The 143,734-nt window shown below is 44.0% G+C and overlaps 2 protein-coding genes and 1 long non-coding RNA gene across 20 annotated transcripts; 1 reads left to right on the forward strand and 2 right to left on the reverse strand.

Annotated features, from left to right (window-relative positions):
• Nucleotides 1–4,110: 4,110 nt before the first annotated feature.
• SYCE1L (synaptonemal complex central element protein 1 like) lies at nucleotides 4,111–20,067 on the reverse strand. 10 transcript variants are annotated; one of them, XM_047793906.1, is made up of 12 exons: nucleotides 19,975–20,067; nucleotides 10,700–10,762; nucleotides 8,841–8,900; nucleotides 8,573–8,647; nucleotides 7,972–8,019; nucleotides 7,648–7,702; nucleotides 6,099–6,182; nucleotides 5,816–5,876; nucleotides 4,882–4,951; nucleotides 4,711–4,798; nucleotides 4,436–4,519; nucleotides 4,111–4,251 (listed from the first exon to the last, which is right to left on the reverse strand). In XM_047793906.1, the coding sequence occupies exons 1-12, from the start codon at nucleotides 20,048–20,050 to the stop codon at nucleotides 4,194–4,196; spliced, it is 822 nt and encodes a 273-aa protein (XP_047649862.1). In that variant the 5' UTR covers nucleotides 20,051–20,067; the 3' UTR covers nucleotides 4,111–4,193. The 10 variants fall into 10 exon arrangements, with proteins under 10 accessions (XP_047649862.1, XP_047649857.1, XP_047649855.1 ...); XM_047793901.1 differs by lacking the exons at nucleotides 10,700–10,762; nucleotides 19,975–20,067 and having other exon boundaries at nucleotides 4,111–4,147; nucleotides 8,841–9,533; XM_047793899.1 differs by lacking the exons at nucleotides 10,700–10,762; nucleotides 19,975–20,067 and having other exon boundaries at nucleotides 8,841–9,533.
• On the reverse strand, nucleotides 19,804–28,911 carry MON1B (MON1 homolog B, secretory trafficking associated). Of its 2 annotated transcripts, none has more exons than XM_047793894.1 (6): nucleotides 28,756–28,911; nucleotides 28,177–28,334; nucleotides 25,869–26,189; nucleotides 24,519–25,338; nucleotides 24,045–24,192; nucleotides 19,804–21,233 (listed from the first exon to the last, which is right to left on the reverse strand). In XM_047793894.1, the coding sequence occupies exons 2-6, from the start codon at nucleotides 28,322–28,324 to the stop codon at nucleotides 21,024–21,026; spliced, it is 1,647 nt and encodes a 548-aa protein (XP_047649850.1). In that variant the 5' UTR covers nucleotides 28,325–28,334; nucleotides 28,756–28,911; the 3' UTR covers nucleotides 19,804–21,023. The 2 variants fall into 2 exon arrangements, with proteins under 2 accessions (XP_047649850.1, XP_047649851.1); XM_047793895.1 differs by lacking the exon at nucleotides 28,756–28,911 and adding an exon at nucleotides 28,551–28,731.
• A 184-nt stretch (nucleotides 28,912–29,095) lies between these two features.
• LOC125134513 (uncharacterized) lies at nucleotides 29,096–103,508 on the forward strand. Of its 8 annotated transcripts, none has more exons than XR_007136666.1 (9): nucleotides 29,160–29,458; nucleotides 49,810–49,942; nucleotides 57,208–57,292; nucleotides 81,784–81,837; nucleotides 84,776–84,896; nucleotides 96,924–97,009; nucleotides 99,398–99,483; nucleotides 100,236–100,356; nucleotides 103,360–103,508. It is a non-coding gene; the product is annotated as an uncharacterized LOC125134513 (long non-coding RNA). The 8 variants fall into 8 exon arrangements; XR_007136661.1 differs by lacking the exon at nucleotides 103,360–103,508 and adding an exon at nucleotides 39,938–40,012 and having other exon boundaries at nucleotides 100,236–100,607; XR_007136660.1 differs by lacking the exon at nucleotides 103,360–103,508 and adding an exon at nucleotides 97,440–97,567 and having other exon boundaries at nucleotides 100,236–100,607.
• The last annotated feature ends 40,226 nt before the right edge of the window (nucleotides 103,509–143,734 follow it).

The following is a 143,734-nucleotide window of genomic DNA, read 5'->3' on the forward strand; positions in this document are numbered from 1 at the left end:
GGATCCTTAACCCACTGAGGGGGTGGCCAGGGATCGAACCCACGCCCTCATGGATATTAGTCGGGTTTGTTCCCTCTGAGCTACGACAGGAACTCCTGGGCGCCTTTGAACCAAAAGCAGTGTTTTCAGTATTGATGGTTAACACGAACTTACTTCGGGTGCAGAAAAAAAGCAAACACAGACCAGCTGTACTTCTCACAAGGTCTGAGCACACAAGGACATGAAAACAAAGCTTGCATCTGCCATTTCAGTGCCCAGAATGTCACCTCCACCCTCTCTTTCCAACAAAGATAAAGATAGTGCCTCAGCCCTTGGTAAAAACAAGACACAGACCCCAAAATACAGGAGCTTATCCTAAGCCCCACGTCACCAAACCAAGACAAACAGCAGCAGTTCTCCCAGAAGTGGAACCTTAAAATAAGTCTATCAGAAGCCCCTGATGACCCTGCCGCCCCTCCAGGAAAGTAACTCTGCAAAAACCATGCCTTTTGATTAAGAAAACTCCCTTGCTCCCGCTCCCTCCTGCTCACAAAAGTCCTTCATTTTGTGCAGCTTCTCAGAGTTTCTCTCCCCCTGATAGGCTGGATGCTCCCTGATTCCAATCAACTTTTGCTCTTAGAATTTTTAATACACGCCGGTTTAATCTTTGAACAGCTCTGGTGTCAGAGGGGGACTGGAAAGAGACTCCACAGCCCCAAAGAGCCTGAGCAACCAGGAAAGGTACCTGCTGAGTCCCTTGTCCTCGCGCTTCTCCTGCTGCCTCTGGAGGCGCCGGGCTGGTCCTCTCGGTCTTGGGTCCTGGGTCCAAAGTTTTTGCCTTATGAGCTTTCCGACCCTGTGAGCATTGCTTTTGCTGGCCTGCCTCTGAAAAACTGCCCGCGTCTGACATTGTCAGGATCTAGTCTGGGGTCAAGAGTGGATCTGACTTAAGCTGGAGCAGAGCCCCTGCGAGGCCTCAGGTGAATACAATTTCACTTTAAGGATGAAATAGCAGGTTAAACTTATCAATATAACCTTGAATTAGAGTGGCCATGGTGCTTTTAACTTTGGTAAGCTATCCATTTACTAGATGCTGTAGAGAAACATGGGGCGGCGGGAGGGGGCCAAGGACTCAGGTGGTAGCCTTTTGATCTCGTAATTATAAAGGCACATCCTTCTTTAGCATTGCTTTCTGTGTCTCCTCATCTATTCAGTCCTTCTCCAGCAAAAAAAAAAAAAAAGAGCTTGGAGTTCTGGTCATGGCGCAACAGCAATGAATCCGAGTAGGAACCATGAGGTTGTGGGTTTGATCCCTGGCCTTGCTCAGTGGGTTAAGGAACTGGCATTGCCACGAGCTGTGGTGTAGGTCACAGATGCAGCTCGGATCTGACGTGGCTGTAGTGATGGCCAGCAGCTGTAGCTCCAATCTGACCCCTAGCCTGGGAACCTCCACATGCCTTGTGTGGGGCCCGAAAAACCAAAAAAAAAAAAAAAAAGAGCTTATTCCTTTTCCTCTTTCCTTTCTATATGAGTATCCTTAAGGACTCATCTTTTATTTATTTATTTTTTATTTTATTTTATTTTATTTTTGTCTTTTTGCTATTTCTTTGGGCCGCTTCCGCGGCATATGGAGGTTCCCAGGCTAGATGTCAAATCGAAGCTGTAGCCACCGGCCTACGCCAGAGCCACAGCAACGTGGGATCTGAGCCGCGTCTGCAACCTACACCACAGCTCACAGCAACGCCGGATCCTTAACCCACTGAGCAAGGGCAGGGACCGAACCCGCAACCTCATGGTTCCTAGTCGGATTCGTTAACCACTGCGCCACAACGGGAACTCCAAGGACTCATTTTTTAAATTCAATATATTATTTGGCTGTTCTGCAGTCTCCCTCCATTTAGAAAAGTCCCTTGCCTTCCCCATTACTATATCACTATCTATTAATGCACGAGGCATCTTCAAACGGACCGTTTTTAATATATCCACTGTAGCACAGGGTAGGATTCTCCCAGACTCTGTCAGGAACTAGCTGGCTTGTGAACCTCCATATGCTGCAGGTGTGGCTTTAAAAAAAGAACAATCATAGAGTCACAGAGTTCCCTAATGACCCAGCATGTTAAGGACCTGGTGTTGTCACTGCCGTGGCTTAGGCTGCTGCTGTGGTGAAGGTTCAATCCCTGGCCCAGGAGCTTTCACATGCTGCATGCCTGGCCAAAAAAAAGTTTTAAAAAGAATAAGAATGATCAGCACAGGGAAACAATGAATTAATCAGCAGTAGCCTTCAGACTGAAGGCATTTCTGGGTGATTTCACACACGTGCAAAATTACATAAGTGGAAACAAAGTGTTTGCTTTCAGGCCTTTCTCTAGAACCCGGGGATACAAAGTAGGTTGGGTCAGTCTGGGAGAGCAGTCCTGTGCATCAACCATCTCTTTGTGTACAGCACTGTGTTCACATGAGGGACAATTCGGCTTAGGAAAGGGTCAGAGGTTTCAGAAAGGAGTGAAGAGCTGGCCAGATTTATAAGAGGTTCTGTGCAGTTGGCATCATTTTGCAAATCATGTAATTGAGTTTTGGAGACATTAAGCAACTTGCCCAAGGTCACACAATATGCAGGGAAGCCAGGATTTAAATCTTGGGAGAAAAGTGAGGTCAGTGGAATATCCAGGCTGTCCCCATTTGTGTGATACAGAGAGGAAGATATTTAAGTTTCATAAAGATCCCTGGGGGCTGGTCTAAGGCACACAGGCAGTGTCAGTGCGGTGGGGACCCAGGCCTGGGGTCAACTGAATCTGGTAGGAGCCATGGCACAGGGAATAAAGCTTCCTGGGCCTTGCCTGTGGACTTGGGATAATAAGAGCAACAGTGATGAGACCCAACATTTATTGTAGGCTTCCTGTATACTTTCACTGCCTCAATTTTCCTCATCTCTAAATTGGGAATAACAAGAAGAGTCATGAGGATAATAAATGATAGCTAGCATTTATTGCACAAAACTCTCTGTTCTAAGAGAAATATACACCCTGGTATTCCTCATCTGAGGCCTGGGAATAATAATAGTAATAATAATAAATGATATAAACCATTTATGAAATACTTGACGGATTATAAGCCCCCATTCAAAGTGATTCACACACCTGAGTTTCCTTCACAGATGGACTGGGAATAATCATCATCAGAATAACCAAGAGCTGACACTTACTGAGTGTTCGGTGTGTGCCAGATCCTGTTCTTAGGAGAACAGACTAGATAGACAAGGACCACCTTGATTGTGTCCCCAAGGCATTCTCTGATATTATCTCCCATCCCTCTTCACCTCACTCTGCTCCACTCCTCTGGCCTCCTGCAGATGCTCTTCAAACGTAGCAAACTCAGCCCCCCTCAGAGCCTTTGCATGCACCGTTCCCTCTGCCCAGGGCACCTTCCCCACATACCTACATGGTTACTACCTAGTAAGTCCCTCACCTGTCCCCTCACTTCCCTGCTCAGGCACCTTGGCCTCTGCTTTATCTTCCCCGACTGTGCTATTTAAAATGCAAGGCCTCCAACAGTGCCTGGTACTGAAGCAGACATTCAGCAGATGCTTGTAAAGCCTTGGTAAGCAGCAAGGCACTCTTTGGAATGGGGTGCCCCAGGCCAGCGTCTTGAGCAGCTGACTGATTTAACAACAGACCTGCAGTCCAAGGAGCCTAGGGTAAGGGCACCCTTGAGGAGGACAGAGCACCTGAGATGACAAGGTGTTTGGACAAGGGTGGAAAATCAGCCGCGAGGCTAGAAGCTAACGAAGCAAACGTGTGAGGGAGTGCGGGGTGGGCCAGGTAGGCTGCCCTCTGAGGGAGTCTGCAGAGACTTCAAGGGCTCTGGGAGCCTGAGATTTTACTTCCGACCACAGGAAACTGACAGCACCTGCAGCGGGTTTTTAACATACCCCTCCGGCCCTTACTGGAGGGGAAAATATATGGCCCAGGAACCCGAGATGAGGCCTTGGAGATGCGGTGGCTTTGACACCCAGTCACTGAGCGGCCAGAAACTTTGAGATCGCCGAGGCCCCACCCCTTCCCTGGGAGAGAGGAAAGGAACCACCCGGTCCCCGATGGTTCCCGGAGCACAGACTCAGCCGGAGAGGTGCAGGGCAGTCCGCAAACGTCGCCTTTATTTCCGGGCGGGCCTTGAAGAAAGGGAGGGCCGGTGGATCCTACTGACCTAGGGGGGCGTCAGGGCCAGCTCCGCCGGTAGTGCCAGGTCGCTCCCACTGGGGAATTGCCGGCCGGCCTGTAGGGGCCGGAAATCAGGCTGCGGGACCCTGGTGCCCGTCCACGCTGGCCCGTGCCGCCTCTTCCCTGTCCCCACCCCCCGGGGACGCCCTGCACCTGCTCACCACCCCCATCCCCTGAGGGATTCCGGGGACATCCCGCCCGCTCTTCGCGGCCTGTCCTGCCAGCATCCTGGGGTCTACCTTTCATTTGCTGGCTCCGACTTCTGGGGTGCTCTGGGCCTGGGCGGGGACCTGCCCCCGAGTTTCTCCAGCTCCGCCTTCAGCCTGCGGAGAAGGAGTAGAGGAAGGGAGAGCGGGAGTGTGGTGCGGGGCAAAGAGGAAGCCACTCCAGGGAGGCCCAGGAGGCAAGGGAGCCCCGCCCACAGGGACTCCTCCCACCCGCTTGACCCCGCCTCTCTGGGAGGTGCTGGGTCCGGGGCACTTCGGGTTCTTCCCCTCCTCGTTTCCAGTCTCACCCGTCCTTCTCTGCCGAGGTGCCCGGGACCTCGGGCGGCGAGCGCAGCCGCTGCTCCACCTCCTCCAGCTTCGCCCGCGCCTGCCTCTCTGTGGGTGGGCGGGGCGTCAGGGGCGGGGCCGGGAGGTCCCGCGGGCACCCCCCTCCGCCGCAACGCGCGCGGGAGTCCCACCTTCGGTGAGCAGCTGCTCCTTGCTGCTCTGCAGGGCACGGATCTCCCAGGCCAATCGCTGCTTCAGCATCTGCGAGGAAAGAGAGGAGCTGTGTTCGTCCAGCTGCCTCCTGGCCCCCTCCTCCTTTGCGCCTCTCCGTAAGTTCTTATCTGAATTAGGGTGTTCATTAATTCAGCTATCCATCAATTCAGTGTGCAGCTTCTGCTCTGGCTTGGCTCCGGCAGAGCTGCTTGCCCCTCAATCACGCCTCACATCCCCGTGTACCTCTAAAACCTCATCTTTTCCCACCCTCTCACACCCCCCGCCTGCCCCAGCTCCACCATTTGCTCCTTCTCAAATACTCCAGGCACAGGTCAGCCCCCCCAGAGACATTTGCTCTCAGATACACCTGCACGGCTCCCTCACTTACGTCCTTCGTGTCTGTGTTCAGATGTCACCTGCTGAGAGAGGACTTTCCCACTGGCGTTACATGTTCTACCTACTTACGTTCCTGTTTAATCAGGGTATGCCTCCCCCTGCCCATAACCAGCTTGGGGACAGAAGAGACTTGGCCAGTGTGGAATGCTGCTGGACACATTCAGAGACATTCAGGAGGAATGACCTGACCATGTTTGGTTGAGAGAACCCATTTGCCACTGGAAGATGAGCACTCTCTAGGTGAGCAGGAGGGAAGCAAGACCTGCGATGGCAGCTGTAACAGTCTGGGCAACAGATGCTGGGGGTGGCAGTCGGGGGGGTGGGGGGTGGGTAGAGGTGGCCAGGTTTAAGGTAGAAGCTGAAGGACTGAGTTGAAGGGGTGAGAGGAAGAGAGTCAAGGACTACCCCTTGGCCCTGGGCCTGAGCAGTAGGTGGACCCTGGCCGGTCGGCAGAGACCCTGGCTCTGGTTGGGGAGGGGAGGTGTGGCTTTGGTTGAGGCAATGATAATGGCTCACGTGGAATTCCCAGAGGTCCTTGTGCTGGCCTCTCGAAGCCTCCAGCAGTTCCACATGCCACCTAGGGGCCAATATCCAGGAGTGAGAAAACACGTGCTAGGATGGACACCAGCCAGGCCCAGGCTGGAGGTTGCTCACACCCAGGCCTTCAGATCTCTGCCAGAAGTCCCTTTAGGGGCTTTATCCTCTAAGCCGTGCTCCCTTTCCAACAAACACTCCCTCATGCCAGCCTCACTCCCGTTCTCCACAGCATGCTACTCCATGCCCTTGACCCCAGGGTTACCCCAGCTTCCTCTGTCCTTGACTCTCTGCGATCTGAGAGTTATGGATAGAAATTTGATCTGCGTGCTCCGCCAACATGTACTTCCTGGGAAAGGAAAGAAAGCCTCAGTTAAATGCTCTGAAGGAGCCACCACTCCTTCCAACAGGAGTGGGGCTGGGAGTCTGTTCATAACCTCATCATCCTCCTTTCTTTTGACCAAGCGTGAACCTTTATAGGCCTCTCTGATACTACCACCCTGTCCACTCTGTCCCCCATCAAACCATGCCTTCCCAAGGAACCTGTGTGAAGGTACAATAGTTTAGCATCATACATTCTAATTCCCGGGCTGAAGCGTGGAGCTGCTATTCCTCTGTGATCATGGACACGTTTATTTAACCTCCCTGGGTCTCAGTTTCCTCATATGTAAAATGGTGGCATTGCCATTGTGAGCACTAGGTGATCACTGAACAGAAACTGCTCATCAGACAGTGGTGGGAGTGTTATGGTTAAGCATATATACATGTTAACTATCATCAGGTTTCCCCACATTTTCTTTTTTTTTCTTTTCTTTTTTTTTTGTCTTTTTAGGGCTGCACTTGAGGCATATGGAGGTTCCCAGGCTAGGGGTTATATCAGAGCTATGGCCGTTGGCCTACACCACAGCCATAGCAACACCAGTTCCAAGCCGCATCTGTGACCTACACCACAGCTCAGGGCAATGCTGGATCCTTAACCCCTGAGCGAGGCCAAGGATCGAACCTGCGTCCTCACGGATGCTAATCAGATTTGTTTCCGCTGAGCCACATCAGGAACTCCCTCCCACATTATTAAAGTCATGATGCACCAGGGTGTGAGGCCACTGGTCACAAAAAAGTGTTAAGTAAAGGTTCAAAGGATGAAGACATAGATGGCTGGATGGATAGTGAATTGGATGGGTGAGTGGTGGACTGGAGAGATGATGTCTGATTAGAGAAATGAAAGTGGAGAAATGATGGACGGATGGAGAAATAAAGGCAATATTGTCAGAAGGGTAGACAGCTGTCTAGAAGGATGGTTGGATAAAGAAATGAATGGTTAAATGGGTGACGGGAAAGGCCGAAGATGGAACAAATGATTGGATGGGTGGAAGGTGATTCGATGGAAGGCTGGACAGATAATGGCTGTCTGGCTGGCTGAAGAGTTAAGACAGTTGGACAGATGTATGGCTGGATGAATGGGAGAGTGGGTGGATGAGTGGGTAGATGGATGGGTGGGTAAATGGGTGGCTGGGGGCATAAATAAACAGGCAGATAAACAAATGAATGGATGGTTGAAGAGCTGGAAGACTTAGACTAAAACCAATGGATGAAATTTATTTGGTAAAGAAACCGGTGGTGAATGATTAAATGAGTTCATCTTAACACCACCACTTGATATCAAAGATGCACAAGAGTGTCTGCGTCTAGCTACTTGATGTTCATAGAAAGGGGGAATGAGGAGCGTGTGTCCAAGATTTATTTTCCTTAACTCTTGCCTCCTCTTCCTTCAGCCTGGGGAAGAAGGCGAGGAAGAGCTGGGCAGGACCTCTTACCTCTGAGCCTCACCTTCCTTCCTTTGGCAGTGCAGCTGCAGGATCCGCAGTGCCTCTGCAGGGAGAGGAACCAAGGGGCTTTGTGAGCGCTCTTGAGGAGTCAGGGCTGGGTGGAAGCCAGGGCCCATATCACACGGGGCGCTGGCGGGCACCGAGGGCACACGAGTGTTTACTCCAAGTCAGATGGCAGCCAAGGCAGAGAGCTGAGCAGAGAGGGGAGCGCCCTGACTCAGGTTTCAGGGAGATTCCTCTGGCTGGCTGGGAACTTCAGGCTTTCGTGGGGTGATGGGGTAGAATAAAGAAGATGAAGCAGCTGGTAAATACCTTGCTTTTTGCTCAAAATCTCCTCTAGATGCACTTTCTCTCCATTCACTGGAAAACATAGTGACATTTTGAGTCTCCGGGGGCCTTATCCTGTGCCCTGACTGCAACTTCATGCAAAGGCCCATGGTCCCAAAGATGGTATGGGACAGCCTCAGGGGAGGGGAAGCATCTTCTCATCAACCTTGCACCCATCTCCCGCTCGGGCCCCTCCTGATCCAGCTTCTCCCCCCTCGGGGCCCACATGCCCGCCAAGTGCTGAAGGAGTGAAAGACTGCAGGGCTCCCTTGTTAGAACTCGCAGGGTTTATACTGAGGGTGGAGACGAGGAGACATACCACGTCAAGTAGAAATTAAAGCTGTGAAAAAAATGAATCGAGCCACGGAGAGAAGCGGGTGTACTATTTTTAAAGGGGTCCATCAAGGCAGACCTGTTTGGGCCAAGTTTAGGCTGAGAGCTTAAAGGTCACTCGAGAGAGCAAGAGGCGAAGGGGATTATGTGGGACGAGGGCCTCGCAGGTGGAGGGAACAAAGATCCTGGGCTGCGCACAGGACCGTCAACACTGGGCATGAGATCTCTGGGTCCCTCTTCTGGTCCCACTTACGGGAGTCCAGTTCCCTATGCAGGGCCTTCCAGAGAGCGTGGGCTTCTCCTAGTTCCTCGCTGGATTTCTTCTTTGCTGGGCCAAAGAAGGGAAGAAGACACACTGTGAGGGCAGCCTCTAGGATTGCTATTCCTGCACAGACAGTGTGACACTGCACACTCATCGTCGGACACCCTGCAGGGGCCTGGGTCTTACAGATGAGGAAGTGGAGGCTTTCAAAGCCCAGGTCCTTCTTGGCCAGCTGGCCTTCTTAGGTCCCAAACTTTACCTTGCTGAAGCTCATTAATCCGGTTAATCAGGTCTTCAATTTGTGGCTCCAGGCTTCCCTCTGCAGAAAGAAAGAAAGATTGAGGCAAAGAAGGCACCTGCCTGGCTGTCCAAGGCAGAAGGAGGCAGGTGGGTGTGGGCACTGTGACTCTGTTGCTATCAGTCAGCATGTATTGAGTGTGGGCTGTGTGCCAGGTTCGGTAAGAAACCCTGGCAGGGCGTGCATTCTGCCTGGGAGACAAGGACATTGAACAGAGATTCCCGATGTCAATGCTGGTAGCAGTACATGCTATGGAGGGAAATAATGTGAAGCAAGGGGCTGAAGAATGAAAGGGTAGAAGGTGCTTCTTGAGATGTGGAGAGGCCCCAAACCAAGGGAGGGACGGGAGACCTATTGATCTGTGGGGTGGGATGGGGGGACATGCCAGCCAGAAGGACAATGAGTATAAAGCCCCTGCAGTGGGAGTGAGTGAGGCACATGCCCAAAATATGCGGTTGAGGGGTCTGGTAGGGCTGGCGTGTGTCTAGTGATCTAGTGAGGAGGAGCAGGAGGCAATGTGGGGAAGCAGGGGTGGCAGATCGCTCAGGCCCTCCTGGGACATGGTAGAGGCTTCTACACATAATTCTGAAGGCGGTGGGAGATCTTCTGCCTGCCCCATCCTATGAAAAGCCTGGCAGGCTGGGTTGTCCCATCTGTCTACCTGGACTCTGTGTTGGCCTCATGTGAGATATGGGGAAGTGCCACTTTCATTTTGACAGCTATCACCGTTTCCAATGATCACTGTCTCTTTAGGGTGTCGTCACTAACTTCTCGCAGTCCAAATTTCAGTGCTCTGTATGGGGAAGCCTTCCCCTCGTCTCTCTTCAAGGCTAGAAGCACAGAGTGAGACCCTACCAACCCTGCCCTCACCACCAACCACGAAGGCATTCCAGAGTTAAGCTCAAATTCTGGATTTTCAGAGGCTGCCAACTCCAGTTCTTGTGACTTCCAGGAGACTAGGTACTCTCCAAGGTGCTGATTATGACACAAATCCCTGGGGTCTGTTTTCTGGAGATGGTCAGGGTCGCTCTGCATTTTTAATCTTGCAATTTCTCTACCCAGTTTTAGCCTATGCAGCTGGTCCAATACACTTTTGTATGTGACCACAGGGTTGGGGGAAGGGGAGGTTCCTATTTATTTGCAAATAATAAATAATAAATGATGGACCGGGGTGGGGAGTGGGGATCCAACCTCAAATCTAGCTGGTATTCTGCCCCAGCCCTGCTGTTGTGGCTCAGTGGTAATGAACCCAACCAGTATCCATGAGGATGTGTCTTTGATCCCTGGCCTCGCTCAGTGGGTTAAGGGTCTGGCGTTGCCATGAACTCTGGTGTGGGTCACAGACACGGCTTGGATTCCCCCGTTGCTGTGACTGTGGTGCAGGCCGGCAGCTGTAGCTCCGATTCGACCCCTAGCTTGGGAACTTCCATATGCCATGGGTGCAACCCTAAAAAAAAGGGGTGGGGGACAAAGAATAGATACCCAAGAATGTATTTTTTTTTTAATCTCTAGAAAAATGCCTAAGAATTTAAAAATAGTCACTGCTGGCCTGTAGATCAGGGAATGAATGATTGGTGTGTGTGTGTGTGTGCACGCGCGTGTGCACATGTATGCATATGATACTGGAGAATTGGGTTTTCCATCCTCTTATACTTCTTGAATTTTGAAGCTGTGTTTTGTGTTTAAAGAATTAAATTGTATAAGAGGGAAAAGGCACAAGGGGATAATTTCCCAAGGTTGTGAGTTGAGGGGGCTAAGTTTGAACATCTTCCTGTATCCCAAACCTCAGGCTAAGCCTCAGACATAAGGAGACACGTGACCTTTCTGTAGCTTTTTCACCATTTCCAGTAAGTCTTCGGTCTTCTTTAAAGACTTGGTCTGACCTGTGGAGATGAAAACCAGAATTACAGCATGCCATGAGAGTGAGAGGGGACTGAGGAAAGGTCCAAGCTTATCTGGGAACAGAGGGAAAAAGCCTCAGTGGGTTCTGAGGACACCCCTGGGCTGAACCAAGGATAGGCTGGGGGGCAGCTTTCCAGCCAGAGCAGGGTCCATGCAGGACCCCTGATGGTGTGTGCCCGATGAATCAAGAATCCTACAGGTCACTTCTCCCTGAAAGGTCATGGAACACCACAGTCATCCCCTTAACGAAATCCCAAGGTGAGAGAAGGGGATGTACTTTTGCTGCTGCTGTTCAAAATCAGTATGAAGTTTTAACCAATGCACTAGGGCAGAACAACATCATATGAATTTCTTTAAAATCATGATAGGCCACAATGTGCAAATTCTTAAAGAACTGAAGGGTCTAGGAAATGGTTCACTAATGGCTGCTAACATCCACACAAGACAACTGGATATTCGGAGTCTCCTGATGGAAGAACACAACACAACCTGTGAAGGATTTTACTCCCTCACCCCAACACCCCAAAAAGGGTGGGGAATCTTATCAAGTAATCAGGTTTCCATATCTAAATACCAATTCAGAGGAACCATACGAGACAGGAAAACATGTTAAATGACACCGTGAGAATGAAATCAGCATCCTCCAGACTCCAGGTAACGGCGTGGGACAACTTGGTTTCTTTGACAAATAAATTGCAAAGAAGGAAAAGAGAGAGAGAGGAAACTCTACAGATTAAAAGAGATTTGAGGCACTTCAGACTATACCACAAAGCTAGTCATCAAAATGGCATGGTACTGGCACAAAAACAGACATATGGATCAGTGGAAGAGCATACACAGCCCAGACAAACACACACACTTATGGTCAATTAATCTACAGCAAGGGAGCCAAGAATATACAATGGAGAAAAGACAGTCTCTTCAATAAGTGCTGCTGGGAAAACTGGACAGCTACATGCAAGAGGATGAAATTAGAACACTCTCTAACACCAAACACAAAAATAAACTCCAAATGGATTAAAGACCTGAACATAAGACAGATACTATAAAACTCTTAGAGGAAAACATAGGCAGAACACTCCATGACTAAATCAAAGCAATATCTTTTTGACCCACCTCCTAGAATAATAAAAATAAAAACAGAAATAGGGAATTCCCATCATGGCACAGTGGAAATGAATCCGACTAGGAACCATGGGGTTGTGGGTTCGATCCCTAGCCTCGCTCGGTGGGTTAAGGATCTGACGTTGCTGTGGCTGTGATGTAGGCCAGCAGCTATGGCTCCAATTGGACACCTAGCCTGGGAACCTCCATATGCTGTGGGTCCGGCCCTAAAAAGACAAAAATAAAATAAAATAAAAACATAAAACCAAAAATAAAAAAAACAGGACCTAATTAAGCTTAAAATCTTTTGCACAGCAAGGGAACCATAAACAAATGAAAAGACAACTCACAGAAGGGGAGAAAATCTTTGTAAATGAAGTGACCAACGAGGGACTAATCTCTGAATTATGCAAACATCTCATGCAGCTCAATATAAAAAAAAATTTAAAAATGGTCAGAAGATCTAAATAGACACTTCTCTGAAGACAGACAGACAGATGACTAGAAAGGGCATAAAAAGATGCTCAACATCACTAATTATTAGAGAAATGCAAATAAAAACTATCACCTCACACCAGTCAGAATGGGCATCATCAAAAAGTCTACAAACAATAAATGCTGGAGAGGACATGGAGAAAAGGGAACGCTCTTACACTGTTGGTGGGAATGTAAATTGGTACAACCACTAAGGAGAACAGTGTGGAGGTTCCTTAAAAAATTAAATATAGAACATATGATGCACCATATGGTTTCCTGGGCATCTATCTGGAGGAAACCATAATTTGAAAATATACAAGCACCCCAATGTTCACGGCAGCACAATTTACAATAGCCAAGACATGGAAGCAACCCAGACGTCCACCAACAGAGGAGTGGATAAAGAAGATGTGGTACATATACACAATGGAATATTACTTTAACCATAAAAAAGAATGAAATAACGGCATTTGCAGCAACATGGATAGACCCAGAAATTGTCATACTAAATGGAGTAAGTCAGAAAGAGAAAGACAAATATCACATGAAATCCCTAATATGTGGAATTTAACAAAAAATGATACAAAAGAATGTATAAAATAGAAACAGACTCAAAGATTTTGAAAACAAATTTATGGTTACCAAAGGAGAAACGTGGGGTGATACATGAGGTGGCTGGGATTGACATATACATACTACCATATGTGTAATAACCTACCTGGGAAAAGAATCTGAAAAGGAATGGATATATGTATAACTGATTTACTTTGATGTACCCCTGAAACTAACACAACTTTGTTAAGTCAACTACAATAAAATTTATTTTAAAAAGAGAGAGACTTGAGACATATAACAATTAATTGTAGCAAGAGACCTTATTTGGATCTTTATTCAAACACAATTTTGTCACATATACCACTTTGTCCTTTTTTTTTTCTCCTTTTTTGGCTGCCCTGAGGCATATGGAATTCAGATCCAAGCCGCAGTTGAGACCTACACTGCAGCTGTGGCAATGCTGGATCCTTAACCCTCTGGGCTGGGCTTAGGATCAAACTTGCATCCCAGGGCTCCAGAGATGCGGCTGATCCCACTGTGCCACAGTGGGAACTCCACGTCTATGTACTCTCTAGCTTGATCCTGTGTTAACTTTTGAAATTATAACAACAACAAAAACACAGGGAAAATGCCAACATCTTAAACTCTTGAAATCAACGATAAAGGGGCAACGCCCAGTGACCCATTGCTCTCCAAGAAAAACTAAGCGAAAATAAAAGGCAGTTCACAAAACACATAGGAGAGACAAAAAGTAAGTTGAGAAATGCTTACCCACTGTTCATACAGAGAAAAGCCCCTCCCGGAGACTATGTTCCTTAATCCCCCTCTGCAAGGTTACAAGCTATTTGTGTCCACGTGCGGATCATCCAGTTCACACACGAGTGGTGTCGTGTCCTAAATGGCATTTCACAGCTTGTACTTTTCACTTTACGATACAGACTAATAATCCTTTTTTTTTTTTAGGGCCGCCCTCATGGCACATGGAAGTTGCCAGACAAGGGATTGAATCAGAGCTACAGCTGCCTGTCTACACCACAGCCAGAGCAACAAGGGATGTGAGCCATGTCTGCGACCTACACCACAGCTCAAAGCAATGCCAGATCCTTAACCTACTGAGTGAGGCCCGGGATCAAACCCATAGTCTCATGGACAGTAGCTGGATTTGTTTCTGCTGCATCGCCATGGGAACTCCGGGACTAATAACCCTTTTAAGCAGTCCCCTACTGATGGATTTTTAGGTTGCTTCCTTTCTTTCCTTCTTTTACTGTTACAAACAATGCCACAGCGACCATCTCTATTGGTTTTCTTGAGAAGCCATAACAAAGTATCACCAACTGGGTCCTTCTGTTGCGTGTCGGTGCTTCACCTGCAATTTTATCCTTGCATGTCCAAATTCCCCTCTTATATGGACCCCAGTCATTCGCTTAGGGTATACCCTTATTCAGGACAACCTAATCTTAACCGGTTTTGTTTAAAAGACTCTATTTTTTTTTTTTTGTCTTTTTGCTATTTCTTTGGGCCGCTCCCGCAGCATATGGAGGTTCCCAGGCTAGGGGTCGAATCGGAGCTGTAGCCACCGGCCCACGCCAGAGCCACAGCAACACGGGATCCAAGCCACGTCTGCGACCTACACCACAGCTCACGGCAACGCCGGATCGTTAACCCACTGAGCAAGGGCAGGGACCGAACCCACAACCTCATGGTTCCTAGTCGGATTCGTTAACCATTGCTCCACGACGGGAACTCCAAAAGACTCTATTTTTAAATAAGGTCACATTTTGAGGTTCTGGTACACATGAATTTTGGGGGAACACAGTTCGACCCAGGGAACATCCTCATACAGTCTTCTTCGTGCATGCACAGGAATATATTAGAATGAATTCCTAAAAGGCCCACAAGAGACTCCTTCCTCAGACGCCTACCAGCCAAATACGTTTTGTCACTTTTGCCAATCTGATAGGCAAAAACACTATCTCATTTCAAACCTTCTGATAGTAAGTATCAAAAATGTACTCAACCTCTCTAGATCAGAAATTCCACCTCTGGGCATCGATTTTAAGGAAACAAGGATGGTAGGCAAGATTGTTTCATTGTTCATAATCGTAAAAAATGGAAGCAATTTAAAGATGCCTTCGTTGATTACAGCACATTCATAGGTAAAATCTTTGCAGCCATTAAAACTCATGTTGTAAGTTGGGGGTTCTTAATCTGGGCTTATTAAATTGTGTTGAAATGTTTGGTGGCATATTCACTTTATTTACACCTTTTTGTTTTGCCTGAGACCTTTTTACAAATTAGTATGTATTAATTTAGTTCTGCCTTTGCATTTCTAAATTACTTAGTAAACAAATGTAGAAGAACATGGAATAAAAAAGTAAAAGTCTCTTCTCACCAACAGCCCCTCATCCAAGCTTGGTGAAGGCACGTAGAACTTGGTAAAATGATCTCATGGATTACTTTAATTTTCGCTTACTCAAGTAACATTCTACAAACATTCAAACACTGCAGAAATATGTGAGGCTAAAATGAAACTTCTGGTGTTCCCTCACGGGTCAGCAGGTTAAGGATTCGTTGGTCTTTGGGGCAGAAAGGATTCGATCCCTGGCCTGGGACCTTCCATACGCCATGCGTGTGGCCAAAATAGAAAAAAAAAAAGAAGAAGAAGAAAAAGAAATTTCCCCTTCTCTCCTTGACTCTAAATCACACTACCTTTCTCTAGTATCATCAGTAATAGATTTGTACGTCTCCTCTGGAGGCTTAAAGTCTTTAAAATACAAATATCTAGTACTCTGGATATTTGGAACGGAACAAAAAAAATTAAATCTAATAACAAAGGGAGGTGTCTGTGATCACTTGTTTTGTTTTTAATGTTATGAAAATTTCCAAATGCACATGACAGTAGAGAGGACACCTGATGAACTCTTGTTTGCTCATTGTCCAGATTTGACAATCATTAATATCCATTTGTATTTGCTTCCTCTGTTTTCATTGTGCTCAAATATTTTCCAGCAAGCCCCAGACTTCATGACATTTCATCCCTAGATACTTCATTCAGAGTCGCAACTACTAGAGGACATTTCCTTAGATGACTCAAATCCGCAGTCACGCCAACAAAATTAGCAATCATCACTAATCACTGCATCATTCATATCATCAAATACAGCGTAAGTGTGGTTTCCCGATTGTCCCAAAATGTCTTACAGCTGGCTTGTGTAACCATTCTGCGAAAATTCCACCTGCGTTTTCCTCCTTACTGCATTCCTAGTCCCAGGCACAAGGTTAAGATCATGAGTGATCAGTCAATCTTCTACTTTTGAGCAATTTCGATAAAGCTAAACCTACACGAGTATAAATCAATTCTAAATGGCAGGCTTTCTCTGCGAGAACGTCATAAACAATATTTAGAAAATGCTGCAGTTCCCATCGTGGCTCAGCGGTTAACGAATCTGACTAGCATCCAAAAGATCGAACCTGTGATCCCTGGCCTTGCTCAGTGGGTTACGGATCCAGCGTTGCTGTGAACTGTGGTAGAGGTCACAGACGTGGCTCAGACCTGGGCACTGCTGTGGCTGTGGTGTAGACTGGCAGCTGTAGCTCTGATTCAATCCCTAGCCTGGGAACCTCCATTTGCCGAGGGTATGGCCCTAAAAAGAAAAAAAAAAAAAAGCAAAAAAAAAGAGAAAATGCTTATAAATTGTGTAACTTTCTTATATGCTCAAATATAGGAGTATAGTACAAACTTTAAATTATGAAGACACTTTAATTTTGGAATTAATGACACAAAATACTGTGTTTTGGAACAGATAGGTCTCATTTTGAATCGAGGCTCTGTCTTTAGCTCTGTAGTAAATCTTTTGAATAGTCCAACTAACATCTTGACAAAATGTTTAAAAAAAATCAGCATGACAAAACAAAACAGACTATAGAGCATGAGCCCCTTTGAAACATTTTATTGTGAAGTAATTTCAGGTGTACATAAAAGTTGTAGAAATAGGCCACAGTACTATTTGCCCTTGTACCAGAATTCCCATTAATGAACATTTCTGTACATAAATCACAGGCATCATGATCCATTATTTACTAATATTCCAATGTATAGTTCCTATTTATGAGGGGACTCTACCAGGTAACTGCTGGATAACCATCAAAATCGAGATGTTAATTTTTTTCTTCTTTTGGCTGCATACAAAAATTCCCAGGCCAGGGATGGAACCCGAGCCACAGTGGTAACCAGAGCCACAGCAGTGAAAACACCAGGTCCTGAACCTGCTGAGCCACCCGGGAACTCCCAAGATGTTAATACTGACCAATATTCATGTATGATTCTCGGATGCCATTCAATATTTTTCCTCTTATTTTTTAGTTATTTCGTACTACTTACATTTTCCTTTTAAAAAACGCTTCCACCTCTGCTCAGTCCCCCAAATCCGAGTCCCTTGTTTATTTATTTATTTTTTTGTCTTTTTGCTATTTCTTGGGCCGCCCCTGCGGCATATGGAGGTTCCCAGGCTAGGGGTCGAATCTGAGCCATAGCCACCGGCCTACGCCAGAGCCACAGCAACGCGGGATCCGAGCCGCATCTGCAACCTATACCACAGCTCACGGCAACGCCGGATCCTTAACCCACTGAGCAAGGGCAGGGACCGAACCCGCAACCTCATGGTTCCTAGTCGGATTCGTTAACCACTGCGCCACGATGGGAACTCCCCAAGTCCCTTGTTTAGAGTCACCAGATGGGCCTCTAAGACTTCAGACGTTTTTCTGTGCAACACATTCAGGATCACAGTCGAACTGCCTCTTTTTTTAACCCCAACTTGCTGTTCTCTCCTAAGAATATTATCTCTTGAAGCGTACTGTGTCAATGAATACCGATCTTAGCCTTTTAAAATTAATTTTAGCTAATTAAAGTAAAATAATTATTTATTCCTGCCTCTTAAGAAAAGCAAATGTCCACTACACAGGTATTTCAAAGTGCGTGGATACACCTAAATTTCGCCACTTTGGGGACTGCTCCTGTGTTTTGCTTCGGTCAACATTCCAATGCCAATGCCTGGGTCACAAATCTGTGTATTCTGATTACCAAGTATGGTGACTACAGATATGAAATAGCATTTGAGATGTTTAAAGTATTCTGCCATGGGAGTGCCCATCATGGCTCAGCAGCAATGAACGGGACTAGTATCCATGAGGCTGCGGTTGCTGTGGCTGTCTGTGGTGCAGGCCGGCAGCCGCAGCTCCCGTTCAAACCCTAGCTTGGGAAAAAAAGAAAAAAAATCTGCAAAACTTCCTTTAGTAAAGCCTTTCCTAGCCACTTCTGCTATTGAGGCAAAATAAGTTTGTTCTGTGAGTAATCACTAGCAGATACCCCTTCCTTTCTAAGGCCAATTTCGAAGGTTTATTTTATTTTAATTATGATTATTTTAAAGCCATGCCCACCACATATAGAGGTTCCCAGGCTAGGGGCCCAATTGGAGCTGTAGCCACCAGCCTATGCCACAGCCCCAGCCATGTGGGATCTGAGCTGCATCTGCGACCTACACCACAGCTCACTGCTGGATCCTTAACCCACTGAGCAAGGCCAGGGATCGAACCTGCATCCTCATGGATGCTAGTCAGGTTTGTTAACCGCTGAGCCACGAAGCGAACTCCTCAAAGGTTTAGAAACGGTAACCTGATATGCTTTTCAATTGTCTCCATTGCTGGTGAAGTAAATCATAACTTCTTTTAAAAAAAAAAAAAACTGATAATAAGGTTTTTCTTTTCTTTTTTTCTTTTAGCAAAATGGTAGCTATAGTATCGTTTATTAAAGGAGATCTATTGGCATCTTTCTTATTTCTTGTTGAAAGCTGGCACTTAATGTGAAGCCATAATCTAGGAGAGCTCTCAGTGTTAGTTATCTCATTATTCATACAATAAAAAAAGAAAACTACTGAGCATCTACTATATGCCAACCGGGCATTGTTTTAGGTGCTGGGAAAACGGCAATCGATGATCTGCCTGCCTGAAGCTCACATCCTAGGACAGACAATACACAAATATATAACTATAATTATCTGGAATGATGCAATTCAGTGCATTTATGAATAAGTGTGAAGTAGGGGGGGTCAGAGGGAGAGAAAAGGAGGGCAGAGTCAACAGCTGTTGAAGCAGAGTGATGGGTACATGGGCATTCATCATGCTCTTTTCTGTGCTTTGGTGTATTCTGAAATTTTCTAAAATTAACAATGTTAGGGAGTACCCATTGTGACTCAGTGGAAACAAACTTGACTAGTATCCATGAGAACGCAGATTCAATCCCTGGCCTCCCTCAGTGGGTTAAGGATCCAGTGTTGCCATGAGCTGTGGTGAAGGTCACAGACGTGGCTGAGATCTGGCGTTGCTGTGGCTCTGGCGTAGGCCAGCAGGTGAAGTTCCAATTAAACCCCTAGCCTGGGAACTTCCATATGCAGAAGGTGCAGCCCTAAAAAGCAAAACAGAAACAAAACAAAAGACCCCCACAACGCTAGTGGCATAGCAGTGGGTCACTGGCTTGGGAGATTTTCTTCTTTCGGCTAGACTGTAATTTCCAACTTTTATTTTTCCTCTCACTGGGGTGTGGTGTATCAATATCAACAAAAATACCTTGGAGCAAAGAAGGTTCCTGCGGGAGTGGCCATTCACGACTGAGATCTAAGAGTCCATGCAAAGTGTGATACATACGAGTTGCGTGTGAAATGTGGTTAGGGAATTAGGTTAATTTTCTTAGATGTGGCAGCAGCTGAGTGGATTTTGTGAGAACATCCACCCCTTTTCTGTTTGAAGGGATGCAGACTTAAGTGTTTAGTCTACTGTTTACTTTAAAATATGTAAACAGTAGAGCCAAAAAACTTCCAACAGTTAATCTAGATGGTGAGAAAACACGTTATGTATCTTACTTTTTCAAACAGCATTTTTTTTTTCTATAAAAGGCTTACAATTGTACTTTTTTTCAGTACTGCGATCAATATTTCATTATTTTAAGGAGACAAAGCTCCTTCCCTTCCGCCCTGGCCGCCAGACGCCCAAGCGCCCCCAGTACCTTCAGCCTCCTCAACCTCCTCCACGACTTCTGGCGGCCCCAGGTCCACATGCTCCAACTCCCCGGCCATGGCCATTTCTCGGGCAAGGCTGGTGCGCCTGCGCTTTGGGTGAGGATTGGTTTAAAAAAACAAAAACACACAGAAGGGCGGTGGGAAAGTTGTACAGTGCGCATGCGTCCAGTGCGCTTCTGCTCATTGGTTGACCAGGTTGCGGCGCCAAGGAGGTTTCAGCTCCCGGAAGTGGTCCGCACTGAGCCTGAGTGGCAGTTAGTGCGCATGCGTAGAGTGCACGTTACAGCGCACGCAGCCCCACGAGGCCCCCGACTTCAGGTGCGCGAAGAGAAGGGCTGAGCTAGCATCTTCATGGTTGCGGAGCAAGGGCTGTGCGCCCCCAGAGAAACCCGGGGGAGGTCTCCCTCTCTAGGTTGCTTGTGTTGTGCCGGTTGTGAAAGTCTGGCACAAACGGGCATGTGCTGTGTGGTGTTCTACAAGGGTTCAAGTCCCTGCTCTCACACATCCTCCTGTAACAGCCTGTGAGAGGTTATCTCCATGATACGCATGAGTCGAATGAGCTGTGGAAGCTAAGTGTCCCTGTGTAAAAATTCTGGATCTCGGCCACCTTCTCATCACAGCAGCTGCAGCCAACACTGATGGGGTCGTTTTTGACTGGGTAAAAACGAAGTACATGAAAGGCAAAGGGATGTCCTTGTGGGCGTGGGTTTGGGGCCCGTTAGGTGCAGTTTTTCTTCCCTGACAGAGGCTGCAACATCAAGTGGATGCGGTGAGGCGAGGCAGAGGGAGGGAAGAGGGAGGCTTAGGAGTCTCCCAGAGGTGGAGGGGCGTGAGGGGGCTGCGGAAGCAGCCTCTCACCTGTGTGCAGTCAGGCTGCCACCCATCATTTGCCGGCAGCCCTTCGGATCTTGCTCCATTGCCCAGGAAGACGGGGACACACACCACCACCAATAACCCCCACACCCTGCTCCTTGGAGATAAGGTAAAAGCCGAAGGTGGTGGTTCCCCACACGGCCCAGTCTGGGAGCTCTGCCTCTCAAGGTCCAGTGAACAAGCCGTTATGGGAAGCTTGGTCCGTAGAGGCAGCTGGGGCTGCTGGGGGTGTGGAGTACTTGGGTGGGTAACGAATGAAGAGCCGATCCTCCTCTTTCTTCACCCAACGCAGGAGTTTGGTCACTACGAGGATGGCACCTGCCTTGGTCACCAGGGGGCTGAGGCAGGTATACAACTCAAATTTGGAGGTCACCTGGGGGATTAAGAGGAGACAGAGTCAGTGGGGCTGGAGCTGGCCACGCCCAAGGCTGTCCACCCAACGCTAGCCCCACACCTGTCTCCAGTTTGGAAGATTCACCTGGCAGCAGCTCCTACCCGGTGCTGCCTGGTCACTGGGCTCAAAAGCAGGTAAGCTGTACGACCGTTATCATGAGTGGCCCAAGGGATCAGTTAGCTCTAATGGCTTCAACTGGGTGATGCTGGTGGTGTGTGTGAACACACACTCTGAACCTCAGTTTGCTCATCTGTGGGCGGGGGATAACAACAACAATGCTTCACATTTTGGGGGGAGGAGCGGGCGTGTCCGAGGCATGTGGGAGTTCCCAGGCCAGGAACTGAACCCGAGCCACAGCAACGACAGCATCAGATCCTTTACCCATTAAGCCACCAGGAAATTCCTACAATGCTCAACATTTAATGAGCAATTGTTGTGTACAAAGTCCTGTTCTAGGCTCCACACACCTTTGCTTTTTATCATCTGTAGCCTAGACATACTATGAGGATTAATTCAATGTAATCTTTATACCAACCTGAGAGGCTTAACCTGACGAGGTCACCAGCATCTTGCCACACTACCTCTTTCTGCTCGCCTTGCTCCCTCTGTTCCAGCCATTCTAGCCTATCCCTACTGTGCTCCAATAAAAGCAGGCTCAGCCTCACTTCATGGCATCTGCACAGTCCTTTCCCTCTGCCAGGCATATACTCTTCCTCCAGATACCCACATGGCCTGCAACCTCCCCTTTCATCTCCTGATCACCCGATTTAAGATCCTGGGCCTACCATATCTTGGTTGTGCAAGACCACCCTCCACTACACGGTCCAAGGGCTCATCAGACAGATGGTCAATTTCAGGACTGGCACAGAGAAAGAAGAAACTGAGCTTGGAAGATCTGGTGCCAGAAAGTAAGAAGCGCTCAGGTAGGGATGTGGATGCGTCAAAAAGACACAGGGGCCAGTACGGCTAAATCACAGCTCCCACTGGCGAAATCAGAGACAATCTGAGCACAAAAATAAATGACAGGAAAAGAATTTAGCCCACTGAATTCAAGAAAAGTTCAGGCGAGGCTATAAAATTTGAAATTCAACAAATAGCAGAAAAAGTTCTTCCACACAGTGGAATCTCAACTAATCAATGGAGACGTGACAATGATGTTAGATCAACATCTGGTAAATACCAGAGAAGCTACTGTTGTAGGTAAGAATCATTAATGGATATTAAAATTAGCGCATGAAAATGCGGTGAAAAAGAGAACCTGACATAATGACCACAAGCTATTTACTGATTACAAAGGGCGAAAAGACTAAAGTGAAGTAACCTGGCAGATATCACGTTAATGATTAAAGTTCACAACAGCGGGACACAGGAGTTTCCTGAAGGCTCAGTGGGTTAAGGATCCGCTGTTGTCACCGCTGTAGCTCTGGTTACAGCTGTGGCTAGGGTTTGATCCCTGGCCAGGAACTTTGGCATGCTATGGGAGCAGCAAAAAAAAAAAAGGGGTCCTTCTTATACGAAGAAGAAAAGGATACATCCATGATACATCTACCCAAAATGCATGACCTCAATTTAGTCCTGATAAAATATTCAAAAAACCCAACTTGAGAGACACTCTACAAGCTAACTGGCTGGTGCTTTCTAGAATTGCCAGCATCATGAAAGACAAAAAAAAGACTCATGAGTCATGAGGAAATGTTCCAGAATAAAGGAGACAAGGGAGGGAGACACAGTAAATAAATCTAACGTGTGATTCTGGACTGGATTCTGGGCCAGAAAAAGGACATCGGTGGGACAACTGTTGAAGTTAGAATGAACTCTGTGGATAAGACATAATTACACTTATGTTAATTCCCTGATTTTGATGAGTTCCTGTGGTTATGTTAACATCTGGAGAAACTAGGTGAAACACCTATTTAAAACAATTTTTTGCAACTTCTTTCTAAGTCTAAAATTGTTTGTGAATGAAAGTTAAAAAAAATTTTTTTTTTTTTTGGCTGCCCCATGGCAAATGGAGTTCCCTGGCCAAGGATCAGATCTGAGCCACAGTTGCGACCTATGCTGCAGCTGTGGCAACACAGTCCTCAGCCCAGTGTCAGCTGGGGATGGAACCAGCATCCCAGCGCTGCAGAGACACCACCAATCTCCTTGCACCACAGCAGGAACTCCTAGAAAACTTTTTAAATTAAATACAATTCTCAGCCGAGAACAATGTCTGATGCATAACAGATATGTAATAAATGATTTAATAAAAGTGCTCTAAATGACAGAATCTAGGGGAAGATGCCACTTGCAGTGGAGTTACTATGAACAAACTCCCTGAACTGCTGGCCTTTCAATAGAGCCATGGGAAATGTGGACAGGAGCCCTGAAGAGACCCCAAGGAAGGACACACCAGGTGGAAGGCACAGTACGGGACCAAGCCTGTAGTGCGCAAGAGTGCTGGGGACTCACAGAATCAAAGGTCAACTGGTACCTGCCCACACGCGGGCAGGGCTCATGGGAAATCTGCAGGCATCGTGATGGCTGTTAATGGGACCTCTTGCAGGTCAAAGACACTCTACTGGTGGCTCCTGAGAGAACAGTCAACAGAATGATGGGACTTAAAGGTTTTACCACTTAATGGGTTTCAAAGACAAGTGGAGTGGCAGGGCCATTGTTGGAGGCAAAGCCACAGCCAGGCAAAAGGCACGGTGTGCTTAAAGGAGGTTGTTGTGGCTAGAGGGCATACAGGGAGGGAAAGAAGGCTAGAAGTAGAGAATTAACTCCCCTCAGAGCCCTACCCAAACTCACCCAGGCCAGCAGCGTCTCCTTCTCCGCCACGTGGTAAATGAGGCGCAGAGGCCGGGAGGTGTTATGGAGGCGGGCGTGCAGGCGGTGGTACAGGTCCGACAGGCGCTGGCGCTCTTCCTCTCTGCTGTATGGGGCTTCTAGCTCAGGACTGCAGTGATGGATGCAGGTGGGGACAAGGTCAGTCTAGGGCTTTCTTGGCTGGCCTATCTACCCTTGGTCTAGGGAGTTCAGTGAAGTTAGGGAGTTGAGCCTCCTCCATTAGCCTGGAGGACTGCCAGGGTCTAACCTCCCCATTAGAACAGAGGATGTCTTGAGGTTGATGGCTGAGCTTTATCCATCTGGCAGAGACCCATTCTACCGCATCTTTCTAGAGCTTGGCTGGCTCTCTCCCCAGAATCATGTCTAGGAGTCGCTAAACTCTCCCGTTAGATAAACCTTCCCACCCGGCCAGTTGCCCACAGGGTCGGGGCTCACCTGGTAAACTGGGGCAGCTGGCGGTGATGGTCGGGGATGTCCAGCGGCTTATAGAGGAAGTGCCGGAGGCCAGGTGCCCCCACAGCCTGCACACTGTAGGCAGAGGCATTGGCTGATGGGGCATCGGAGAAGCTGGCAGCCTCCCGCAGGGCACGCATGGCCCCAAGGGAGTGCATGCCATCTTCAACCAGGCGCCGGCAGGTGGCCATGTCATGGAAGGCCTCAGGGTCGGTGCCAAGCAGCAGCAGGCAGACAGGCATGGCGTCGAGACGGGCCACGTAGGCGTAGAAGAAACCATCGGGATTGAAGCGGGGCAGGCACACCGGTGCCCATGCCTCGCCCGCAGCAAAGGCCGGGGCCCCCACCCAGTCCAGCAGCAACTGCAGGTCAGCTGGGTCCAGCCGGCACTCGGCCAGCACAGTCCGCTCCTGGGCTGCGGTCACCAGGCGACCGCCAACCGCCAGCACCGAGAGCGCCAGGCCAGGAGCTGTGCAACGTCGGAGCAGCGCGCCCAGCGCATCCCGCAGCGGCCGAGCGAGAGGCACACAGCGCACGGCGCCCAGGAGCAGCGCACCGGGGTCTCGCTCCACGCTGTCCAGAAGCCGGTCCAGGGTGCGCTCGGAGCCGGCCAGCAGGCGGCGCAGGTCGTAGTTCTGCTTGCGCGCGAAGATGCGGGCCACGCTGGCGCGTGTCAGAGTGCTCACGATCTGTGCGTGCACCGCCAGCAGCTCCCCCCGCAGCTGGGCGGCTGACTGAGGAGTCCTTGACACTGCCACCAGCAGCAGTGGGCCCTGCTGTAGGAACACCAGCTTGTGGTCCTCTGGGGGAGGGAAAGGATGGGGCGGGGGTAGAGACGGGTCAATGGTGGCAGGAGGGGGTCAGGTAGTGCTCTTCCCCGCTTCCCCTGAAAGGCACACACTCCTGGTCCAAGACCATACAGTCACTCTAGGGACACCAGGACTAGAATGAGGACAGGCTGGGCGAGTTTGGACATTCGCAGAGACATGATGGGACCGTCAAGGAATCAGGCATCCAGCATGGAGTAAGGAAGATAGAGCATAGACCAACAGAGCTAGAAAGACAGCTAACTGAGCCACACAACCCCCAAAGGCTCGCTTTGAGGCAACAAGCAAGCAGTTACTTAGATTCCAGTCAGTTAATCCTCAGAAGGCAGCAGGGGAAACAATGTACCTCTTGGACAGACTGACATCTGGCCAGCATCTACACACACTGACTCATTCATTCCTAGCTAGGTGGATAGCCCCCGGGCAGCCCAGAGAGACCCTCTGCCAGACAGACAGCCACACTCCCAGGCACCATCACCTGTTCTGCTTCTTCCCCTTTGCTCACCAGCATAGATGGCACGAATGGCATCTCCTGCACTTTGCACAAAAGACACGAGGGCTGTCATCACGCCCATGGTTGTTGACAGTGCCTCCACGCTACCGTACCGAGAGTAGATGGGCTTCCCGGCTTCACTCAGCACAAACACGTGCTTCCTCTTGCTGCGCCAGTCCTCGTCACTGGGGTCCCCGCCCTGGGCCCCTGAGCCACTCTCAGGGCCACCCATGGGACAACTCTCAGAGGCTGCAGGACCCCAGAACCCATAGGGGCATGATGGAGCCTCTGATGGGAGCGGCAGGCCGGGTGGCTGGTCCTTGGTCTCGGATCCTGAAAGGGAGCCCCTGGTAAGTCATCTGCCTGTGGATTCCCATTAACCTCCTGCATCCGCACACCTACCAAATCCCTCTGGCCCTGCCAAGACCCGTGGCACTGACCCAGACTTCCTGGGTCTCCTCTACTCCTCAATGATGCCCAGTAACACTTAGGTTTCAATGAGCGCCCTGACACCCCAATAATCCCATCTCCCTGTCATTATCTAACCCTCTCTATCCCTACAGACCAATTATTTCCCTTTCAATAACTGCCATTCCCAAGCCTTCAAAGCACCCCAATACCTCTGCATGATTATCAGCATCTTTATCTTGATTATCCACTAACACTCACATCTTAATCCCCTATTCACTCTCACTGGTGTTCCCTAACATTCCAGTGACCTCACGTTAAATGCCCTGTTCTTACATGACCTTCATTTTTTTTTTTTTTCTTTTTTCAGCCACATCTACAGCATACGGAAGTTCCCTAGCCAGGGATCAAATCTGAGCCATTCACCAATGAAATCCACAATTTTGCTGCCCTCTACTGACTACCCTCCCATTTTAGTTGATGTCCACATATTCCCAATGATAACCATCATTATCCATTGGCAACTATGTATCAACAGTTTTCCCACAAAATTCCAAAGACCTCATAGTCTCTCATTGACAGTTCCCGATTACCTTCTCCAATATTTGCCGATACCTCCCAAGTTCTCAAAGATGCCCCCCCGATGATTAATTTTCAGTGATGTCCACTGATCTTTCCCAATGACCCCATGAACATCCACTAATTCTAAGATGGTCAGGGAGCACTCACGCCCCAATGACCCCAGATGATCCTCTAGTCTGTATCTTTGCACATACAACAGGGTCTTCCAGGATCTTCCTCTTGGTCCTCTCACTCTTCAAATAATTTCACTGATGTCCACTGATCACTGTTAACATCAACTAAGGTCTGGTTCTTTAAAGACTCCCTTCAGGAGTTCCCGTCGTGGCGCAGTGGTTAACGAATCCGACTAGGAACCATGAGGTTGCGGGTTCGGTCCCTGCCCTTGCTCAGTGGGTTAACGATCCGGCGTTGCCGTGAGCTGTGGTGTAGGTTGCAGACGCGGCTCGGATCCCACGTTGCTGTGGCTCTGGCGTAGGCCGGTGGCTACAGCTCCGATTCGACCCCTAGCCTGGGAATCTCCATATGCCGCAGGAGCGGCCCAAGAAATAGCAACAACAACAACAACAAAAAAGACAAAAGACAAAAAAAAAAGTCTCCCTTCAACAACTACTACCAACTCCTCAATGACATAAATACTCTGAGTACTCATTGGCTCCCCCACTGATCCTCCTTCCCACCTCAGTGGCTTTATTTATTTCTTTGGTTTTTTAGGGCCGCACCCATTACATATCGAAGTTCCCAGGACAGGGGTTGAATTGGAGCTGCAGCTGCCAGCCTACGCCACAGAAACACCGGATCTGAGCCTCAACTGCGACCTACACCACAGCTCACAGAAACACCCGATCCCTAACCCACTGAGCGGGCCTGGGATTGAACCTGTGTCCTCATGGATACTAGTCAGGTTCTTTAACGCTGAGCCACGACGGGAACTCCCCACCTCAACGACTTTAAAAACACCCTAACCTCCCAAAACATTGATTTCTAAATAGTTCCCCTTTGAGTCTATTAACTTTATTTTCGTCACTCACTGACTTAAACATCCTATATCCCCAGTGGCCCGCTCTGGCCCCAAATGATTCCTTTCTGATTCTTCAATGATCTAAATTTACACCGGCTCCCCAGTGAACATCCATCGATACCCAATGATTTCCTCTTTACTCAATGATTTAAACCACAACGTGAGTCCGCAATGACTTCCCGCTGACCTAAGGTATGGTTTAAACTACTCCCCTGGGTCCCAAAAGACTCCTCTCTGGTCCCCTGTGGGTCTCCCCCAACGAAAACACCCCCTAGGGATTCCTTCCAAGACCCTAGTGAAGGGAATGCATACCTGTTTCCTCCACGCTTCCATCTCCAGGATCGGGCGGGTCCTCGTGAACCCCTCCACCATCTCTAGCTTCCTCACTGGGGAACCGCGTGTCCTCCAAGTCCTCCGCGTCCCCGGGGGCTGGGGCAGCAATGTCTCCTCCGGCCTCCATCTGAACATCCCTGTTGGGGAGGGGAATGGAGGGTAACCCGCATCAAAAGAAACTTCTAAAAAGCTTTTACTGAGCCCGGCCCCTTTGCACACACTCCTGGGGTTCGTTTTCCCCTGGCTTTTAACAGGATGAGAATTTCAAACACATGACCACATTCTTGCAACCTCCAACACTTTCCGAAAAGGGAGGCTCTACCGAGCCTTAGGAAATAAAGATACAGAAACACCTGTTTTAACTCCGTATCTCAATTGGCCAGGTATCATTACTTCCCGTAGCTGCGGGAGAATCACACTTCCGGGTGTGGCTGCTGTCTTGCCACACTTCCGGGTCCGCCTGCGCTCGGAAGGCACTTCCGGTCGCGAAGGTTTATTTGCTCCCTGGGGCTCCCGACCCCTCTCTGTCTCTCTCGTCGCCCACTCGTGTTCCCTCACCGTTGAGATGGCGCGCGCCACTCCTGGATCTACGTTGTCTCTGGCCGGGACCCCAGAGCCCGGTGTGCACTCGTTCTCACCCCACTGGTACGGGCAGCCAACTGAGGCGAGCCGGGCCCTCTTCTCGTACTGAAGGCTTCAGGCGAGAAGGGGGCGCGGTTCACGCTCAGCCAATCCGGAGTACCCAGGGTGGCACTGCCTCCTTTATGGCCCAATCAAGAAAAGCCGGACTCCTCCCCCTGTTCCGCTCTCAGGTTGTCCGTCTCGTATCTCCACCAATACTGTGCCTCAGATTGCTATTGCACCCGCCTATCCTTTGACTGACATTCCTCAGGACCCAATCGAAGGCTCGAACCTATTCCTCTCCTCACTGGAGGAGGTTTTCAGCCTAAGTCACGGTAGGTACCCGCACCGGATCTATAGATGTGCCAGTATCTAGTCAACTTCACCCTCCCTTATCCACCAGGAAAGGCAGGGTGATGAAGGTGGAGTGGATTCTGAACAGAGAGAAAATGCTCGGCGGGTAGTCGCCTTTTCCAATCGGAGTGCCATGCGCAGGCCGGCTGGCCTATGGGACTCGGCTGCTAGGGCGAGAGGCGGGCCTCTCAGAAGTAGGAAGTATTCGTGGGTGTCTGGGTGTTCGACTTGGCGGCCTCCGGGAAAAGGGAAGCGCGAGCTGTGGACATGCTCATGGCGCGAAGCGGTGAGTTTGCGAAGGCATTGTGTAGGCTGACCAGGGCAAAAGGCCTAGCTGACCTCATTTCTAGGGCTCTGTGGGCGGAGCTATGTGATCCAGAGCACCCGCCTCTGTGGGGTGCTTTGGGACGCTTCTGATTACTCGTTGGTTGAGGAAAATGCCCCTCCCTCCCCAGCTCACCATCATTGGCTGCGCATGGGTAGAGCGCGAAGCCCGCCGGTTCCCGCCCCCCCTGGAGATACTGGTTTGGAAAGAGAAATGCAGCGGCAGGATGGATCTTCTTTTTTTTCTTTTTACGGCTTATAGAGCTTCCCAGGCTAGGGGTTGAATCGGAGCTACAGCTGCCGGCCCTACACCACAGCCACAGCAACGTGGAATCCCAGAGCGTCTGCGACCTACACCACAGCTCACTGCATCCCGGATCCTTAACCCACTGAGCGAGGCCAGGGGTGGAACCGCAACCTCGGGGTTCCTAGTGGGATTCGTTTCCGCTGGCCCAAATGGGAACTGGGATGGATCTTCTTAACCTGAATGCCATGAAGCGGTCCTCGCTGACAATTTTAGTGTGGGGGGGAGCGCAGGTGTGGACGCACATGCTCTGGATTCTCCTCCTTTGCTCGGAATGCCTCTACCTGCGACTCCCTGTCTCTGGGTCTCTTTCTCCCTCTGTGTTTGGATGTCTCTTTGCTGTCTCCACCTTTGTCTCTCTGTCTCTGAATCTGTGTGCTCTCCGTCCTCATCTCGTCAGCTCTTTTTGTCTGTGTCTTTTTCTCTAGGCATTTGTCTCTGTCAGTCGTTCTTTAGCTTTCTCTCCTTAGGTATCTCCCTTTTTCTCCCTCTCCCATCTGTGTTGCTCCCACTTTGCTCTCTCTTGGTCTGTAGCTTCTCACCCTTTCCCTCTGTCAGCCAGAGGGGCCCAGCAGGGCAAACCCCCCGAGGATCGGTGTAGTTGGACCTCCCCCCAGCTACATCCACTGCAGGATTCCCATTTAAATTTAGGAATTTTTGTTTGTTTATTTGTTCTCTTTTTTAGGGCCACATTCCGGGCATATGGAGGTTCCCAGGCTGGCGTTAGAATTGGAGCTGTAGCTGCTCGCCTAAGCCACAGCCATAGCAACGTGAGATCCAAGCTGCTTCTGCTACCTACACCACAGCTCATGGCAAGGGGCAGGATCCTTAACCCACTGAGCAAGGCCAGGGATAGAACCTGCGTTCTCATGGATGCCAGTCAGATTCGTTTCTGCTGAGCCATGGCGGGAACACTTGAATCTGTTTTTTGTTTGTTTTGGCCATACCCACCTTGGGGACCAAGGATCAAACCCATGCCAGAGTAGTGACAACACTGGGTCCTTAACCTGCTGAGTCACTGGGGAACACCTGTAGACTTTTTGATGATTTGCCCATTCTGACTGGTGTGAGGTGTTACCTCCCTGCAATGTTGATCTGCATTTCTCTAATTATTAGTGATGTTGTGCATCTTTTCATGTCCCTTTTGACCATCTATTGTGTTGTTATGCTTTGTGCTCTGAGCCCCTGAGACAGTCTAGTGAGGGTGCTGGGATGGTGAGGTTTTAGACAAAAATCATTTTATGAGACAATAAACATGTATATTTCTCCTCTCCCTGCACTAGGTAATTATCCACTATGGGTGAAAACAAGGCAGTTGACTCTTGAACAACTCAGGATTAGTGGCCCCACGCCTTCCCCTGCCATTGAAAATCACATAACTTTTGTCTCCACAAAAGCTTAATGCCTGGAGTTCCCGTCATGGCGCAGCGGAAATGAATCCAACTAGGAACCATGAGGTTGAAGGTTCCATCCCTGGGCTCGCTTGGTGGGTTAAGGATCTGGCGTTGCCGTGAGCTAAGGTAGAGGTCCCAGATGCAGCTTGGATCCCACGTTGCTGTGGCTGTGGTGTAGGCCAGCGGCTACAGCTCCGATTCAACCCCTAGCCTGGGAACCTCCATATGCCATGGATGCAGCCCTAAAAAAAGCAAAAAAAAAAACCCTTAATTTCTAATAGACTACTGTTGTCTAGAATCCTTATTTTTAACATAAACATGTGACTAATAAGTATCTTGCATGTTATATGTATTATATATTGTATTTTTATAAGCTAGAGAAAAGAAAATGTTACTAGGAAACTCAAAAAAGGAAAAGGAAATACACTTACGTACTGGTACTGCATTTACTGATACGGCTAGTTTATATCATCTGTTTACAGGGTGAATCATCTGTCAGTGCCTGTATCAAATTGGCTTCTTTAAAATTTTTATGTTTTATTGAAAGTGTAGTTGATTTATATATACATTTATGATTTGATGTTTATACTTAGGATTTATAATTTATAGTTGAAATTTCCCGAACCTGCCCCTCCTCAGGAAATCAGTGCCTCCAGGGCCCAAGGTGTCTCAAGGAGGGGACTCTGGGGAGGGAACCCAGGCCCCATAGCCTGCCCCCCCCCCCCCTTAATGCTCCCCCTCCCTTCCTTTCTGTCTTCACCCTCTGGTCCACCGTGCTGCCCCTCCCTCCACTTGACTCCCACAGGTAAGCTCCCCCCCGCAAAAATGTTACTTGAGCATTTAATTTACAAAGGAAGTCCCATCCCCAAAGAGGGATTGAACACTCTGGCATATGTGAGAAACTGTGTTTCAAGGTGAGGTCCTCTAGTTGGCATTCTAGAGTTTAAGACCGAAGAATTTTACACTTCTCCAGAGTCCCGTAACTAGGCTGGACGGGGATGTTTTCTGTGCCACCTTGGTGTTTACCACAGAACATGTTGCACGCGTATCTAGTAGAAAGTCAACCAACTTGCTCCCTACTATCACAGTTGCCCCAGGGCTCCTGTGGGGAAACTGGAACTGGACGCCTCAAGTCCAAGGGAGCCCACAGGCCTCTTCATTTCCCATCGGAGTGTTCTTGTTCCTCTCTTTCTTTTATACCGAGAATCTCCCAGCTTCTGTTTATTGTTTTCCTCCCTGTGTTTTAGCCTAGGGCAGTCTTTTTTCCAGTCCCCTGCCTTCTTACATAAGCACATTGCTCCCTCCCCAGTGGTGGCTCACGTCTCTTCTGGTTACTTGCCTTCCGGGAGTCGGGAGTCCAGTGCTGCTGCCGGAAAAGGAGCATTCCGTTTCGCATCTTCGTTCTCCTGTCATGGTTCCCTGTTGTTGAACACTTTCAAAGCAACATCTACTGCAGTTCTCTGGTTGCTCAGTGGGTTGAGGATCAGGTGTTGTCCCTGCTGTGGCATGGGTTTGATTCCTGGCCTGAGAACTTCCACATGCTGTGGATGCCATCGAAATAAAATAAAATAAAAGCAACAGCTACAAATAGAGAAGGGCCCATTCCCAGTGCACCATCTAACTTTTACAATTTTCTTCTTATATCAGGGACACTTTGCCAAAGGAAGGTCATATTTACCATCTTATATTCCCAGGGGCCTGAGGCTCTGCATCCCTGAAGGGCCTATGAGCTTGATACATTCTTTCTAGAGCCTCTTTTGGATCTTCCCTGGGTTTTTTGGTTCTATCTCTTGAATTTTGTTTAAATTCTTTTGCCTAGGTACCCTCTTTTGAAGACAGACTCAGGCACTCTTTCTGTGAGGCTCAAGATGTGGCATGCCTCTGTTATTAGGATCCCCGTTAGACGCTGCAATAGAAACTGCCAGATTCGCTTCTGGAGATCCGCTGGATTCACTAGATGGAGCCAGTGTGCTTCCTCTCTGGTCTTGTCGGTGACCATCCACCTTTCATCCCCAGTAAGCAGTGCATTCATAGGAATGGGAGTATCTGCTCAAATGGAATGGTTGTTGGCAAAGACAGAAGTAAAAAGTTTAGTCATTCAGAGGGGGGTCTTCTCAGGAAGCGGGGTTATGGTATTTCCAGTTAAGCAAGTCGGAAGTTGAGACTGGATGGTGCATCCACAGAAACTCAGCTGGTTAGCCGTCTGCATTAAGGCCTCCTATGGGATATCAGCCCAAGGAAAATGTGCAACTCCGAAATTGCTCTTGGTCCAAATTGAGTGCCCCGTCAGGTCATAGATGGTGATGCCAAGCCAGGTCTCTGTGCCCTGGGTGTTAACATAGAAACTTCTGCTTAAGGCCCATATGTAGGGGAAACAGCAGGTGGCAGCATGAGGGTGGTCAGAACAGCTGGTACAGCCTGCTCTGCTGGTGGGAGAGGCTGATATGCTGGGGGGAGATGTTTAAATCTTGAAATAACATATTTCCACTATTCTTTTCTCCCTCTCCCTCCTGTAGAACAGGTTTTTCCCGGGTTTCCTTTTAGACTGCCGCCCCATAAGGCAGCTCCCCTCTGACTCCTGTTACTCCTGGAATTTCATATTTTTCCCTGCTCTTTCACAGAACAATTCTTTTTTTTTTTTTTTTCTTTTTAGAGTTGCACCTCTGTATGTAAGCCCCAGGCTAGGGGTCGAACTGGAACTTCAGCTGCTGACCTACGCCACAGTCACAGCACCATGGGATCTGAGCCGCATCTGCGACTTACACCATAGCACACGGCAACGCTGGATCCTTAACCCATTGAGTGAGGCCAGGGATCGAACCCAACATCTTCATGGATACTAGTCGGGTTCATAACCCACTGAGCCACAAAGGAACTCCTCACAAAACAATTCTAATTGCAAGGTTGTGGAATAGTTGAGTGCACAATTCAGAAAGGATCATCTGTCTTCTGATCCTAACATATATTATGGCCACACACTATTACAATAGAATATCATCTGTTTCTTAGTCACAGGCTTGGTACCCAGTTCAAACGTGTTCTACTTGCTGACAGGCTGATAAATTGGGAGTTGAGGTGTTGGGGTAAGGAATAATGGTTTTATTCAGAAAGTGGGAGTTGAAGAAGATGGTGGACCAGTGTCCTAGAGAACCATCTTACTGGGGTTTGGACAGTAGTTTCTTTCTCTTTCTTTCTTCCTTCCTTTCTTTGCTTCCCTCCCCCCTCTTCCTTCCTTCCTTCTTCCTTTCTTTGCCACATCTGCAGCATATGAAAGTTCCCAGGCTAGGGGTAGAATCCCAGCTACATCTGCCTGCCTACACCACAGCCACAGCAATGCCAGATCCTTACCTCTGAGCCACGAAGGGAACTCCATTAGTTTCTTTTAGAGAACAAAGAAAAAGGGAGTTGAGGAAGTAAAATAAAAAATACCATGAGTTTTGCGAAGTTGTCTTCATTTCGGCCAGACTCCCAAACCCAGGTGGGCTGGCTCAGAATGTTTCCTGTGAGCTGAAAAAAGGTATTTTAGTTTGACATTCAGGCATGGGGTGGGCAGGTTCCTGCAGATGGGCCAGCATATATATTTTAGGCTACAGGCAACATCCCTTTAGTGATTAACTTGTCATAAAAAGTTAAAGCGAAAGATGAAATGTAATAAAGATGAAGTCAGATTAGGTTTCTCCCTATTTAAGGACCTGATGTTAAAACCAGACTGCATGATGAAAGGCCTGCAAACCTGAGGTAAGGCCAAGCAGGTGACTGATGTAAAAAAGGCCTGAGGCGGCACGACATTATGAATCAACTATACTTCAATGAAGCTTTAAAAAAAAGGAAAAAAAAAAGAAAAGAAAAACGTGGGGGCACTAACTTAAAGCAAGGTCGGACCTAAAGCAGGATGAGGTAAAGAAGGATCACGTGACAAAAAGTCTGGGGACCGTAACACAAAACCGAATCACGTGTCAGAGCCTGGGGAGCCGACAGAAAGCAGGGCCAGGTGAGGTTCAATTTGTGAACCGGGTGTAAACGAAGCCCGGAAAAGTGCCGTAAAGCAGGGTCAGGTGACGTAAAGACTGGGAAACTGCTGTGAGCCAGACTGGGAAAGGGCCATAAAGCAGGGTTCCTGCGAGATAAAGTGGGGAGCTGGGCTGCGGGTGAGGGTCCTGCTTTTGGCTGGGCACGTGAAGTAAAGTTGGGATGAGGCTGGGCCTGTGGCGCAAAGCTGAGGACCAGAGGTAAAGCCGGGCACGTGAGGTAAAGCTGGGCACTTGACCTAGAGGGGGGTGGGGTGGGCGGAGAGGAAGGTCCTGCCTGGAGGCGTCCGAGGTGGGAAGAGCAGGTCCTGGATTTGATCTTAGTTTGAGTTTGGCTGCATTCTCTTTGATGCCTTGTGGAAACTTGTTGCAAGCGTCTAGGATCTGTGTGTCTTTCCCATTATCTGGACACGGGGTGGGTGGGGGTGTCAGCAGGGTCCCTGACTCGCGCTTTCATGCGTTCATCATCAGGAAGGTATAGTCTTCAATGCTTCCTCCTACTTGTAAACCCTCCCCCCTTTCCATATGCACACCTTATTCCCTTCTCCTGTGGTTGAGGGAGCCAGGTGGGACTCAGGCCTCCAAGACTCGCCCCCCCCCCCGCCGCCGCATCACACAGAAACTTTTTTGTCCCATTTCATGCCTTCTCTGTCACAGACGATCAGAAGCTTCGTGAGGACATTTGCTGTCTTCTCATTAGCTACATCACTGATCCTGTGTGAGACCAGCCTGAGGCAGGAATCCCCAGCAAAGGTTTCCTCATGTGGGCTACGTGACACATGCCAGGCTCCTTGTCCTGCCTGAATCCCTCTAACTGGTTCCCCTATGTGGGTCTGGTCACACATTGTCTCTCACATAAGGTCTTCTGCTGTGCTCTTCAGTGGGAGGTCCTTGAGGATTCTTTACCTGCCTCAGTGGGTCCTGAGCTTCTGGAACGGAGCCCTGTGACCCACACTGTGTTCTTTTACAGGCTGTCTGGACTCATTGTTCTGGTTCTAATGTTGTACCGTGTGTTCCCTCAAAGTTATCTGTATTTCGAGTTACCTGAATCTCAGTACTTGCCATATGGATTTCTGGCAGGTGGTGCTTTTATAGCTTCATGGTTGATTACAGGTGGCATGAACTTGCACCAGGAGCAGCCCCCAAAGCTGACCCTGCAGCTCCAGGACTATGGCTTATTTCCTCTCCATGTTGCCTACGGCTCCTCCGTGTGCCTTGCTCTCTGCTTCTCTTCTCCCTCCCTGCCTTCCCTCACAGACTCTGCACGCCCCTCCCAAGTGCCCATCACTGTTCCCAATTCCTTTACCATGTTCCCCGTACCCCCCTTTCTGATTCCATTTCTGTCGTCTGCATGATCTGTTTTTTTCCCCTGTTCCCTGCCACCTCCCTTTCAACACGTTTCCATCTCTTGGCTCCGTGGATTGACTAAAATTCTGTTTCCTCTTCTCAAATAGTCTCTTCTCTATCTTTTAATTTTTTGGCTGCACTCATGGCATATGGAAGGTTTGGGGCCAGGGATTGAATAGAGTCGCAGCTGGTATATATACTGCAGCTGCAGCAATATGGAATCCTTTAACCCACTGCACCGGGCCGAAGATCAAACCTGCACCTCTGCAGCGGCCTGTGCTGCTGCAGTTGGATTCTTAACTCACTGTGCCATGGTGGGAACTCCTCGCTTCTCTTCTCTGATTGGGGTAAACTGCCCTAATGGAGAGCAGTTGGGGACTGAGTTAGCTGTACTTTGAACTCTACTTTGTAGGTAGGTTTCAAAACAAATACAAGCTGCTGCTTGTCTGAATTCCTGCCCCACGAGGAAGCCCCATTTGCCCAAAAGCATTGAGTTCAATTACTTGTCCAGGACTGGCTCCTACTGCCCTCTCTACCTGGTCCGTGTCAGTGAAACTACATAAACAAGAGTCTCTTGCATTTCACCCCACCTCACCCAGCTGGTGCGTTGTCCTAGTCTCCAGGCTCATAAAACTCCCCCAAGTCCATCATTCCCAAATACCTTAAGACTCCCAGGCCCACTAGTCATTGCAAAAACACACCATTCTTGCTAATCCCACCATCCCTCCTCCAGCTGTCGGAGCTTACTAAGCACCTGAATTCTTATCAGCCTTTGGACATTTGCTTTGTTTTGTGTCATTTCACCGAGTAGTGCACTTAGGATGTTCACTCATCAATACAAAAGAATAAATGAATAACCAAGTTAATCTCCCCTCTGCACTTAGGATGTTCACTCATCAATACAAAAGAATAAATGAATAACCAAGTTAATCTCCCCTCTGCATTTGCTCTACCTCTTGAATTCTTCTTCACCTGCAAGTCACACTTCGGCTCTTTTTCCCCCCTCATTCTCAAGTACATTCCGTGTCTTTACCCCTCTGAGAGTATAAAACCTCAAGCTAGAGGAGGTGCCAGATCCAACCTGCTCTGGGGAAAGCAAATTTGGATCCTATGAATCTCTCAAGACTGTGGAACCCATGAGCCGTCTGGGATCGGGAGATGGGGAGAACCTCTGGCCTGTTTGGAGGGTTAACTGTTACATTTGACACCTAAATCCCACGAGGTCTTAGCCACATAAGGGAGATGGTCTTGAAATGTGGGTGTAGTTTAAAGAATAGAGTCATGCCTCATGGATGCCATTGGAAGCTTGACACTTTTTCTCTGGTGAGCCTATAAGCCTGACTCCTGGTCCAAAGCAGGGACAGGGCTGTGGCACATGGGGTAATCGTCAGGTCTGTGGAGCAGGGCATGGAGAGAGCTTCCTGTGTTGCCTCGGACCTCCTGTTTAGAATCCGGTTTTCCTCTGAATCCCAGTGGCCCAGTATCCCTCTTCTTGGTCTCCTGTTCTCAGAGGGCCTTTGGGGGACTGCACAGCTTGAGGCCGGAAGCACTCACTTTGGGAGTTATCATGGTAAATTAGATGAGCTAGTCAAGGCCCAACCTGACAAACCCTATCTCCAAAATACCCTGGGGACTTTGAGGGTTCCAGAAGTGTGCCTGATGCAGTGGATTTAATTCCAAAGTGAGTGATCTCCTGCTGTGTACAGAGAAGGGCTTGGGGAATGGTTATGGCCTGGGGTCACAGAGGAGAGCCCTGGAGGAGAACAGGGGCACCAGTGCCTGACCTGACTGCCCTCTGGCCAAGTGACTGCTTGGCCTTGGGCCTTCCCAGGACTGGGAAGAAGCTGATGTTCCGATTATAGACCAGTGTGTATCCAGAGTCTGAAGGCATGGCGGCTTCTTCCTGACCCGTAATTGCCCTCTCGTGAAGTCCTTGATTCAATCTGCACATTTCCTTCCTTGACTTGTGCTCTCTTATGACTCCTGCACACATGGTCTCCAGGGGTCAAGGAGACCTGAGGCCTTTTAGAAAGTCAACAAGGTGTAGTGCAGACGAGATGAGCTAGTTGAGGCCTCGAAGACTTAGATAAGAGGAAGCCTGTTTCTCTCCTCATCCTATAATGAGGCATGGATTGGCTATGGTAATACCTTGGGCGTGGCCAACCCTGTGGTTTGGGGTGGGAGCCCTGAGCATTGATCCTTGACCTGTGCATGATCTTCCAATGAGGGTCTGAAAGGGCCTGGACATTCTCAGGATGGAGATGAAGCCATTAATGTTGCATATAATTGGCCTCATCTAGGACCTGGGAGCTTCCTAACTGGCATTAGATATTTGTGGGACCTTCCACAGGACTTAGCCAGAGCCTTCCCAGGACCTGATGCAGGGCTATACAGGTAGTTGAGATCTCTGCTCCCCTCCATGAAATGGGATGATTCTAGTGATTTGCAAAAGGAACTGCACCAGGAGCTCCCCTTGTGGCTCAATGCATTAAAGACCTGACATCTCTATGAGGGTGCAGGTTCAATCCCTGGCCTGCTCAGTGGCTCAAGGATATGGCTTTGCCGCATGCTGTGGCGGCTGCAGATACTGCTCAGAGCCGGTGTTGCTGTGGCTGTGGCGTAGGCCAGCAGCTGCAGCTCTGAATGACTCCCACCCTGAGGACTTTCATATACTGCAGGTGTGGCCATAAGAAGAAGAACAAGGAGTTCCCGTCATGGCGCAGTGGTTAACGAATCCGACTAGGAACCAGGAGGTTGTGGGTTTGATCCCTGCCCTTGCTCAGTGGGTTGACGATCCGGCGTTGCCGTGAGCTGTGGTGTAGGTTGCAGACATGGCTGGGATCCCTCGTTGCTGTGGCTCTGGCGTAGGCCGGTGGCTACAGCTCCGATTAGACCCCTAGCCTGGCAACCTCCATATGCCGCGGGAGCGGCCCAAGAAATAGTTAAAAAGACAAAAAAAAAAAAAAGAAGAAGAACAAAAAGGAACTCCCCCAGAGATGCTTCCTCCATACCTGGGCCTGATCTAGATGATAAGATTCTGGATTTCTGAGCTCCTTTAATGAGACGAGAGTTTGGGAGACCTTGGGAGGGGATGAGACTATTTTGCCTTTGGAAGAATTGTGAATTTTAGGTGCCAGGGGCCTAACTGCAGTAAACAGCTTCTAAGATATCCTCCATCTTTTCCTGCCTCTTGGTGCGCATGCGTATGTGTATACTCTTCCATGTAAGTGTGCACTGGATTTAATGACGCAGTCCTGAGGCGTAAAATGTCTCAGAGTAATGGGATGCCATTTGCTGTGATTAGGTGCTAAAGACTGCATCTACCTTCTTGGGCAAACGTTTGACCCCCGCTAGCTCTCTTGTTCTAGGGGAAGCCAGCTGCCGCGCTGTGAGGCAGGCGAAGAGGGTCTCCAGGCAAAACACTGAAATCTGCCAAGAGCCAGGTACGTTAGCTGAGAGGCATACCCTCTCACAGTTGAGTCTTGCGATGACTGTAGTTCAGGTTTGCACCTTGATCCTAGCCTTTCACCCTGAGCCACAGGCACCAAAGCCAAAAAAAAAAAAAAAAAACCCCAAAGATCTCTTTGAAACATTGGACTTCATTAAATTTTAAATTACGCTATTTGAAAGACACTGTTAAACGAACAAAAGGCAAGCTGCAGGAGTTCCTGCTATGATGCAGTGAGTTAGAATCTGACTGTAGTGGAGGCACGGTTTGATCCCCTGCCAGCCCAATGGGTTAAAAGATCTAGTGTTCCAGCAGCTGCTGTGGCTCAGATTCAACCCCTGTGGCCATTTAAAAAAAAAAAAAAAAAAAAAGAACTTGCTTTTAGGAGTTCCCTGTTAAGGACTAGATGTTGTCTACTGGTTAAGGACTTGTCACTGCTGTGGCTTAGGTTTGAGCCTAGGCCTGTGAACTTATGCATGCCACAGGCATGGCCAAATAAATAAATAAATAAATAAAAATAAAAGGGGGTGTCACAATTAAAAACAAAAAGGTCAAGCCACAGATTACAGGAAGATCACATAGCTATTAAAGAACTATATCTTGGGCGTTCCCGTCGTGGCGCAGTGGTTAGCGAATCCGACTAGGAACCATGAGGTTGCGGGTTCGGTCCCTGCCCTTGCTCAGTGGGTTAACGATCCGGCGTTGCCGTGAGCTGTGGTGTAGGTTGCAGACGCGGCTCGGATCCAGCGTTGCTGTGGCTCTGGCGTAGGCCGGTGGCTACAGCTCCGATTCGACCCCTACCCTGGGAACCTCCATATGCGGCGGGAGCGGCCCAAGAAATAGCAAAAAGACAAAAAAAAAAAAAAAAAACTATATCTTGAATACATAAAGAACTCTGAAATTTCAACAAGAAAATGGATAACCAATTCCAAAATCGGCAAAAAAATTGAACAACTACTTTACAGAAGTTCTACGTACGGTAAATAAGCATGTGAAAAGGGCTTAACTAATTCGTCATTGGAGAAATGCAAATTAAAAGCACAAAGAGGGAAGTTCAGGTTGAGGCTCTGAGGAAATGAATCTGACTAGTATCCATAAAAATGCAAATTCAGGGAGTTCCCGTAGTGGCGCGTGGTTAACAATCCGACTAGGAACCTTGAGGTTGCGGTTCCGTCCCTGCCCTTGCTCAGTGGGTTAAGGATCCGGCGTTGCCGTGAGCTGTGGTGTAGGTTGCAGACGCGGCTCGGATCCCGCGTTGCTGTGGCTCTGCCGTAGGCTGGCGGCTACAGCTCCGATTCGACCCCTAGCCTGGGAACCTCCATATGCCGCAAGAGCGGCCCAAGAAAAGGAAAAAAGACAAAAAAAAAAAAGCAAATTCAGTCCCTGGCCTTGCTCTGTTGTTTAAGTAAGGATCTGGCATTGCCATTAACTGTGGTGTAGGTTGCAGACGAGGCTCAGATCTGGCATTGCTGTGACTGGTGTAGGCGGGCGGCTACAGCTCTGCTTTGACCCCCTAGCCTGGGAACCTCCATATGCAGAAAGTGCGGCCCTAAAAAGCTAAAAAAAGAAAGAGATACCACTGCATACTTAATAAAATGTCTAACATAAAAAAAGTAATGAAATTTTAAAGATCAAAGAGAATAAAAATATTTAAGTTCCCACTGTGGCTCAGCGGGTTAAGAATCCAACTACAGCAGCTTGGGTTGCTGTGGAGGTGCAGGTTTGATCCCTGAGCAGTGGGTTAAATGATCCAACTGGGGCTCAGATTCAGTTCCTGGCCCTGGACCTTCTCTATGCCATGGGTACAGCCTCAAAAAAAAACCCAAAAACCAAAAAACAAAAATATTATCCAAACCACAAAACAGTTAGTGGGCATTTTAGCAAGAATATGTGCAAGACCTATATCCGTGTACCTACAAAATTTTGTTGCGAGAAACCAAGTCGATTTAAATAAATTGGAATGTATGCTATCATTGATTGGCAAATTCCACAAAAGGTTCATATTTTAATATAATAGTAATGAAAACCCTACCATGAATTTTTGAGGAAACTTATGAGGTTATTTTAATATTTACATCATAATGTGAATACTTTGATTAAGACATTTATTTATTTTTAGGAAGAAAGTACTAATTCACATTTAATCATGTATACTAGAAAAATTAATGTATGTTAAAGGTGGCATTACAGGTCATTTGTGAATTTATGCATGAATTACTTGAAAAACAGTATTGGGGGATTGATTATTAAGATGAAAAAAAGTAAAATTTGAATCCCTTACCTCGAGCCATTCACAAAAATCAATAACAGACATGAAATTTTAGCTTGACAGACAATAGATTAAAACCTTTAAAGGGCATTTTTTTTTTTTGCTAGATCATATAATAATTTTATTTTTAACTTTTTTTTTTAATAATTTTTTTTATTTTCCCACTATACAGCAAGGGGGTCAGGTTATCCTTACATGTATACAGTACAATTACATTTTTTCCCCCACCCTTTCTTCTGTTGCAACATGAGTATCTCGACAAAGTTCTCAATACTATTCAGCAGGATCTCCTTGTAAATCTATTCTAAGTTGTGTCTGATAAGCCCAAGCTCCCGATCCCTCCCACTCCCTCCCTCTCCCATCAGGCAGCCACAAGTCTCTTCTCCAAGTCCATGATTTTCTTTTCTGAGGAGATGTTCATTTGTGCTGGATATTAGATTCCAGTTATAAGTGACATCATATGGTATTTGTCTTTGTCTTTCTGGCTCATTTCACTCAGTATGAGATTCTCTAGTTCCATCCATGTTGCTGCAAATGGCATTGTTTTGTTCTTTTTTATGGCTGAGTAGTATTCCATTGTGTATATATACCACCTCTTCCGATTCCAATCATCTGTCGATGGACATTTGGGTTGTTTCCATGTCCTGGCTATTGTGACTAGTGCTGCAATGAACATGCGGGTGCACGTGTCTCTTTTAAGTAGAGTTTTGTCCGGATAGATGCCCAAGAGTGGGATTGCGGGGTCATATGGAAGTTCTATGTATAGATTTCTAAGGTATCTCCAAACTGTTCTCCATAGTGGCTGTACCAGTTTACATTCCCACCACCAGTGCAGGAGGGTTCCCTTTTCTCCACAGCCCCTCCAGCACTTGTTATTTGTGGATTTATTAATGATGGCCATTCTGACTGGTGTGAGGTGGTACCTCATGGTAGTTTTGATTTGCATTTCTCTTATAACCAGCGATGTTGAGCATTTTTTCATGTGTTTGTTGGCCATCTGTATATCTTCTTTGGAGAAATGTCTATTCAGGTCTTTTGCCCATTTTTCCATTGATTGATTGGTTTTTTTGCTGTTGGGTTGTATAAGTTGTTTATATATTCTAGAGATTAAGCCCTTGTCCGTTGCATCATTTGAAACTGTTTTCTCCCGTTCTGTAAGTTGTCTTTTTGTTTTCTTTTGGGTTTCCTTTGCTGTGCAAAAGCTTTTCAGTTTGATGAGGTCCCATGGGTTTATTTTTGCTCTCATTTCTATTGCTTTGGGAGACTGACCTGAGAAAATATTCATGATGTTGATGTCAGAGAGTGTTTTGCCTATGTTTTCTTCTAGGAGTTTGATGGTGTCCTGTCTTTTATTTAAGTCTTTCAGCCATTTTGAGTTTATTTTTGTGCATGGTGTGAGGGTGTGTTCTAGTTTCATTGCTTTGCATGCAGCTGTCCAGGTTTCCCAGCAATGCTTGCTGAATAGACTTTCTTTTTCTAAAGGGCATTTATTTATTTATTTATTTATTTTAAATTACTCAAATGAATTTATCACATCTGTAGTTGTATAATAATCATAACAATGTGATTTCACAGGATTTCCATCCCTCAGCCCAAGCACATCCCCCCACCCCCCAAACTGTCTCCTCCAGAGACCATAAGTTTTTCAAAGTCTGTGAGTAAGCATCTGTTCTGCAAAGAAGTTCAGTCTGTTCTTTTTTCAGATTCCACATGCCAGTGAAAGCATTTGATGTTGGTGTCTCATTTTATGTCTGACTTCACTTAGCATGATAGTTTCTAGGTCCATCCATGTTGCAAAAAATGCCGGTATTTCATTCTTTTTAATGGCTGAGTAATATTCCATTGTGTATATGTACCACATCTTCTTGATCCACTCCTCTGTCGATGGATGTTTAGGTTGTTTCCATGTCTTGGCTGTTGCAAATAGTGCTAGCAGTGAACATTGGAGTTCATGTGTCTTTGGGAGGCATGGTTTTCTCCGGATAGATGTCCAGGAGTGGGACTGCTGGATCAAATGGTAGTTCTATGTTTAGTTTTCTGAGGAATCTCCATACTGCTTTCCACAGTGGTTGCACCAATTTACAATCCCGCCAACAGTGTACTAGGGTTCCTTTTTCTCCACACCCTCTCCAGCACTTACTGTTTGTAGACTTTTTGATGATGGCCATTCTGGCTGGTGTAAGGTGGTACCTCATCGTGGTTTTGATTTGCATTTCTCTAATAATGAGTGACGCTGAACATCTTTTCATGTGTTTCTCGGCCATCTGTATGTCTTCTTTGGAGAATTGTCTGTTTAGATCTTCTGCCCATTTTTGGATGGGGTTGTTTGTTTTTTTGGTATTGAGCTGCAGAAGGTGTTTATAAATTTTGGAGATTAATCCCTTGTCAGTCGATTCATTTGCAAAGATTTTCTCCCTTTCTGTGGGTTGTCTTTTTGTGTTGTTTAGGGTTTCCTTTGCTGTGCAGAAACTTTTAAGTTCGATTAAGTCCCATTTGTTTATTTTTGTTTCTACTGTCATGACCCTAAGAGGTGGATCTGAGAAGATGTTGCTGTCGTTTATGTCGGAGAGTGTTTGGCCTATGTTTTCCTCTAGGAGTTTTATAGTGCCTGGTCTTATATCCAGGTCTTTAATCCATTTTGAGTTGATTTTTGTGTATGGTGTTAGGGAGTGTTCTAATTTCATTCTTTTCCATGCGGCTGTCCAGTTTTCCCAGCACCACTTGTTGAAGAGGCTGGCTTTTCTCCATTGTATATTCTTGTCTCCTTTGTCATAGATTAGTTGACAGTAGGTGCGTGGGTTTAATTCTGGGCTTTCTATCCTGTTCCACTGATCTATATTTCTGTCTTTGTGCTAGTACCATGCGGTTTTGATGATTGTTGCTTTGTAGTATAGTCTGAAGTCTGGGAGCCTGATTCCTCCAGCTCTGTTTTTGTTTTTCAGGATGTCTTTGGCTATTCTGGGTCTTTGGTGCTTCCAAACAAACTTTAAAATATTTTGTTTGAGTTCTGTGAAAAATGTCCTTGGTAATTTGATAGGGATTGCATTGAATCTGTAGATTGCTTTAAGTAGTATAGTCATTTTGATAATATTAACTCTTCCAATCCACAAGCATGGTTTATCTTTCCATTTTTTTTTGTCTTTTTTGTTGTTGTTGTTGTTGTTGTTGCTATTTCTTGGGCCGCTGCCACGGCATATGGAGATTCCCAGGCTAGGGGTTGAATTGGAGCTGTAGCCACCGGCCTATGCCAGAGCCACAGCAACGCGGGATCCGAGCCGCATCTGCAACCTACACCACAGCTCACGGCAACGCCGGATCGTTAACCCACTGAGCAAGGGCAGGGACCGAACCCGCAACCTCATGGTTCCTAGTCGGATTCGTTAACCACTGCGCCACGACGGGAATTCCCTATCTTTCCATTTATTTGTGTCATCTTTGATTTCTTTCATCAGTGTCTTATAGTTTTCAGAGTACAGATCTTTTGTCTCTTTAGTTAGGTTTACTCCTAGGTATTTTATTCTTTTGGATGTGATGGTAGACGGGATTGCTTTCCTAATTTCTCTTTATGATCTTTCATTGTTAGTGTGTGGAAATGCCGTCGATTTCTGTGTGTTAATTTTGTATCTTGTGACTGTCGAATTCGTGGATAAGCTCTAATAGTTTTCTGGTAGAGTCTTTAGGATTCTCTAGGTATAGTATCATGTCATCTGCAAATACGGATAGTTTTACTTCTTCCTTTCCAATCTGGATTCCTTTTATTTCTTTTACTTCTCTGATTGCTGTGGCTAGGACTTCCAGAACTATGTTGAAGAGTAGTGGTGAGAGCGGACATCCTTGTCTTGTTCCTGATCTCAGCGGGAATCCTTTCAGCTTTTCACCATTGAGAATGATGTTCGCTGTGGGTTTGTCCATACATGGCTTTTATCATGTTGAGGTAGGTTCCCTCTGTGCCCACTTTCTGAAGGGTTTTTATCAGAAATGGGTGTTGGATTTTTCAAAGGCTTTTTCCACGTCTATTGAGAGGATCATATGGTTTTTATTCTTCAGTTTGTTAATGTGGTGTATCACACTGATGGATTTGCGAATATTGAAGAACCCTTGCATTCCTGGGATAAATCCCACTTGATCATGATGTACAGTCCTTTTAATGTATTGTTGGATGTGGTTTGCTAGTATTTTGTTGAGAATTTTTGCATTGATGTTCATCAGTGAAATTGGCCTGTAGTTTTCTTTTCTTTTTTTTTTTTTTTTGGTCTTTTTGCTATTTCTTGGTCTTGGGCCGCTCCTGCGGCATATGGAGATTCCCAGGCTAGGGGTCTAATCGGAGCTGTAGCCACCGGCCTACACCAGAGCCACAGCAACGCGGGATCCGAGCCACGTCTGCAACCTACACCACAGCTCACGGCAACGCTGGATCGTTAACCCACTGAGCAAGGGCAGGGACCGAACCCGCAACCTCATGGTTCCTAGTCGGATTCGTTAACCACTGTGCCACGACGGGAACTCCTAGTTTTCTTTTTTTGTGGAGTCTTTGTCTGGTTTTGGTATCAGGGTGATGGTGGCCTCATAGAATGAGTTTGGGAGTATCCCTTCCTCTGCAATTGTTTGAAGTAGTTTCAGAAGGATAGGTGTTAGCTCTTCTCTAAATGTTTGGTAGAATTCGCCTGTGAAGCCATCTGGTCCTGGATGATTAACACATTTAGAAAATGATGGGAGACCTACACTAGCAGTTTTAATAATCCCATGATTAGGTTATATTGAAAAAATACATATGATAGTGAGAAAGTTTATACATAGATCAATGAAACAGAGTAGAGAGTTCATTCCCCACCCCTACCTCTATGATGCAACAAAAATGACAAGATAATTCATTGAGGGAAATGATAGTCTTGCTAACAAATAGAGTTGGAGCAATAAATATTCACATAAAAAAATACTCAACCCTACATTAACACCGTACAATTAATTAATGTAAAATGTATCAATCACCTAAGCATAAAAGCTAGAATTGTAAAATTTCTAGACGAAAATACAGAAGAAAACTTTTCCTAGGGTGGAAACTTTTTTTTCATTGAGTGCTTCAATCAGGTAAAAACAAAAGAATTAGATTTCAAAATGCTCCATGAAAATGAAAGTAAATAACACACACACACACACACACACACAGAGGATACATAGGAATTGACAAATTTTACCAAAATGTGTATATGGTAAATAAGCACATACAAGATAATCAACATCATTAATCATTGGAGAAATGCAATTGAAAATTACAGTGAAATAGCACTGCACATCTATTAAAACGTCTAAAGTTCTCCAACAAAGAATACGTGAAAAGAACTCTTAAACTCAGTAAGGACTATATAACCTGGCAAAAATGGGCAAAGGATATTAATGGATACTTTTTTTTTTTAGGACCACACGTGCACCATATGGAAGTTCCCAGGCCAGGGGTCGAAATGGAGCTGTAGCTGCCAGCCTACACCATAGCCCCAGAAATGCTGGATCCGAGCTGAGTCGTCGATCTACACCACAGCTCATGGCAACTCCAGATCCTTAACCCACTGAATGAGGCCAGGATCTAACCCTCATCCTTGTAGATACTAGTCAGGTTTGTTACTGCTGAGCCCCAACAGGAACTCCCCTAATGGATACTTTTTAAACTAACTATGCACCTGACTAATAAGCACTTGAGAAATGCTGACTGGGAATTCAAATTGAATTCAGATTTCTCTGGTGTTTGTGCTGGTCCGCTCCGTGTCACTGTAGTCTCCACAGGAGAGTAGATTGTCTTGCATTTTCAACCCCCATCAACTCTCCCCAATTGCCAAGGTCCAGCTATTCATGTCAGGGGAGCCTGGAAGGGGGTCTCTGTGCACTCTCCTCTGAAAGTTTGGGTATAAGTGTAAGGATAAATTCTTTAGTCCCTTCCTAGCAAGGAATTCCTGAATCGTAGCTGCTTTCCTTCCCTGGCCAAGCTCCTGTGTTAAATTCCAGGATCCTGGCCATGTTAGCAGGAATAATGCCTTATCATGACATCAGCGTTAAAACAAACCACTCTTTCCATTTCCGTGTCCCCACCCACCAAAATACAAGGCCTTTAAAAACAGCTCTGGGTGAATGGGGTTGGATGAGTTCCTGGAGCCCCCCAAATTCTCTTGAAATATTAAGACTCTGGACTCCCATAAATTCTCTTGTATTTTTATTCTATTGCTGATGTAGCAATTTACCACAACTTTAGTGGCTTAAAACAACACACATTTGGGAGTTGTGGCTCAGTGGTAATGAACCCAGTTAGTATCCATGAGGAGGGTGGGTTTGATCCCTGGCCTCGCTCAGTGGGTTAAGGATCCCTTGCTGCTGTGAGCTGTGGTGTAGGTCGAAGACATGGCTTGGATCCTGCATGGCTGTGGCTGTGGTGTAGGCCGGCAGCTATACCTCCGATTTGCCCCCTAGCCTGGAATCTCCATATGCCTTGAGTGTGGCCCTAAAAAGCGAAAAGCAAAACAGAGCAGAACACAAATTTGGTTTATTGCAGTTATGTGGGTTAGAAATCCACCATGACCTCACTTACCAGGTTAAAAATCAAGGTGTCGTGGCGGGGGTGGGGTTCCCCTCGTGGCTCAGAGGATTAAGGATCTGGCGTTGTCACTGCTGAGTCTCTGTACCAGCTGTGGTGCAGGTTCATCCCTGGCATGTCAAAGGGGCTGCCGAAACAACAAACAAAAACAAACACAAAGATATCATTGGGGATATGTTCTCTTCTGGAAGTTCCAGGGCACAGTCTGTTTACTTGCCTTTTCTAGCTTCTCCCGTCTCCCTATATTCCTTGGGTCTTGGTCTCCTTCCTTTAACTCAAAAGCTGGCAACGTTTCACGTCTGCAGCTACTCTTCTGTAGCCACGTTGAATTTTCTGACTGAGAACCAGGAAAGGTTCTTGACTTTTCAAGATGCACACAGATAAACTGGGCTCACCCCGATAATCCAGAATAATCTCCCCAGCTCAGCGTCCTTAAATTTAATCTTGCCAGCAAAGCCCCTCTTGCTCTGTAAGGTAACATATTTGCAGCTTGTCGGGATAAGGACACGGACATCTTTGGAAAGGCTGTTCTTCTGCCCACCTGCTCTAGATTGACTTATGTACTCCGCCCAAATCTGAAGGGTGAAGCCTTACCCCCACCCCGGGGTGATGGTGTTTGAAGATGGGGTCTTGGGAGGTAGTTGGGTTTAGACAGCCGTGAGGATGGGGCTTCATGATGGAATTAGTGCCGAAGAGACCAGAGAGCTTGCTCTCTCTCCACCCTTTGAGAATACAGCCTGCAAACCAGGAAGTGCATCCACATCAGAAACCAAATCTATCATCACCTTGACTTGGGACTTCTCAGGCTGCAGAGCTGTGAGGAATAAATGTCTGCTGTTTTTAAGTCACCTGGCCTCTGCTTCTGTATTCTAGCAGCGCAAGCTGAAACTGACGCGCTTCTGTGCTCTTCAAGCCCGTGCCACCCTCTTGTTTTTCATGGCAGGTGATCAAGGCAGCTGCAAGAATATTTGACTTCATTTGTACGCCTTCTCAGGAGGATAACTGTTGACCTCCAAAAGTGGAAGTGGCCGGAGAGGTTGAACTTCTCAGATGTTACCCGCGGCTCCTCGTCTAGGGTAAGTTGACCACTGTCCAGACTCCTCTCCTAACCCTTGATATGTGTTCCTCAGAAGTCTACCTCACCCATCTTCCCAGAATAGAAGGTCCCCCTCTCTACTCGTTATTCTTCACGAGCCACCCAGGACACTGCCCTCCCAGGACTGACCAGCCATGTCAAGTTCCATACCTGCCCTCAGGTGCCCTGCACCTCTGGAATGGACCATCCGTAAACCACAGTGTGTTCATTTTCTGAGGGGGCTCCAGGCTATGACCCCTGTTCCCATGAGCCTTTCTGAATCACAGGAAGTTAAAACTGAATAGATGCAGCAGGCATTACTGGGGAGAAGATTTCTCACTGGGAATCGCAACAAGGCAAACTGTAAGAGAGTGCAACTATGCTGTTTTAGACGGATTCTTGCATATGTCCAGCATTACGTGACGTCTCCTTTTATTATTTATTTATTTATTTATTTTGTATATAAAGAATGTTTTTAAAAAATTTTAACATTATGATAGTTGCTTTACATTGTTCTGGCAGTTTCTGTTGTGTAGCAGTGACCCCGTTACACATATACACGTTCCTTTTTTCACACTATCTTCCATTGTGGTCTATCACAAGTGATTGGATATAGTTCCCTGTGCTGTACAGCAGGACCGTATTGCTTATCCACTCCAAATGCCATAGTTTGCATGTACTAACCCCAAACTCCCAGTCCATCCCACTCCCTCCCTCTTCCGCCTTGGCAACCGCAGTTCCATTCTCTGTGTCCATGAGTTTGCTTCTGTTCTGTGGGTAGCTTCACTTGTGCTATATTTTAGATTCCACATATAAGTGATATCATATGGTATTTGTCTTCCTCTTTCTGACTTACTTCACTTAGTATGAGAATCTCTAGTTTCATCCATTTTGCTGGACATGCTATTATTTTGTTCTTTTTATGGCTGAGTAGTATTCCATTATGTACATAAACTGTGTCTTCTTAATCCATTCATCTGTTGATGGACATTGAGGTTATTTCCATGTCTTGGCTATTGTGAATAGTGCTGCAATGAACATAGGGGTGCATGTATCTTTTTTTTTTTTTTCTGCTTTTTATGGCCACACCCGTGGCATGTGGAAGTTCTCAGGCCAGGGGTCAAATCGGAGCTACAGCGGCTGGCCTACGCCAAAGCCACAACAACGTGGGTTCTGAGCCTCGTCTGTGGCCTGCACCACAGCTCATGGCAATGCCGGATCCCTAACCAATTGAGACCAGGGATTGAACCCGAATCCTCATGGATCCTAGTCAGGATTGTTAACTGCTGAGCCACGAAGGGAACTTCCTGCATGTATCTTTTTGAATGAAAATTTTATCTGGATATATGTCCAGGAATAGGATTGCTGGGGCATATGGTAGTTCTATGTTTATTTATTTTCTGTGTTACATTTGCTTTATTTTTTTCTTCCAAGTGCCTTGAGATGTACTTCACACATAGCAGTCTATAAGTTTATGGTGTTCCGCATCGTGATTTGACTTACATACATCATGAAATTATGACCACAATAACTTTAGTGAACATCCATCATCACATATGGACAAAATTAAAGAAATAAAAAAAAATTTCCTTGTAATGGGAACTCTTAGGATTTATTCTTATAAGAACTTTAATGTATAACATATATATGGACACTATATATGAGAGTGGTAATTAGGAGTTCCTGATGTGATTCAGTGAGTTAAGAACCTGACTAGTATCCATGAGGATGTGGGTTCGATCCCTGGCCTTGCTCAGTGGGTTAAGGGTCTGGAGTTACCCCAAGCTATGGCATAGGTTGCAGATGCAGCTTGGATCTGGTATTGCTGTAACTGTGGCATAAGCCTCAGCTGCAGCTCCAATTTGACTCCTATCCTGGGGACTTCCATATGCCACAGATGCTACCCAAAAAGACAAAAAAAAAAGAGTGGTAATTATGTTTATCATGTTGTACATTATATCCCAGCTACTTATTTATCTTATAACAGGAGGTCTGTACTTTTGACACCTTTCTTACAATTCCCCCTTCCCATAGCTCCTGCCTCTACTAACCATAAATCTGATCTCTCTAAGTTTTTTGTTTGGACGTGGTTCCTTTGAAAATCTTCCATTTTAGTAAGTGATCAACCTGTATGGTTTGTAACATATTCTGGCTTACTGTTTTTTTTTTTTTTTTTCCTCCCTGCCAGTGGCACATGGAGTTCCTGGGTCAAACACAGCCAAACAAAACAAAACAAAACTATAGAATTAAAGAAAATACAATTACATGACACATAAAATAGATAACATGCATAAATACATTGAAATCATACATATAACCTACTAGGAATATCAGGAGTTAAGTAAGTCCAATAACTGGTATGGGTAATTTACTAGAGAGGTTCAACTGTGGATATGGGCTAGCGGAAGAAAGAATACGCAAAAATGAAGGTAGATCAATATAGATTGTTCAGTTGATGGACATAAAGACAAAGGAATGTAGAAAAATAAGGGAATCCTGGAGTTCCCGTCGTGGCGCAGTGGTTAACGAATCCGACTAGGAACCATGAGGTTGCGGGTTCGGTCCCTGCCCTTGAGCAGCGGGTTAACGATCCGGTGTTGCCGTGAGCTGTGGTGTAGGTTGCAGACGCGGCTCGGATCCCGTGTTGCTGTGGCTCTGGGAATGTCCATATGCCGCGGGAGCGGCCCAAGAAATAGCAAAAAAAAGAAAAAAAGAAAAAAAAAAAAAAAAAGAAAAATAAGGGAATCCTAAGAGACCCTTGGGAAACCATTTAACATATTACATTAAATATGCAGTGCTGGTCTCAGAGGAGGGAGGGAGAATGGGAGGGAGGAAGGAAGGATCACAGAAAGTTAATGATTGAAAGCCCCTCAAATTAGAGGAAAAATGTTAATATCTTCATTTAAGAAGTTCACCAAATTCAGGAGTTTCCACTGTGGCTCAGTGATAATGAACCCAACTAGTTTCTATGAGGATGTGGATTTGATCCCTGGCCTCACTCAGTGGGTGAAGGATCCGGCATTGCCGTGAACTGCAGTGTAGGTCACAGATGCAGCTTGGAGGCCGTGTGGCTGTGGCTGTGGCATAGGCCAGCAGCTGCAGCTCTCATTTAACCCTTAGCCTGGGAACTTCCATATGCCGCACGTGCAACCCTGAAAAAGACCAAAAAAAAACCGAAAAAGTTCAACAAATTCAAAATAGATTAAACACAAAGGTATCTGCACCTAGATGCTGTGGATGAGCTAGTACCTTGCCGAGCCCCCTGGTCTGAAGTGCTGCCCCTTTGACAGTCTTGGCTGAGACACTGCCCAAAGTTTCTGCAGGGCTCTTAAGATCCTAAGGGATAATTAGTCAACTGTATTTTATTTTCAACTTTTGGGCATATTCGTGTGAGAAATACGGACCGATGATATGTCACAAACAAACTGGAGTCATTTTTCTTAGGTTACTTTTTACATGTCACTAGCTCCACCTGCCCCTAGACTCTTGCTTGATTTTGTTTATTCTTAAAAGGGGCCTTTTCATAATTTTGTTTTTACACTTTAACTTTTTTTTTTTTTTTTTTTTTTTTTAGGGTCACGCCCACAGAACATGGAAGTTTCCAGGCTAGGAGTGGAATTGGAGCTGCAGCTGCTGACCTACACCATAGCCACAGAAACTCAGAATCTGTGTCTGCGACCTACACCACAGCTCATGGCAGTGCTGGATCCTTAACCCACTGAGTGAGGCCAGGGATTGAACACACATCCTCATGATTACTAGTTGGGCTCATTACCGCTGAGCCACGATGGGAACTCCTATACTTTAACTTTTTAAATGAGCTTTAGTTTTGGAAGTGTACCCTGGAGAGTTCCTATCTACCTTTCATCTGATTTCCCCAAAGGAAGTATAGAAAATACATGGTATATAACCATGGTGCATTTATCAAAACTATGAAATAGACATTGGTGTAAGAGTACAAGCTAAACTATGACTTTCCTTTCATATTTAATCAGGCTTGCCACCCCATATCCTTTTTTCACTTTGGTGATCAAATCCTGGATAACAAAAGATAACCAAGACTCTAGGTACTAGAGGGTGGGGCTTAACTGTCAAAGGCCCGTTGACATTTATCTTCATGAGATACAAGCTGGGGATGGAAGCCCAGTGGAAGCCAGAGGGCCCTGAATGGCTGAAAGCAATCGGGGTACGTAGGAGAAAAGAGTGCCCCTCCAGCAGAACAGAAGGGCAGCCAACACAGTAGCTCTCAACCTGTATCATCAAATGAAGTAAAAGATGGGTGGGAGGCTAAGGGAAGCTTTCGCACTGAACCCTTCCCCAGTCCAGAGCCAGGGCCTTCGCTGGGAACCCACTGAATGCTGGAGAAGGTTGGTCCACAGCAGGGGAGGCCCTATAACACTATGCTCAGCTTACACAGTAGATGTTTCCCCGCTTCCTCCCTGGGACTGTGGACTGTTGGGTAACTATACACTGTGACGAGGAGATTAGCCGAGCATTTCAGGCACTCCTGGGCACAGGGCTGAGTTCACGTTGCTCTCCAGAGGAACAAGTGTCGGCATGTATTCCTGTTTGATTGGGACATGAGGTCCAGGTAGTTAATAGAATCCTGCCCCAAATACAGCCCACTCTGAGCTGACCAGCTCCACACAGACTGTGCTTGCCCTGGTTCATTCCCAAGTGAAAACTTGGGATCCTCTCAAGTCTTTGCTGAGCAGGAGACTTGTCCTGGGCCTAACTTTTTGACTCTCCTATATATGTTCTGACTTCCCAAAGAAATACTTCCTTGGAGTTCCCGTCGTGGCCCAGCGGAAACAAATCCGACTAGGAGCCATGAGGTTGTGGGTTTGATCCCTGGCCTTGCTCACTGGGTTAATGATCTGGCGTTGCCATGTGCTCTGGTATAGGTTGCAGACATGGCTTGGATCTGGTGTTACTGTGGTGTAGGCCGGCAGCAACCGCTCTGATTCGACCACTAGCCTGGGAACCTCCATATGCTGTGGGTGCGGCCCTAAAAAAAAAAAGGACAGAAGCTTTTCTACAACTTTGAAGTCTCATTTTTTTTTTCTTGATTCAGCATTGGCTTGGATGCTGTAACTTGTTGACTGTTTTACAGAGTTCTTACCATTTCTATTTTTTGACGTGTCTCTGAAGGAGACAGGAGCTGGGAACTGCCATTTTGCTAACATTACGCCTCCAAATACTGGTTTTTAAATACCATTGTCTGATTTTTATCTTTTTTTTTTTTTTTTTTTTTTTGTAGGGCTGCACCCTCGGCACATGGAGGTTCCCACGTGCGGGGTCCAATTGGAGCTGTAGCCACTGGCCTACACCAGAGCCACAGCAACGTGGGATCCAAGCCAAGTCTACGACCTACACCATAGCTCACGGCAACGCCTGATCCTTAACCTGCTGATCGAGGCCAGGGATTGAATCCACAACCTCATGGTTCCTAGTGAGATTCACTTCCGCTGTGCCATGACGGAAACTCCCCATTCTCTGATTTAAAAAGAATAGAAACTTTGCACATGGGTACAGAAGCCAACCTGAAATGGCTCCCAATGAGCAAAGCTGGAGCAATAAATCATTATCAGTACTGGATTATAAGACCCAAGAAACGATGTAAATACCCCTGAGTCCATAATAATATGAATGAATCATTGAATGCATAAATAGATGGGGTGAAAGCAGGTCGAACTTCCTTGTAGAACAACTCGGATGGATTACAATTACTTTCCCTCCCCTGGGGTGTGGGCTGGACACATGATTCCCTTCCCAATGGTGGGGTGTAGAAAGGGGAAAGAAAAAGTGGCTTTACACTGGGGAAGACCTGGTAGAGACCCCCTGAACCACGTGAGTTCAGGCATCTAAGTTACCACGGGATAGGATTTCTTGAGAAGGGTACTTGCTCTTGTGGTATTATTTTTTTTTTCCCTTAAAAGACATAACCATATGGAGTTCCTGTCATGGCTCAGTGGTTAACGAATCTGACTAGGAACCATGAGGTTGCGGGTTCGATCCCTGGCCTCGCTCAGTGGGTTAAGGATCCTGTGTTACTGTGGCTGTGGTGTAGGCCGGCGGCTTCAGCTCTGATTAGACCCCTCGCCTGGGAACCTCCACATGCCACGGGTGCGGCCCTAGAAAAGACACACACACACACACAAAACCATAACCCTAGTCTCATAATACGAATACAGGAGGGGGTTCCGTCTGTAGGGGGCGGTGCACATCAGGACTCTTCTTGGAGGGGTGGGACTGGGGGCTGTTCCCCTCGACCAGACATGGAGCGCGAGCACTGGCTTCCTTCCTCCCGGCATCCGGGAATCGCAGGCTCTCTGCTTCCACCCACCTGAGAGAAGTGTACGTTTTAACCCTGTTAGCATCTCATATAATCCTCCCTTCAGTGACGTTAGGCCCACGGTAACAGCTATTTTGGAGTAAATTAGTGCCATTGGGAAATTGAGGCCTCGGGTAATTAACTTACACTCTGACCAGAACAGGACATTTTTAAATTTTTTTCTACCATTAAAGCTCTTCTTGTTTGTACATAAGGTATGACTTACTGAGAACATTTCAACACTCGAAACTACAGGGAAACATGGCATAAAATATACTATCTCGTGTACATTTAAAAAATTAATTTTAAAAAGTGTGCCCCAGGAGTTCCCATTGTGCTGCAGCAGAAATGAATCCGACCAGTATCCATGAGGACTTGGGTTCAATCCCTGACCTCGATCAGTGGGTTAAGGATCTGGCGTTGCCGTGAGCTGTGGTGTAGGTAGCAGACGAGGCTCAGATCCGGCGTTGCTGTGGCTGTGGTGTAGACTGGCAGCTGCAGCTCCTATTCCAGCCCTAGCCTGGGAACTTCCATATGCTGCAGGTGTGGCTGTAAAGAGCAACAACTAAAAAATAAAAATAAAAAAATGTGTCCCAGAATCCATTCACATCCAGTTCCTGAGTTTTCCCGGAGATTGCTCTTATCTTCTGATTGCTGTTTCTGTAGCAAAAGAGGTAACAGTGAAAGGGGATATGGGGCCAAGAACAGATACAATGACACGAACAGCTCAAACACATGAATGAATCTTTGAATATCCTGAACTCAGGCCAGCATAATCCTTGGGTCTCCAGACTCCACTGCCTTGGACCTCAGACACTAGGGATGGGTTGATGCACTCAAAAGTCTTAAGATACCGGATTCCCAGTCACTTCATGATCCACAGAATTGGTCTTCTCTTCCTTATTTTGCCTTTTCTTGACAATGATCCAAAGGCCACACCAGAGCCGAGCCAGTATCTGTACCTGGATTTGAATGCAGAAGATTGGCCCACAGCCACGAGGACCATCCAGTACCAGGGTGAGTTTATATGATAATGATTTCGCCAGTCTTTCCTCAGCAGGACTTAATGCCTTTTTATTTATACACTGGGGCAAGGAGAATAAGCATTTGAAAGACTGTAGGATTCAGGTCAGCACTGACTTTGATACCTAGAGCATCCAAGTGTCGTTAGGAATCCCTGTTTGATTGGGATCATACAGGATCCAGGTACTTAATGGAGTCCTGGCCTTTAAAACATCACATCTAGGAATTCCCCGTCGTGGCGCAGTGGTTAACGAATCTGACTAGGAACCATGAGGTTTCGGGTTCGATCTCTGAACTTGCTCAGTGGGTTAAGGATCTGGTGTTGCCGTGAGCTGTGGTGTAGGTTGCAGACGCGGCTCAGATCTCGCGTTGCTGTGGCTCTGGCGTAGGCCGGCGGCTACAGCTCCGGTTGGACCCCTAGCCTGGGAACCTCCATATGCCGCGGGAGTGGCCCAAGAAATGGCAAAAAGACAAAAAAAATAAATAAAATTAAATAAACAAATAAATAAAACGTCACATCTAAGTCAATGACGTAGACCTCGGTCTCCAAACATGTAACTAGGGTACATATAAGTGGTGGTTGGCATAACCACTGCACTGTGCTTTTTACCTCTGATAAAAGAGCTGTCTTGGAGTTCCCATCGTGGCTCAGTGGTTAACGAATCTGACTGGGAACCATGAGGTTGAGGGTTCGATCCCTGGCCTCGCTCAGTGGGTTAAGGATCCGGCGTTGCCGAACGCGGCTCGGATTCTATGTTGCTGTGGCTCTGTGGGCTGGTGGCTACAGCTCCGATTGGACCCCTAGCCTGGGAACTTCCATATGCCACGAGAGCGGCCCTAGAAATGGCAAAAAGACAAAAAAAACAAAAAAACAAAAAAACTGTCTTTATGAGTAAAACCAGGTAGAAGAATCCTGGCCATGGTAATAAAGCAATACTATAATTTGGGTGTAACGGCAGAAATTAGTACCACTGTTAACATCCTAAAGGAAGAATGAGTTAAGATCCCTAATATGCTTATATTTAAATTCTCAGCATGACCCTTAAAAATACAGAAATACAGGAGGCTGCTGTATCATGGAACAGACAGATCCAAGTGCCATCTGGCCAGAAATGGGTTTGGTCAGATCTCAAAGTTAGAAGTTCAAGCCATCTCAGTGAAAATGTATCAGATGATGGAGTTCCTGCTGTGGCGCAGTGGAGATGAATCTGACTAGTATCCTTGAGGATGTGGGCTCGAACCCTGTCCTCGCTCAGTGGGTTGGGGATCTTGTATTGCTGTGGCTATGGCGTAGGCCAGCAGCTGTAGCTCCGATTCACCCCCTAGCCTGGGAACTTCCATATGCCGAGAGTGGGGCCCTAAAAAGCAAAAATAAATAAATTAAGATAGATAGATAGAAAGAATGGTGGGTGTGCTGCCCCCAAGATTGAGCATGAACAGATTTTGAGGGCCAGAACAGGTGCAAAAAGCAGGTAGCCCAGAACCCATGTCTTCCGGTAGAATTGTACCAGAGCCTTTGTCTTCACTCACAGCTTTACAACCTGATGGACAAAGGCAGGTGCAGACTGGTTAAGAGATGGATGGGCTTGTATGTTGATGCAAGCCGGAAATGCATGGCTGCCGTGAAATGTGCTCACACAAGGGAGATCTTATGGAGGCGAGAGAAAAATTCTCCCTATTTAGAGAAGACAAGGCACTGCTCCTGGTCACCTTGTTTCTAGGGCAAGACAAGTGACCTGAAGTTAAAAGATGGATGTCTTAGTTTGCAAAGTCCCACTGACTGGGGAGCTTAAACTGCAGAAATTTACTTTCTCAGGATTGTAGAGGCCGAGAGTTCAAGATCAAGCTGTTAGCAGAGTTGGTTTCTTCCGAGGTCCTGTCTCCTTGGCTTGCACATCGTTGTCTTCTTGTATCGTCACCTGATCGTCCCTCTGTGCCTCCTTGTGTCCAAATCTCCTTTTTAAAAAAAAAAAAAAAATGCCAGTTACGTTGGGTTCGGGCCCACTCTAATGACCTCATTTTACCTTAATTCTCTCCTCAAAGACCCTCTCTCTAAATATACATTCTGGGAGTTCCCGTCGTGGCGCAGTGGTTAATGAATCTGACTAGGAACCATGAGGTTGCGGGTTCGGTCCCTGGCCTTGCTCAGTGGGTTAACGATCCGGCGTTGCCGTGAGCTGTGGTGTAGGTTGCAGACTCTGCTCGGATCCCGCGTTGCTGTGGCTCTGGCGTAGGCCGGTGGCTACAGCTCCGATTGGACCCCTAGCCTGGGAACCTCCGTATGCCGCGGGAGCGGCCCAAGAAATAGCAAAAAGACAATAAATAAATAAATAAATAAATAAATATACATCCTGAAATCCTAGAGGTTAGGATTCAACACAGGAATTTTAGAGGAACACAGTTCAGCCCTTAACAATATACAAACTCACGGGCCATGTGACAAATGGATGCTCTAGCTCATTTCCATCTGCGGTTATCTGTAGCCTTGGGTGGCATCACTCGGAGGGGAAGATCCCCCCAGCCACAACCCATGGAATCACAAGAAGTAATAAAATGATAGTTACCAGTTTAATCAAATTTGTGAGAGAAATGAACACACAACGCAACATGCATTTCAATCTCACAGTCTAAAGAGCTTTAATAAATAAGTCTACTATGTAACTATACCTCAGTAAAGCTATAAAACAGGAGTTTCCATTGTGGCTCCGCAGGTTCAAAACCTGATGCAGTCTCCGTGAGGATGCGGGTTTGATCCCTGGCTTTGATCAGTGGGTTAAGGATCCAGCACTGCCATAAGTTGCAGTGTAGGTCACAGATGTGGCCCAGATCTGCCGTTGCCATGGCTGTGGCTAGGCCTCCGCTGTAGCTCCTAGCCCAGGAACTTCGACATGCCACAGGTATGGCATTAAAAAAAAAAAAGAGAGACCTAAAACAAGAGCATAAATACTCACATCCATATAGATTTAATCGTTTACCCAAACTAGCTTCCAATAAACATTGACCTAATTTCTATAAATATTAATTTTTCACATTCTAGAAATTAATATAAATAAGTTAATATCCTATGTAATCTCTTTGGTAAATGACTTCCTTCTCTTTATACAATACCTTTTTTTTTTAATTCTTTTTTTTTGGCTGCACCTGTGGCATGCAGAAGTTCCTGGGCCAGGGATTGAACTCATGTCACAGCAGTGACAACACCAGATCCTTAGCCACTAGGCCACCGGGGAATTCTAGCACAATACTTTTAAGGTTTAGTCATGTCGCTGCCTGTACTAATAGTTCATTCCCCTTCTTACTAGTTACTGTAATGTCGTATAGTAAAGCCAAATTTGTCCATTCAGTTTCTAATGGAAAGGTGGTTTTCCTCAAGATTTTGGCCATTATGAGTAGAGCTGTTATAGTCAATCCTTACCAGTCTCTTTGTTGTATATTTTCATTATTTGTGTAAATTCTAAGGCTGTAATCTGTTGATCATATGATAATTTTATCATTAACTTCATAAGAAACTGTTGGGCTTTTTCCAAATTGTTTGTGAGATTTTATATTCCCCAGGGCAATTTAGAAGACTTCCAGGTATTTCAAATCCTTGTCTCTTATCAATCTTACTAATTTTAGCAACTGCAGTGGATATGAAGTGGTATCTTATAGAAGTTTTACATATATTTTTTGAGTAAATATTGTTAGGGACTATTAGTCATTCATGTATCAGGTTTTATAAAATATCTATTCAATGCTTTGCTCATTTGTACTGTTTCTTTATGCTTTTATTATTGAATGGTAAGAAATTTTTTTTTCTTGATGTGTTTGTGGGAGAAGGTGAGCACCACGTCTTATTCCTCTGCTAGCACGATCCTGCTTCTTTTTTTTTCGTTAATGTGTTTTCAGTTTTTGCTTTTTTTTTTAGGGCCGCACCTGTGGCATATGGAGGTTCCCAGGCTAGAGGTCAAATCAGAGCTGTAGCCACTGGCCTATACCACAGCCACAACAACACCAGATCCTCAGTGCACTGAGCAGGGCCAGGGATTGAACCCGTGTTCTCATGGATGTTAGTCAGGTTTGTTAACCACTGAGCCGCGACGGGAATTCCTTGTTAATTTATTTTGGAGAGAGGTTGGTTGATATATGGGTTTTGTGTATAGCTCCCTGAGGCTTATTCTTTCTTCTTCTTCTTTTTTTTTTTTTTGGATTTACAGCTTTTGAACAGTGGAGGTCGTAATGTTTTAGTGATGCACACTTTGTCATTTTGTCTCTCTTTTTTAAAATTTTGTCTTTTATAGTTGGTGTTTTTTGCATGCTTTCTGTTGCCTGTGCTACTGATAACTTTCATTTCCTTTAGGCACTCACCCTATTAAGCTAGAAAATAGATGTTATCTAAATATACACAAATATTTTATTTTTATTTTTTATTTTTTTTGTCTTTTTGCCATTTCTTGGGCCGGTCCCGTGGCATATGGAGGTTCCCAGGCTAGGGGTCGAATCGGAGCTGTAGCTGCTGGCCTGCACCAGAGCCACAGCAACGTAGGATCTGACCCGCGTCTACGACCTACACCACAGCTCATGGCAACGCCGGATCGTTAACCCACTGAGCAAGGGCAGGGATCGAACCCGCAACCGCATGGTTCTTAGTCGGATTTGTTAACCACTGCGTCAGGACGGGAACTCCTACACAAATATTTTAAAACATTTTGGTAGCCACAGAAAATCTCCCTGTGCCCATTTTGTCCCCAAGTCTGTGCCAGGTTTGCCATCTGTCCCCCAGGGGCTTTCTTCTCTGAATCCTCCTTTGCATCCAAGGTTGATCGTTGAACTTCATGGGGGATAAGGTCTCAGACAGCTGGATTTTGCAGCCTCCACTCTGCATCTTAACCACACCTATGCCCACTCAGATTCCTAGTTCTTTGTCAGGCGCTCTTATTCGGAGAGTTTTAAATGTAAGGACCTGTTTATTGGAAGGTTGAAATTGGGGGTCTGGGTAGGTTAGAGGGGGTGTAACCATCAGGCAATGCCTTTATTCCTGCCACTGCTTGAAAGTTGGCTCAGATGGCCAAGCCTAGGCCAGGAGTGCCATCTCCCCCGCAGGGCGTCCTCTCCCAGAATGGACACAGATGCTTCAGGAATGTGTGAGGGGTCAGGGAAGGGGCCATGAATCTGAGTAGATGTATGTAAAAACTACAGAAAGCTGCCACTCCGGTAGATCAGATTATTTTCACAGGAGTATATGTTGACAATTCCAAAACTACTTTATGTGTATACTTGAGTTGAACGAATAAGTAAATAAATTATATAAAATGGGAGTCAGGTTTCTTATTGTTAGAAAAAAAGGCACAAATAATCAGGGGTTTTCTAGCATGACCCTTGTATGACTCTATAGTCGGAGACAGTATGAACTCATGTTTAACATCTCTTGTTTTTGTTTTGTTTTGATTTGTTTCTTTGGCCATGCCCACAGCATGCAAAAGTTCCCGGCCCAGGGATCAAACCTGCACCACAGTAATGACAACGCTGGTTCCCGCCAAGCCACCAGGGAACTCCCATTTTAACATCTGTTGAGAGAGAAATAGAAGTAGTTATATCTGTGTTTATACACATGAATTAACATGCGTACATTTATTTCCCAGCTCTGACTACTGACAGGGTCTGGAACCAGGGACACCCGACAACTGAATAACCCAGTGCCCCAGATATGGGTTTCTAAATTCCATTGTTCAGGTACAGAAAACAGCAACAACGACACCCTAGGGCACTAGAGGATAGACCAAGGAAAAATCGTGACTTGAGAGAGTGGAGAAACCTGGCAGATACCACCTTAGCCAAGTGGTCAGTGTTCTTGTCACGTTTTCAATGCCATGTACCAGGATAGGGTGCAATGAGAAAAATACTTCCTCTGTGTGCTCCTCTTCCCCCAGTTGGAGGGCCCCAGTCTAATCATGAAAACGCATCAGCCAAACCCAAGGTGAGGAACAGCCTGTGAAACAGCTGACCAGAAAAATTGCCAGGTCCTCAAAAACAAAGTTCAACTAAGTTATCGGAATAGACCAGAGAAGGCTAAGAAGGCAGGATGACTCATTGCTGCGGTATCTGGGATTGGATTCTGGCAGAGAAGAAGGGAAAAAGTGTAGGAATCTGAACCAAATGTCGTTTAGTTCCTAGTATTGTACTTACGTTAGTCACTTGGTTTTGGCAAATGTCCCGTCATGAAGTAAGATGTTGTCGTTAGGGCAAACGAGGTAAAGGGTACGTGTAAATTCTCTGTAATCATTTTAGCACCTTTTTTTTTTTTTTCTTTTGATAAATCCCAAATTGTCCCTAAATTTAAAAAAATTAGTTGAGGAGTTCCCGTCGTGGCGCAGTGGTTAACGAATCCGACTAGGAACCATGAGGTTGCGGGTTCGATCCCTGCCCTTGCTCAGTAGGTTGGGGGTCCGGTGTTGCCGTGAGCTGTGGTGTAGGTTGCAGACGCGGCTCGGATCCCAAGTTGCTGTGGCTCTGGTGTAGGCCGGTGGCTACAGCTCCGATTCAACCCCTAGCCTGGGAACCTCCATATGCCGCAGGGGCGGCCCAAGAAATAGCAACAACAACAACAAAAAGACAAAAAAAATTAGTTGAATTCAAATGAATAAAGAGAGAAGACTCAGTTTTCAGGACGGTGGAAAATTTCAAAATTGTTAAATGGTGTTCAAAGGGAAACGTCAATGAATTCCTTAAGACATTCATTGCTGCCATCTCATTTTTACCATAATGCTGTCAGTCCTGTACCATTCCAGTCTGTGGCTGCATCTTATATTTTTATAGTGTCCATCGTGCTTTATTTCGTTTCTGGAAGGATGTTTTATTTTTAGAGTAGTCAAATTTACTCTTATTTTCCTTCATGTTGTTTGCTTTTCAGGTTATAAAATCCTAAAACTGTTGGAGTTCCCATTGTGGCTCAGCAGAAATGAGTCTGACTAGTATCCATGAGGATGCAGGTTTGATGCCTGGCCTCGCTCAGTGGGTTAAGGATCCGGCGTTGCTGTGAGCTGTGGTGTAGGTTGCAGATGTGGTGCGGATCTAGTGTTGCTTTGGCTGTGGTGTACACTGGCAGCTGTAGCTCAGATTCAACCCCTAGCCTGGGAACTTCCATATGCCATGGGTATGGCCCTAAAAAGCAAAATAAAATAAAATAAAATAAAATAAAATCCTAAAAGCGTTATTTTGTGTGTTCTTATACAAGTTTGAGTTTCATATTTTATTCTCAGGACTTTAATCTGACAAAGAATGATTTTTTTTTTTGTCTTTTTAGGGCTGCACCCACGGCATATGGAGGTTCCCAGGCTAGGAATTGAATTGGCGCTGCAACCACTGGCTTACACCACAGCCACAGCAACGCCAAATCCAAGCTGCGTCTGCGACCTACACTGAAACTTCACAGCAATGCAACCTCACTGAGCAAGGCCAGGGATTGAACCTGTATCCTCATGAATACTAGTCAGAATTATTTCCTCTGAGCCATAATGGAAACTCCAGAATGATTTTTGTATTTGCAAAAGAATCTTGATTTAGTGGGAATAAGGAATATTCTTTCTCCCTTGCCCAGTGTTTCTTGCTTTTGCATGTCACATGGGAAAGGGTCAGCCCATGTCAGGTGGAGTCTGGCTCTAGGCTCTCTGGATTTATTGCTTTGTGTGGGCCCAGGGCTGTTACTTTTGGTAGGCTGAGGCAATGTCAGGAACTCTGTAATGAGAAGGATCAGGTATATTGTTGCTGGGCAACTAAGGGATAAAAGATGATTGAGGAATTGAGAAGATAAACGGAAATGGTTACCAGGGTAGGGTTTGTCAGCCTGGCATTTATTTTTATAAATTTTATGGATGCATACACTACTTGCAGAGAAAGTAAATGAAACTTCAGTGTACATTTCCATGAATGTATACACTGCGCATGCAATTCTGTTAGGTTCAGTCAGGTCAAAAACCAGAACGTTAAAATTCTATTATTCCATAGATGGGTTCATAGAAGTTGTTGGTGGAGTAGTGATTGGGGGTTGATAACTGCTGACATTGATTCTGGTCCACTCACAGTGGCCAGATGGCGCGGGGGCACATATGGAGTACAAGGAATGATTTCCTTCCCATATCTGGTAGTCACAGCCTCTCTGCTTCCACACACAGTCTGTGACATCAGGTTGAGGGCAGTCACGCCAGCAGAAAAGGCAAGGCTGAACCTAGAGGTGGAGGGAGAGCCAGGGCTTGTTATCACCCCCTTCCCACCCCGGTTTACAACCCCATCCTACAAAGGCGAGGGCCACAGGGGTCTGAACACAGGTCGGGGCTGAAGAGAAGCGTTGGGGGCAGGGGAGGGGGGGGTGCGGAACTGGGGAAGAAGGCCAGGGGACAGGCAGATGGTGAGAGCGCCGGGGTCATCCGCAGAGGGAGGTCACAGGGAGGGAGCTCTGAGCACATGGACATGACAACCCCCGGTGCCTGGGCTGCCGAGAAAACTGCTTAGGAGATGACTCACTTTGCACTTGCATCCTCTTTCATACCCGGCCCTGAAACCTAATTTCTGCTCTCTGGTGAGGCTGTTCCAGAAGTACACCAGGTGGCATCGTGTGAAATGCAGGGACCCCCTCCTCAGATAGCCTGCAGTGATCAAACAGCATGACCTGAGGGTCAGCGCGGCCCAAATGGGGAAGGACAAGCTCTGACCCCTAGGTAGTTAGGCCTAGAGGGTCCGGAAACCCTGAGGCTGGTACAGGGTGGTCAGCCATGAATGACAGTCCAGCATCTCCCTGGGCAGAATCTGTCAGCTGACAGAGAAGGGGCCTTGGTCCTTGGTGGTGCTAGAGATGCTGCAGTAGAGTGGGTAGCAAGGCTCAGGGGCTGTATGCGGACCGCGTACTCACCTGCAATGAGTAATTGTGACTGTCGAGGGGTCCTGACCTCATAACCACATTTGTTCCAATCCTTGGGTGTGTATAAATGGTCAATTTTGCCTACGTTTTGGGGAGCCTTGAGTATCTGTTGGGGGGATGGAAAGAATAGGACCTTAGTTATTCACTGAAGTGGCTGGAATCTAGAAAACATCCAGTCCCCTCAGCAGGAGCTGGTTGGAGAGCTTGTTGGTTTTGAGGGAAGGGGGTAAAAAAGGAAGAGGTGTTGGGCTTACCTCAGTGACTCTGATTTTGTAATTTCGTTTCAAAAAAGTGCCACGCCCTTGTCCTATTATATCGGCTACTACAACTGGGAGGAGAAAGAAATGGGTCATCGACTTAAGAGTTCCCCATGCTGTCTCCTTAAACACCGTTCGGATCACCAGAGCTCCCCCACCTCCGTGTTTCTGCTCCCCAGGGCGAGACCTCCTCCTTGGGGGGCACTTCTCCAGTGTCTCCGTCAACTCACCAATGTCTGACATGCAGTAAAACGTCTGAGGGTGCAGAATTTTGCAAAGACAAGCACTGCAAGGTGTGGACAGAGCCAGGAGCAAAGGAAAGGCCAGCAGGAATGAGGGATCCATGGTGGGCCCTGGGGGGAGACAGTGTGAATTAAAGCGTGAACTTCTAGCCCGCCTCCCCCGTTCACTCCATGACAGAATCTAGGCCAGCTTTGAACACCGTCTACCTCCCTCAGTGTTTAGGAATCTGAGGAAGATTGGGTCCAGTTGCCGTGATCACATGGACCCGATGCACAAAGTCTGTGCCCCACACCTAGGATGCCTTACCTCTGACAGTCTGAGCCAGGGTGTGCCACAGCTTGCGTAGGGCACTCAGCATCATGAAGCATAAATAGTTGCCTGCATTTCTTTTCACCCTGGGGTGTATCCGTCAGAGACGTACAATATGATTACTGGGTGTACTAGTCCCTTGGAATTCTTTTGATCTCATCTGCATTTCCTTTTCATCCTTCAGCCGTATCAACCAGGCATTGGAATCCTTGCCTGTGTGGCTATTCAGAGAGCCACTGACTTCACCCATTCCTGGACAGGATTATGAGCGGAGGCACAACCCCCTAAAATTTACATGTTGAAATCCTAACTCCAAGTCCCTTGGAATGTGACTGTATTGAAAAATAGGGTTAAAAAATAGGGTTTTTAAAGAGAGACTGAAGGTAAAATGAGGTCATTTGGGTGGGCCTTAATCCAATATGATTGGTATCCTCATAAGAAGAAGAGATTAGGACACAGGTGCACACAGAGAGAAGACCAGGTGAAAGTACCGGGAGAAGAAGGCCATCCGTAAACGAAGGAGATGCTCTCGGAAGAGAGTGAAGCTGCTGACACCTTGACCTCAGACCTCCAGCCTCCAGAACTGTAAGGAAACGCATTTCTCGTATTCAAGCCGCCAGTCTGTAGCACTTTGTCACGGCAGCCCTGGAAGACTAAAAGTTTCTTCTGTTTTAAAAAATATACTTAGGGCTTTTCTGTAATCTAAACTTGCATTAAGATTTTGAGAAGACAAAATCACCTCCACCACCTGATCTGCACGACCACATTTATTCAGTCACCCAGCTTCTCCTTTTAGCCACACTTCTCTGTGCCATCCACACAGGCTTTCAATAATTGCATCATGGTTTATCCTCCCATTGCTCTTTTAATTGAAACAGCTATAAGCACAGACATCAGCACATTCGCATTCTCTTAGGTAAAATTGTAGCATCCTGTATATATATACATATATATATGTATATATATATATATGGCTTTTGTCATCTTGCCATTTTTATTATAGGCATATCCTAAGAGGAAACCATAGTAGTATATATTCTTCATTCTTTTTCAGTTGTATAATACTCCATGTTGATACTCTCTGGATTATCCAACTAGTTCCTCATGATTGGTCCTTTTATTTATTTATTTATTTATTTATTTATTTATTTATTTTATTTTCCCACTGAACAGCAAGGGGGTCAGGTTATCCTTACATGTATACATTACAATTACATTTTTCCCCCAGCCTTTCTTCTGTTGCAACATGAGTATCTAGACAAAGTTCTCAATGCTATTCAGCAGGATCTCCTTGTAAATCTATTCTAAGTTGTGTCTGATTGGTCCTTTTAATAGTATTCTGTTGTTTGCTCTTACAAATAATACTTGAATGAATAGGCATGTCAGTTTATTTATTTATTTATTCTCTTCCACAAAGTTCCTTTAATTTTTTTTGCACTTTTTAATATATATTTTAATTGTAATCGATTGTTATTTCCCCAATGCATTTTTTTTTTCTACTGTACGACCTGGTGACGTGTGAGTATATATTATATCTGAAAATGTCTTTAGCAGTGACTTCCAGAAATAGGATTGAGATTAAGGGTTATTTAAATTTTTTTCTATGACTTTTTCCTGTTGTCTCACTTTTTGCTGCGGGGTTGATTGACTTTTCCTTCATTTTTAGAAACCATGTATTGAACATGTTAACCCTTCACAGTTTGATTGCAAATATTCTTTTTATATCACATTTTACTCCTCTTGAGTTTAAAAAACATCATTTAATATAATCAGTTTAACTATGTTTTGATTAACTACTTCTAGGATTCCTCATTAGCAAAGGTTTCCCTACTAAGTGAGATTAGAGGATTTTACCCATGAGTTCTCCTATCATTGGCATAATTTCACCTTTTATATTTAGATCTCTGACCTGCTTGGAATTTTTCTTAGTATGAGGCATGAACAGTTTTATCTTTGTCTTACAGATCTCCCATGTATATGGAAAGGTAACCCAATACCTGTATTACAAATATAATTATACAGATTTTTACCTTATGATAAGTTTCTCCATACTTAATTGAGATGTCACCTTTATCCTATATTAAATTTCCATAGGTATTGAGACTATATCATGATTTTCTCTTCTATTCAATTTGTCTATTTCTTCATCATTACCAGATTATAGGGTCTTTAAAACACAACTGAAGATTTTTTCTGTCTTTTTTTTTTCTCCTCCATCTGCCGGAGGTTTCCCTGATTCTTTGCCACCCAGCCCGTGTCTTCACATCTTCCTAGCCAGCAATGCCTAAACAGGTCTTTCTCACATCATGATATGTGACGCTGACTCTTCTGCCTCATTCTTCCTCATTTAAAAGTTCTTCGTGATTACCTCTGCTCCACTTCGATGAGCCAGGATAACCTCTTTATTTTTAAGTTGGTTGATTAGCGAACTTCACTCCATCTGCAGCATTAACACCCCCTTATCATTTAACATGACGTTTACAGGGTCCAAGGACAAGGATGTGGTGATCTTTGGAGGGGCATTATTTTGACCAAAGGGGCGGATGTGTGTGCATGTGTGTGCTTGTGCACGCACACACATACACACACATACCCATTTCCTACCTATGGACGTAGAAAATCAGAGTTCCACCGGACACACTACATCCACTTTATGCGTTGCAAGATTCTTTGTGGGAATACCATCTCCAGGCAAATGGAGCCACACTGGTGTGTTTCAGGAAGAAGATGATCAGTTAACTTTTTATTTTTCAACTTTATTGCACATTCACTGTTTTGTTTCAGTCTGGCTTGTTTTTATTTTTCTTTCAGTGTCTTTTCGATAACTAAAGTATTTTCTTTTAGCTACATAAAAGCTATTTTTAAGATACCTCATTCTTTTCTTAGTCCAGTATAGGAAATCTTTGCCTGTGCCAAGGTTGGGAAAATGTCATATCTTCTAGAATTTGTAGGCCTAAACTTTTAAACTTTGGTCTATGGTCCATTTCACGTTAATTTTTATGTGTGGTCTGGGGACAGAATTCTAGTTAATTATTTTCATGTAAAATAAATTGTTCTGGTGTAATTTCTTAAGAAGAGCCATTTTCTCCATAGTTTTACCTTGGCTTCTTTCTTGAAAATCAACTCACCCCATGTGTGTGGGTTTGTTTCTGGGTATTTCCTTCCATTGTCTGTGTATCTCTTCTCTTGCCAGTATTGTATTTTGTTACGGTAGCTTTCTGAAACATTTGAAAGTTGCTAGTGTAATTCTTTAAATTGTCTTCTTTTTCAAAGCTGGATTGGCTATTTTCATTGCATATACATGTTAGATACTGCTTGTCAGTATCTGCAAAAACACCTATTGGGCTAGCTAAAAAAAAACTAATAAATTTTGTTTATAAGATTACCTGTGGGAAAAGACAAGTTTTTTTTTCTTTCGTATTTCTTTCCAATAACTTTGTATTTTGTTCTGTTGAGTTGCCTTATATACTAACTACAACTTTTGTTACAATGAAGAATGAAAAGGATAAAACCAGAAATCTTTTACCCTTTTGCTGAACTTAAGGGGAAATCAGTCAGTCTTTTGTAATTAAATATGATGTTATTTGTAAGGGGTAATTATACAGTCTGTATTGATTGATTGATTGATTGATTGTCTTTTTAGGGCTACGCCTGTGGCATATGGAAGTTTCCAGGCTAGGGGTTGAATCAGCCCAGCAAGGTGGGATCTGAGCCGTGACTGCCACCTACACCACAGATGATGGCAATGCCAGATCCTTGACCCACTGAGCAAGGCCAGGGATCAAACCCTCAACCCCATGGATGCTAGTCAGATTTGTTTCTGCTGCGCCATGACGGGGACCTCTATACAGTCCTTAATAGGTTCATAATGTTCTCTCCTATTTGTATGTTTCTGAGAGATATTATCAAGAACGATCGTTGAATTTTGCCAGATGTTGTTTTCTGTGTCTTCTTACATAATTACATAGGTTTTCTTCAACCACTTATTTGGTTAATGTCGTAAATTACATTATTTAATTTCCCTAAAGATAAACCAACTTTGCTGTTGGTTCTTAAATCCCAGTTAGTCACATATTGTTGGATTTGGTTTGCTAATATTGTCTTGTGGAGTCAATGTGTATATTCATAAGTAGTATTGATGTTAGGGAGTATTTTTTGTATTTAATTTTAGCATCAGAATAACTTTTAATTGATAAAGCAATTTAGAAAAGTTTTATTTTGCTTCTATGAAAGAGTTTGTGAATGAATGCACTATTTTTTTCCTTAGTGTTTGTCAGAATTAATTAGTGAAACAAAGTTTATTTGACTTATAAGAAGAAAATCATTATGCGAAGGCTGTTTAATTGGTACAGTGCTATCGAAGTTTTGTATTTATTCTTACATGTATTTTGGATTATTTTATTTCTCAAGGAATTTGTAGAATTCACATAAGCTGTCAAATTTATAGCATAAGCTTATTTATTATATTTCCTGATCTACTTTTATCAAGGTAAGATCCGTAGTGGTATTCCTTTATCAATCCAGATAAGGGTAATTGACACATTTTCATATTTTTTTTCCTTGAATAATATCCCTACTGGATTTTTACTTTGATTGCCTTTCTATAAAAACAGTGCTTTAATTTAATTGATATTTTCTATTTTTCTATTTATTTTCTTTCATATTTCTTTCTTCTTTTGAGTTTTAATATAACATGTCCTTCTTTTCCAATATCTCAAGGTGGAAGCTTACGTTGTTGATGTAAGACCTTTCTTCTTTTTCTGATATAAACATTTAAAGATATGCTATACTCTAAGCCCTCTTCTAGTTCTGTCCCACAACATTTGTAATGTTTTGGTTAAATTTTTATTCTATTCAAAATATATTCCAATTCCTTTTGTGATTTCTCTTTTGACCTGTGGATTGTTTGAAAATGTCCTGATTAATTCCTAAATATCTAGAGATTTTCAAATAACTTCTGTTATAAATAAATGCATTCATCTGTGGTCAGAGAACACAGTCTGTCTGATTTGAATTCTTTTAAATAATTAAGATTTATTTTATGCCATAGCATATCATTTTTTTTGAAAAAAAAAAAAATATTGTTCTACTGTTGTTTGGCAGAATGCTGTGTGATTGTCCAGAAGGTCATGTTAGTTGATGGTATTGCCCATGTTTTCTAAATACTTAATTTTTTTTTGATTTTTAAAGTTTTATTGAGGTATAGTTGATTTACAATGCTATAGTTGATTTACAATGTTATGATAATTTCTGCTGTACAACAAAGTGATTCAGTTATACATGTACACATATCCATTCTCTTTCAGATTCTTGTCCCATATAGATTATCACAGAATACTGGGTAGAGTTCCCTGTGCTATGTAACAGGTCCCGTTGGCCAATCATTCAATCTACCTCAGTGTGTATATTCCAATCCCAAACCCCTAGTCCACCCCCCACCGCTCATTCCCTTTGGTAACCGTAAATTTTTTAAAAGTCTGTGAGTCTCTTTCTGTTCTGCAAATAAGTTCATTTGTAACCTTTCTTTTTTTTTAGATTCCACGTATAAGTGATATCATATGATGTTTGTCTCTCATTGCCTGACTAACTTTACTTAATATGATAATTTCTAGGTCCATCCATATTGCTGCAAATGGCAGTATTTCATTCTTTTTTATGGCTGAGTAATATTCCATTGTATGTATGTACTATATCTTCTTTATTTCTCTCTTGATGGATGTTTAGGTTGCTTTCAAGTCTTGGCTATTGCATTTTTTTTTGTCTTTTTGCCATTTCTTGGGCCGCTCCCATGGCATATGGAGGTTTCCAGGCTAGGGGTCCAATCGGAGCTGTAGCCACCGGCCTACACCAGAGCCACAGCAACGTGGGATCCAAGCCACGTCTGCAACCTACACCACAGCTCACGGCAATTCTTGATCTGCCCACTGAGCAAGGCCAGGAATCAAACCTGCAACCTCATGGTTCCTAGTTGGATTCGTTAACCACTGACAGTGAACATTGGGGTGCATATATCTTTTCAAATTACAGTTTGCTCCAGATAGATACCCAGGAGTGGGATTGCTGGATCATATGATAGTTCTATTTTTTGTTTTTTGAGGAAACACCATACTATTTTCTATAGTTCTTGTACCATTTTACATTCCTACCGACAGTGTTAAGAGGATTCCCTTTTCTCTACACCCTCTCTAGCATTTATTTTTTGCTATTTGATGATGGTCATTCTGGCTGGTGTAAGGTGGTATTTCATAGTAGTTTTGACTTGCATTTCTCTAATAATTAGTGATGTTGAGCATCTTTTCATGTATTTTTTTGCCATCTGTAAGTCTTCTTTGGAGAAATGTCTATTTGGATCTTTTGCCCATTTTTTGATTGAGTTTTTTGTAAATACTCAATATTTCAGGGTTTTTTATTTTTCTTATAAGATACTGAAGGAGGGAGCTGAAATACCTAATGTATATAATTCATATAATTTTATAGAATATGATTCAGTGAAATCATGTTAGTAGCATGAAATTGACGATGGGATGATTAAAGTATTTATACCATGGAAACTGGCAAATGCTAAAAATCAAGGCTATCTTTTCCCACAAGTGCTGATTAGTAATTACCTTTTACCACAACACTGCATGATCCCTATAGAGAAGAAGAGACCCCACTTCTCCCATCCAAGTACTAACCAGGCCCAACCCTGCTTAGCTTCTGAGATCAGACGAGATTGGGTGCGTTCAGGGTGGTATGGCCATAGACGAAGAGACCCCACTTGTGATTTCTTCAACTCACCTAGAAAAAAATGCTCCTTCTTGCTTGGTCAGTGTGTATATAGGATCTGGCAAATGGGGATCAGGACTGGGCTTTTCATAGGCGAGGAGAGAGTAGTAGCATTAACAGGTATTTACTAAATACTAAGTTCCCCACCAGCGGTATTAATAATAGGGTTAGGCTGGCTTTTTTGCTGTTTTAACCCTCTGGTATCCTTAGGTTCTCATTATGGAATATGAGACTGCCCAGTGGTTTAAGTATTCCTTCTGACTCACCTAATGATTCTTGGTCCTTGATCAGCTCATGTGCATGGCAAGTATCAGCTAACCATTGTCTGTCAGTGTGTGTATCTGTCCCATCTGCCATATATGTTGGAGCAAAGATGGACAGGGTTAGGAGTTCCTGTCGTGGCTCAGTGGAAACGAATCTGACTAGGATCCATGAGGACATAGGTTCGATCCCTGACCTCGCTCAGTGGGTTAAGGATCCAGCATTGCCATGAGCTGTGGTATAGGTCACAGACATGGCGCAGATTCCGCGTTGCTGTGGCTGTGGTGTAGGCTGGCAGTTATCACTCCTATTTGACCCCTAGCCTGAGAACCTCCAGATGCAGCCCTTAAAACAAAAACAAAAACAAAAACAAAACAGGGTTAGACAGGAGCACGCTGGCTGGGCAACACACACCAACTTGTCATTGGAGCATCTAATGACTTCTTTGGGTATAGAGCACCATAAAACTGCTTTATGATAAGAAACTCCTTTTGATTCAGTTCTTTTCTAAAAAATTAGATGTGTGTTCAATGGTTTTAGCTCTTACAGGGGAAAAAATCTCATTGTTAGCTACTGACTACAGAGGAAAATTAAATCTCTGCTAATATTCAAGAAGGCTGATTTTGAACAGTTAAGCTCTCAAGTTGAGTTGGAAACTCAGAATTTGACCAGTTTTCCATGTCACTTAAGAGTAAGTAATCTGAGTAAATGCAGAAGTACTAAATAACACATTAAAAGATGGAGAGTTTTACAATGTTTGGGTAACAAAGTTTGGTAGAATGACTAAAATAAAACTATGAGGGAGAGACGAGGAAGGAAGTTTTGAATTAATTTTTCTTTCCATTTTTGGTCGCCCCGTGGCATATGGAGCTCCCAGGCCAGGGATCAGACCTGAGCTGCAGTCTTTCCCTAAGCTGCAGCTGTGGAAATGCTGGATCTTTAACCCACTGTGCTGGGCGGGGATTGAACTCATGTGCTGCTGTTCCCACCTTATGTGGTCTTGAGCGTGTGATAGAGCATCAGAGGAATTTATTCTAAACTTGAAAGTTAGAGAAATATGCAAAAAGTAGCAATAAAACAGGGGTCTTAATAGTTAATTACCTTGTTTTGATGGAATCACCTCCAGAATGGGAGCTAGAAGTGACCTGGCTGGTGACAAAGAACTAGTCTCATTGTTGTCATTTTATTTTTCTCTATCATTAAAAAGAGCGAAGTAAGTTAAGATCTTGTTTCTTTATAAAAAGTATATATATATATATATACACACACATTATATGTATACAGTGAAACATGTTATGAATATATCATGTATTATAGTGAAAGATATGAAAAGGAAATCAAAGACATAGGTGAGGAGATTTTAAGTCAAAAGATAATAGGGATATATGACTGCAACAAGCAAGAAAAGCTTAAGTATTAAGAAAAATTGACATCCAAAATTTTGAAATAAAACGAAAAGTCCTTTAAAGTCATACTAGGTCATCATTGAAAGGTCTCATCCAAGATCATTTAATTAAGCAAATGCATCTGTGTTTAACTTTGTTCCTCATTATTTGATGGAGCATTGATACTATGATTTTATATGTTAAATTTTAGATTTCTGTCTGATCGGAAATCTAAACTCCAAAGGTTTCAGTTTATAGCCCTGAAGGGCATTAACCAGTTTTGCATCTATTAACGAATTCATTTCCGGATGCCATTGAACGACTATTTAAATTTCTGTTCCTCGAATTCTCCTTTGAATCAGGTGTACCATCTGCTGAGTCCTTAATTTATTAAATATATATTGAATTAAATAGTTGACATGTCTTGATCATATGTTTACATGAGTCAGGTTTTTAACGTTTTGAAATTTTCCTTCAGTAAAAGCCAAAAAGTCATTACTTTTCTAGAGAAGTCCAACAAAAAATATTGATGTTTTTAGACATTATTTGATAATGGACAACTCACAACCACTCTGTGAGAGTAATTCTAAAGCCTAATTTGCTATCTGAGTATGAACTGGGTCAAAAGTTGGAAGTTGCCAGTGGGCTCTATCCTAAAGACTAGGCTTTAGCAGTTAAAGTGGTCCACTGTCCCATTCAGATCCAGTCTTTTTTTTTTTTTAAGTTTATTTTTTAACTATTATTTTTAATAATGATTTTTATTTTTTCCATTATAGTCGGTTTCAGATCCAGTCTTGTTGTTGAGTGAAGAATCCATTACTTTGGTCTGGCAATATTTTTATATGTACACAAAAACAAATTTGAAAGGATAATCGCCATATGTCAGAGCAGGAAGATATAAAACTGTAAGACACTTTAATGTCCCACTTAATCAGTTGTGTCATTTAAATATTTGAAAATGAGCATATATTCGCTTTAATAAAACCATAAAAATATGCCACATTGAAAAATGTCAATTTCATATTACTTATTCATGGTGTTAATGATTTCTATTGTAATCCTTTGCATTGGTCTTGGATAACTTGAGATGGACTCTCCTACTTAAAATTTTCCTCCATTGGAGTTCCCTTTGTGGCTCAGGAGTCAACAAACCTGATGAGCATCCATGAGGATTCAGGTTCAACCCCTGGCCTCACTCTGTGGGTTAAGGATCCAGCATTGCCACGAGCTGTGGTATAGGTTGTGGATGCGGCCCAGATCCCTCATTGTTGTGGCAGTGGCATAGGCCGGCAGCTGTAGCTCCAATTCGCCTCCTAGCCTGCGAACCTCCATGTGCCATGAGTGCAGCCCTAAGAAGCAAAAAAGAATGTTTTCCCTCATTGGATTAATATTTAAAGCTTGATAATAGTACTGCTATTAGGAGTTCCTGATGCGGCAGAGTGGGTTAAGAATCTGACTGCAGTAGCTAGGGTCACTGTGGAGCTGCAGGTTTGATCACCGGCCCACTGCAGTGGGTTTCAAGGATTCGGCATTGCAGCAGCTGTGGCTCAGACTCAATCCCTGGCCCAGGAATTCCATATGCTGTGAGTGTGGCTGTTAAAAAAAAAAATACTGCTGCTAGCAGTACCCACCCTCACCCACCATTGAATCAATACTATGTATTATGTATAGGAGATATCAGATTATATCTATTATTTAATCCTAAATCCTTTTTTAGAATGAACATAACTATCACATTTTAGGGATAAAGTAAACAGGAGCTTTGAAAGGTTAAATGATTTAATCAAGCCAAACTGGGATTTGCATCTCAGACTTCAGGGTACCTCATGCCATGCCTCGCCCACTCTTCCACACCACCTGTGCTCTACCATGTCGTGTTCATATTAAAATGCAGGAACATGAGCAGATTTCCAGGATGCAAGGACACAATCATCGCACGATTCCTTTGGGATAAATCTAATCTGGCCGCCCAAACCTTGGAAGGTGTAAATTGTGTAATAATAGTTGATGAGGGCCCTCATCTCCCCAGGTCTCTCCAGCCCAGGTCCGTTTCCCTATGGACGTCACCAAGCCCCCTGGCGTCATCACTCTTCAAAGAATTAGGAACAAGAAGGAGCATACGTCACCTGATGCCATTAAATGCGATTTGAATGGATTTTCTAATGTTTCAAAGTACTTTCTTGCAGACAGCTAAGACATTCATAAAACCAGCCATGAGCATGCTATTGCCTGTAAGTGTAAACAGTTATGATAGAAGAGTGACTGCGTCCACCCCGAGAGCCTTTGAAGAGGAGACTGAGAGAGGGGCCAGGGCTCCTTTGATCATCCCCACGCAAATCCCCGATAGCTGGCAGAAAGCTGCTTTAGGTTGTGCCCTGTTTTCTTTTTGAAGTGCATAGGGAACAACTCATTAAGAAGTAATACTGTCCTTTTGAGGATTTTTTTTTTCCCTAAATTGGAAACAATTATGGGAGTTAGACTCTTCCTTTTTTTTTTTTTTAAAATATAAATTTTCTCTGTGACTCTTCCTCTGAAGAATTCCTTTAGAGGTCAGAACAACAAACCAATGCTGTTAGCTTCTGGATTTGTTTATCAGGTTGGCTCAGGGTCCCCCTTCCTTTCTCTCCGTCTTGTGTGCAATTAGACAAAAGAAGCCCCAAACGTGGAATAATACCTCATTTCATATTCCTTGGGTTTCAGTAGAGGCGCACCAAATGGTCTCCCAACTCAGAGGAAGGAGGTAGAATGTTGCAGTTAGGAATCTTATCTGGGAGTTCCCGCTGTGGCTCAGCAGTTATTGAACCTGACTAGCATCCACTGAGGATACAGTTTCCATCCCTGGCCTTGCTCAGTGGGTTAAGGATCTGGTGTTGCCGTGAGCTGTGGTGTAGGTCACAGATGCGGCTCGGATCCTGTCTTTTGTGGCTGTGGTGTAGACTGTCAGCTACAGCTCCGATTCGACCCCTAGCCTGGGAATCTCCATATGCCGATTCGACCCCTAGCCTGGGAATCTCCACAGTGGCCTAACCACTGTGGCTAGGAGAAGGATCATTTAGAGTGGCCCTGAAAAAAAAAAGGAATCTTTTCTGCTTGTCCATTTCATTTTCTTCGGCCTGTTTCTCCAAGCAGTTCCGTCCTGGCGTCCTGTACTTCGCTGACCATGGTGATGGGTCACCGGTTGTCAGGCGAGGTGGGGTCCCTTGTTGGTTGCTTCCCTTTGGCCCTCTCTCAGATTATTTGGAAGAGTGATAGAATTCTGCAGAGAGAGTAGTGGTACCCCCCAATCAGAGAGCGAAGAAGGACTGGCTTTGCCCCCAGACCCCTTCCTTCGCCCAGAATACCCTCCTCCCCTTCTCCACCCGTATCTTAAAGGCACAGCTTGACCACCACCTCTCCCACTGACAGACCCACTCCTGCCAGCGGGCATTGCTGAACCAAGACTTAATTATTCTCTAATTACTATTTTTTTCTTTTGGCCCCCCCCCTGCGGCATATGGAGTTACTGGACCAGGGATCAGATCTGAGCCACAAGTGTGACCTAAACCGAAGCTGTGGAAATGCTGGATCCTTAATCCACTGTGCGGGGCTGGGGATCGAACCTGTGTCCCAATGCTCCCAACTGCCGATCCCATATCGTCACAGTGGGGACTCCTCTAATTATTTTTGGATCGTGTCGTTTGCAATTATTTGTTTCTTTATTAATTGAATACCATCCTTAGGGTCTCTCGGGTTAAATTTTTGTTTGTTGGTTTTTGTTTTTCAGGGTTGCACCCACGGCATATGGAGGTTCCCAGACCAGGGGCTGAATTGGAGCTACAGCTGATGGCCTATGCCACACTCACGGCAACTTGGGACCAAGGCATGTCTTCGACCTACACCACAGCTCCCCTGCCAGTTTCCTGGGGGCGGCAGAAAAGTCAATAGCTTTTGCAGCCCTGGAGGATAATGCTCCTTATATTCGAGTTTGAACCTCATCCCCTCCTAACTAACTAACTTGTTTCTCAACGTAATGATGTTAGTTAATAATAACAGTAGTGAGTCCTGAAGGCTTGACATCTCAAGTCCAGACACTTGGGGTCACCTCTGCCTCGGCCTTCTCCCCACGCTCAGGTTGAGTATTAATGACCAAGTCAGCACCCCTAGAACCTGAAGAGCACTTCTGGGCCCTTACTCATGTTGTCCCTCTGCCTCAATATTCTCCTTTATTTTATTTATTTATTTTTAATTTTTCTTACCCATGGCATGAGAAAATTCCTGGGCGGGGTATTGAACGCCAGAGCGATGATAATGCCAGATCCTTAGCCACTAGGCAACCAGGGAACTCCCTGAATATTCTCCTTTAGTCTGGTGAGATCGAAAGAATCCTTTTTATGAAGACTAATGCAATGTCCAGGAAAAGTTTGCATGGGGTCTGTATGAGTCATGACTATTTTTATTACTTACAGGAGAAGAAAACCCAACTCAAACTGCCTTAAATAATAAATGAACTTTATTGGCTATTAGCAGGAGGGAAGGACTAGCTTCAGGTGAGACTTGGTCCAAGGCTCCAATCATTTTATCAGGAGTTAGTTTCTTTCTCCATTTCTTGCTTTCCTTTGGTGCTGACGCTAATTTTTAATTTTTTTAAAATTTTTAATTTAAAATTTTTAATGAAAAAATTTAAATTTTAAAGTAATTTAAAAAAAATTTTGATTTAATTCTAGTAGTCTCTCTCCTCTGGTTCCAAGATGGTAGCTGCAACTTCTTTGGCTATGTAGGTCCTACTTAAGTCTGGAAGGAATAGGAGATACTCTCTTTCTCAGGAATCTTTGTGGAAGTGTCATTGAGTGCTGACTCAGATTGGATCATGTGCCCACCCTGGCCTAACCACTGTGGCTAGGAGAAGGATCATTTAGAGTGGCCTATGCCAATAGTGATTTGCCCTAGCCTTGGCAGTGAGGTCAAGACTATTCAAGCCAGGAGTTCCCATCATGGCTCAGTGGTTAACAATCCGACTAGGAACCATGAGGTTGCGGGTTCGGTCCCTGCCCTTGCTCAGTGGGTTAACGATCCGGCGTTGCTGTGAGCTGTGGTGTAGATTGCAGACGCGGCTCGGATCCCGAGTTGCTGTGGCTCTGGTGTAGGCCAGTGGCTACAGCTCCGATTCGACCCCTAGCCTGGGAACCTCCATATGCCGCGGGAGCGGCCCAAAGAAATAGCAAAAAGACAAAAAAAAAAAAAAAAGACTATTCAAGCCATAGCAATTTTCCAAAGAAAATTCAGGGAACTGCAGCTAGTTGAGTGTGGAGATGCTGAGGAAGGAATAAATAAATGTCCCTTTAAAGGCCCAACCCATGAATGCTTTGATGACACGATGCAAGTTTGGACTGAATGATGGCAGCTGTGGGAAGCCAGCAGGATCTTTAGTCAATTATTTTCAGATCTCTCTCTCTTAATTATTGGAAATAATAGTGATGAAGGAAAGGAGAGATTTTAGAAACAGGATATTAAAGCGTATAATAATATGTAATAAAAATATGTAAAGAGTATAATAATATCTAAAATGTCACAGCCTTTTTTTTTCTCTCTTTTTACCTATGACATTATGAAAGTTCCTGGGCGAGGAGTCAAATTGGAGCTGCAGCTGTGGCCTACACCACAACCATGGCACCACCAGATCTGCACCACATCTGCGACCTCTGAGTGAGGCCAGAGGTTGAACCTGCATCCTCACAGAGACAGCGGTGGGTCCTTAAACCACTAAGCCACAACGGGAACTCCTGGCAGTTCTTTTGGGAAAAAATAAAACCAGGGTTCTGTCACGGCAAATGGAACATTCAAGGTTAAATAAACCCAACACATGAATAAGTGATATGTATTAACTCCTTTCTGGCTCTCATTAAGGAATATCTCAGTATTAGAAACAGGTCCCTTGTTCGCTGCTCTTTTGATTTTATTTAGGGATTTTAGAGTAAAGGAATCAATGTTTCCTACAGTCTTTATCAGGCAATTAAGAACAAAGAGCTCCTCCAAGAGGAAGGTGCCATGGAAAACATGTCCTCACCTACCTCATAGCTCTGTCCTCCTGGAGACTAGTAAACAGTTAACTGTCTAATGGTTATCCTTTCTCCTCAGTTTATTTTTATTAATGAAGGAATTAGAGACCTGCTTCTTTCAACAGAGATTAACAATCTGAGGGACATTAGAATCTCAGCATGTTAGCGCTAGCAGCAACCAGCCAGGGTGACTCACCTGATGAGAAAATAGAGGGGGCGAGAGAAGTGACAAGTGCGGAAGCTGTGTGGAGGGTCAGTGGCTAAGCTTTAGGTCTTTGAAGAGCCTGTTTGGGGCTTGATCCTCATTTGCTGTTTCTCTTCCCACCTCGTGTAGGATCTCAGGGGCAGCTGCTGGGACGTGTAAGCTGGAGAAGATGCCTGCCAATCAGTGAGTTCTGCTTTTTGTCTCTAATGGCTTTATTATATAATATGCAAACCCTGCACATATTTAACGTAAAAAATTGGATGTTTTTGGATATATACGTCCACCTGTGAGATTATATTTCCACTTATATAAAGTACCTGTCATAGTCAAGCTCATAGAAGCCAAATGAGTTCTCATGCTCTGTTGAGGGGACACCTTCTATGAGCGCATAAAAGCTGTTGTCCTCTGGAGTTCCCGTTGTGGCTCAGTGGTTAATGAATCCTACTAGGAACCATGAGGTTGCGGGTTCCATCCCTGGCCTTGCTCAGTGGATTAAGGATCCGGCGTTGCCATGAGCTGTGGTGTTGGTCTTAGATGTGGCTCGGATCCCACATTGCTGTGGCTCTGGTGTAGGCCGGCAGCTACAGCTCCGATTGGACCCCTAGCCTGGGAACCTCCATGTGCTGTGGGAGCAGCCCTAGAAAAGACAAAAAAAAAAGACAAAAAAAAAAAGCTGTTGTCCTCAAAAATGATCACTAGATGGCAGAAAAATTCCATGTACCTGGTAAGGAGGCGCCTGTTCCTAAAATTTTGAAGCTCTGAGTATCTGTAAGCAGAGCAGCTCATCTGCCTGGTGAGCATAGAGACTTAGGAAGTCCTCCACATCTGTACCTTTTCCCAGGGTCTGATGGTTAATCTCATTCTTCTTTACTTTAAAACATGTCAGGAGGAAATAATCTATTTTGAAAACCATTTTTTAAAAGGCTTGGTGTTCCCTTTCGGCACACTGGGTTAAGGACCTGGCAGTTGTCACTGCCACAGCTGGGGTCGCCGCTGTGGTACAAGGTTTGATCCCTGAATGCTATGAGTGCACCAAAAAATAATAAAAAAGTTTTTTTAGGCTTGCATGACCATTCGGTAGTATTTCACATTTCCTGCTAGAATTTTCCGTGTTACTGTAGAAATTATTTGACAACCCAAAGTGATGAATCTCTGGTGGTCAGAGCAGCATCTGAAATATTTTTGGATGAGGCAAAGTTCAATTGTGTCTGAAATCAAGTCAGTGGAGGTAGCCAGGGCTTCTAGTAATAATCATAACAGCTTTTGTTTATTTAGCACTTACCATGGACCAGGTACTATAGTAAGCATTTTATATTGGTAAATGTATTTAATATTCATAATAATCGTATGAAGAAATGCATATTAAATCTGTTTTACAGAAGAGTACAGAAGAGCTTAAGCAGTTAAGAAGCCCAGGGAGCTTAAACAATTTGCTCAAGGTCGTATAATTAGGAAGATGTCAGTGACCTGAATAAATGGAGTTCCCGCTGTGGTGTAGTGGGTTAAGGAGCCAGCACTGATTCTACAGTGACTCAGGTTAAATCTCTGGCCTGGTGCAGTGGGTTAAAGATCAGTGTTGCCGCAGCTGTGGTGTAGGCTGCAGCTGCATCTTGGATTCAGTCCCTAGCCTGGGAACTGCCATATGCTGAGGGTGCGACCAAAAAAAAAAAAAAAAGTATTTCTGGTACACAGCGTTCACAGCATTGGTGATTGATGTCCGCATCATCAGGCTTCATGAATTCTGATGAAAAGGAATTGTCTCTTTGGCCCTGTGATGCCTATGTTAAAAATCTTCTGCTCATCCGTGACCCCTGGAAAGAATCTAGAAAACAGTTTTAGTTGGCTTATCCTGAGTGAGGATGCGCATAAATTCCTAAGGGAGGAGTGTGGCGATGTCAAGGCTGATGTTAGCAGGATATTTTAAAGTGAGGCTGTTCTGCCAGCTCCAGGTTACATGGCCTTCTTCAGCGCAAGGGAAGAGTTAAATCACGCATCCCAGCTGCTTCCAGAGGTCTGCTCAAAGCTACCCTCCATTTCCTCTGCAGACACACATTCCCTATGATGTGTTTCTCTGATATGTCATAGTCCTGTGCCTAGAGATCAGCCGCCCTACCCAGGGGCTCATTTCCTAACCCTTGCTGTAGATGTTAGGATTCTGGGTTGAAAGTGAGAGAATCCGTCTCCAGGTAGCTCATTCAAGAGAGTGCTATCATATTATCTTCCATTATGGTCTTTCCCAAAAGACTGGATATAGTTCCCCGTGCTGTACAGTAGCACCTCATTGCTTATCCATTCTAAACGTAACAGTTTTCATCTGAAGAATGTATGTGTACGTATGACTGGGTCACTATGCTGTACAGCACGTGTGGACTCAACGCTGGAAATCAACTATACCCAATAAAAAATTAATAGCAAAAAGATCAGCTCAAGTGTAGCTCATGGCACACAGGATGGGAAGCAGCTGGATTTCAGGAGCAATGGAATCCCACAAAAGAAAAACACCTGAGATCATTCCATGCCCATCTCCCATCCCTGCTTATGCTTCTCCCTATATGTGTCCATTTTTCTTATTTCTTAGCCCTGAACTTTTCCTGCCTCTCTGTAAATATCCTTGGCCACCCACAGCTCTAAAATCCCCATGGTCAGGTGTTCTGTCACACAAGCAAATCTGACTTCTTCGTCTCAAATCCACGTTCCTCTTGGAAATATATGATGGGCTTATTCTGGGATATTATTTTGCAGACACCTTAATTTTTCTTTGTCTCAGGCCACAGTGTGCTTTAGCAGTTTTTTGTTTTGCTTTTTCACCATGAAGGGGCTCTTCTTGCTCACTTTTAGATAAGGTTGTGTCAGGTCTTCCAGTGTAACCTGGTAATTTCAAAGGACTTTGTCAGTTGGCTCTAATTCACATTCTCAGAATTGGGAAAATCTGGGCCTTTTGAGATAGAGGAGTTCCTTTCCTTTCCCTTTTAACTTTTATTTTTTTTTCCCCCTAAAATAGAATGTAATGTTTCCAGGTGCCGTGCAGCTCTTTGACAAAACACAGGCTGCTTTAGTTGTTTTTAATGAACATTATCGCCAGCTGCTCAGCTGTGAGAATTTTTTTTTTTTTTTTTTCCAGGTGGTGATGGAGAGGTGCACCTTGAAGGTTGCAGTTTGAGTCCCTGATGCCCCTGTGGGTACCAGGGACTCTGTCCTGCAGAGGGTGCCAGCGCTCCTCATTTCTTGAAGCACCTGAGCAGGTTAAAGCCTGGGATAAGGTTGTCAAGTGGGCATCATCTAAGTTTGGACCCCAGCTTCTCTTTGTGTTGCTCTTTCTCCCCCATGTGCTGAGCCTGCTGTGATGGGTTGTTGATCAGTGGGCTTGTCCCGTGGTTGCCAGATCTTCATAGAAGTCCCAGGCTGTTTCTGCTGCCTCCGTCATCATCCGGTTCACCTTCCCTGCTAAGCCTACAGAAACGGAGGATGAGGAAAAGGGGACGGGTGTGCTGTGCCTCTTCCCACTGCAATTTTCCACCTACACTCCAGCCTTTTAGAGATTCTCCAAGACCATCCCTTATGAAAGCTGCAGGCTTCCGGGAGACAGATAGGCAATCTCCTTCCCTAACTGGGTGCATCTGCTTATATAGGAGACTGGCTCGAAGAAGAGGAAAGAGAATTGACACAGGCAGCAGGCAGGCAGGAAGACAGAGTGCAGTGGAACCTCAGTAATTTTGGAGGGTCAAGGTCACGAGTGCCCGACGGATCAAGAAGAGTCTCCTGAAGAATGAGCGTATCCCCGCTGGTTTTATCTTATAATCAATAATTATTATAAATTCCCTTTCTCATACCATAAACAAAAATCAATTCCAGGTGGGCTCTAGATCTAAACATGAGACTTAAAGCAATAACGATTCCAGAATAGAATTCAAGAGAATATCCTCAAGACTCAGTGGCTGGCAGCAGTCTCTCTGACAGGACACACACACACCCACGTGCCCTGTGTCCACGTTGTACAGGGCCAGGTGTTTTGCAGAGTTTATTTTCTACTCACACGATCCCGCGAGGTAAAAATAACTTCCCACTTCTGAGACTCGGAAAATTAAAATTCCACATCTGACTGGCTGTGCCGGCTTTGCAAGGCTGATGAGCGGGTGCTAAGTCTGATTGGAGTTCTCATCTGAGCTCTCACCCCACCCCGCACAGTTGGCTGCAATGATATTGGTAGTTAAAATCAGGGATTTTTTTCAAACAGGAGTGTTCGATAGTCTCAAATTAGGAAGAAAAAAAAAAAAATCTTATGTTCATGAAGCATCTATCATGCCAGGGACTAAGTGCACTCATTCATAGGCATGACCGTGCTCCACCCTTACAACCGTCCTAGCTGATGAGAATGATTGATAGAAAAGTGAAACCTCCTTCCCCAAGGTCACAAAGCTAAGCAACCAGAGGAGCCAGGATTACATCCAGATTACATCATCATTTTTTGGGGGGGGGTGCACCCATGGCACGCAGAAGTTCACAGGCCAGGGATCAAACCCGTGCCATGGCAGTGACCCAAGTCTCAGAGGTGACAATGCCAGATCCTTAACCCAGTGAGCCACCAGGGAACTCCTCAGATAACCCATCTTTATTTACTAACCGTGAAGTGAAAAAGGTCACAGTTATTTGTCTTAGACATTTTTCAGAACATATAGCATATTTCAAAGCATGTAGAATAATTTCAGTTTTCCTACCATGGAACCATAGGGTTTCCACGTTTCTCCTTTTCAACAGCCAGGCAAGTATTTATTTCCCAGTTAGAATGAGAACTGTTTCGGGCTGGTTTCATTTGGCTTTTGGAAATTTTTGCTGAATGATTTTAAATTGCATATCTAGCTAGAGGACTATAGATATTCTGGGCCTGCTATTTCAAAGTGGTGATCAGTGCTTCTGTTGGAAACGTTTAAATTTTCCATTTTATCAGATGCATGGAATTGGAATAAATATTAAGGAATATCACACAGGGCAGAGTATAAGTTTTGGAGCAGAGTATAATAATTATTGTTTCAGGAAATAGTTATCTTTTATTTATTTAAAACATTTTATTAAAGTATAGTTGATTTACAATGTTGTTAACTTCTCTGCAGCAAATGATGAAGTTATACGTACGTATGTTGATTCATATTCTTTTCCATTATGGTTTATCACAGGATAATGAATATAGTTCCCTGTATATTCAGTAGTTCCCTGTATAGTTCCCTGTATATGCAGTAGGACCTTGTTGTTTATCCATCATATATTGTTCGCATCTGCTAATCCCGAACTCCCAATCCTTTCCTCCTTGGCAGCCACAAGGAGAAATATTTCTTTTTCTTTTTTAAAAAATTAATTTCATTGGAGTATAGTTGGGTGGAAATAGTTCTTTATTTTCCAAAACGATGAAAAAAAAAATGTTCAGGGAGTTTCCATTGTGGCTCAGCCATAATGAACCTGACTGGTATCCATGGGGATGTGGGTTTGATGCCTGGCCTTGCTCAGTGGGTTGAGGATCTGGCGTTGCCATGAGCTGTGGCGTAGGTCCAAGATTCGGCTCTGGCATTGCTATGGCTGTGGTATAGGCCGGCAGTTGCAGCTCTGATTTGACCCCTAGCCTGGGAACTTCCATGTGCCACAGGTATAGCCCTAAAAATCAATTAATCAGTAAAATAAATGTTCAGAGCAGAGCGAATATCACTAACCAGGATCATTTATCCCACTCTTTGATTCAGTCCTTTCTATTTCTTGCCTTTCCCAAGATTATATACAGAGTTTTCTGTGAAATACGTTTTTCGTTCAACCTCACTCCCTCCTTCACTGCCCCGAACTCTAAGCATGGACACTCAAGACAAGAAGTAAACAGCTTGATGCTGGCTTGAGGATGGAGGGGGGCATGTGAAAGTCATGAGAAGGAAAGGAATTCTGCCACCTCCTCCCCTCCTGTAACCAGGAATTGTAGAAAAGCCTCTTCTTTTACAACAGGGAATAGACTTGGCGGGCAGTGTTTGCCATCTTTGTGGACCAGGCTCACGTGCAATAACACAAACTAAGCGCAGAGATGCTGAAACAGCACGTGGAGCCAGGAGCAGCCAGGCTTGGCGCTGATAAACTCACCCGTGACTTTATGAGGAAACGAGAATACATTATGATAGGATAAACCCATCCTTGACATTTTTTCAAGGAAATGATTGTATCACCTTATCTTGTATTTTAAGTTATTCTAGGTCTTTGGATGGAGAGTCAGAGACTAATAAAGTTAATGCAGTTGCTGAAATATTTATTTAGGACGGGAGCTAGATGTGAGAAGTTTAGGCACTTGGGACTGCAGGTTTGGGGGAGGGTGATAGCCTGTAATGATTGGTAAGTTTCTTTCAACTTTAGCTTCCCTCCGGGAGAAACCTGCAGGCAAAGTACATTCAGATCTTACTTGTGAGGAAGGGCAGCCAGCAAGTCACAGAATGCCTGGAGGGGACGGTGTCCCTGGATCTATAAACTTTAAGCAGCAGGACCTGGGAGAGGGTACAGAGTCTGTGGGGTTGGTAGCAGGGGGAGGACAATGAATTCCTGACATCCGAAGCGTCAGTGTGATGGGTGGGTACCAGAGTTAAGTTTTAAACTGGTGCCTGGGAGTTCCCCTTGTGACTCGGTGGTAACAAACCTGACTAGTATCCATGAGGATGGTTCAATTTATGGCCTCACTTAGTGGGTTAAGTATCTGATGTTGCCCTGACCTGTGGTGTAGGTCACAGAAGTGGCTTGGATCTGGCATGGCTGTGGCTGTGGTGTAGGCTAGCAGCTACAGCTCTGATTAGACCCCTAGCCCGGGACCATCCATATCTCACGGGTATGGCCCTAAAAAGACAAAAAAATAAAAAAATGAAGAAAATAGACACGTGCTAACATACCCCTTGCTGGTTCACTGTCTCCATCCTTGATGAGGCTTCTGTTTCTTTAACACTTATTTCACCTATGATTTAAGAGGTAACAGAAGAAACTGGGTTTGTTTGTTCCAAGTTGAGAGTTCTGTTTTTTTTTTGTTTTTTGTTTTTGTTTTTTTTTTTTACCGCAATTAATTGCATTAAACAGAAACAATAACAATGAAACAGGAAGCTGTGATGGAATGAATTAGGTTTGACTTTAGATATCATTGGAGTTTAAACCTTTTCTTCTAACATTTTTTTCTTTCAGTTTTATTGTTATGACTGATATACAGCACTGTCTACATTTAAGCATAAAACTCTGGTTTACATGCATCATTAAATGATTTACTGCAGTACGTTTAGTTAATGTGTCCTCTCATATGGAATAAAATGAGAGAAACAGAAGCAGTGTTTTCCCTTCTGATGAGAACTCTTAGGATTTACTCCCTTGACTGTCCTGTGTGGTGTACAGCAGAGTGAATTAGAGGTATTATGTTGTACACGACATCCCAGTACTTATTTCTCTTATGTTCGTACCTTTTAATTCCCTTCATGGAGTTCTCCCTTCCCCCGCCCCTGCCTCTGGTAACCACAAATCTGATTTCTTTTTCTGAGTTTATTTTTAAAGAATAACTGACCTACAGCACGATCCTGACAATATAGTGATTTAATGTCACTCTACATTTCAGAACAGTCACCATGGTACGTCTAGTTATCGTGTGTCACCATAGGAAAATATCACATCATCATTGACTGTATTTCCCACACTGTAGGCGTCATACGGTGACCTGCTTATTTTGTAACCGGTAGTTTACACTTCTTTATCTCCTTCATCTATTTCTCTCTTCCCCTCCCTACCCTCTCATCTGTCAACCACCTGTTGGTCATTTGTATCTATGACTGTTTTTGTTATGTTGTGTTTGTTCACTTGTTTGTTTTCCAGATTCCATATATAAGTAAAGTCACGTAGTATTTGTCTTTCTCTTTCCGATTTATTTCATGATGCCCTCTCTGTCCATCCACATTTTCGAAAATGGCAAGATTTCATTCTTTTTTTGGATGAGTAAGATTGCGTGGTATATGTATACCACATCTTTATCCATTCATTTATCAGTGGGCACTTAGGTTGCATCCATGTCTTGGCTGTTGTAAATAGTGCTCCAATGAATGAAGGGTTGCAGGTATCATTTTTGAATTAGTGTTTTTTGATTTCTTCAGATAAATACTCTGGTGTGGAATTGCTGGATCATATGGTGATTCTGTTTTTGATTGTTCAAGGGATCTCCATACTGTTTCTCATCCTGGCAGCACCAATTTACATTTCCAATAGCAGTGCACAAGGGTGCCCTTTTTACACATTCTCATCAACGCTTTCTATTTGTTGTCTTTAGAAATTTTTTTTCCCTTTTGGCAACGCCTGTGGCATGGGAAAGTTTCCGGGCCAGGGATCAAACCTGCACCATAGCAGCAACCTGAGCCACTGCAGTGACAATGCCAGATCTCTTGGTGGGATCTCAGAACCCACTGAGCTCCAGGGAACTCCAGTTTTTCATCTTTTTGATTGTATCATTCTGAAAGGTATGAGGTCTTACCTCATTGTGGTTTTCATTTTTGTTTCCCTGAAGCTTTGTGATGTTGAACATCTTTTCTCGTGCCTGTTAGCATCTGTATGTCTTCTTTGGGAAAATGTCTGTTTCAGGTCCTTTCTGTTTTTGTTTTTGTTTTTTTTGAATGTTGAGTTGTGTGAGTTCTTTGTATATTTTGGATATTAATACTTTATCAGATATTTCATTTGCAAATAACTTCTTTCATTCAGTAAGCAGCCTTATAATTTTGTTGATAGTTTCTTTCACTGTGTGAAAGTTTTTAACTTTGAAGTAGTACCATTGTCAATGGTCATACCACCCTGAACATGCCTGATGTAGTACTACTTGTATATTTTGCTTTTATTTCCCTTACCTGAGGCAACATATGCAATAAAATATTACCAAGACCAATGTCAAATAACATACTTCCTATGTTTTCTTCTAGAAGCTTTATGGTTCCAGGTATTACCTTTAAGTCTTTAATCTCTTTTGATTTTATTCTTATATATGGTGTGAGAAAGTCCAGTTTGATTTTTTTTATCTGTCCACTTTTCTCAACACAATTTATTGAAGAGAGTGTCTTCCCCATTGGATATTCTTGCATTCTTTTTGTAGATTAATTGACCTTATAATTGATTCATTTCTGGGTTCTATTCTATTCCATTGTTCGATATATCTGTTTTGGTGCCAGTGCCACACTGTTTTGATAATTGTTGCTGTGTTATATAGTTTGAGATCAGGGTGTGTGATGTCTCCACCTTTGTCCTTTATTCTCAAGGTTGTTTCAACTCTTTGAAGTCTGTTGTATTCCATACACATTTTAGAATTATTTGTTCTTTTTCTGTGAAAAATGCTATTGGTGTTTTGGTAGAGATTGCATTGAATTTGTAGATTGCCTTTGGTAGTGTGGTCATTCTAACAATATTAATTTCTTCAATTCATGAACACAGTATATCTTTCCATATGTTTGTGTCATCTTCAATTTCTTTCACCAGCACCTAATAGTTTTCTGAGTACAGGTCTTTTACCTCCTTAGTTAGATTTATTCCTAGATATTTTTTTCTTTTTGATGTGATTACATATCAGATTGTTTTTTTAATTTCCTTTTCTGATAGTTTGTTGTTAGTAGATAGAAATGCAACAGTTTCTGTATATTAATTTTGTATCCTGCAGTTGTACTGAATTCATTTAATAGTTCTCATGGTTTTTTGGTGATATCTTTAGGATATTCTATATGTAGTTTCATCTCATCTGATGACAGTGACAGTTTTACTTCTTCCTTTCCAATTTAGGTTCCTTTTTAAAATTTTCTTGTCCTATCACTGTGGCTAAGGCTTTCAATAATGAATAAAGTCGGCAAGAGTGGACATCCTTGTCTCATTCCTGTTCTTAGGGAAATGGTTTCAGCTTTTTACCTTTGAGTGTGATATTAGCTGTGGGCTTATCATATACGGCCTTTATTATGTTGAGGTATATTCCCTCTATGACTGCTTTCTGGAGAATTTTTTTTTCTTGTCTTTTTAGGGCCACCCCTACAGCATATAGAGGTTCCCAGGCTAGAGGTTGAATTGGAGCTGTAGCTGCCAGCCTACACCCCAGCCCAGCAATACCAGATCCGAGCCGTGTCTGTGACCTACACCACAGGTCACGGCAATTCTGGGTCCTTAACCAACTAAAAGAGGCCAGGAATCAAACCTGCATCCTCATGGACACTAGTTGGGTTCGTTAACCACTGAGCCATGATGGGAACTCCTGGAGGATTTCTTTTTTTTTTGTCTTTTTCTAGGGCAGCACCTGTGGCACATGGAGGTTCCCTAGCTAGGGGTCTAACTGGAGCTGTAGCTGCCGGCCTACGCCACAGCCATAGCAACTCGGGATCTGAGCCGTGTCTGTGACCTACACCACAGCTCATGGCAACACTGGATCCTTCACCCACTGAGCGAGGCCAGGGATTGAACCTGCAACCTCATGGTTCCTAGAGAATATTTAAAATCATAAATAGATGTTGAAATTTGTCAAAATCTTTTCCTGCATCTATTGAGATAATCATATGGTTTTTATTCTTCAGTTTGTTAATGTGGTGTATCACGTTGATTGATTTGAGGATATTGAACCATGTTTTTAGTGATATTGGCCTGTAATTTTCTTTTCCTGTGATATCTTTTTCTGATTTTCATGTCAGGGTGATGGCTGGCCTCATAGTATGAGTTTGGAAGTATTCCTTCCTCTGCAATGTTTTGGAGCAGTTTGAGAAGGATGGGTGTTAAATCTTTAATTTTTGCCATTTTAATTACAACATGTGTTGGTGTAGACCTCTTAGTGTTGATTCTATTTGGGACTCTCTGTGCTTCCTCGACCTGGATGTCTGTTTCCTTTCCTTTCCTAGGGTAGGGAACTTTTTAGCTGTTATGTGTTCAAGTATGTTCTTTTTTTGATTGTTTGTTTTTTTATTACTTGAATTTATCACATCTGCAGTTATAGAATGATCATAACAATACAATTTCACAGGATTTCCATCCCATATGTTCTTATCCCTTTATTTCTCACTTCTCCTTTTGGCGCTTCTATAATGCTAGTGTTGGTGTACTTGGCACCATCCCATATGTTTCTTAAACTGTCCTCATTTTTAAAAACTCTTTTTTCTTTTTCTTGGCTCATCTCAAGTGATTTCCACTCCTCTGTCTCTTAGTTTGCAAATCTATTCCTCTGTCTCGTAATCTACTGTTAATTGCTTCTACTGTACTTTTTCATTTCAGTTCTTATATTCTCCAACTCTGGTTCTTCTTTTTATGTTCTACCTTTTGTTGAAGTTCTCACTGTGTTCATCTGTACTTCTCCCAAGTTATTTGAGCATCTTTATGATTACTGCCCTGAACTCATTTTTGGGATAGATTGCTTGTCTCCTCCTTGTTTAGTTCTTCTGGAGTTTTATCTTGTTCCTCATTTGGAACACATTCCTGTGTCTCCTCATTTTGCCTAAATCTCTGTTTTTATTCCTGTGTATTAGGTTGGTAATGTTTCCTGATCTTGAAGAAATGGCCCCTGTGGGCGAAGTTCTGTCAGGCCCAGCAGTACACTCTCCTCTGGTCACCAGAACTGTATGCTCTAGGGGTGCCCATTAGATGGGCTGTGTGGCCCTTCTCTTGTGTTGGGACCAACTGATGTGGGAAAGCTGGTGGGTGTGACTGGCCCCTGGCCCAGTTGGTTGCCAGGCCCTATCTAGTATGAAGGCTTCTGGCCACCAGGAGGTGAGGTCAGGTCATGGGGTCACCTGGCTGTGGGGCCCCAGGGTTTCAGAGCTAGCTGATGTCAATCTGCTGGTGGGTGGGCCATTTCTTGATGTCGGTGGCTGCAGGCTCCCCGAGTCTCGGGGCTAGTATCAGTCCTCTCGTGGGCAGGGCTAGTTCCTGATGTGGCTGACTGCTGGGGTCTGGGGTGTGCCAGAACTGATGTTAGCTCGCTCATGGGTAAGACTGGGTCCTGGGACTAGTCCTGGCCAGCTGATATGTGGAACCAGGTCCTGGGTCTCTGGCTGCAGTGCTTATTTCCCATAAGCCCTCTGACTCTCCTCAAAGCAAGACCTGCTGGATTTCAAAGCCAGATGTTCTGGGGGCTTCTCTTTGTGGTGCAAGGACCCTGAGTTGGGGAGCCTGATGTGGGGCTCCAAACCCTTGTTCCTTGGAGAGAATCTTACACTTGTATGATTATCATCCTGTTTGTGGGTTGTCTACTTGGGGGTGTAGGTCTTGACTAAATCACATCATTCCCATCCTACCCATCTCGTTGTAGTTCCTTTTTTATGTCTTTAGTGGTAGAAGGTCTTTCCTGCTAGTTTTCTCGTCAGTAGTTACTCTGTAAATAGCTGTTATGTTGGCGCCTGTGGGAAAAGGTCTTGATGCTCCGCCATCTTGGCTGCTCTCCTGACGTTTGACACCTTGATTTGCCACTTCTTAGCTGGGTGACCTTAGTCAGATTACTTAATTATTTTTGTTTTTCTCCTTCTCAGTTCTAAAATTGGGAAAATAGTTCCTACCTTTTAGGGTTGCTGCGAAAAACAAATGAACACCCTCCTTCAGTGTCTGAATGTTGGTATGAACTCAATAAAGAATTTTGTGTAAGAGCATATGACTTAGGTCTCTTGGTTACACACATCAAGGGAGTTACATTTACCCACAGTCTTTTTTCTTTGGCTAGTCCTGAATTTGCTAAGACATACAGAACTGGTATAGAGTTCATGAAGAAACAACCAATTTCTTGTTAACTTACTTTGCAAAGGCAAAGCATTTTCACAATAACATATTCATTGCTTATAGCTGCAAAACTTACATTAAGTTTTATGCAGCCTCCTCTGCTCTTCCCATCATAAAATGAAATGCTAGAGAGATGTATATTGCGTAATAATCAGAATTAGTGAGAGGCCATGACCAAGACTTTAAAAACCCCCCAAAAGCACAAAGCTGGGCATCTTTTGGGAGGAAAGAAAGCCCTCCTTAGCCTCCATTAACAGGTGAAAACACAAGTATTCCACCTGAATAACAAAAGTAATTGAAGTTGCATATATATGTCACAAGAAAATCGGTTCATCTTTGAGGATAAAATTTAAGGAGTACTTTGAAGATAATTCAGCGTTGTATGGCTTTAGGCACAACATCACACTGGATTTCCTAAAGGATAGCTTGGGTGAGAACTCACTCTAGTAGTGTTTAAAAAGTGAAAGTTTAGGGAAGTCTAGGGCATCTGATTCATCTTAACTCCTTTTCCCCAGAGCTCAGCTGCCTGGTGTGGAGGTAAAACCTGCAGGCGCTGGTGCGATTCAGCTCCCTGCTCAATTGAGCTAGCTCAGGACCAGTCAGTTGTAGGTTTTTTTTTTTTTTTTTAAACAAAGATAAAGCTGATGGTTGTATTTCAAACGTTTTATCTCTTTATTCTATCTTATTACTGTTGATACTGATATTGACAGCCTGGGGATAAATATCCTTGGATACTTTTTTACAACCTTTCACTGTTTTGCAGAATCAAAATAATACCATAGGAGTTCCTGTTGTGACACAGTGGGTTCCAGTGTCTCTGAAGCACTGGGATGCAGGTTCACTCCCAGGCGCAGCACAGTGGGTTAAAAGATCCAGCATTGTTGCTGCTGTGGCATAAGCTACAGCTGCTGCTTGGGTCTGACCCCTTGCCTGGGGACTCTATGTGCCGTGGTGTGGCCAAAAAAAAAAAAAAAAATAGAGGTCTGTGGCTGCAAGTAATGGAAAATGTCTCCCGGTAGCTTACATGCAAAAGGAAGTTATTTCAAGGCTACTGGTTAGCTCATCAGATTGAAGGAAGAATTGAAAATCAATCAGGCACAGTATCAAGACAGCTCTAAGAATCCAGGAGCAAGAGCAATTGGCCCTTCTTTGGGAGATTGATAGACACACAGCTTAGATCCCACCTTCATTCCCCTGGAGAGTCATTTCTCTTGAGATTCCTGTTCTGGGAATGGGAGTTGACATATTCTGAGTGTCCAGTGGGGAGGGGAGGCATGTAGGGCACTGTGATTTGCACAACCAAAGGCAGTTTAGCAAGGGAAAACCACAGCACTGTTACTTAAAGAACACTGGAAGTATTCTGGGCAGGCAAAACCTGTCTCTGCAAGTCACATCACACTGGCAGGTAATGATTTTACCTGGAGTGGAGCTTTCCCAGTAAATCAGTTGCTAATGATGAGTGAAGTATAACAGGAGCTAATTATCTGACTGGTACCTCACTCCTATCAGAGCTTAGCAATGGCAGGCCAATAGCATAGATGAGTTTACAAAAAGAGGAAAAAAGAGGAAAGAGCAAGGAAGAGGAGGAGGGAAGAAGAAAAAGTGGCTGAGATGACAGCCGCCATAACCCAGCGAGGACCAGGACAGTGGCATAAATGCCTTCAGCCCTTGCATCTTCCCTTTGTGCAACACCCTTGATGGAGTTCTCATGCCTCATGGAGGCTGGAAGAGCAGGCAGAGAGAGCCTGTCCCCAGGAAGAAAATCTTTCCTCTAGATCAGCACTGTCAGTAGACATATGGTGCTGGCCACGAAGTCATTTAAAATTTTCTTGTCAGGTACGTGGAAAGTAAAGTGTGACAGGTGAAATTAATTTTAATAATAGCTCTTATTTGATTTCTTCTATCCAAAATATTATGAGGTCAACATATAATCCATGCACAAATACGAATGAGATACATGAGCTTCCTTCAGGCTACAATTTTGAAATCTAGGGTGTATTTAATTTAAATTTTTTTTTTTTTAAAACTGTACCCATGGCATATGGAAGTTCCCAGGCCAGGGATTGAATCTGAGCTGCAGCAACACCAGATCCTTTGTGCTGAGCTGGGGATCAAACCCGCACCTCGTCAGCGACCTGAGCCACTGAGGTCAGATACTTCATCCACTGCACATGACAGGAACTCCTAGGGTATATTTTGTACTGAAGAAAACCTCAGTGCAGACTAGCCATTTTCAACAGCCACATGTTGTCAGTTTGGCTACCATACTGGACAACAGAGGCTTAGTAGAAGATTCTGGCGGTCTGGCTTTACTTTGAAACATCGAAGCCCTTGTTCAGTTATCGTCCAGTTGTACCATTGTATCTGAGGCGTGTGTGAAGGTGGAATATGCTGGTTTTCTTTCATTTTAAGAAAAAGGAAAGGCACACTTTATTTGCATTCCCTGTTTACTGAGCTGAGATTGTTTGCTTTTCTGATTCACAGTTGTCATTTTTTTTTCCCATGCCTGTGCCGAGGTGGTCAGCTGTGCTGTGAAATTTCCACAGTGGTTACTTGGAGACAAAAGAGAGGACCCCTATCCAGATGAGGAACATGAGGCCAGGTAAGAATCAAGAACTTGTCTGGGAGTTCCCGTCGTGGCGCAGTGGTTAACGAATCCGACTAGGAACCATGAGGTTGCGGGTTCGGTCCCTGCCCTTGCTCAGTGGGTTAAGGGTCCGGCGTTGCCGTGAGCTGTGGTGTAGGTTGCAGACGCGGCTCGGATCCACGTTGCTGTGGCTCTGGCGTAGGCCGGTGGCTACAGCTCCGATTTGACCCCTAGCCTGGGAACCTCCATATGCCTCGGGAGCGGCCCAAGAAATAGCAACAACAACAACAACAAAAAGACAAAAAAAAAAAAACTTGTCTGAAGATTGCAGGCTGGGGGTTGCAGAGCTGGAAAGGGAGCCTTGTTTGCCTGTCTGCAGTGAAGCCACGAGCTGTGTCTTACGTCAAACCTGTCTCATTTCTTTGCTCTTGACTTTGGTGTGTAGCTTACTGGTCCCAGGACCTCCAGGTGAGGATGGAGATGGTCAAGAGGGGAGCCGCCCTGCCCCGGGATGGTGAGAACTAGACTCGGAGTAAGAGGAAGCTGCCTCTACTTAGTCTGCTCTGTACAAAGGTGGTCACAGTCGCTTTCATACCAACCTTATAACCTAACACTAGATGTTTGTTGATGTGTAAAGCTTTATCCTCTTTTTTTTTTTTTTTTGATATGCTACACCTGTGGCATGTGGACGTTCCCAGGCTAGGGGTCGAATGGGAGCTGTACTTGCAGGTCTACGTCACAGCCACAGCCACAGCCACAGCCACAGCCACACGGGATCCGAGCTGCACCTGCAACCTAAGCCACAGCTCACTGCAGCGCCTGGTCCTTAACCCACTGGGCAAGGCCAGCACTTGAACCCGTATCCTCATGGGTACTTGTTGGGTCCTTAACCGGCTGAGTGACAATGGGAACTCTGCTTCATCCTCTTGATTATGGGGAAGCCATCTGCGGGGCTCAGGAAAGCTTGGAGAATGACTCTGTTCGTCTCCGTTAAGAGATCCCTGCCTACTCTTAGGCTGATGCGGATCACTTTTTCAAACAGTAACTTTTTTCTCAAAAAAAGTATGACAAGAGTATATGCTTTATGTTGAACATTTGGAGATAGAGTCTGCATCACCCACATAAATAAATCAATAAATTCACCTATTTTCCAAGCAGTTGGGGTGGAGGGGAGCAGAAAACTTTGTGTCTTGATGTATTCTCTCCGTTTTTTTTTTCAAAATTTATGAACCTAGCATACATACAGTTTATTGCTTCAATAACGTTGAGATTGTACTGTACCATTGATAACTTACTTATTTTTACCCTTTGCCTCACTGCTTCCCATGGTAGATTTCCGTTCCTGGTCATTCCCCTGGGTCCCCAGGATTGCCTCACACTGGTCCTTTTTCCCTGGCCTCGTGGTCCATTGGAGGCCAGCCCTGTGCCCTGGGTCTCCACGGAGGGAGGGAAGCCAGAGACCCGTGCTCGTGATGTCTTCTGGGCTCAGCCCGGCTGTGGGATGGGCCTGGAAAGGGAGGCAATTAGGGGACCACAGAATTGACCAGCCGCTCTGACTCCCACTGCGTTCCCTGAGGAGCCCCAGGACTGAGTCTCCCAGGAGGTTCGTCTCTGAGAATGTGCAGAAGTCTGTTTTCATACAGTTGCAAGTCTAGCTGGAAGCATATCTCTGTGAGTTTGGAAGAAGATATTGACCTCTCCAGGGCTCCAGAAGGGCTACTGGAAGGAAAGGGTTCAGGACGTGTAACTGACCATGTGCTCTAAGCCAGGTTTGCTGTGGACAGACCCAGTTACGTGAAAACTAGGACTCCGCCATCTGGCCAGTAGATGCCCAGACCCTTCCACCCCGAACACACACTCGCCCCAGCAGCCCCAAGAGGGACTTTGCAAACACACAGCGAGGCCTCACTTTCCTCTCTCTGGGGATGTGGCACCTGGTCGGGCCTTGGGAAGAGAAGCAGGTGGTCCAGGTGGAAGGTGTGGGGGCCGCAGGCAGTGGTGTCGATGCATACCTGCCCTCTTGAGCTCCTACCTACCAGGCGCCTTTGGTGGGAGCAGGGAGCTCGTGTCCACTGAAGGGAAGACCCTTCGTTTATTTCTCCAGAGAATCGGGAAACAATTGATGCTATTTCCCCACTAGCCAACACTGAGAAACAAGCGTTCCTTTTACCAGTTTTTAGCAGATGCATTAGTTGACCTGCTCTCCAAATTCATCCTGATGCGTTACACTGATGACGGCAACAGAGAAGCAAGAGGGAGTTTTCAGCCTGCTAATGTGTGAACAACAGCATCTCTGTTTTGTTTTTCTTTGCTTAAAAAGTAAAATATGCTGCCTGCCAACAGGGAAGATGACAAGGGTGTGGGCACAGGTAATTACATGAATTCTGCTCTCTGTTTGTCTAGGGGAATCAGCTCTGTTTCAAAGAAGACTTTGAAAAACGGCTTTTCCTAGTACTCTCCTCCCGTTGATCACCTCCTGATGGCTGACGGTGAGGTTTGCCAAAGTGCCTTTTCCCAGAAACGTTGTGCTCGCATCAGGATTCTCGCCAGCCGAGTGCCTACAGAGCTACTGAGTGTTCTTTCCATCAGTAAAAGAACAGCCGAGCCCACCTCCAGCCAGGCCTCTCTGGTTCTAGAAAGATCAAAACTTCTGCCATTTACATGCTGTGTGGTTCTGGGCAAACCTGCCAGATGGGGGTAATTCTCCCTCCTGCACTGGGCATGGGGTGGGTACAAGGGGATCCTGATTGTGATGAGACAGCTCCCGCCTTATCAAAGCTCACCTAAGTGTTGCCGTCTGTCTCTCCCCCTTAGGGAATAATAATAAGCCCCCCCCCCCCGCCCCCGGTTATTGAGCACGTGATGTTTGCCAGGACCTCCCCTGTAGGTTTTTGTTTAATCCTCAGAACGTGGGAACGGTCTGCTGTGGTCTGTGGTGAGCCTTCCAGGGTCCTTTTGCAGATGAGGCAAATGAGAGATTTAAGGCTTTGATTCTGGTCCTTTCGCTATAAATGAAAGAGTCAGGATTTGAAGGCAGATGCATGTAACTTCAGAATGGATCATCTCAGGCCCCAAGCTGGAGCTCTGCATCCCAGGGTGGTCTTAGCATCTAAAACACCCTGAACAAGCTTGTTCCAGGTGTGCATGCATGTGTGCATGTGTGTCTGTGTGTGCTTTACTACATGGGAGTAAAATATGAGCACACAGAAGGCACTCTGAATTACTCCTCTTTTTCCCCCAGGAGACCCTGCCTGTTTCCCATACGTGCGTACTCCAGAGCAGGTGGGAAGCAAGCGCCGCCCCAGCTTCCCTTCTGCCTGGCGGAGGACTCCCTTTTGGAGTCAGAAGATCCAGAGTGCCAGGTCTGGGCATCCTCTGTTCCTCGCAGGCATCTGACCCCTCATTCCCTTGCTGAACAAACTCAGAAGCTCACTGGAGAGGTTGTACCACCCCTACAGGCAGCACCCACTCCTGTGCCATCTTAGAGAGATGGCCAGCTAGCCCCAGGAGATGGTCCTTCTACCTTATTGATGCATGCTGCCTGTCAGTTGCCTTTTTCTCTGAACATACTTTATTTTTTATTTTGATTTTTTTATTTTGCTTTTTAGGGCCGCACTTGTGGTATAGGGAGTTTCCCAGGCTAGCTGTCAAATCAGAGCTACAGCTGCCGGCCTACCCCACAGCCACAGCAATGCAGGATCCAAGCCTCATCTGTGACCTACACCACAGCTCACAGCAACGCCAGATCCTTAACTCACTGAGTGAGGCCAGTGATTGAACCTGCAACCTCATGGTTCCTAGTCTGATTCTTTTCCACTGCGCCACATTGGGAACTCCTGAAAATATTCTCATTGTTATATTGATGCATGCTGTTTCCTCTGCCACAGCAAGGCTCTGTGAATCCTTTCCTTTGAACTGGTGAGTTACTTTCTGGCCAAGTCCCGTGCTGGAAGCTAGGGGTTCAGTAGCGGCCAAAATAGGGTAGGTGAGGAGTGGCTCTCTGGTCGGGAGAACAGATATCAAACCAAATACTCCATCTGAGTGTTCGCAAGAGACTTATGTGCACTTAGAAGAAATACAGAATGCTATGCAAGCACAAGATAAGGGCCTGGGATGGAGGCATTGAGGGTATTAGTTTCCTATTGCTGCTGTAACAAAATATGTTTGGTGGCTTAAAACAAATCTTGAGGTTCTGAAGGTCAGAAGTGTGAACTGGTTCTTACAGGGTTAAAATCAAGATGGTGGTAGGGCTGTGTTCCTCCTGGCAGCTCTAAGGGAGAATCTGTTTTCTTATCATTTCCATCTTCTAGAGGTTGCCTAAATTCCTTGGTTTGTAATTCCATCAGTCCATCCACCACTTTCAGAGTCTCATCCCCTTCTCGGACTCTCTTGCCTTCTCCTTGTCTTAATAAGCACCCTTGTGATTTCACCATCTAGATGATCCGGGATAATCTTCACACATCAAGATTGTTAATTTAACTGCATCTGTGCAGTCTCTTCTGCCCTGGGACAGTCTCAGGTTTCAGGAATTAGCATGCAGACCTCGGTGGGGAGGGCACGATTCTTCCTGCCGTCTGGCGTAAAAGACGCGTTGAGAAAAAAAAAAAAAATCAGAAAGAGAAAGCACTCAGAAGAATGCATGCAGGAGAATAGGAGAGAAGCAGGGACACACACCCAGAGAGAGTAACTTAAGAGAAAGGTCCAGAGGTGGCACGAGCTTTGCTGCCAGAACCTGACAGGGTCCCGGGTTGGTGTTGTGGGGAGAGTGAGAACATACGCGATCACAGCATCCAGCGGTGATCAACTCATGAAGGAGTCAGCTGTGTTCTGTGAAGACCAAGAAGGGAAGACCCAGGTGGAGAAGGGATGCATCCCCATCCGTGCTTTAAGGATGACTTTGGTGGTTCTCTAGGGGATCGGATCAAAGAGCCGAGAATGAATTCTGGGAGGCATGGCAGTGAGAGGGAAGAGATCCTGGTGGCTTGTCTAGGGGGTGGGGGTCAGATTCAGGAGGTGTTTACAAGGTGGGGTCCACTGAGATGGGTGGTAGACAGCATTGGGTGGTTGAAGGTGAGGTGTCAGGGTGAGGTGTCAGGGAGACCTCAAGGCTGCTGGCACGAACACCTGCATGAAGATGGGAAGCTTTGAAGGAGTGAAGGTGTGTGGTGAGTTCATGAACACAGTTTTGGACCTGGTGTGACATTCAAGTTGAGCTGTTGAGGAAGCCTACTGATACGGAATAAAAGTCAAGGCTGGACCTCTTTTAGAGACATTTACTCAAGCGGTATGACATGCTACCAGGAGGCATGATTGGGAAAAGTTTATCTGCACCCTCTTTTTTTCCATCAACTTTTGGGTCAAACCATGTATCTTCACAGGGCACCAGGTTCCTCACTTAAAGAACCGTTAGTAAAATCTCTGTCCTGGTAATAACTCCAGAGTGTTCTGGGAATCGAATTATAAAGTAAATATGAAGGTGCTTTGTAACTTTTAAATGTTCTATAAATGTTATTTTTGGTTTGTTTTTTAGAAAGGTTACTAATTAGGTTACCTAAGTTAGGAGGGGGCATATTACCATTATTGATTACAAAATAGTCTTAATCACATTTAATAGTATTTTTTCTACCTTCTCTCTCCGTGGAGTAAGTAATTCCACTTTTCATATCATTTTTGAAACTCCATATTCCAATTGTTTGATCATCTCAGTGAACAGGGATGATATTGGACAAAACTGCCAGGAGCGCTGGGGGGAGGAAGGGGGTCTTAGGATGCAGCAGGGGCCAGAGGCAATAGGAGATTATCGCGCAGGGGAGAGGAGGTTGGGAGAATGTTCTTTGTATTTTTGTTGACTGTGAGCATCTCTCAACTGCTTTACAAGATGGGTGTTCTTTTCCCATTTTACCGATTAGGAAGCAGAATTTTGAGGGCATTTATTGACCATCTCGAGGCTGGTGGGCAGTGCAGCCTTTAGCACCTGGAGTCCATGCCCTCCCTCCCTGCCCAGAGCCTCCTGTGAACAGGTAGAGGGAGATTTTGGTGCCTTTTTGTCCTGTGGAGGTGCTTATGGAGCTGACCTTTTCTGGTTGCAAAAAAGGAACGTGGGGAAAAAAAATGGAATCTGGGAGTTCCCTGGGGTCTCAGTGGGTTAAGGATCTAGCATTGTCACTGCTGTGGTGTGGGTTCGACCCCTGGCCTTGGGAACTTCTGTATGCCGGGCAAATAAAATAAATTTAAGAAAGAATCTGATGACTACTCACTGAGCTGTTTTTGACTTCTCTGTGAGCTCCCCATCCCAGAACAGAGCTTCTTAAAAATAGAAACTCTCCATGTTTTTGTTTTTTGCTGCTCCATGGCACCTGGGCCAGGGATCGATCCGAGCCACAACCGCGAACCAAACCATGGCTGCTGGACACTGGATCCTTAACCCACTGTGCCCCGCCAGGGATCAAACCCGCGTCCCAGCGCTCCCAAGATGCTGCCGATCCCATTGCGACACAGCAGGAGCTCCAAAAACTCTCCATGTTAACTAGATTTATTGAGGTGATCATTTTGCCATGTATACAAATATTGAATTATTATGTTGTACACCTGAAACGGATATAATGTTATATATGCCAATTATACTTCAATCATAAAAAGGGAAATGGAAGCGCTCTCTTTTATTGTTGTTTTTTAATATTCTGAAGCTTCTAGTAGGAATGTGATACAAATTTTTTTTTACAACTGAGCTAAATGATCCCGTTCAGTGTCATTTCTGTTGTAAAAAATAATTCAGAAATGCCAATGGCTCCCTCTGGCAGTATTTCAGGTGGAGAGAAAGTCTAGAAGAGTAATTAATGGTATGCATTCTGGAGGCTAAGGGGACACCCTCAAATCTGGCTTCCTACCCCAGAGACCCATAATTCTGGCTGAGGTTGGAGCTCTCCTCTGGAAGGTACCCCTGCGAAGTCTGCATCTGGCCCTGCTCTAATTCTTGCTTAGCACCGTCAGGCCCAAGTTCCTAGCCTGGCCAGGATGCAGGGTGGTGGTTCCTATTTTCTTTCTTTCCTCTGAAGAATAATTCAATGCAACAGAAAAAATTTTGCAGACACATGTATTTTTTTTTAAATAAGATGTATTTTTATTGAGGTATAATTGACATATTAAATTGTATTATATAATTAACAATTATATGAGGAAATTATGCTAATTGAAATTATAATTGACAATTATATTGTCAATTATATAGTTATATAATATAGTTATGTATTATATATTATTATATAATATTATATTATAATTAATTAGTTCTATATTATTTATATCTAATATAATATATAATTATATATTATATAATTATATATCATTATATAATATAATTATGTATTATATAATTGACAATTATATATGTACAATTGACATATTCAACTGTATTAGTTTAAGTGTATGAGAATTTTAATTTAGAATTTTTTTTTTCATTTAAAAATGGTGAAAAAGAAATTTCTTTTGATGGCCACCCTGGTGGCATATGGAAATTCCTGGGCGAAGGGTCTAATCAGAGTTGCATCTGTGGCCTCCGCCACAGTCACGGCAACACTAAGGATCTGACCCGCAGCTCATGGCAACACCAGATCCTTAACCCACTGCGTGAGGCCAGGGATAGAACTCGCATCCTCATGGAGACTATGTCGATTTCTTAACCCACTGAGCCACAGTGGGAATCCCTTACGTTTAATTTTTTCCATTTAAAAAAAAAGTTTTATGGAAGTATAGTTGACTTGCAACGTTGTGATAATTTTTACTGTACAGCAAAGTGATTCAGTTACACATAGACACACCTCCATTCTTTCTTCAGGTTCTTTTCCCGTAGAGATCATCACAGATTGTTAGGTAGTGTTGGCCCACCATTCCAGACACATGCATTTTCATCTGTAGTGGCGAAGTGCGGGCTCTACGCCGTCTGTAACAATTAGACTTCTTCCTTGTTCTCTTCAATCTTCAGTAATATCTTACACCTTGACATGCTTTCTGATGTGACACTTCCCTGGAGGGATGCAAGTTAAGACGTTGGTACTGACTTTGCATTTGAGAGGAAGTTGTTACCGCAGCACTTGCAGTTGAGGAAGAGAGAGGAAAATACGCCATCCTGGCATGATTTATTCCTAAAGCCCATTATCATAAAAATGCCCCTGATAATTCAAGTTCGTATTAAATTTCTGCCATTCAGGGAAAGGACAATTTGGGCAAATAAGTGCTCATTAAAATTTATTTAGAGGGAATATTTTCCATTAGGGTGTTTCATTATTTAAGAAGGAAATAGGAGCCCACGCAGTAATGCATAATGCTCACACCAACATGGCATTTCAGATAAATTACATTTGGATAAGGATGAACGTGTTTGGGTTTGGAAGGCTGATTGATTCTCACAAGTCCTGTAGTTGCAGAATTATAAGCCAGCTTGAAAGACATTGCTGAAAAACAAGGATGAGCCCAAGGAAATCCACCAACAAGCCAATAAAACATCCCAGGCTGGTCTCGTTTTGTTCCTTTGGAACTGAAGTTTAGAGTCTCCACATTGGTAGAGCAGGCCCGTGTGCATTTCGACAAGCCTGTGGTGGGGAAGAGGTTAGACGGGACCCACAGGGGTGAGGAGCAGTAAGGCACCCAGACGGTGGCTAACTCAGGGCACCACACTTCATTGTTGTTGTCGTTTTTAACTTTTTTGTCTTTTCTAGGGCCGCTCCCACGGCATATGGAGGTTCCCAGGCTAGGGGTCCAATCGGAGCTGTAGCCACCAGCCTACGCCAGAGCCACAGCAACGCGGGATCCGAGCCACGTCTGCAACCTACACCACAGCTCACGGCATTGCCAGATCCTCAACCCACTGAGCGAGGTCAGTGATCGAACCTGCAACCTCATGGTTCCTAGTCGGATTCGTTAACCACTGTGCCACGACACGAACTCCTGTTTTTAACTTTTTTAAAAAAATATTTTTATTAGTGTAGAGTTGATTTACAGTGTTGTATCAATTTCTGCTGACAGCATCGTGACTCAGTCCTACACACACACACACACATATATATATATATACACACACACACACACATACATTCTTTTTCTCATATTATCTATCCCAAGAGACTGGTGCTTCATTGTTTTGAAGGCAAAGGAAAGATGACTGGGGCCAGATCTGAGGTGTGGCCCACTGGGGAGCAGCTGTGCAATTTAAGTAACCACACATCTGTCTTAAAGAGCTGTGTTTTCCACTCACAACTTTGGTTTGATAATTAACTTTCACACAGCCTCAGGCAAGTTCTCAAGATGCCCACGTTCTGCACCAAGGAAGTCCTAGGCCCACCTTGGTGGATTTAGCTTTTCTTCTAAACAGGTTTCGGTACCAATTTCAATGTGTGTGTAAAGAGGTGTTCCCCACACAAACGATTCTTGAGACACCGGCTGCCTGTCCTACACTTGAACCCAGTTCTGACACTAGCTACTTAGAGACAGCATCAGATTCCACGAGTGCTCAGTCCTGAAAGACTGTGGCCCCCCAGCATGGCTGTTCTCTTGCTCTCTGTACATCCCCTGCTCGACCAGTACCTGCTTCACCTCTTCCTACTCACATGACTGGCCTTCCCACATACTTGCCTCTGCAGCTGGTGATTGTCCATACCCTTCAGGTCAGAATATCTCCACCTGTTCGCTAAGCAAAAGCACGGTGAGGGGCGTGCCTCTCTGCCAGTTTCCCTGGTAAGCAGTGAGCCCCACGTGATGTCAGTTCTTCCTATAACTGGGAACCTCCCCGAGCCCTGGGAGTGAAGCTTGCTGCTGTGTCACACCTGGTATCTGCTGCACGGGGGGGTGTTGTTCCAGGACCTTGCTTCAGACATGTATGTTCCCCGATCCTTTAAACCACTGATGTCTCTGTTGCTGACTCTGGGCTGTTTATTTGGTGTTGAAAGGTGACAAGTACAGGCCTTGCAGGCCTGTGGGGATCAGCCCAACGAAGACTTGACTCCCCTGTCTCCCTCTTCCTCTTCTGTCTCCACTTCGGATGTAAGTTGCAAGCCTAGGTGGTTACCTGTGCTTCTGACCAACTGGCTAGAAATCAGAGGTTCCCAAGAGCCCCACCTTGGGTTCATTTAATTTGCTAGAGTGGGTCCCAGAGCTCAAACATTTTCTTACTAGATTACCAGTTTATTGTAAAAGACTATAACTCTGGAAGAGCCAGATGGAAGAGATGCCTAGGGGGAGGCATGGGAAAAGCCTGGAGCCTCCAGACGCTGTCCAGGCAGGCACGTCATTCTTCCAGAAGCCCCACCTGTTCACCAACTTGGAAGCTCCCCAAACCCCGTCCTTTTCGGTTTTTCTGGAGGCTTCATTACATAGGCCCAGCTGATTAAATCATTGGCCATTGATGATGGATTCAATCTCCAGCCCCCTCTCTCCTTCCTGGAGGTTGGGGTGGGATGGCAGGAATACTGCAAGTTTAACCTTCTAATAATGTGGTTGGTTCCCCTGGTAGCTGGCTCCATCTCCAGGTCACCTAAGGCCTTTACAGAAGTCCTCTCATTAACATAATTAAAGACACCTTTATCCCTCTTATCCCAGGGAACTTATAGGCTGAAGACCAAATATATATTTCTTATAAAATCACACTCTCTATGTCCCCATACAGGCCTCCCCAGTGAGCCCCCTTTCTGCCTCAGCATCTTCCCCAGGTGGCGTCCTCTGTACCCAGCTGCTCTGGTTGCTCTTGTCTTTTGCAGTTCCATCTTGCTACTCCTGGAATCCACCGTGTTTCACAAGCCTCTCTAGGGTATGTGGATGCATCCACCTTACTTACCTTTCTCACTCCCCAAGCTACACGGTGGCATCCTTTTGAGCCAGGAGGAGGAATGAGCACAGTACAGGCAGGAGAGCACTGCCTGATCACCCACTATTTTGGGTCAAGAAAGTCCATCAACTCCATCCAGCCTCAGCCTCATCATCGAAGGGACGGGCACAAAAAATACCTTATAGGGAGATTTTGGAAATAAAATGAGATAATGCACAGGAGAAGGCCAGCAAGTTGCTATTGATTCAGCAAACATTAATTAAGCAACCTTTCACATGCCGCATCCTACACATTGTTTCCTGGTGCTTGTTTTCATCACAGTCAGTCTGCTGTCTAGAATGAGGTTGGCAACTAATGGTAAGTGAGAGTGACAACCAGAAACCAAATATTTCCCTTATTCTGTGCACTGAATTCAAGGCTTAACTTCTTTCGTCGACTGTGTATATGATCAACATTCACTTAAAATTCTAAGTGGGTTGCCCTCCATACATGAGAACTTTTTTTTTTTTGTCTTTTGTCTTTTTGTTGTTGTTGTTGTTGTTGTTGTTGTTGCTATTTCTTGGGCCGCTCCCGCGGCATATGGAGGTTCCCAGGCTAGGGGTCGAATCGGAGCTGTAGCCACCGGCCTACGCCAGAGCCATAGCAACGCGGGATCCGAGCCGCGTCTGCAGCCTACACCACAGCTCACGGCAACGCCGGATCCTTAACCCACTGAGCAAGGGCAGGGACCGAACCCGCAACCTCATGGTTCCTAGTCGGATTCGTTAACCACTGCGCCACGACGGGAACTCCCATACATGAGAACTTTTGTATGACAAGGGCCAAATATGATTCATATCATACAAAAAGGCATTTGATAAAAGCTTTTGATGGATTTATCATGTATTAGGAGAAAATCTCATATACCCCCTTTACCAAGGGACAGCTAACATGATGAAGATATGAAATATGCTTTAAAAAGTGAAAAAAGGACGTGAACTAGACAGTCGCTAATTGGTTAGAAATTGGTATCATTCTCCTTCATGTTATTTTCCATGCTGACTGTTGAGTAACTTGAACTTCAGTAGAAATAATCACCCAAACTTGTAAGACCTATAAGGTAAAATAAATTTGGATTCTAGACAGACCACCACCACTTGCCTTTTTCTTATTCTGCATTTTAAAACATCATTTATTGCGTTGACTAGTTCTGATTCTTCTGGGAAACAAAATTGATAGCAACCTTTAAGTGTGCACTTTTTTGGGGGCTTACTTTTATTTTTATTTTTACCTTTTCTAGGTCCACACCAGTGGCATATGGAGGTGCCCAGGCTAGGGGTCGAATCGGAGCTGTAGCCACCGGCCTACGCCAGAGCCACAGCAATGCGGGATCTGAGCTGTGTCTGCAACCTACACCACAGCTCACGGCAATGCCAGATCCTTAACCCACTTAGCAAGGCCAGGGATCGAACCCACAACCTCATGGTTCCTAGTCAGATTCGTTAACCACTGTGCCATGATGGGAACTCCAGGTGTGCACTTTTTAGAAATATCAAAGTAGGAAAGAGGAAATCAAGGTATCTAACTTTTCCCAAGATATTTCTGGAAAACCTGGAGATCTAAGTTCTATGCTTCTAGTGGACAACTCCTACTTACATCTTACTGTGGGCCCAGTTTTGCATTTTCATGTTCTTTGACTGGAGTCAGGCTTGGTGGAAATAATGAGGATATTCCAGGACCTGTCCTACAGGGAAGGTCAGTGGCATATTGTCAATAATGGAAATAAGAAATACTTGGATCTTAGAGGCGCTTTAGAAACCTATGTTTTCAGGTACCTAAACCCTCCAAATCAATATATGTTTAGTTTTAACTTTAAAGCCTTAACTTTAGGATTCAGTTTGAGTTTTATTTTAATGTAAGATGCTTATTAAAGACAAGTGTTACTTATTTTATTCTTACGCAATTGTTATTTTTAATTCAACTGCAGAACTTGATGTTCATCCTTGTTAATATCCAGCTTTGTTTATCTCATTGTGAATGCAGACACGTGGAGAATAACAGTACAGATAAGTGTAAGTTTTTATTTGTAATTCCTTATTTCCCTTCAACCCTGAGATTTTCTAAGGATGATTATATCTCTATATCTATAAAGCTATATCTCTGTCTATCTAGAGAGAATGCATAACTGGTGAAGTTTACCAGTTGTCAAGTTAAATGGTTTTATTCTCCCTCCCACCATGTGTGCTTCAAATTCACTTAAATAATAAGCAGAAAATTTAACTATTTATAGAAACCAGAAATAAATATTATCATTCCTCAAGAAAAAATGTTTAAAAAGTACACAAGGAGTTCCTGTCGTGGCTCAGTGGTTAAGGAATCCGACTAGGAACCATGAGGTTGAGGGTTTGATCCCTGGGCTTGCTCAGTGGGTTAAGGATCTGGCGTTGCCCTGAGCTGTGGTGTAGGTCACAGACTTGGCTTGGATCCCATGTTGCTGTGGCTCTGGCGTAGGCTGGTGGCTTCAGCTCCAATTCTACCCCCTATGCCACAGGTGCAGCCCTAGAAAAGACAAAAAGACAAAAAAAAAGTACATGAATAATAGTTCAGTTTCCATAAAATTACTATCAAATGGGTAAAGACATGTGTTAGGACAAAGCTATAGCAGACCTAGTAAAATGTAAAAGTGATTTGTTGGTATTTTAACTGCCACCAAGACAAAAGTCAGTACTCTTTAGAGGAAGATAATGTGATATAGAGTCTCATTCACAATGTCCAACAAGCAATAAAAAGTTACCATACATGCCAAGAAGCAAGAAAAATGTCTAACAGTGGATAGAACAGTCAATACAAACAGACCTAGAGATGATCCAGTGTTGGTAGCCAGGGGCTTCAGAAAACTGGATAATATGTGAAAGAGAAGAAAAGATAAAATGAACGTAAAATTGAATATCTCAGTGGAGAATTGCGATCTATAAAAAGAATCAAATATCCTAAAAATGAAATCCTCTCTTTGAAATAAGGAACTGATTGAATGTGTTTACTGCAGAATGAACACAAAGGAAGACAGGACTAATAAAATCTGAAGAAATATCATAGCATTGGCCCATGTACATGAAGCACCCAAAACAAAGGAAAACAACAATCAAAACAAAAACAAAAGTCTAGAAATGAGCAAAAAGGAAATATGGCACATTGCTAGCAAGTTTAATGTATGTGTCATTGGAAAACCAGATAGAGAGAAATTATACTTGAATAAATAAGAGCCAAGATTTTTCCAAATCTGGTGATAGAGATTACTCCATTGACTAAGAACCTCCAGAGAACACCACACCCAGGTACGTTATGTGCAAACTGGTGAACACTAAAGAGAAGTTAGCAGTGGTTGAGATAGGCGTGCATTTTGTTGTGGTTTTGGTTACCTTCAGTGGACCACCAGCTTTGAATTCTTCCAGCTTTACCTTGTGCTTGAGATGAAGATAGGTTACCAGAGGTTTTCTCTGGTTTCTATGCCACCTCCAGCTTTGGGGTTTCCTCTGAGTCAGAATTTCAGAGATCATTTTTCTGCAGGCTCTCACTACTTCCCATGTGGTTTTTTCCCAGTTGGTTTTTTGTAATACATAACTGGCCTGGCGTGAGATGCAAGAGCATATTCTCTGGTTTCCCTTCCTAAGCCTCAGTCTTATGCTTCTATTATATTCCCAGCACTCTTGGGTGGAGCTTACTCAGTGATCCTGCCAGTCCTCCAAAAATAGAGAATTTCTAATTATCTGAGCATAGACGGTTTCCTGAAACTCTGCTAACAGTAGTGAGTTTTTCTATTTTTTCCTTTCCCTAGCTGCATTGGGTCCTTGCCTGTGTTCTAAGTTTGACAGTTCTTGCCACCCTCTCCTCAACAGCTTAGTGCTTTGTCAATGGGGGCAGGAGAAACTGGGTGTAGATTTAGGCCTTCTGTACCACCCTGTCCTCCATTTTTAAGTACCTAGTGATGCTGGTGGGGATTTAGGCCTTCTGTTCCACCCTGTCCTCCATTTTTTTCTAAGTACCTAGTGATGCCCATAAAGAATAACCTCTGAGTTGGCACAAACTCCTGTTGTGTCTGAATCTCCCAGGGGTTTTATATTCTCACACTTGCCTACTCTGGTTTTGAGTAACACTGGTGTTAGAATTTTTTAGCTGAAATCTTACCAATTTGTGTGATGTATATGGCTTGACTTGAGGAAGAAAGTAGAAGTATGTTACTCCAGGCAAGGTTATATTTGTAGCAAACCTTTTTCTGATTCCAGGGAGCACCATCTATACTGGGGGAAGGAATCCTTGTCCAACCTTGGCCATGGGGTGAGTTCTCTTGGTCTAAACTCACTCTCTGCATGCAGCCCCAGTGCTAGGCAACTGCTGTATTTAGATGGTTTCTTTGGGAGCAAAAGGCTGTGGCTCCAAGCTGTAGATAAATTCCTAAAGCTGTGTATTTATGTTATGATTTAGCAAATTATGTACTCTTTAAGATTAAATGTGATAATCCATAAATTCCCTGTAAAACTTCATAACTGTGGATATGTGCAGAGCAGAAGCAATCTTTTCAGACCCTTAATTAGGCACATGTGCAGTCAATATAAATTGCCCCAGACCACAATTCACAAGGGCTGAAGCACAACAATGGATCTCTCTGGGGGAAGTGTACTCATAAGATTTATTTTGAAGTGCAAACCATAGAATACTTAATTTAAAAAATCGGAAGGGGGAAAGTACTTATGCTGGGGGAAGAAGGATTCCTTCGCTACATTATCAGAACTTGGTTGCATATGTGATAGGGGCATTATCCTCATTTTGCTTTTTTGCTTTTTCAGCCATGCCCATGTCTTGCAAAAGTTCCCCGACCAGAGATCGAACCCAAACCAAGCCACAGCAGTTACAATACTGAATCCTTAACCACTAGGCCAATAGGGAACTCCTCCATTTTGCTTTTTTTTTTTTTAAGAACTCAGGTTTTTATCGGGTACCCACTGTCTTTGTTACAGTGAGGTTTAATTGTATTAAATTCCCTTGCTAGGGATGTGTTGATGGACAGACTTAAGAAAAATGATGACCCAGGAGGTGAAGTGTGTGTGTGTGTGTGTGTGTGTGTGTGTGTGTGTATGGGAGAGAGGGCAGCTGGGTGGATTGCTAAGATTTGGTTTTTTAAAAAAAATAAATAAATAAAATAAAGAGTTCCCGTCGTGGTGCAGTGGTTAACGAATCCGACTAGGAACCATGAGGTTGCGGGTTCGGTCCCTGCCCTTGCTCAGTGGGTTAACGATCCAGCGTTGCCGTGAGCTGTGGTGTAGGTTGCAGACGCATCCCGGATCCCGCGTTGCTGTGGCTCTGGCGTAGGCCGGTGGCTACAGCTCCGATTCGACCCCTAGCCTGGGAACCTCCATATGCCGCGGGAGCGGCCCAAGAAGTGGCAACAACAACAACAACAACAACAACAACAACAAAGACAAAAAAAAAAAAAAAAGATTTGGTTTTTTTGACGAGACATTGTAACAAAAGCCCTTCTTTCACTGGATTTTGTTGGCTGACAAGTGGGATGGTTGGCAGCCAATCTGTGTTCTAGCTGAACAGCAAGAGAGAAAGAACCTAGCTCCTTGACAGTGTCATTGAGACATAAAATCTAAAGGTCTTATTTCCAGCTATCTTGGGATAGCTCCATAAACATTTACCCCACTGGTAAAAGGTTAAGAGCAAATGCAACAAACACAGGATTTCAAACTTATATCCTCAAATGTTTTATTGCAATTTTTTTCAAAGACAAAAAATACACAGCTATTTGACCTTAGGACCTAAAAGACGAATATCAAAATAAACCAAACCAAACAATTAAGAAAAATTAATTTAGATGAAAGCTATGAACATTTAAAGTAGAAATGAAAGCAGAAATATTTGACAGGATACATGAAATCCTAGCAGATATTTCCAGTCTAAGCCAATATCCATTCCTGTACTCTTATCCAGGAATAGAACTTTTATTTATTTATTTTTTCTGATGGACATCTACTCAGGGTGCATTCCAAGTGCTTCCTTGTCTCATACTGTGACTCTATGACTAAGTTCAGGCAGATGATATATAAACAAAAGTATAGTCAGGAACTTCTGAGGAGGCTAATAAAGAGGGGTTGAATTATTGGTGAAGTGATTCTTTGATCTTTCTCTTCTCCTGCCCAGCTGCAGGCCAGAAAGACGAATCAGATCATTAGAGCTCCAACAGTTGTTGTGAATGGTAAGATCACAAGGATGGGAAGCCAGGTGCTGGCAGTCAGAGTTTGAAGCCAGTGTCTGTGCCGCTGATGATTTCAGGACGCTAACACAACAGTCCCAGGCTGCACACTTCTGGGCCTCTTTTACATGAGAGAGAAGTGAACTTCTGTCTTGCTTAAGACACTGTTCCTTCATTTTTCTGGTGATATATTACATGTCCTATGTTATATGATACAAAATACACTATTTGGTTCTCTAAAAAAATAAAATATAAGAAGAAACCCCTGGCAAACCTAAGTGGGAGAGAGAAAGAATAAATATACATTGCTCAAAATGAGATATATTGCAGAAGAGCTTAAAAATTTATATCATAGCATCTTGTACAAACTCATGATAATAAATTTGGAAATTGAGAGAAATGGATAACTCATTATCAAAACATAAAATATCCCGTTTGACCCAAAATGATACAGAAAATTTGAACAGACCAATAACCATAACTGAATTCAATGACAGACTCAGATGGTTTTACTGTTGAGTTTAATTTAAATTCATAGATCATGTAATTCCTAGGCTATTTAAATAATTCCAGTCCACAGAAAAAGATGAAAGATTCCTAATTCATTGCATAAAGTATCATAAAGATGGCACACAAGGGAGAATAAGATGAATTTTGATTTCAAATATAGAAGCAAATATTTCAAATAAACTATTGGGAGTCTGAATCCAGCTATCCATTTATAAAATTACGATATAAACAAATGGGATTAATTTCAGTAATGCAAGGACTTCAGAAAAAGGAACTTTATCAACTTATTTCATTATACCAACAAACTAAAGTTTGTCAATAGATGTTGAAAAGCTATTCAACAAAATGCAGAGCTATTGTGAATAACTACAAAGAGCAGGATTAGAGGAAAGCTATTTGAACGAATACTATTTACTAAAAATAGCAACAACATTTTAAAGGGTAAAATATATGCCATTCACCGTTAAAAACTGGAATCAGTACTAATCACTTTGCGTATTTACTCATTTTATTTTCACGGTGTCCCTTGGAGGAGAAGACTTAATATCTCCACTTTAAAGAGGGAGAACGTGAAGCCGAAAGTGGTTAAGGTAGCTTACTCATGCTAATTAGCAGGGAGCCAGGGTTTGTACTCAGGCAATCAGGCTCCAGGCGTTTTATTTCCCATCCCCAAGCCCGTTTATTTGGCTGCAGCTTCGCTGTGAGCCCTCGAGGCCCAGCAGCTCGCAGCAGCCCCACAATATCATCGCTCACGGGGCTCTCATGGTCACCAGGTCCACCATGCCCTTCCGAAACCCCCTGTCCAGCACGTGCCGCACGTGGCATCCTCAGGGCCTGCGCAGGTCCAGGCGCACCTGTGGCTCTCACTGCGCATGTGCCCCGCTGGAGTGGTGGGAAGTGCGCTGTGAGTGCGCCAGGTGGGACGTGAGGCTCGGTGTGGGGCAGGTTAGGGTGCTCGACGGCTGCCCCAGCTGGGTGGTGCACAGTAGCGTGTTGTAAACTCTTGGCCTCTGGGATCAGCTGGGTCCAGAAGCTAGCAGCACCTTGTCCTTGGCCTTGCCTTCAGAACCACGTTAGGCTGGGTGTGCCACCCTCTGGGCTACTCCCCTCCAGGTGCAGGGGTTGAGGCTGCCCACGACGACCGCCTGCCTTTCTAGGGAGACCCGAGCCCTAGCACTGGGCCTCGGCTGCCGGGCCCTTTCTGCTCCTCACACCGCACCCCACTGCCTCTCGCAGGCCTTCATCTGCCAGGCCATCGCCTCCTGCTGCAGGATGTCCTCCAGGCTTGCCTTTCCCTCATACAGGAAGTCATCTACGGAACGACCAAGTCCTGGCAAAGCCGCCGGGAGAGGCAGTGGCGTCAGGTCCTTGACAACATCCCAGCTCCGTGAAATGTCCTGGGTCCTGGACATGTCTTCCTTCTCATGGTAGGTGTAGATGGCCTCTGCCGGGCAGTTCTTGCAGTGCTTTTTCATGCTCACCACTGCCTCTTTCCTTCCTGGCTTCTTCACCTGCACCCCTATCGAGGAAAGGAGCCAGAGAGTTTTGTCTCTCTCTGAGTCAACCGTTTGGATTGATATTTTCTTGCTGTATCATCTTCCATCCTTTTACTGTTTTTTCCTTCTTCCTCTTCTTCCTCTTCCTCTTCTTTCTCTTCTTCCTCTTCTTCTTCTTCTTGTATAGTTGATTTACAGTGTTGTGCCAATTTTTGCTGTATGGCAAAGTGACCCAGTCATACATATGTATACATTCTCTTTCTTAAATTATCATCTGTCAGGGTCTATCTCAAGAGATTGGATATAGTTTCCTGTGCTATAGAGTAGGACCTCGTTGCCTTATCTACTCTTTATGTTGAAAGTTCGTATTTTGTGCATGACCAATTTTAATTTTTAAAATCTGTTTAACAATCTCTTTTACTTGAAGTGTTTACACAATTTATATTTAATGTTATTATTGACGTGATTGGATTTAAATCTAGGACTTGCTGGTTGTTTTCTCTTTGTCCCATCTGTTCTTGGATCCTGCCTCACTCTTCACTGCCTTCTTTGGTGTTATTAGAATATATTAAAAAAAAAAATACCCTTGTTCTGATAAGCGCATTCTGTATCCAAATGAACAGACTCCTGTCCTTATAAAAGAGTTGTTTTTCCAAATGTGCAAAAAGTGAATTTGCCTGGATAAAGTGAATTGCAAGAATTTCCTGACAGTAACAATGAAGTTATTTCTTAGGCTGTTGTCTGTCTTTCTGCAGTAGGCTCTTCTAGAACAGTTAATGTGATGTTTGATGCACGTCATCTCAGCGCTCAGCCCAAATAGTAAAGTTTAATTTATCCACAGGGTAAAAGAATAAAGTATGATGTTATTACACATTTGAATATTATACAGCAGTGAAAATTAACGTAGCAGTGAATTAGCCTGAAAATGTTGAGTCTCAAAAACAGTGGGAAAGAAAGCAAGGTAGTAATACCTACGGTATGAAATCATTCAGGTCAGTTTAAGAACACATGAGTAAAACTCCAGATGAAAACAGTGGAATGATGAACAGAAGAGAAGGTTGTGATTAGAAGAGTGTCACCTGAGAGCTTCAGTTGTACTGCCCATTTGTTAAGGTAAACGGACTGTTTATTCATGGTTCTTCACCCTATACTTGTGCAGACTCTGTTTACATTATCTATCTTCAATTTTTTTTTTTCCTTTTTTACAGCCACATCTGCAGCATATGGAAGTTCTTGGGCAAAGGGTCGCATTGGAGCTGCAGCTGCAGGCCTGTGCCACAGCCACAGCGACGCCAGACCTCAGCCCCATCTGTAACCTACACCACAGCTGAATGAGGCCAGGGATTGAACCCACATCCTCATGGATACTAGTCAGGTTCTTAACCCATTGAGCCACAATGGGAACTCCTATATATTCTATTATTATAAATACTCATTCATTTAAGGTGAAATACTCATATGGTACAGAAAATACGCTGTTGTCCTCTTCCCTTTGTTTCATCAAATAGCACCAGGGATTCAGCCACCCAGTAAATTGAGGCATTTTTCAGATCGCCTCCACACTCCAGCCCTCAGTTTTATCTCTGCACAGTAAGGACAGACTGTTTTTATGACCACTGAAGTTTTCTTACAGATAAATAAAATGCTTTGATTTTGTAACTATATTTGAACCTGCCAAAAAAAGAAAAACCACGTAGAATCAGAGTACATTATTATCTTGATGCTTTTTTTCCTTTTTTTGGGGGGGGGGCAGCTGCTAGTGCTATATGAACAAGAAATATTTACAGTAAATATTAGAGAAAAGAGACATGTTGGTGACCTGATGTTAAAGTTAAAAAGCCCATAAGACTTTAGTAATATAAACTATGAAAATTAAAGAATTTGACAAAGTAGTGAAGGAAAATAGGAAGCGCTGGGTGTTCTTTCTAGGATAAGTGCTAAGAAGAAAAAAGGAGGAAGAGGTGTTAGAGGCTGTGAAGAATCTGCTTAGTTTAGGGGCTTAAAGAAGGTGTGTCTGAAGAGGTAACATTTTAGAAATACTTTGAGTGATTAGACCTGTGTTGACCTAAAATGGGGCAGGGGTGGGGGGTGGTGGTGGTGCGTGTTAAGTGTTAAACTTTGAGTTACCTGCAGTTAGTGATGCTTGGGTTCAGAGAAGGAGGAGTTGATAGCTTTAAAGGACCTTAAGGACACATAACTGGGAAGGTTGGAAACTACCGGCTGGAGTCTTAGAAAGGCACCTAGGCTGCATGATCATTGGCAGAGAGCATTTGCCCAGCTTCCAGCCATTCTGCTGATGCTGGTGGGCTGGTCGATGGTGGGCCACGCTGGGAGCTGGGAGTGGCTCTTTGCAGATCTCAGGTCTATCCTCATTTGCGGGGGAAGAACACACCCCTCTACCCAAGCCTGCTGGTTTTGGATATGTTGGAAACATTCTTTTCTGGCAAGGGAGAAGAAAAATTCCAACAGCCAGAGATGCCAAGGCAAACTTTTGGTCCACCCACCAAAGCTGGTGTATTGACTTATTGTCATGTGGGATGGCACGCTGGGTGAACTGTGAAGTGTCTCTTGGTGAGAAGGAGCAGGGAGGGTGATTTTTAAATGAGGCATGTTCCTGTGTTAAATGAATCTTAGGAAGGGTTAGAAGCAGCAGGAATCATCTCTGAATTCTTTGCTGTCATAGAGAGGTGGAAGTGGCAGAGCTGGGTTGGGGACATCTTTTGTGAGAAATCAGTAGCCCTCAAAGACAAGGGTCATTATGATACTCTACAGCCACAGCCTGACCTTTGGAGAAATATCCTTTAATGTTAACTTTGCAGTTGGCTTTATTGTGTCTGTTATCGCAATCTGGTTAATGGCAAGCCTGATATTTAATACCTCCGAGGAAAAGTATAAAATGTCCCTGACATTTTTAGGAAATCAGGGATGTGATCAGTAGTGTTTTTAGCCCCATTGTGCTTGAAGTGCTGAGTAAACCCAGAGAATATCCATAGGCTGGCTTGACTTAGTCCAGCTATCTTCCATCCAAGGTAGAATGACTCTGGTTGGAAATAGCATCTGAATCGGAATGACCTATTTTGCTGAATTACAGATTGAAGCTAAATACTTATTTTTTTGTTATTGAACCAAAAAAAAAAATTCACCTCAAAATTATTACTTAAGAAAAAACAACCTAACAAACCAGTCCAAATTAAAATGTAACCAAGCTTTTAAAATTTTTATTGTTGTAAAAACACATAACATTAAATTTGCCATCTTAGCCATTTTAAGTATGTAGCTCAATAATGTTAAGTATATTTACATTATTGTGTAACTGATCTCTAGAACTTTTTCATTTTGCAACACTGAAACACTTTTTTTAAATTACTCAATGAATTTTATTACATTTAAAGGTGTACAACAATCATCAAAACCAAATTTTATAGCATTTCCATCCCAAACCCTTAGTGCACCTCCCACCATGCAACCTGTCCCATTTGGAAACCATAAAATTTTCAAAGTCTGTGAGTCAGTATCTGTTCTGCAGATAAGTTCACTGTGTTCTTTTTTTTAGATTCCACATGTAAGTGATAGCATTTGATGTTGGTGTTTCATTGTCTGACTGACTTCACTTAGCATGATAATTTCTAGGTCCATCCATGATGCTGCAATTGCCATTATTTCTTTACTTTTAATGACTGAGTAATATTTCATTGTGAACATATACCACATCTTCTTCATCCACCCCTCTGTTGATGGACATTTAGGTTGTTTCCATGTCTTGGCTATTGTATATAGTGCTGCAGTGAACATCGGAGTACTTGTGTCTTTGAGAGTTGTGGTTTTCTCTGGGTAGATGCCCAGGAGTGGAATTGCTGGATCAAATGGTAATTCTATTTTTAGTTTTCTGAGGCATCTTCATACTGTTTTCCACAGTGGTTGCACAAATTTACATTCCCACCAACAGTGTACTAGGGTTCCTTTTTCTCCACACCCTCTCCAGCGCTTATTGTTCGTAGACTTTTTGATGATGGCCGTTCTGGCTGGTGTAAGGTGGTACCTCATCGTGGTTTTGATTTGCATTTTTCTAATAATGAGTGATGCTGAACATCTTTTCATGTGCTTTTTGGCCATCCATTTGTCTTCTTTGGAGAATTGTCTGTTTAGGTCTTCTGCCATTTTTGGATGGGGTTGTTTGTTTTTTTGGTATGGAGCTGCAGAAGGTGTTTATAAATTTTGGAGATTAATCTCTTGTCAGTTGCTTCATTTGCAAAGATTTCCTCCCATTCTGTGAGTTGTCTTCGTTTTGTTTAGGGTTTCCTTTGCTGCGCAGGAACTTTTAAGTTTATTTATTTATTTTTTTTATTGTCATTACTCTAGGAGGCGGATATGAGAAGATGTTGCTGTCATTAATGTCGGAGAGTGTTTGGCCTATGTTTTCCTCTAAGAGTTTTAGAGTATCTGGTCTCATATCTAGGTCTTTAATCCATGTTGAGTTTATTTTTGTGTGTGGTGTTAGGGAGTGTTCTAATTTCATTCTTTTACATGTGGCTGTCCAGTTTTCCCAGCACCACTTGTTGAAGAGGCTATCTTTTCTCCATTGTATATTCTTGTCTCCTTTGTCATAGATTAGTTGACAGTAGGTGCGTGGGTTTAATTCTGGGCTTTCTATCCTGTTCCACTGATCTATATTTCTGTCTTTGTGCCAGTACCATATGGTTTTGATGACTGTAGCTTTGTGGTATAGTCTGAAGCCAGGGAGCCTGATTCCTCTAGCTCCATTTTTCTTTTTCAGGATGTCTTTGGGTATTCTAGGTCTTTTGTGCTTCCAAATAAACTTTAAAATATTTTGTTCTAGTTCAGCACTGAAACTTTTTATTCATTAATCATGACTTTTCCCTCAACCCTTGGAAACCAGCTTTCTATTTTCTGTTTCTATAATTTTGACTATTTTATTTATTTATTTACTTACTTATTGTCTTTTTATGGCCACACCCATGGCATATGGAGGTTCCCAGCCTAGGGGTCCAGTTGGAGCTGTAGCCTCCAGCTACACCACAGCCACAGCAACATGGGATCCAAGCAGTGTCTGCAACCTACCGCAGCTCACGACAATGCCAGATCCTTAACCCACTGAGCAAGGCCAGGGATTGAATGCACATCCTCATGAATACTAGTCAGGTTCATTAACCACTAAGCCGTACTGGGAACTCCTATAATTCTTGACTATTTTAGATATTTCATATGAGTAGACTTGTAACATTTTTCTTTTTGTACCTGACCTATTTCATTTAGCACAAATGTCCTCAAGATTCATCTATGTTGTAGCCTGATGTGTAAGTTCCTGGGCCAGGGATTGAAAGGGCACCACAGCAGCCACCCAAACTGCTGTAGTTGGATTCTTAACCCTCTGCACCACAGCAGGAACTCCTTCCCTTCCTTTTTAGGGCTGTGTAATGTTAAATTGTATGTATATACCACCTGTTTTATCCATTCATCTGCTGATGGAAATTTGGGTTGCTTCCACCTCTTGGCTGTTGTTAATAATGCTTTGGTGAATATGGATGTGCAGTTATCTCTTCAAGATTATGCTTTGAGTTCACTGTAATATATCCAGAAGGGAGATTGCTGGATCATATGAGAATCCTATTTTTTAATTTTCTGGGGAACCTCCATATTTTCCATAATGGCAATATGGTTTGCATTACCAACAACAATGCACAAGGATTCTAACTTCACATCCTTGAAAACACTTATTTTCTGTTCTTTTGATACTGGCCCCCCAAATAAAATGCTATTTTATTTGGTCTTGATTTACATTTTTCTAATTATTAGTGATGTTGAGCATCTCTTCATGTGCTTGGTCATTTGTGTATCTTCTTAGGAGAAATATCTATTCAAGTTCTTTGCCCTTTCAAAAATCAGGTTATTTTTTGGCATTGTTGAGTTGTAAAAGTTTCTTACGTATTTGAGATGTTAACCTTTCGTCAGATCTATGATTTGAAATTATTTTCTCCCATTGCATAGGTTACCTTTTCACTCTGTTCATTGTTTCTTTTGACATAAAGAAAATTTTAAGTTTGGTGTAGTCCTGTTTGCCTGTTTTTGATTTTGTTGCATGTGCTTTTGGTATTTTATCCAAGAAATCATGACCAAATCTGATGTTTTGAAGCCTTCCCCCTATGTTTTTCTTTAGGAGTTTCAAAATTTTAGGTCTTCCATTTAGATCTTTAATCCATTTGAGTTAGTATTTGTGTATTCTGTCATTGATGACAACAATTTTGCCTTTTTATATTACATATATATTAACATAGATGTATAATTACTTTTAATGCTTCAACATTTTATACATATTTGTAAGGGATATACTAACCTACCTTCTACTACCACAGGCTTCCGTATTTGTCTATGTATTTACCCTTACAAGGTCCTTGGTAAGAGAGATTGGAGTGTGTCAGGAATTCCCGCCTAGGTTTTGATGTGGTGGTCTTCATGCTCACCTGGGGTGCAGGAACCCTTTAACTGCTTTTGAATGTCTCCCAGGGGTATTTGGTTGGCTTTCTGTTGTTACATCTGTGTCTCTGTAGGGGAAGGAGGGTCTGCAGCTTCCTCTTCTGCCACGTTGCTGATGCCACTTCTCCCAGCCTGCTTGTCAAAGCCAGAACCTCCAGACGCTCCCTCCTTGGTTTAGTTAAAGACCTTTAGCATAGAGTTTGCAGAGAATCCATGCTTGGAAATGACTGGGAGCATCGTGAAGAAAGCATATCATCTGAGTTTTTTAAGCAGAAGCAGAGGGCTTCGTTCCTCCCTGCCTCCGCCTTCTCTTCAAAAACATTGTGGACGGACCTTTTCAGATTGCATGGCAGGTGCTCGGGAGGTAAAGAGAAATGGCACTACCCATGTCCTCATTTTACAGACCTAGAAGCTGAGGTTTAAAAAAGTACAGAAGATAACCACAAAGTACCTCTGGTAATGGACTAAGCTGGAATTTCAGTTCCTGCCTGTCTGAACCTAGTTCCTTCAAAGAAACCATTGAGGAAAGTAAGACTTTGGGGCAGCTCTAGGCAACTGCCTCCTAGGTCTTCTCTGCTGACACGATCTTTTTCTTCTTTAAACTGCCCCCCCCACCCCACCCCGCTATCCGCTATCTCACCTCTGCACCTCTATCTGACGGCCCATTTCTCCCTTGTCATCCTCCTTTACTTAGAAGCCCAACAGAGATTTTTATGAAGCAAGGATATAAGAAAAAGCCATCTTTAGCTTTCTCTGGGTTCAAAGGGAAAATTAGGCTTCAGTGAAGAAGTTGAAATTGACTGAGCTGATACATGATTTTCTTGGCTCCGGGCTTCTTTTTTTCTGTTTACAAAATGAGAGTTAGTTAAGCCCACCTCCAAGTGAGAACTTCTACCCTCGAGATTGATAAAAAACTCGGCAGAGGCGGCACAGACATTTCAAAGAGCACTGCTGGTGAGCCTCCCTGCAGTTTTCAATTAGAAGGTTTCTGGGAATGTAGCTATCAGTGTAGAAAAAAAATCTTTGAACGTCCACTCAAGAGTTTAGGTGGCTGGCCTGAGAGACTAGGGGGATATCGGGGGGTTATTATTGGAAGAAACACCACCTCTTACTTTCCTCTCCGAATAAGAGGTTTGAGCAGATAATGAAATAACAACTACAGTCCAAGTGCTGCTTTTGAAGGCCTCCAGCCAAGAAAAGGGTGACCTTGCATTTGCATCCAAACTGGAGAAAACAGTGAGTCTGGAATGCGGCGGGAAGGGTTGTTCTTTTGTTAGTAAGCATTTTGGTTCTGAGGTACAGTCTCATGAGGGAATGAAATGCAGGGCAGTGGAAGGTGTTGAGGATTTCTCTTGGGGTTCCCCTCTTCCTTTCTCTCCACCCTTTGCATGGCTGCTCACAGAAAGCGCGCTTAACGAGCTGCGGCCGCACCGCTCTGCAGTTCTGCTCTCCCGATATGGGGAGCGAATTGGTCCAGAATTGAGAGCACAGGCACTGCTTTGCAGGAAGGGTGATCCTCTCTGGACAGCGATAGTGTTGTCTTAATTAGATGGACCAGATAATGTCTAGAGCATATGGGTGTTCAAGCAGAAAACCTTAACTGTGGGCATATTTGTGCTTCGCAGGGCTGTCAGTATTCCCTCACCCCCAGCTTTTTGCTTTTTAGGGCTGTACCTGCAGCATATGGAAGTTCCCCGGCTAGGGGTCACATCGGAACTGCAGCTGCTGGCCTACACCACTGCCATAGCAATGCAGGATCTGAGCCACATCTGCAACCTACAACCCAGCTCACAGTTAGAGGAAAATAACTTATCGAATTATCTCCAAGTTCTGTTTAAAAAAAAAAGAGAGAACTACTTATTTTTCTCAGTATCTTGAAATTTAAATTTTTAGTAAAGCTTTTTTTCCTTTACTTGTATGTAACTGGAAAGTTATGTTTGTGATTTCCAGAAATGTAGAATTTTAGCTCCTACATAAAACCTCTCAGTTAAAATGTGAAACAATCAGCATATACCATATTTTCAAAATAAAAATAGTTCTTGGTTCAGTTTTACGTAAAGATTGCACCCTCACAAACATAGAGATTTCCTATAATTTAATTTCCTAAGCACTACTTTTGTGCTTTTGTCTGCCTTCCTCTTGCAGCATGCTTTATCACCTTGTCATAAAGGTATAGAAGGCAGGTGTTCTGAAAACACCACTTAGTGCTACAAGCACCATTTAACTTTACATTCAACAAGAATTTAGGATAAATTTGAGAAGTGCTTCACTTGTTTGTTCTTATAATGGTTATCCTGAAATAGAAGGCCCTTCTCAAGACACACTAGCAACTCTTTTTAATACAGCTCTGCAGCCAAAACACAGAACCTAACAGGTTTATAGTGAATTTAAGATCTACCAACTTCCAATGTTACTATCATACTGGATTAAAAAATATATATATGTAAAACAGAATACCTGAATAGAACAGAATTTGTTTAACGTGTATGCTGTCAAAAGGAGACCCTGGAAATGAGAGTGTCATAAAATGTTGAGATATGTTCTCTCTGTATCCCTGGCTGTCTGGGAAGCTAAACATGCTGGAGAGACCTGAGAGGGTCCAGGGAAAAGAGGGATGTTGGAGAATTCCTTGTGACTCTGAATGCTTTCCCCAACATGGACACAGATGGATTTTTAGAGGGGGAAAACATTAGCAGCTTGAGATGCTTGAGCACAAATGTTGCCCGTATTATTAGCTGACTCACTAAACTATATAGATATAGGAGTGATCTCCCAGACACCAGAATAAAAAATAAAAGCAAGAATAAAAAGAGCACACTATTTGGGAGAGCAATTTTGCAGTTTAAGTCCAAGCAAGTAAATGATAATAATAATAACTATTATTATTACTGTTTATCAGTAAATAATAAAAGAATCCACAGATCCTACAATATATTACCTCAAAAGGACTCTACAGCTTCTGCAATACATTATATGATATGTCCTGTTTTCAACCAAAAAATATAAAACACATGAAGCAGTGAATGTGTAAGTATGCACAGGGGGAAAAAAAACAATGAAAACTGACTCTTTACATACTGGATGTTGGATTTAGCAAAGTCTTCAAATCACTGCTGTAAATTTGTGCAGAGATTTAAGGAAATGATATTTTTTTTAAATTAAAGGAAAGTATAATGTCCGTGATGCACCATGCGAGGATTCTTAATAGGAAAACTAAAATCAGGAAAAAGAACTAAGTGGTATTTCTAGACTTGAAAATGACAATACTGAAATTAAATACACTGAATGGGATCACTGGCATACTTCAGATGTTAGGAGAAATAGTCAGTGAACTTTAAGATAGATCAATAGAAATTATCCCACCCCCCAAAAAAAGCAGAAGAAAAAAGGACTGAAGATAAATGAACAGAGAAGGTCAGGCTGAAAAATGCTCGAGTAGGAAGGTTGGCAAATCTTATGTCCAAAAATCAGTGATAAAAATGGAGAAAAATTTCAAAAACAGCCATTTGAGGAATATGGAAATGAACCAAAAGTGTACAACAGTTTGATAAGCATTTATTAAAGATAAATAATTGAATCTAGCCTAAGAACCATGTGAGGCTGTGGCATTTTAGGTCTCATGCAGCCCCATCTCCCCCAATTCTCTTCGCTTCATAGATTCTGCCAAGGCAGTCAGAGAGGATTGACTTAAGTGGGAGTGTGGCTTAGAAAAATGAATGTCCTTGGGAGTTGTTGGAAACAGTGGCAGATGAACACAGAAGACCAAGGTAATAGCTGTTCTGGTATTGTAAGCATGGACGGGGAAAGCAGTTGAGGGGTAGACTGGCCAGACATTTAACGGGGAGACCTGGGAATGAAAGAGCCATGGTGGACAATGACAAGCTCCCACAGATCCCTGCAGGTCTTCCATTTGTGCACATGCGTCCGGTTGCAGAGACACTAGAGAGGCTCCTAGCATGTTACCTGTCCCTGGTTGAACATGATGCCTTGCACACAACATTTATGGGACACGTAAATAAATCGGAGCATGTAAGCCATACACGGGAAAAAAATTGGTCAACACGAACTGCCTCTGAGGGATCCCAGATAATGGACTCAGAAGATCAAGACTTCAGAGTAGTTGTTCTAAATAAATTCCAAGAAACAGTGGAAAGCATGTTTTAATAATGAAGGTATATGGACACTGACCCCTGTAATAAATGGTCTAAATAAAAAGGTAGGAATTTTGTTGAAAAAAGAACCAAGTGGAAACTCTGGAGTTGTAACACGCAATGACTAAAATGAAAAATTCGTTAAAGGTGTTCAACAGTGATGTGAGGTGGCAGAAGAGAGAATAAGAAAACGTGACGCCAGATCAGTGGCATCGTCTCAGTTGGAATAAAAGAAAGAACAAAGAATAAGGAGAAAGGAACATAACCGCAGAGACCTGCCTGTGAGGCACCATGAAGGAACCAGTGTATCCGTAATGGGAAGCGTAGAAAGAGGAGAGAGGGAGGGAGAGAAGCGAATTGGAAACATGTTTGAATAAATGAAGGCTGCTGTCTTCCCACAGTTGATGAGAAAAATTAATTTTACAGCTGCTTGGGAAACATCTGACACACTTTAAAGTCTTAAACACAGAGTTAGGATCTAATCCAGTTATTCCACTCCTGGGAATCTACTCAAGAGAAAGAAGACTTCCGTCTCTAACAAAGACTTATACAATCTTCTTCAAAGCTGAAAACTGTCCGCATGTCCCCTGTGTTATTGATTGCATGAGCAAAATATATATCTACACACTGTAACACTATTGAGCAATCAAAAAGAACTACTGACACATGCCACAAGGAGGGATTTTAAAAACATGATTGTAGGGAGTTCCCATCATGGCTCAGTGGGAACGAATCTGACTAGCATCCATGAAGATGCAGGTTCGATCCCTGGCCTCACTCAGTGGGTTAAGGATCCGTCGATGCTGTGAGCTGTGGTGTAGGTCGAAGATGTGGCTCGGATCGGGCATTGCTGTGGCTGTGGTGTAGGCCAGCGGCTACAGCTCCGATTTGACCCCTAGCCTGGGAACCTCCATATGCCACGGGTGCCCTAAATAGACAATAAATAAATAAATACATAAATAAAAGATAAGAAAATGATTCTAAGTGAAAGTAATCAAATGCATATGATTGCAGATGGCCTGATTCCATTTATTGAACCTTCTAGAAAAAAAAAAGGCAAAACTATGGAAACACAGAACAGTTTTTGCCTAAGCCTGGTTATAGGTTCAGGGATTGACCAAAAGTGGGCATGAGGAAATTTTGGGGGTGGTAGAAGTATTCTTTAACCATACAAATTTATAGAAGCTCATCAAACTATATACTGAAAATGAGTGAATTTTATGGTATGGAAATTTTACCTCGAGAAAGCTAACCCAGGTCTCAGGCGATGTTTCAGAGATGCATATGCGGGCCTTCCACCATGCATGCTCTGATAGATTTAGAGAGTATCTGTCCGTAGAGGTCAAACATTTTGACATTGTATTATCCTTAACACTCTTTGTATTGCTGTTATTAAACAAGAGGACATCATCTAGCCCTAAATTGATGTCTAAAAAATGCGGGCTTTTTTTTTTTTTTTTTTTAATTGGAAGAAACACCCTCTCAGAAGATCTGACTCTTGCCTATACTTTTTTGGTTGTGGAGTTGAGGGTTATAGCCAAACATGGCAGACTCCTGGAAGACACAAGGATACTTCTTGACTTGATAGAGTCCTTCCAGTTCTTTTTTTTTTTTTTTTTTGGTCTTTTTAAGGCCACACCTGCGGCATATGGAAGTTCCCAGCCTAGGGGTAGAATTGGAGCCGCAGCTTCTGGCCTATGCCACTGCCACAGCCATGCGGGATTTGAGCCTCATCTGCCATCTACACCACAGCTCACAGCAGCTTGAGATCCTCAACCCACTGAGCAGGGCCAGGGAGATTGAACCTGTGTCCTCATGGATACTAGTTGGGTTTGTTACCACTGAGCCACAGTGGGACTCTGGGCGGCGTGCTGCACTGTGGGAGAAAGCAGGTCTGGGCAATAAGAGGCACCGCATGGGCTGGGGTGGGGGCTGTTAGGCTCTAACTTGGTACTGCCTTCTTCCAGATGAGGAAAAGCGTCATCTCAGAACAGAAGAGGTATGCTGGGGAGTTTGCAATTTAAAAGGGAACTAGAGCATTTCACCTGCCTCTGAAGCCCATCTCAGCTGTCCTTCCCTTGCCTGAACAGGGCAGGGACTCTCAGCAAGAAGGCTCACCATTTCTTCTCCAAGGACCTCACTGCATTTGGGACTTTGAGGATCACTGTGGGGCTGGTGAGACTTGCTCGGCTCTGTCAGAAAGAGTCTCGTCAAAAATAAACTGTGTTCCTTAGGAAGGAGACTGCACAGTGCCAATCCCAGGGTAAAGGCATGCAGTGATCTCTCTCAGGAAAATAAATGACTTCCTTATTCAGTCCCAGCACGGATGAGACAGGGAGCAGTGCCTCTCAGACCTGAGGATGGCACGTGAAGCTCTTGTTGAATGGCAGCGTCCCCTTCAGCAGGTCTGGGACGGGACTCCGAGGTCACACATTGAGAAGCAAGGAAAGAGAGGGTTTCGTCAATTTTGGATCAACAGAGTACAGTTTATTTGAAGAGTAACTCAGGAAGCAATGATGTTCTTTTTCATTAATAGTCCTTTCCTTTCAGCCAGATATAATGAGATTTTTGTGGAATTCAAGAAGCTGAAGGATAATTTGATTATTGTGTTCGAAAGCTTTGGAATGAAACAGCTATTTTCCCTTAGCCAGTGGGCTAATCAAGGTCTCAAGTGATGTTTCACAGCTTACACTGAGTCGTTCAGCCACGGTGTCAGGGAGAGTGGTTGTCCTAAAAGCTCGCATTCACGAAGAAACTGGATCCAGGAAGATCCAATTCTTTGCCTTCTTTATTGTTTTTAACTACTTGTATTATTATTGTGAAGCAAGGGGAAACCACCTGTCAAGTGATTTCCAAGGTGACTGTTACGGGAATGCACCACAGCATCTTCTGGGTTTGAGAAGAAGAGATTAGAACTTCTGTACATTTTTTGGAATGTAAGAGTGAAAAAAATAAATTCAGCTTCAACATTACCCACTGTAATTTTATCCACTTTTAAAGATGTACCATTATTGTGCATTCCAGAAAGAAAAAAAGGCCATCCAGTAAATCAGGACACACCTCCCTTCTTTTAAATCTTTTATTTATTGAAAGAGCCCCTTTTCTACTTATTTAGCAGTAATATAGACTTAAAAAAATCATTTATTACTCTTGCGCCTACATGAGAAAAAGAAAAGAAGTAAAATAGAGTTCACATATGTCCAGGTAGTAACTAGGCCACAGCTGCTGTCTGGCCAACAGTGATGAATCTTGAGATACATCTCAATTTCAGAGCTATTGGGGTATGAAAACCTATGTCTCCAAATCATTGAAATATGGTGAAAATGCAGAGTAATCTTTTGCAGGCATACCTCAGAGATAGTGTGGATTTGGTTCCAGACCACCACGACAAAGCAGATAACACACTAAAGTGAATCGCACAAACTTTTTAGTTTCCCAGTGCATATAAAAGTTATGTTTACACTGTAATCAATTAAGTGTGCAATAGCATTATGGCTAAAAATGTACATTCCTTAGTTAAAAATACTTAATTGCTAAAAAATGCTAACTCTCAGCTGAGCCTTCATGAGATAATCTTTTTGCTGGTGGAAGATCGTGCCTAGGTGTTGATGACTGTTGACTTAGATTGGTGGTTGCTGAAGGTTGAGAGATGGCTGTGGAAGCTTCTAAAATAAGATAGCCAATGAAGTTTGCCTCATTGCTTGACTCTTTCGTGAATGATTTCTCTGTAGCATGCAGTGCTGTTTGGTAGCATTTTACCCCTGGTAGAACGTCTTTCAAAATTGGAGTCCATCTTTTCAAACCCCACTGATGCTTTATTAACTGAGTTGATGGACTATTCTAAATCCTTTCTTGCCATTTCACAGCATCTTTATTAGGAGTAGGTTCCATCTCAAGAAACTACTTTCTTTGCTCATCCATAGGAAGCAACTCATCCATTCAAAGGAGTTGAATTTTGTCATGAGATTGCAGCAAATCAGTCACATCTTGAGGGTTCACTTCTTTTTTTTTTTTCCAGCTTTTGTCTTTTTAGGGCCACACTTGCAGTATATGGAGCTTCCAAGGCTAGGGGTCTAATTGGAGCTGTAGCTGCTGGCCTACACCACAGCCATGGCAACGCCAGATCCAAACTGCGTCTGCAGCCTACACCACAGCTCATGGCAATGCCGGATCCTTAACCCACTGAGCGAGGCCAGGGATTGAACTTGCATCCTCATGGATACTAATAAGATTTGTTTCTGCTGAGCCATGGTGGGAACTCTGAGCAGTAATATTTTGAAAGGAAACTTTTATCTGAGCAGTAGGTCTCACTAGTGGGCTTAAAATATTCAGTAAACCACATTGTATACAGGTATGCTGTCATCCAGGCTTTGTTGTTCCATTTATAGAACACAGACAGGGTGCATTGAGTACAGTTCTTCTTTGCCTCGGGGTTTTCAGAAGGATAAGTGAGCATTGGGTTCCACCTCGGGTTACCAGCAGCATTAGTCCCTAGCAAGAGAATCAACCTGTTCTTTGAAGCTTTGAAGCAGTCACTGACTTTTCTTCTCTAGCTATGAAAGTCCTGGGTGGTATCTTCATCCAACAAAAGGTTGTTTGATCTACACTGAAAACTGGTGTTTAGTGTAGCTGCCTTTGCTGATCATCTTAGCTAGATCTTCTGGTTACCTTGCTGCAGCTTCTGCATCAGCCCTTGCTGTTTCACCTTGCGCATGAAAATGGCTTCTTTCCTTAGATGTCATGAACCAGCCTCTGCTAGCTTCAGTCTTTTCTCCTGCAGCCTCCTTGCCTCTCTCAGCCTTCATAGGCCTGAAGAGAGTTAGGGGCTTACCCTGGATTAGGCTTTGGTTTGGGGGAATATTGTGGCTGGTTTGATCTCCCATCTGGATCACTAGGACTTTCTCTCCATCAGCAACAAGGCTGTTTCACTTTCTTACCATTCATGTCTTCGCTGGAGTAACATTGTTAATTTCCTTCAAGAACGTTTCCTTTGCATTCACAGCTTGGCCAACTGTTGGCACAGAGGCCTAGCTCCTGGCCTAAACCGGTTTTTGACATGCCTTCCTCACTAAGCTTAATTGTTTCCAGGTTTTGATTTGAAGTGAGAGACCTGTGACTCTTGCTTTCACTTGAGCACTTAGAAGTCGCAGTAGGGTTATTAACTGGCCTAATTTTGTGTGGTTGTGTTTGAGGAAGCAGGGAGGCCTGAGGACAGGGGAGAGAGGGGAGTGGCTGGGGTTGGAGCAGTTAGAACACACACGATGTCTGTCATTGAGCTTTGCAGGCTTATATGAGTGTAGTTCATGGTGCCTCAAAACAATTACAGTGGTGACACCCCAGATCGCTGATCCCAGATCACCACGGCGGATGTAATAATAATGAAAAGGTTTGAAATACTGAGCGGATTACAAAATGGACCCCAGAGACATGCGGTAAAGCAAATGCTCTTGGAAAAATGGTGTTGGTAGCCTTGTTTGACACAAGGTTGCCGCAAATGTGTTATGTGTAAACATGCAGTGTTTGGGATGGCGGCGCACATTTCTAAAGAAATCCTGCAAGAAAAAGGAGTTGCTGCTGCGTGTTGATTTTGTGCCAGAAGGTCTGCGACAAGCCTGTTTCCACCCCTTTCCCTGGTGATGCTCAGTACTGTGATGGGAGCGTCCTCACGTTGCCCGGGCCCCTGGCCGCTCCACGTCCTGACACCTGCACAGACTGGAGCTGGCTCTTAGGGAGGGGGGGGTCAGGAGGCCACAGGACCTGGCACTCCCCCACTCCAGCTCCCTCCGGACCTGCCTCCTCTAAGCCATCAAGGGCTCGCCACTGGAGGCTACATTTGCCATCCTGGAGCTCCGTAAAATTAGCCCCCTGTGAAGAATTTGCTCTGCTAAGCCCTGCTTACTTTCTCAGGGATTAAGCAGCCAACTCCCAGCCCTTGCTGACTGGTCAGAAGTGAGCCCTGGTGAGGAAGATGGGAGCTGTTCTTCATCCAGCCATCTCCTCTCCCTCAGTTCTCTCCCCGCCTCCCCGCTGCCCTCTCTCTCTCTCTCTCCTCCCTCTTTCCCTCCCCTTTCATGGTTTTCCTTTCATTATTGGCTGCCCTGCAACATGAGGCATTCCCAGGCTAAGGATCAGATCCGAACCGTAGCTGCAACCTGAGCCGCAGCTGCTGCAACTCTGGATCCTTAACCCACTGTGCTGGGCCAGGGATTGAACTCGCGTCCTCAAGGATACTAGTTGGGTTTGTTAACCACGGCGTCGCGATGAGAACTCCAGTATGAGTTTGTATGTATGTAAATGTATGTGCATGGTGGAGTTTGATGTATACCAAAAGCAGTCCACCAGTGAAGGCCTCTTCTCTCCTCGCGGTTTGTACCCGATCGCAGAAGAGCCTCACCCTGCAGAGTGAGGAGCAAAGCAGACCGCTGCTGTCATCTTCGTTCGAGATGCTTGTTTTAAGCATACGGTAATCCCAGGATCACCCAGGCTTATAGGAAAAAAAACATTCAAAAAATGAAAAACAAACAAATGAAGTATTTTTCCTATGAAACAGCCGCACTGTCACTACAAAAAAAAAAGGGTAGATAGGTTAAGAGAAGCTTCTTTGGGAAATATTTTTTCAGCTTTGTGGTTTATGCCCATTTGGATACAATGAAAAAATATGCTTTGTTCAGTTTCCCATGGTGGTTAGACCCAAATAGGTTTTGAATGTCCAATAAAAATGAAAAAGGCATAAATATTTCTTAGTTTCTTAAGTGACCTATCAGTTGTATCAAACTAATCATAAGTAGAAGCCTAAGACAGAACTAAGTATATTAATTAATGAAAGTTGAAATAAATGCGGAGTCAGCAATTCACTCCTGCATAAATTCTATCTTTAAAAATAATAGACGTATTTGCATATAGTTATATCATTTATAGATTTTAATTAGTGTTGTAGTGCCAAAAATCTTCAGAGTGGTTTATCAATAATACGGAAAGAAAGTATATACTTATCTTAATTACAAAGAACACTTCCACACACAGCAGGTCTAGCTGTTTTTAAAGTGGCCTCTTGGCTCTCAAATCTCGATGACCTCTGACCTTCCTTGATGTGGGTGCCCTGGAAAGACTCACTTACACTCAGGGGGTGAGCCTCCCTCCCTCCTTCCCTCCCTTTCTTTCCCTCTTTCATTAGTCAGTTGGAGACTCCAGGGAAGCTGAGTCTGAACCTCCCTGCATTTGAAGGTCATTCGCTTGGCCGTGCGATGAGTGCACCTGACATAAGATGTGATACGGCAGGAAACACTGCAACTCTCCTCCTTCAGCCTGGCCCACGACGACGACATGGTGGGATAACCTTGAGGGACACTGGTCATGGCCCTTTACCTGAAGCCCTGTCCCTAACAAGCAGTGCCTATGGCAGAACCACAGAGGTGCCCTTCCCCGTTCTTCCCTCAGGCCCAGCTACTGGAGAGGTAACCTCTGGAGTCACCCCTGTCGATTTTCAAACAGTAATCGCAGTGCTCGTTTCCTCATCTTAAAAATTGTAGAACAGCCGTTATGGCTCAGTGGAGACGAATCTGACTGGCATTCATGAGGACGCAGGCTCGATTCCTGACCTCGCTCAGTGGGTTAAGGATCCATCATTGCTGTGGTGTAGGTCCCAGATGCGGCTCGGATCTGGCGTTGCTGTGGCTGTGGTGTAGGCCAGCGTCTATAGCTCCAATTCGACCCCTAGCCTGGGAACCTCTGCATGCTGTGGGTGTGACCCTAAAAAGACAACCAAAAAAAAAAAAAAATGGAACAGGTATCTATACACCACATTCATAGCAGTATTATTCACAGTAGCCAAAAGATGAAAACAATTTAAATGTCCATTGCCAGATGAGTAATGGATAAAATGCGGTCTGTCCACACAGTGGAATATGATTCAGCCATAAAAGGGGGTGACGTTTTGACCCATGCTCTAACGTTGATGAAACTTGAAAACATTATGCTTAGCGAACTAAGCCAAATTCAAAAGGACAAATATTGGGTGCTTCTACTTAGTCAGGTTCATAGAAACAGAGAGTAGAGTGGTAGCTGCCAGGGGCTGAGGGGCAGGGGAATGGGAAGTTATTGTTGAATGATTACAGAGTTTCCCTTTGGAAAGGTAAGGAAGTTCTGGAGGTGGATGATGTTTGTGCAACACTGTGAAGGTACGTAATGCCACTAAAGTGTATCCGTCAAAATGATTAAAATGGTAAATTTTATATTTATCACAATAAAAATATAAAACAAGAAGGTCCGTCTTTCCTTCACCCTAATAAATTGCATCAAAACCTAAATCCCCAAAAAACAAGTAATCACAAGGGGATACTTGATTTTATTAGTGCAGGTTCCCCCACTCTCCTAAAGTAGAGCCTTCCTAGGAAACCTTTCGAGCCCAAATGAAGTGAAGAAGTAATCGCTTTAGGACACATATTGCTAACAGTTGCACGGAATAGATCTAGATAAATTGAGGATAAGAACAGACACAGTTTCAAGCGGTGGAGGCTTGATGCTGAGATGCTGAGTCCAGTTCCTGGGGAATAAGCTTGGTGGCGCCACTCTCACTGCTTGGGTAGCACACTGCCTCTAAAAGGGCTCAACTCACTTGCAAAACCAAAGCAGGAATATTGTTTTGGCTTTCACCATTTTTCTTAAAGGTGAAAATCCTCTTTGGATTTCTTTTAATGAGACCAAACAGGTACTACTATAGGTCTTTCCTGAAAGTGAAGGGCCATAAAGCAAACTTTCAAAAACCGGGACGGGGATACCTGTATGGTTGGACAAATGCTTTGAATCCGTTGCTGGTAAGTGACTCGATGATGCGGAGGGATTTGAAAGTGGTTTTTTGGGTGTGGTGCTCAGCAATGCAGGGCTGAAGGAAAAATGCAGGATGCTGTAAATCTAAAATATGCAGCTGTATCTTTCCAGTGCTTTCTTTCCCTTCCTGTCCAGCATGGGTTTGTCAGAGTCCCAGGACCCCCTGCAGGTCTGCCTGAGGTTAACCATCTTCAAGGCGTGTTTCGTGCAGCAAATGCTAAAGTACTCTACTTGAGCCATTACATCTCGGGAAAAGACAGGGAACTAGTAGGAGTATTTGTTTTAAAAAATGAAATAAATTAGAAGTCCAAGTTTATACTTTTGCCCCAGACAGTCTGCTTTTTTTTTTTTTTTTCCTGCTATACCTGCAGCATGTGGACATTCTTGGGCCAGCGATTGAACCTGTGCCACGGCAGTGACCCAAGCCTCAGCAGTGACAACACTGGATCCTTAATCCACTAAGCCACCAGGAAGCTCCCTTTCTGACATTTCTTAAGGAATCAGATTTGTGTAGTGGGAAGAACATGAACTTTGGAACCATGTAGTTGCCTCTCTTTTAGTTTACCTTGAGCTTCTCAGTATTAGTTTCCTCCTTTGTAAATTGGGGGAAGTGACATGGACCGTTCAGAGTTGCTTTGAGGAGTAAATGAGACGAGCAAAGTGCCAAACACCGCAAATGTTCCATGTGTGCCAGCTTGCCTTCCTCCCTTCCTCTCCCTCTCCCTCTTCACAGCTGATCAAGGTGTCAGAGGCGTGGGTATTAGGTTGCAGGCGGAGTGTGGCTCCGGGGTAGAAATGTGAGCAGTAACGAATGCCAACTGTCAGGAGTGGAGTCCCAGCTCAGCAGTCTGCCAGCTGCGGGACCTCAGGCATATTCCTCTAATCTCTCCTTTTTCGTAGGAATATATGCAGCATATAAAATTATAAATACACTCTACGTTTTTTATGTTAACAGTGTAAGATTGAATTTATCAGAATTTCTGTATTCGTAGGGCACTCTTCTGTAGTAGGACTGCAAGCAGAAGGTACATCTGTATGTGAAGTTGCATGTTTTATGAACACCAGCTATCAAAACTTTAAAAGAAAAAAAGAAAAGAAAAAAGAAAAGAAAATCCAGTCAATCGTGCTAGAGGAAGGACTAAATTAACATTCTATTCTTTCTAGAGAAAATGAAATTATAAAAATTGTTGCCATGTAAGAAAGCAGTTAAAGAACATGTAGGTTACAAAAAAGTAGAAAGATACTTTCTGGAAGTGTTTTGGGTGCCTAATTTTAAAAAATGTCACATGCTTGGATTTTGTGATAAGGGTATTTTTTTGATAATGATGTGTTCCAGGTTTTTATAAGTAATTTTTGTGATTTAGCTGGTCATTCTAAATAAGTCTGCACAGGAGCGCTCATCGTGGCACAGTGGTTAACAAATCCAACTAGGAACATGAGGTTGTGGGTTCGATTCCTGGGCTCTCTCAGTGGATCCTGAGGATCCAGCGTTGCCGTGAGCTGTGGTATAGGTTGCAGATGGGGCTTGGATCTGGCGTTGCCGTGGCTGTGGTGTAGGCCTGCAGCTGTAGTTCCAATTCGACCCCTAGCCTGGGAACCTCCATATGCTGCTGGTACATACCTAAAAGGACAAAAGACCAAATAAATAAGTCCGCACATTTATACATAATTTTTATTTGTTACTTTATGTTCTTTTTCATAAGTTGGGCACCACATCTGCTTCCTGTAATTCCCTCTTACCAGGTCCTCATTCAGGCAAGCCGATAGGGGAACCCAGACAAGAGAGGGTGGTTCAAGGGTGTGGGAGGCAAGAATTCCACCTATAGAATCATATCATCTTTCTAGAATTAGCCCCAGACCTTGATTGATGAAAATAGTTATTTTCATAAATACTCTTTAAAAATTAAAATTAATTTATTTCTTAGTATAGTTGATTTATAATGTTCTGTCAATTTCTACTGTACAGTAAAGTGACCTAGTTATACACACACATATGTGTATACACATTCTTTTTCTCACATGATCCTCCATCATGTTCCATCACAAGTGACTAGATATAGTTCCCTGTGCTATATGGCAGGATCTTATCACTTATCCATTCCAAATGCTATAGTTTGCTTCTACTAACACAAAATTCCAGTCCATCCCACCCCTCCCTCTCCCCCTCGGCAACCACAAGTCTGTTCTCCATGTCCATGAGTTTGTTTCTTTCCTATAGATAGGTTCATTTGTGCTGTATATTAGATTCCAGATATAAGTGAAATCATATGGAATCTATCTTTGTCTTTCTGACTTGTTTCACTTAGTATGAGAGTCTCTAGTCCCATCCATGTTGCTGCAAATGGCATTACTTTGTTCTTTTTTATGGCTGAGTAGTATTCCATTGTGTGTGTGTGTGTGTGTATATATATATATATATATCATGTCTTCTTCAGCCATTCATCTGTTGTTGCACATTTAGGTTGTTTCCATGTCTTGACTATCGTGAATAGTGCTGCAATGAACATATGGATGCATGTATTTTTTTCAAGGAAAGTTTTGTCCAGATATATGCCCAAGAGTGGGATTGCTGGGTCATGTAGTAGTTCTATATTTAGTTTTCTGAGATACCTCTATACTGTATTCCATAGTGGTTATACCAATTTACATTCATGCCAACATTGTGGGAGGGTTTCCTTTTCTCCACACCTTCTCCAGCATTTTTTTTGGTCTTTTTGCCATTTCTTGGGCCATTCCAGCAGCATATGGGGGTTCCCAGGCTAGGGGTTGAATCAGCCTGTGCCAGAGCCACAGCAACGTGGGATCCGAGCCGCATCTGTGACCTACACCACAGCTCAAGGCAATGCCGGATCCTTAACCTACTGAGCAAGGCCAGGGATCGAACCTGCAACCTCATGGTTCCTAGTCAGATTCGTTAACCACTGAGCCACCATGGGAACTCCTCCAGCATTTGTTATTTGTAGACTTGCTCATGGTGGCCCTTCTGACCAATGTGAAGTACCTCATTGTAGTTTTGATTTGCATTTCTGTAATGATTAGTGAGGTTGAACATTTTTTCATATGCCTGTTGGCCATCTATAAATCTTCTTTGGAGAAATGTATATTCAGATCTTCTGACCATTTTTCCATTGGATTGTTTGTTTTTTTGCTTCTGAGTTGTGTGAGTTGTTGGTATATTTTGGGAATTAGGCTCTTGTCGGTGCATCATTTGCAACTGCTTTCTTGTCTTTTTTTTTTCTAATGGTTTCCTTTGCTGTGCAAAAGCTTGTAAGTTTGATTAGCTCCCATTGGTTTATTTTTGTTTTTAGTTCTATTGCTTTGGGAGACTGACCTAAGAAAGCGTTTGTACAGTTGATGTCAGAGAATGTTTTGCCTGTGTTGTCTTCTAGGAGTTTTATGGTACCTTTTCTTATATTTAAGTCTTTAAGCCATTTTGAGTTTATTTTTGGGCATGCTGTGAGGGTGTGTTCTGGTGTTGTTGATGAACATGCAGCTGTCCAGTTTTCCCAGCACCACTTGCTGAAGAGACCTTTTCCTATTTTATATTTTTGCCTCCTTTGTCAAAGATTAATTGACCATAGGTGTCTGGGTTTATTTCTGGATTTTCTATTTTGTTCCATTGGTCTGTATGTCTGTTTTTGTACCAGTACTGACCTGTCTTGATTACTACAGCTTTGTAATATTGTCTGAAGTCTGGGAGAGTTATGCCTCCTGCCTGTTTTTTGTTCCTCAGGATTGTCTTGGCAGTTCTAGGTCTTTTATGGTTCCATATAAATTTTTGGATTGTTTGTTCTAGTTCTGTGAAAAATATCATGGGTAATTTGATAGGGATTGCATTGAATCTGTAGGTTGCTTTGGATAGTATGGTCATTTTAATGGTATTAATTCTTCTGATCCAGGAGCATGGGATATCATTCCATTTCTTTGAATCCTCTTCAATTTCCTTGATTAATATTTTATAGTTCTCAGCATATAAGTCTTTCACCTCCGTGGTCAGGTTTATTCTAAGGTATTTAATTTTTGGGGGTATGATTTTAAAGGGTATTATATTTTTATATTGCTTTTCTAATATTTCATTATTAGTATACAGAAATGCAACAGATTTCTGAATGTTAAGCTTGTATCCTGCTACTTTGCTGAATTCATTGATGAGTTCCAGTAGTTTTTGTGAGGGGTCCTTAGGGTTTTCTATGTATAGTATCATGTCATCTGCATAGAGTGATAATTTTACCTCTTCTCTTCCAACTTGGATACCTTTTATTTCTTATGTTTGTCTGACTGCTGTGGCTAGGACTTCTAATACTATGTTGAATCAAAGTGGTGAGAGTGGGCATCCTAGTCTTGTTCCAGATTTGAGCGGGAAGGCTTTCAGCTTTTCTCCATTTTGTATTATATCAACTGTGGCTTTGTCATAAGTTATTATGTAAAGGTCTGTTCCCTCTATGCCCACTTTGGTAAGAATTTTTATCATGAATGGATGTTGCATTTTGTCATATGCTTTTTTTTGCATCTATTGAGATGATCATGTGGTTCTTTTGACTTCTCTTTTGTTAATGTGGTGGATGATGTTGATTGATTTGTGTATGTTGAATCATCCTTGTGAACTTGGGATGAATCCTACTTGGTCGTGGTGTATGACCTTTTTTATATGTTGTTGGATTTGGTTGGCTAAAATTTTGTTTAGGATTTTTATGTCTATATTCGTCAAAGATATTAGCCTATAATTTTCTTTTTTAGTAGTGTCTTTGTCTGGTTTTGGTATTAGGGTGATGGTGGATTCATAGAATGTCTTTGGGAATGTTCCTCCTTCTTCAACCTTTTGAAAAAGTTTAAGAAGGATGGGTATAATTTCTTCTTTGTACATTTGGTAGAATTTGCCTGTGAAGCCATCTGGTCCTATACTTTTGTTTGTAGGGAGTGTTTTATTACATATTCAATTTCATTTCTAGTGATAGGTCTGTTCAATTAATCTGTTTCTTCTTGATTCAGTTTTGTCAGACTGTATGTCTCTGGAAAGTAGTCCATTTTTTCTGTGTTGTCAGATTTGTTGGCATTTAATTGTTGATAGTATCCTCTTATTTTATTTCATTTTATTTTTTTGTATTTCTACAGCATCCATTGAGATTTCTCCTTTTCCATTCCTTATTTTAAGTTCTTTCTCTCCTCTTCTTGGTGAGTTTGGCCAGAGGCTCGTCAATTTTGTTTACCCTTTCAAAGAACCAGCTCTTGGTTTTATTGATTTTCTATTGTTTTTTGATTTTATTGATTTCCTCTCTGATCTTTATGACTTCCTTCCCTCTGCTGACATTAGGTTTTGTTTGCTCTTCTTTTTCTAATTCTTTTAGGTGGTGGAGGAAGTTGTCAGTTTAAGATTTTTCTTCTTTTTTGAGGAGGGCCTATATTTCTATGAACTACCCTTTAAGTACTGCTTTTGCAGAATCCCAAAGATTTTGAATGGTTGTGTTTTCATTATCATTTGTATCGAGATATTTTTAAACTTCTCATTTGATTTCCTCATACACCCATTGTTTTTTTTTTTTTGGCAGCATACTGTTTAGTCTCCATGTAGTCAGTTTTTTCTCATTTCTTTTCCTGTGCTTGATTTCTAGTTTGATGCCATTGTGGTCAGAGAAGATACTTGAAATAATTTCTGCACTCTTAAATTTGTTGAGGTTATTTTTGTGCCCTGGTATGTGGTCAGTCCTTGAGAATGTTCCATGTGCACTTGAAAAGAATGATATTCTGATGTTTTTGAATGTAATGACCTGAAGATGTGTCATTTAAGTCCAGCTTTTCTATTGTGTCATTTAGGACTCTGTTGCCTTATTGATTTTCTGTCTAGAGGATCTGTCCATTGATATGAGTGGCATGTTAAAGTCTCCTACTCTTATTGTATTCCCATCAATTTCTCTTTTTGTGTCTGTTAGTATTTGTTGTATGTGTTGGGCGCTCCTCTATTAGGGGCGTATGTATTGGTGAGTGTAATATCCTCTTCTTGAATCAGTCCTTTTATCATCATAACTACTTTTTGATCTTTTATTATTATTTTATTCACACACTGAGGCTTTTTTAATATCAAGCACTGTGAGCATTCCACATGCATTATCTCACTTGATAAGCACAACCTGGTGGGGTACATACTGTTATTTTCTGCTTAATAAATGAGAAGATAAGGTTTGGGAAGTAACCACTCGTGCAGAATTTTTGGCCTGGAGACCACATTATTGGGTGTTTGAGAAGCATGACGGGAAGAGAGACCATGAGGATCAGTTGGGTTGTAGGCATCCCACCTATTTGAAGGCACGTGTGGGCACATTACACGGTGAGTGCCTGCGTGCTCTTTTCTACTTATACTTCTGCTGTGGGTTGATGAATCAAGAGGCCTCTGCTGAGATTTTGCGACCCTGAATTCTTCTGGTTGCTAAATGGGGACTGTGGTACTTTTTTATAAGCTTGCATTTATCACATTTATAGAGGGCTTGTTGGGGGAAGGGGTCAGGGTTTTTTAATTATTTGTGATTTTAATATGAAAAAATGGTTTCCAAAACTTGCATGTTTTTGCCATGATTAAAATGGTCTTTCTACCTCATTTCATTTTTTTTAAAGCTCTAAATGCCAGGGCTGAACTCCCTTGACATTTCTGTTTAATTAAAATGATTTACAAACTAAATAAACAAATAAATGAATTAATCATGCTAACTGCAATGACATTACCATTACATGACCCAGATTGAGGTCAATTTATGTAAATGATGCAAAGTAGAAAGAAGGGGACTCACTTTTTCTTTGGGCAGGGGAAAAAGGATGTCACTGTCAGGTACTTTGTTTTCCACATTAAGTTTTATATTATTTAATCTTTGCATAATATATTTGTATAAGTGGAAACACATTTTATGACTTATAGTCAGTAGGATCTTTTGTATAAGCTAAATGATTTATGTTAAAAATGAAAGTATATCGGAGTTCCCATTGTGGCACAGCAGAAATGAATCTGACTAGGAACCATGAGGTTGCAGGTTCGATCCCTGGCCTCACTCGGTGGGTTAAGGATCTGGTGTTGCAGTGAGCTGTGGTGTAGGTCGCAGATGTGGCTTGGATCTGGCATTGCTGTGGCTGTGGCATAGGCTGGCAGCAACAGCTCCGATGTGACCCCTAGCCTGGGAACCTCCATGTGCTGTGGGTGCAGCCCTCAAAAGACAAAAAAGCAAACAAAGAAACAAAAGCACGAAAGCATGTATGTGCAAGAGGAATGCATTGGAGTATATGAGGTTTGGAAAAGTGTTCAAGAACAGGATGTACAGGATGATGTTCAGCTGAAACCTTTCTGATAATTTAAAGTTTCAGGAATGGTATCTGACATGCCTTTTAAATTCCTCATAGTTCCTTCTTCAGAATTTTGCTTCGAAAAAAATTTTCAAGTCACACAAACTAAGGAAGTTGTGTCAAAAAAGTCCTCATATAATCAGCATCCACATTCAGCAAAGACCAGCCTTGTGTCCTTCTCTCTTTTTGATGTGTCTCCCTATGGATTTTTGATGGACTATTTTAAAGCAAGTTCCCTATAACATGTTATTTTACCCATCAAAAGTGGAGTTGATAATAGAGGGCAAGTGGAATGCATGGTCCTTGAGATGACAGGGTTTAAAATATGGTTGAGGAGATATCACCATGCAGGCACAGCCCATGTGACCAGAATATGGTGCACATGAGTTTACAGTCATTTCCTAAAGCATTGGCCTTTGCTTTTTTTTTTTTTTTAATAAAACGTAACATTAAAAGCAATTACTGTGGATTGGAGCATTTGAAGATGGAGGAATGTGTGTGTGTGCAGGGAGGGTGCACCAGCCCTGGACGGATGGGGGGATTTAAGAAGAGGGTAGTGGACACACTAGAGACTTTGGAGGAGATAGTATAATAAAGAGCATTGTGAAATGGTGCTTAAGGAAGAGCAGTGTGTGGTACAGACGTTGGATGAACTTGAGCATAGGTGGGATGGTGGGGAACCTTGTCGGGGTCTTTTGTTCAGTTGTGAGTTTATGGAAGATTAACTTAGAGTAGCAGTAATGGGAGTTAAGGGGTAAAAGCTTCAGATATCAAGAGTAAAGACATAGTTTTGGAATAGAAAATTAATGCATTTAATAAATTCTAATAGTGCTTCATTTTGAAAATATGAAAAAGTATGAAAAACAAACAAAACCAGCCATATTTTTGTTGCCC

This window comes from Phacochoerus africanus, chromosome 8 (genome assembly GCF_016906955.1).
Source record: "Phacochoerus africanus isolate WHEZ1 chromosome 8, ROS_Pafr_v1, whole genome shotgun sequence".
Classification (NCBI taxonomy): domain Eukaryota; kingdom Metazoa; phylum Chordata; class Mammalia; order Artiodactyla; family Suidae; genus Phacochoerus; species Phacochoerus africanus.

Coding starts and splice junctions, on each gene's coding strand:
- MON1B (XM_047793894.1), bottom strand. CDS start 28,324: ATGGAGGCCGGAGGAGACATTGCTGCCCCAGCCCCCGGGGACGCGGAG. Junction 25,339..25,868: donor CATTCGTGCCATCTATGCTG/GTGAGCAAAGGG, acceptor TCCCTCCCCCAG/AGGACCACAAGCTGGTGTTC. Junction 24,193..24,518: donor CAGCTGCCCCAGTTTACCAG/GTGAGCCCCGAC, acceptor CCATCACTGCAG/TCCTGAGCTAGAAGCCCCAT.
- SYCE1L (XM_047793896.1), bottom strand. CDS start 9,087: ATGTCCTTGTCTCCCAGGCAGAATGCACGCCCTGCCAGGGTTTCTTAC. Junction 7,703..7,971: donor GATTTTGAGCAAAAAGCAAG/GTATTTACCAGC, acceptor CTCTCCCTGCAG/AGGCACTGCGGATCCTGCAG. Junction 5,877..6,098: donor CAAGGACAGAGGAAGCTGGG/GTAACCCTGGGG, acceptor ATTGGCCCCTAG/GTGGCATGTGGAACTGCTGG.